A 142643-nucleotide genomic window follows, 5' to 3' on the forward strand; every position below is an offset into this window, starting at 1 on the left:
AATATGGATAAATATAAATGTCTACATCTAGGAAAAAAGAATGTGGGCCATACTTACACAGTGAGGGATTTTATCCTGGGAAGCAGTGACTCTGAAAAAGATTTGGCTGATGTGATTGCAGAGCCATTGGCCACTATCTTTGAAAACTCGTGGCGATCAGGGGAGGTCCTGGATGATTGGAAAAAGGCTAATGTAGTGCCCATCTCTAAAAAAGGGAAGAAGGAGAATCTGGGGAACTACAGACCAGTCATCCTCACCTCAGTCCCTGGAAAAATCATGGAGCAGGTCCTCAAGAAATCCATTTTGAAGCACGTGGAGGAGAGGAAGGTGATCAGCAAGAGTCAACATGGATTCACCAAGGGCAAGTCATGCCTGACCAACCTGATTGCCTTCTATGATAAGATAACTGGCTCTGTGGATATGCGGAAAGTGGTGGATGTGTCACGGAGTCCCTGGGCAATGCGCTGGAACTGCTCCCCATGAAGCCAGGCAGGACTCTGGGGAAGTCTCCTTTCTGTGAGCAGCCTGTCTTCAGGACACACAGCTCACACAGCTTCCACCTTCCTGGGTCTGACCTCGGAGCATTCAGCCTCCTCTGCCCCTCCGTGCGCTTCCCCCAGCGAGTCCGCTCAGACGGGGTTCCTGGGGAAGCCAGAGGGTCCTGAACCCCAACTCCGCAGTCAGACGTGACTCTCAGCCAGCCAGTAAAACAGAAGGTTTATTAAATGACAGGAACATGGTCTAAAACAGAGCTTGTAGGTGCAGAGAACAGGACCCCTCAGCTGGGTCCATTTTGGGGGTCCGTAAGCCAGACAACCACGTCTGTCCTTCACTCCATGTCCCCAGCCAGCTCCAAACTGAAACTCCTCCCTCCAGCCCCTCCTCCTCTGGGCTTTGTCCCTTTCCCAGGCCAGGAGGTCACCTGATTCCTTTGTTCTCCAACCCTTCAGCTCTCATCTTGCAGGGGGAAAGGGCCCAGGCCATCAGTTGCCAGGAAACAGGGTGTCGGCCATCCTCTGTGTCCAGACTCCTGCACACACATGCCCTCTAGGGCTCTGCAGTGATTATACACCCTTACCCCACCACCTAGATACTTAAGAACTGCATAGGGGAAACTGAGGCACCCCCACAATATTCAGAGGAAACATTAAGAACAGTCCCACTTTGTCACAGGATGTAATTTACCTTGACTTTAGCAAAGCTTTTGATGCAGTCTCCCACAGTATTCTTGCCAGCAAGTTAAAAAAGTATGGATTGGATGAATGGACTATAAGGTGGATAGAAAGCTGGCTAGATTGTCGGGCTCAACAGGTAGTGATCAACAGCTCGATGTCTATTTGGCAGCCGGTATCAAGTGGAGTGCCCCAGGGGTTGGTCCTGGGGCCGGTTTTGTTCAACATAGATTCATAAATTCATAGATACTAAGGTCAGAAGGGACCATTATGATCATCTAGTCCGACCTCCTGTACAACGCAGGCCACAGAATCTCACCCACCCACTCCTATGAAAAACCTCTCACCTATGTCTAAGCTATTGAAGTCCTCAAATCGTGGTTTAAGGACTTCAAGGAGCAGAGAATCCTCCAGCAAGTGACCCGTGCCCGGTGCTACAGAGGAAGGTGAAAAACCTCCAGGGCCTCTTCCAGTCTGCTCTGGAGGAAAATTCCTTCCCGACCCCAAATATGGTGATTAGCTAAACCCTGAGCATATGGGCAAGATTCACCAGCAAGATACCCAGGAAAGAATTTTCTGTAGTAACTCAGTTCCCACCCCATCTAACATCCCATCACAGGCTATTAGGCCCATTTACCATGAATATTTAAAGATCAATTGATTACCAAAATCACGGTATAACATCTTCATGAATGATCTGGATGATGGGAATGATTGCACCCTCAGCAAGTTCATGGATGACACTAAACTGGGTGGAGAGGTAGATACGCTGGAGGGTAGGGATAGGGTCCAGAGGGACCTAGACAAATTGTAGGATTGAGCCAAAAGAAATCTGATGAGATTCAACAAGGACAAGTGCAGAGTCCTGCATTTAGGATGGAAGAATCCCATGCACCGCCACAGGCTGGGGACTAACTGGCTAAGCAGCAGTTCTGCAGAAAAAGACCTGGGGATTAGGATTACAGTGGACAAGAAGCTGGATATGAGTCAGCAGTGTGCCCTTGTTGCCAAGAAAGCTAATGGCATATTGGGCTGTATTAGTAGGAGTGTTGCCAGCAGATCGAGGGTCGTGATTATTCCCCTCTGTTCTGCACTGGTTAGGACACATTTGGAGTATTGCATCCCGTTTTGGGCCCCCTACTACAGAAAGGATGTGGACAAATTGGAGAGAGTCCAGTGGACAAACGGTCCAGGGACAAACAGTCCAGTGGAATGAGTGCTCAGTATAATGTACTGTGTTTGAAGTGAAGAAAAAAGTCAAATGAATGCAGACACTAGTACAGCTGTTTCTTGGCTCCCAGTATATCTTAATGATGCTTGCTCCATGTGTCATGATAAATCCATTCAGATGCCAAGGAACTGGCAAATTGCCCAACACTTTGAGAAATACACCTAGGTCACTGCTGAGTCAGAGCCAGAGGGAGCAACATTAGAGTGCATCTTTTAAAAAGCATGCTTTTGTCTTTTGCAGGAGAGTTTTGTGAGCCTAAAAGCCATCACTACAGAAGCACCCTGCTTTTTGAAAACAAGGTCACTGTCAGACCCTGAGAATCTCCAAGCATGTAAAAAACACTCATTACTTTAGCTTCACAACCCCCCTGTGAGGCTGTTGAGGGCCCTTATTCCCACTTTACAGATGGGGAAATGGAGCGGGAAAGAATCCATTGATTGTCCTTCATGTGGGAACAAATGATACAGCTAGATTCTCACTGGAACTTATAAAGGGAGACTATGCCAGGCTGGGGAAGACGCTTTAGGAAATCGAGGCTCAGGTGATCTTTAGTGGGATTCTGCCTGTTCCCAGAGAAGGGCAACAAAGGTGTGACAAGATTATGATTGTCAACAGATGGCTCAGGCAGTGGTGCTATAAGGAGGGCTTTGGGATGTATGGCTACTGGGAGGCATTCATGGACAGAGGACTATTCTCTCAGGATGGACTTCACCTGAGTAGGGAGGGAAATAGACTTCTAGGATGGAGGCTGGCACAACTGATTAAGAGAGCTTTAAACTAAGAATTTGGGAGAGATCATTGGGAGATGTTCAGGTAATCTCCACACCAGATTTTATCATTGAGAGGGAAGAAAACGAAGTAAGAAAGGATACAGCCGTGGGTAGGAGAATGGACATGAGGAGGAAGGGCAGTGTAGATACCAGTCTAGTAGGTGATACTGGCGGTAGAATGTCTGTGCCTAATCAGGTAAAGAATGTGAGTGAAGCCAAACAACAAAAATTAAGATGTTTGTACACCAATGCGAGGAGCTTAGGTAACAAAAGGGAGAAACTAGAGTTACTGGTACAGGAAGTGAAACCTGTAGGGATAACAGAAACATGGTGGAATAGTAGTCATGACTGGAGTACGGTTATTGAAGGGTAAGTGCTGTTTAGGAAAGACAGAAATAAAGGCAAAGGTGGTGGAGTAGCACTGTATATCAATGATGAGGCAGAATGTAAAGAAATAAGAATCATAGAATCATAAAATATGAGAGTTGAAAGGGACCTAAGGAGGTCATCTAGTCCAACCCCCTGCTCAAAGCAGGACCAATCCCCAAATAAATCATCCCAACCAGGGCTTTGTCAAGCCTGACCTTAAAAACTTCAAAGGAAGGAGATTCCACCACCTCCCTAGGTAACGCATTCCAGTGTTTCACCACCCTCCTAGTGAAAAAGTTTTTCCTAATATCCAACCTAAACCTCCCCCACTGCAACTTGAAACCATTGCTCCTCGTTCTGTCATCTGGTACCACTGAGAATAGTCTAGAGCCATCCTCTTTGGAACCCCCTTTCAGGTAGTTGAAAGCAGCTATCAAATCCCCCCTCTTTCTTCTCTTCTGCAGACTAAACAATCCCAGTTCCCTCAGCCTCTCCTCATAAGTCATGTGTTCCAGCCCCCTAATCATTTTTGTTGCCCTCTGCTGGACACTTTCCAATTTTTCCACATCCTTCTTGTAGTGTGGGGCCCAAAACTGGACACAGTACTCCAGATGAGGCCTCACCAATGTCGAATAAAGGGGAATGATCATGTCCCTTGACCTGCTAGCAATGCTCCTACTTATACAGCCCAAAATTCCGTTAGCCTTCTTGGCAACAAGGGCACACTGTTGACTCATATCCAGCTTCTCATCCACTGTAACCCATAGATCCTTTTCTGCAGAACTGCTGCCGAGCCATTTGGTCCCTAGTCTGTAGCGGTGCATGGGATTCTTCCATCCTAAGTGCAGAACTCTGCACTTATCCTTATTGAACCTCATCAGATTTCTTTTGGCCCAATCCTCCAATTTGTCTTGGGCCCTCTGTATCCTATCCCTACCCTCCAGCATATCTACCTCTCCTCCCAGTTTAGTGTCATCTGCAAACTTGCTGAGGGTGCAATCCACACCATCCTCCAGATCATTAATGAAGATATTGAACAAAACTGGCCCCAGGACCTACCCTTGGGGCACTCCGCTTAATACCGGCTGCCAACTAGACATGAAGCCATTGATCACTACCCATTGAGCCCGACAATCTAGCCAGTTTTTTATCCACCTTATAGTCCATTCATCCAGCCCATACTTCCTTAACTTGCTGACAAGAATACTGTGGGAGACCGTGTCAAAAGCTTTGCTAAAGTCAAGGGATAACACGTCCACTGCTTTCCCCTCATCCACAGAGCCAGTTATCTTGTCGTAGAAGGCAATTAGATTAGTCAGATATGACTAAAGAAGCGATGGAATGGATAAGACAGAGTCTGGGCAAAAGCCACATTGGGGAAGAAAGCTACTAGAGCCTCCCCTGGGATAGTGCAATGGATCGCCGGGATCCGATCTGGATATGGATAGAGACCTCTTTAATGTTTTTAATGAAGTAAATACTAATGGGAATTGTGTGATCATGGGAGACTTTAACTTGCCAGATACAGACTGGAGGACAAATGCTAGTAATAATAATCGCGTTCAGATTTTCCTCGATGCGATAGCTGATGGATTCCTTCACCAAGTAGTTGCTGAACCGAAAAGAGGGGATGCCATTTTAGATTTGGTTTTGGTGAGTAGTGAAGACCTCATAGAAGAAATGGTTGTAGGGGAGAACCTTGGTTCGAGCGATCATTTGCTAGGAGTTCAGATCTCACCTCAAAAGAGTGTTACATTTCCAGGCACTTCACAGCCCTGGCATTGTCCGAGGCTTCATACCCCAGTGCTGGAAGGCACCTACACTACATATCTTCGAGGCTTACTGAGCTGAGATCTAAGTGCACAGGACCATTGACCTAGCATCTAGTCATGACCTAAGCCCTTCAGTTACAGGAAGGAGGATGCTCAGGGTAAGTTTCCCAGACTGAGCTGATTACATTGCTGCTTAATGACAGGTTTCAGAGTAACAGCCGTGTTAGTCTGTATTCGCAAAAAGAAAAGGAGGACTTGTGGCACCTTAGAGACTAACCAATTTATTTGAGCATAAGCTTTCATGAGCGAGCTGTAGCTCACGAAAGCTTATGCTCAAATAAATTGGTTAATCTCTAAGGTGCCACAAGTACTCCTTTTCTTATTGCTGCTTAAGAAAACAAACCCAGAAGCAAAGAACAAATAAGGAACCTCCCTTGTAACAACATTCTACACCAACTCTCTCCAGCTCAGCCACTGAGGTTTGCTAAATATATTAACAATTTTCTGCTGGCTAGATAATAAATTATCATTAATTATTTGTCTTGCAGTAGCACGTAGGACCCCTAGTCATGCATCAGGACTCTCCTGTGCTAGGCGTTGGAAGACACACAACAAACAGATGTCATGTTTTATATTTGAAGTTCTCAAAGCACGTCACAAACATGTTAAAGATGGGGAAACTGAGGCACAGAGCAGGGAAATGACTCACCTAAGGTCACTGAAAGGGTCAGGCCACAGCTATGCTCCTGATTCTCTCCCCTTTATCCTATCCTCTGAGCCATACTATCTTATATTATTTTTAAATTTATCCTCCCCAAACAACAAATGGCTCCTTATTGGCTCAAAGGGTCTGCTTCAAACTACAGAATCTTTTAAATACCTTTTCCCCATAACCTCCCGCAGCAAAGGATACAAACTTGCCTGTAAAGGCAAGTCAAAGATGCCTAGAGGATGAAACAAGCCACACAAATCCACTAGCCTGCCAAAGAAAATATCTATTCCTGCTCATTTGCACATGTGCAAAACACACACAATCTCACCATGCCCTGAGCTCCCATGAAGCTGCCATTCTGCTTCCTGCTCAGGGGCTTGTGCACTGACGAGGCTTGTGAAGTTAGCGTATTTCAAAGTACCACCAGACTAGCTAGCCAGGGGCTCCCACCTGTCATGGGAGGTGGTTGCCTCCTTTTGGCATCAAATGCCTGTTTACATCCCATAAGAAGAGAGGGAAATAGGGATTTTGTGTTGGCTTCCCAGTGTCTGATTCACTGTGGGATGATACAGATGTGAAGCTCCTTGTAGAACAACTGCTCTTAACCCTCATCCACTGCCACTACTTCGGTGAATTACGATGTGTCACGAGGGTGCACTGGCGACCAAGGAAGTGATATCGTGGAGCTCCATTGCCATGGCTGGATATTTCTACTTTTTATTCCTTATGGAACAACTTTTCTGGACAAATGTAAAACCAGATGTACTTCTTTATCATGGTCTTGACTTAACACAGCTTGGAGAGCCATATCCCAGAATACTTTCCTTTTCCCAGTTCTAAGTCCTGGCTGACCAATGCAACCAGCCCTTGCTACATAACTAATCCTTAAACAACGGAGGCTGGACTGACTCCTTGATAAATTGCAATGAAGAACTGAAGCTGATTTTAGTACCCAGCTCTTACAGTGAGGGGTGCTTTAGGAACCTATCTTTGGGCATTTCTAACACACCTTCACCTCAGTGTCTGGGCACCCAGCAGAATAAACAATCAGTGTTTGCTGTCTGAAATGCACTATTCTCTTCATGACCTTTTTCACTGTGATAGGCAGCATTGTCTAGCACAGAGGTGGGCAAACTACGGCCCGCGGTACCTTCCTGCTTGGCCCCTGAGCTCCTGGCCCGGGAGGCTCGCCCCCGGCCCTCCCCTGCTGCTCCCCCTCCCCCGCAGCCTCTGCTCACTGTACTGCGGGTGGGTGGGGGTGCTGCGAGCTCCTGGGGCAGTGCAGCTGCGGAGCCCGGCCTGACCCGGTGCTCTGAGCTGCGCGCACGGCTGCCTGTCCTGGTGCAGCCATGCTGCCAGCCACCCGTGCTCCAGGCAGTGCGGTGAGGGGACAGGGAGCAGGGAGGGTTGGATGGGGGCAGGGGAGTTCGGGGTGGTGGTCAGGGGCCAGGGGTGTGGATAGGGGTTGGTGCGGCCAGAGGGCAGGGAACAGGGGGGTTGAATGGGCGCAGGGGTCCCAGGGGGGCAGTCAAGAAGGAGAGGAGGGTTTGGATGGGGCAGCGGGGGCAGTCAGGAGTGGGGGTTCAGGGGGCGGTCAGGGAGAAGAGGTGGTTGGATGGGGTAGGGGTCCTGGGGAGAGCAGTCAGGAATGAGAGGAGGGGTTGGATGGGGTGGTGGGGCGTCCGGGGGCAATCAGGGGACAGACAGCTGGGCAGGGAGAGGGGTGGATGGGGCATGGGTCCCGGGGCACCATCAGGGAACAGGGGGGTTGGATTGGGCAGGAGTCCCGGGGGGCCGCCAGGAGGCGAGAAGCAGGGAGGAGGTCAGATATGGGGCGTGGGGCACAGCCTTCCCTAACCGGCCCTCCATACAATTTTGGAAACCCGACGTGGCCCTCAGGTCCAAAGGTTTGCCTGCCGCTGATCTAGTGCAATGGGATAGGGCTCAGGTGACTGGGGTTCTAGCTTTAGCTCTGCTACTGAACTGCTCGGTGACCTTGGGCAAGTCACTTCTCTTGGTGCCTCTTCTCTCTCTGCCCCACCTTGTCTATTTCAGTCTCTTTGGGCCAGAGACTGCCTTTTTCATGCCTGTGTACAGTACTTAGCACAATGGGGCCCCTAATCTGATTTGGGGCCTCTGGGAACGCTACCATTGTGTAAATGGAAATGTGAACAAAAGTGATCTGGTAGGTTCTAAGCCCCCTGGGACAGGGACTGTCTCCTCAGGCCACTGCCACAGCCCTGACGGGTGGCTCTCACCAGCTGGCTTTTGGCTGGAGCAGCACAGGGACAGCACTTCACCCCATGGCAGGATCTGGCCCTCACTCCCTGCTTGTGCACTGGAATATCAGCATTAAACAGTGGTAAAGATAATTGGCATCAGAGCTGGGCTGAGGGACACCTGCTACATGCAACCTCCACATGGTGATTCAGGCTGCAGCAGTGTCAGGATACTGGGTAGCGTGGGTGAGGGTGTGGGGGGTGTTTGCGCTGGAGAAATACAGAGCCACCTAAGAGGCAAGGATAAGTCCTCTGGGCAGATGTCCATCAGTGCTAAATAATGAGGGGGGAAGAATCCAGGAAAGAATGGATGGGAGCAGAGCAGCATCTGTGTTTCCCCATCTGGTCCCAGCTGCTCCTCCCCAAGTGCTGCATTCATGTCAGTGGGCTGGAGGGTGGGGCTCCTCCCCCAGCCATCCCCACGCTGTCCCTCTGAAAGGTGCAGGTGGGGGACAACGGGACCCAGCATTTTCCCCAGGAATTGAAATGGGGGGTGGGGTGTTCGAATATACGCGGGTGTGTGTGTGTGTGTGTGTGTGTGAGGGCCAACGAGAGTTGAGACCGTGAGGGTGAAGGGGGGCTGAATGGCACTATAATAAAAGCTGAAAAATGTTTCAAGACTATTTTATTAGATGTAGCTCATGTTTTAAAATCATCACAGAAATTAAAGTTGGCTACTCAAGCCTACTATGAAGCACGACATCTACATCCTTCTTGGTTTCTTCTTGTAATTTTGCACAACTCTTTGGTGTCTTCTTGTGTGTCCGGTACTTCCAGTCCTTCATGATATGCTCGTATTCAGGCAAAAGGTGACTTCTTACAGAATACAAAATTCTATTCAATGAGGAAAAACAATGATCACCTGTAGCTGTTGTGACTGGGAGTAGCAAGAGATGAATTCCTGCTTCTTTCATCCGAGGAAACAGAGCACAAAGATTGGGTCGAACCACTCGTGACGATAAAGAAGAAGTTGAAGTTACATTTTCATTTGTTTGTCCTATGATTTTCTACTCTGTGTTCAAAATTCTCTACTCTGGCCTGAGCACATGGCAGCCCCATTGCTGGTAGGCCTCACTCCACTCAGCTGTCGGTGTTTTATCAGACAGGGATCTGTAAAAGCTACATAGAGGTTGAGTAGAATCCAGAAATCGTTGTTGTAGATGTATAAGAATCAAGTCTGTGTACTTTTTCAGCTGGCTAACAAACACTTCTTGTCCTCTTCACTTAAGAAATCAATATAAGGACCTTCATTAGTCAACTTCTGGACTGAAGTCTTTGTTCCTTCCAGTCCATTTTCAATGGATCTCTCTCTGATTGATGCAAGAGTAGCTTCTATTGCTGGACAAAGATCTACTACTGTTGTAGCAGATGCCTGGATGGCATTGTTTAGTGACTCCAGTGGTTTCAACAGAAGACTCACAAGAGAGATAATGGTGATAGTCTTCTCTGAACTTAGGAGCAAAAGTAGTCCACCAGCCTCACTACTTAGATCTGTCCCATCTCGGTAGATACTTTCCAAAGACGGTAATAACAGTTGCAGTAATTTTAAGATAACAGCCAAGGATAGCTCATGAGAAAGCCAGTGGGTTTTCCCAGGTTGGACTAATTTGAACTTCAGCCCCAGTGTATCTTCTATTTGTTTCCAGGCTGTTCAGTCCTTTTGGACTCTTGCTGAAAAAAAAAAAAGACTATAAAAAGCCATTAAATGTATGGCTTTTAATGTTTTTTGAAGAGTCTGCAGCTCATACTAGCATTAGCTGGAGTAGATGGCCTCTGCAGTGTGTATAGGAGAGATTAGGGTTACACTTTTCTCTGAGCAAAGCTTGTAGTCCACTATGTCTTCCAGAGAAGTTTGCAGCTCCATCAAATGCACAAGCAGCCATCTGTCTGGGGTTCAATTTACAAGCATTTAACTCTTCTAAGATGTCACAGATGCAGCTGATGTGTCTTCTCTTACCTGAACATCTAGAATGCATCTATTGGCCTACCATGGACAGCAAGATAGCAAACACACTGACTTAACACTTGATGCCTGTTTGCACTGGTGCTTCATCAGCCATGTGTGCGCATATTTTGAATATGATGAGAGAGTTCTTCACTTTTTAAACTGCTGAGTCTTTCACTGTTGCACCGCATGCGTCTAGACAATCAGCTGAGTTTTTTGCAGAAATATAGCAAGCATTTGCCAGTGTTGTTCAGAACCAGTGTTCAACTGCAAGATTGGTGGGGAGGGATAGCTCAGGGAACCCAGGGTTGTGAGTTCAATCCTTGAGGGGGCCATTTGGGATCTGGGGCAAAAATTGGGGAGTGGTCCTGCTTTGAGTAGGCGCTTGGACTAGATGACCTCCTGAGGTTCCTTCCAACCCTGATATTCTATGATTAACAAGTGACAATGCACTTAGAATTGGCCTCCAGTTTGCTGTGTGTGGTATCTCTTGCTTAAATAGAAAGTGTAATGCAACAGCCATATTGGGTCACATAAACAGAGTTATGTATCCAGCATTCTTAACAGCCTTATTAAGTACTTCTAAAATTGGCTTTGACAGTGACTGGCTTATAAGGAATTCTGCATGTCCATGCAGTCCAGAGGCGTGGCGTTTTGCAGCCTTTTCATGTAGGTTATCAGTATTGGCTTGGCTGATTGGTCTGGCAAACCCAGCTCCTCCACTTTTACCACACAAATCTATGATATGCCCACATTTTGAATACTGCGTGCGCCATGCAATTCTGGTCACCCCAACTCAAAAAAGATATACTGGAATTGGAAAAGGTACAGAGAAAGGCAACAAAAATGATGAGGGGTCTGGAACAGATTCCATAGGAGGAGAGATTAAGAGACTGGGACTTTTCAGCTTGGAAAAGAGATGACTAAGGGGGGCATATGATAGAGGCCTATAAAATCTTGACTGGTGTGGAGAAAATTAATAAGGAAGTGTTATTTATCCCTTCACTTAACACAAGAACCAGGCAGCAGGTTTAAAGCAAACAAAAGGGAGTCCTTTTTTACACAACGCACAGTCACCTGTGGAACTTTTTGCCAGGGATGTTGTGAAGGCCAAGACTATGACAGGGTTCAAAAAAGAACAAGACAAGTTCATGGAGGTTAGGTCCATCAATGGCTATTAGCTGGGATGGGCAGGGATGCAACACCATGCTCTGAGTGTCCCCAGCCTCTGGGACGACAGGGGATGGATCACTCAATGATTCCCTGTTCTATTTATTCCCTCTGAAGCACCTGGCATTAGCCACTGTCAGAAGACAGGATACTGGGCTGGATGGACCTTTGGTCTGACCCAATATGGCCATTCTTACATAAAAAATTAATTATAATAATAAAAAAGTTTAGTACAGAAACTCCCCAAGATATCAAGCATTCTTAAAACTACAATACTCACCTGGGGATGTGAGGAAACATTGACAGAGACAGGTACCCAGAAGTCACTTACTACAGGTCAGGCCTAACAAGGAAAATAACAGAACACTGGCCATCACGTACAGCCCCCAGCTAAAACCTCTCCAGCACATCATCAACAGTCTACAACCTATCCTGGAAAATGATCCCTCACTCTCACAGACCTTGGGAGACTGGCCAGTCCTCGCTTACAGACAGCCCCCCAACCTGAAGCAAATACTCACCAGGAACTGCACACCACACCACAGAAACACTAACCCAGGAACCTATCCTTGCAACAAAGCCTGTTGCCTACTCTGTCCCCATATCTACTCTAGTGACACCATCAGAGGATCCAACCACATGAGCCACACCATCAGGGACTCGTTCACCTGCACGTCTACTAATGTGATATATGCCATCATGTGCCAGCAATGCCCCTTGGCCACGAACATTGGCTAAACTGGACAGTCTCTACGTAAAAGAATAAATGGACACAAATCAGACATCAGGAATGGTAACATACAAAAGCCAGTCGGAGAACACTTCAGTCTCCCTGGACATTCTATAACAGATTTAAAAGTAGCCATACTTCAACAAAAAATCTTCAAAAACAGACTTCAAAGAGAAACTGCACAGCTACAATTCATTTGCAAATTTAACATCATTAATTTGGGCTTGAATAGGCTCACTGCAAAAGCAACTTTCCGTTTCTTGGTATTGACACCTCCCCATCAATTACTGGGAGTGGACCACATCCACCCTGATTGAATTGGCCCTGTCAACACTGGTTCTCCACTTGTCAGGTAACTCCCTTCTCTTCATGTGTCAGTATATTTATGCCTGCATCTGTAATTTTCACTGCATGCATCTGAAGAAGTTGGTTTTTTACTCACAAAAGCTTATGCCCAAATAAATCTGTTAGTCTTTAAGGTGCTACCAGACTCCTCATTGTTTCCCCAAGATAATGACCTCTCAAGATAGCGATGATGTGAGATAATGCCTTGGCAAATAATGCATTTTAAAAATCTTGGCCTGCTAGGAAATGAATATTTATGTCAGTTTCCTAGCCACAAATCTAGCATTCTGGAGTGAAGTCACTAAAACAGCTCTGGCCGCTGTTGTTCATTGTGCCGCCGTTCACTCCACCGCTCCGTCCCCAGTGGCCCTGCGCCGTCACCTTCTGCTGCCACCTGCCACTGTGACCTCTGCGAGTCGGTCTCTTGGGGTTCCACCCAGCTCTCAGCGATTTCAGCTCTCGGTGGGGGAACCTCGCTGCTAGGGCAGGCAGGGCCGTCACTTCCACAGAAACACTGTCCCCTACAGCCGGTCTGAGCACTTAGACCTGATTGTCAGCGAATTCAGCTCTAGTGGTCACTTAACCAACCAGAAGACTCTCTGTGGAGCCCAATCCAGGTCAGACAGTGCCTGTGACTCTTAGGCAGAGCCCACCCCACCAAGCAAAACACCTGTTCGCCCCCTGCCCCCTCACTAGGATCTGGCACCCAACCCTCCTGCTTAGCGAGTGCAGTTCAGGTGAGGGTGACCAGGGCTTACTCTGTAAGGAAAGAGGTGCCGGGGCTCAAGCAAATTTGTTACTTTCATAAGTGATGTGGCAAGCCCAGAGGTCCCCAGGCTCTGAACGGCCGAGCCTGGAGGTGCCAGGGCTGAGCCCTGGCAAGCCCTGGCACCAATTAAGCCCTGAGGGAGACCCCATCATTCAGGCAGGCTCAGCACAGGTCTGCTGCCCTCTACTCAGGCCATAAGGAGAACAACAGTTCATGACCCCCACATTCAAAGTGATTCCTAACCCAGCACCAGCCAAAATGGATCCCTTGGGCAGCAGGGCTCCGTCTGCTGGATACCTCGGCAGAGTAGGTGAGTCCATATCAATACAGTCTGGCCCTGAAGCCTTCCCCCCACCCCGGCTCATCAGCAGCTGTCAGGGAAGAGCTCCGTCAGACCTGGCTTACAAGTCATAATTGGAAATGATTAAGCAGGCCAATGTAGCCGAAACCAATGTGCGAATGTCACCAACAACAGCCGTGTGAAGAAACGGGTCTTTGTTCAGACTTTTCAACCCCATTCTGCTTGCTCAGGTACAAGGTTTGATCACAAGATGTGTATGCTTTTATAATGCTTCCATTTCAGTTCAAATTGCCTTTGGCAACGCTGCTACCTGGGCTGGGGCGTCGGGGAAATTCGGGGAGCGGCTGGGGAACCCCCCGCGGGACCTGTTGCCGGAACAGGGCAGAGTCAAGGGCCAGGTGCGGACGCCGCGTGTCCGCCCCGTGCAGCGCGCCCAGCCCGGCCCAGCAGGGGGCAGTCGCGTGCGCCGGTCCCTGGATGGGCCGGGCCGGGGGCGGAGCCGAGCCGGCGATTGTCTCCCGGGCTTTAAAGAGCCGCCGGGACGCCCCGCTCCAGCGCAGCTGGGCCGGTCGGGCGGGCGCTCCGGAGCGAGGCTGGAGGTTCTGCAGCGCCGCCGTGTGAACCCTGCAGGTAAGGCCCGGCCCGGGCTCCGGCTCCGGCCGCGGGGCTGGGCGGCGTCTGGGTCGCAGCCGAGCCCAGCCCCTGGGCTGTTCGCTCCGCGGGGCCCCCAGCGGAACTTCGACGGGACTTCTGCGGGGAGCGGACCCCGAGTTTGCCAGGGGATCGGCCCGTCGGGGGCTTGAATCTGGCCTCGGGCTTCTGTGCGCCCTTCCTCTCCCTCTGGGCTTTATCCCGCCTCGCCGGGACGGGGGCAGCGGAGGAGCCCCGGCAGCGCGGGGTCGGGGCTGCCCGGGGGAAGCCCGAGTCCGGGAGCGAGCAGTGGGGCCGCATCAGCCGGGCGTGGGGATCGCCCCTTCCCTCCCTCCTCTGGCGGCTGCCGTGCTGGGGAATCCCGCAACGAGGAGCGGGTTGCTACAGACCCGCTCTGGGGGCAGAGAGGCGCCGGAGGCTTGTGGCTGTGAGCGGTGCCAGGCTGCTCCCGGAAGCCCTCTCCCAGTGCTGCCCCTCGGGAGAGCTAGGGAGTTTGGTGGAAGTTTTCGTGGGCGATTCCCAGCCTGTGTGGACACAGCTTTGGTGCTGTCAGTCTCATCCCAGGGTGCTGGGCAGCCCCCCTTTGCGTGGAGGAAAGGTTGGCAGTGAAGTTGGGCTGTTGGCAGGGTGTGTGATTTGCAGTTAATTCTTCTCCCAGGGGAGGTTCTGGCTCAGAGTTGCTGGAATGTGTGTCAGATGGGTTCACATGCCAGCCAGTGGGTTTGCAAGGAGCCGGGTGGTCCTCAGGCTTGAAGTGGGCTCCCAGAAATGCCAGGCCTGTCATTAAATCATGACAAGATTTAAAAGTTGGCAAAATAGCCCCTGCAGAATTGGGGCAGATGCTGCAAGGAAACCACCCTTGGGGGAGTATGCCAGGATGCAGAAGGGAACGACCAAGGCTGGGGACTGGTGGTGCTTGCCAGTACTAAGGCACTGTGCCAGCCTCCCACCGGTAACTGGTGCCCCTTAGAGCTCTCTCTCTATCTAGGGTGGGAGGCAGGTTGGTGACCCAGTCCCCACAGAGACTGATGGGGGGGGGGGGTTGGCCCTGGGAGATGCAGGGACTGTTATTGTCAGATGCTGGCTAGAAAAGTTTCAGTCCAGCTGGAGGGCTGTGTGGATAAGGCCCAAGTAGGGGAGATCTCTGGGAACCCCACTATGGCCAGGTCTGTCAGGGCTCTGGGCACAGCAAAACATGGACTGGGGAAATGAGGCACTAAGGAGAGCAGGGGCACTTCCTGCCCATTGGTTAGTACTGCCCTTAGGATCCTGGGCTTTGCTCTTTGGGGCCAGGTTCCCATTTCAGGGTCTTGGCCCATGCGGCTCAGAGTGGTCCCAGGTCCAGCACCATGCAGTGTGGGGGAGCTGTGGGTGTATGGGGTGGGGGAATCTACGTCCTCCTAGGCAGCTGGGATGAGGTCACTTTGTGCGAGAGGTTCCCCTTCCTTGCTCTGCAGATGACTTGTAGGCAATTCCCCTATTGAGATTCCCAGCCAGAGCCCTCCCAGACAGTCATAGAATATCAGGGTTGGAAGAGACCTCAGGAGGTCATCTAGTCCAACCCCCTGCTCAAAGCAGGACCAATCCCCAATTTTTGCCCCAGATCCCAAATGGCTCCCTCAAGGATTGAACTCACAACCCTGGGTTTAGCAGGCCAATGCTCAAACCACTGAGCTATCCGTGATCGTAAGGCAGGCATGGGGCTCAGGATGCCAAGGGACTAACCCTCCCCTCCGAGCTAAAGCCTCCTGAATAATCCAGGGGTCTCCTACAACAGCCAGCCCTGCTCGCAGCAGATATAGCCGTAAACCAGCTCTCGCACTCCTACCACTCGTGGCTGGCTCTTACGGGCTGTCTTTTGGCAGGTTTCTGTGCTGGCTGGTCAGTACCATGAGCTGCATGTGTGATGGGGACACACGTTTGTCATGGGTCACATGGGTTTGAAAGCTCTTTAGAAAAGAGTGCAATTTTCTAAGGAACTCGTCAAGTGCATGCTGAGCTCTGGGAAATCTGACTGTCTCCCCCAAAGGGAGCTGTTGGCTCTGGGAAACCTGGCACTTCTTTGGGTGCCTAAACGGGAGCCTGAGCACTTTGAGGAAATCTGCTCCATGTGTGCTGGATTCTTACCTTGCTCACCCCAGTGCAACTCTGTGGCGTTATCCTTGATTCTCACCAGTGGCAGTGAGCTCAAAATCTGGCCCTTGAGACAAGGTTTGTTCCCTTGCATTACACGGGTTTCCCAGTTTCGTGGGCTACAGTGTGTTCTCGTACTGATTGTGTTGTGGTACTGTGGTAGGCCCTATATGAACATGTAGGAAGAGAAGGTTTAGCCTGCAGAAGAGAAGAATGAGGGGGGATTTGATAGCTGCTTTCAACTACCTGAAAGGGGGTTCCAAAGAGGATGGATCTAGACTGTTCTCAGTGGTGGCAGATGACAGAACAAGAAGCAATGGTCTCAAATTGCAGTGGGGGAGATTTAGGTTGGATATTAGGAAAAACTATTTCACTAGGATTGTGGTGAAGCACTGGAATGCGTTACCTAGGGAGGTGGTAGAATCTCCTTCCTTAGATGTTTTTAAGGCCCAGCTTGACAAAGCCCTGGCTGGGATGATTTAATTGGGGATGGGCCCTGCTTTGAGCAGGGGGTTGGACTAGCTGACCTCCTGAGGTCCCTTCCAACCCTGATATTCTGTGATAAGGTGCCTGCACTGAAGAACTTCCAGTACAAGTTGTTAATGTCAGCGGTGTCATTCCCTGCAGCCAACCAGGGAAGTGCAGGTCACCTCCCTTTCTGCACCCCTTTACCTGGAAAGGTGCTTGTGCTGTCAGGCTGTGGAGGTAGGAGGCCTGATTCTGATCTTGCCCTGCTGGGAGTCCATTGAGTTCAAGGGACTGACTTCTGACCAGCATTGCTCAGCAGAACAGCCCATCTCTAACTGTTCCCACCAGCCACCCAGCTTGCTGATCTTCGGAGGGCAGTGCACCATGCATCCTCTTTCACGTGTTTTCCTGGTGATGGCTGGGTTATATCATCTGGACTGGGGCTCTGTGTGTGTGTGTGTGGGCGGGAGGCACCTGGGGGGCCTCTCTGCACTGGCCTTTGTGGGCAGTTAATTTAACGTGAGGCTGCATTGAATCTGCATGAGGCACCAGACGCTGCCGGGACCTATGCATTTTAAAACATTCAATGAATGGAATCAAATTAAATTTTAAGAGCTGAGGTGGGAGGAGCTTGTTTCTAAAAATGACCTGACCCCAAAATTTGTTTCTGAAACTCTTCTCCTCAGCCATTCCAAGTGCAAGTTAAAGCCACCTGGAGACCAGGAGGCTGCAATGCCTCTCAGCACCGGGTCACACAGGCTGATCCCAAGTGGGTCCAGGGGATCTCTGCCCTGTTCTGCAGCTCTGTGCTCAGACTGTCTAGTGTGGGCTATAGCTGCTGCTGCAGGATCAGTCAGCAATAGCTTCTCCATTCCAGTGCTGGGTGGGTTCCAGTCTGCCCAGCTTTGCCAGGGCACCTCAGCCCCAACTGGCTCCCCCCACACCTCCCCAGCTCTGCCCATGCTCTTAGTTCCTGAGCTGCAGCCCTCCAGCTCCAGTCCTAACCTCCCATCTGCACCCCAGCTTTGCTGAATCACCTTAGTTACATGTGAGAACTCTCCAGGTGCGGTGGGCTTTTAGCATAATGGTAATTTCTCTTGGAAACCAGCCAGGAGGAGAAACCCTATATGCCATGTCTTCCTTGCTTCCTGGTGATAGAGCACCCATGGCTTGCCATTCAGGGGCTCCCAGACCATCTGGAGATGAGGGTTCTTCCAGGGTCCCTGAGCTGACAGCTGCCACATGAGCCATGGGACCTTATTAGCCAGGATGAGAAGGTGCTGGAGCAACATGCAGATCCCCACTGTGGGGTGGGGGTGCCCCTGTCTGGAGGGGTCTCATTCTGCTCCCTTCAGCCAGACTGGGCCTCATGTTTATCCATGGATGAGGATGATGCAAGGGTAGGGTTGCTGCACAAAACCCTCCCCCCACAAGTGATCCAGAGGGTACCCTGATCTGGAGGACACTGGGACTTCAAGAGGTGTTAGTTTGCCTCCCAAAATTCCCTGTGCAGCTGCCACTGGAAATGGAGGTATTCAGCTGATTCCTAAATTGCTGCACAGTGTTGCTGCATAGAACAGTTACCATGCTCTGGACCAGAGGTGGCTGTATGTCAGTGCTGGGCGAAGTGATCTACTTCGAGCCAACCATAGAGCTGTAACGTATCCTCCCTGTGGGAACCTCTGGGATGAAAAGCACTAGTACAAATGTGCAAAGAGAAGCAACAATCCAGCGGTCTCATTATGGAGGGAAGGAAATACAATTGTATCTCTTTACGAAGAGACTGGTTGGTTTGTTTCTGTCCTTCCTACATCCCCCATGAGGGCTGGAGCAGTTACTCTGAAACAATTCATACAGGATTATTGTAACAGCCGTGTTAGTCTGTATCCGCAAAAAGAAAAGGAGGACTTGTGGCACCTTAGAGACTAACTCATTTATTTGAGCACAAGCTTTCATGAGCTCACTGGATCCGATGAAGTGAGCTGTAGCCCACGAAAGCTTGTGCTCAAATAAATTGGCTAGTCTCTAAGGTGCCACAAGTCCTCCTTTTCTTTTTGCCTGTATAACTTAATGTTTCTCTAGCAATCAGCAAAAAGCAGAAACCCTGCTAGGAAGGTGCCAACTTCTTACTGCCCAGGGCATCCCCAAACACCACTGGCATGATGTGCTCATGCCTTTGGAACATGTCAGCTTCAGGAAGAGCTGTGTTAACAAGCACATGGTTAAAGAAACCAAGCAGTGTAGTTAGGATCCAGCTCTCTAAACCAGGAGGGTGCTTTGGATGCACACTGCTTTAAACTGAATGGCAAACACAGGATCTTTCAGGGCACTAAAGCCTGCATCATCGGAGTTGCTCAAAAGGAAATAAAAAGCATTCTCCTGCCAGACATGTTTCAGATTTCCTTGGAGCTGTGCTGCTGTAGTGTTTGTGGTGGAGATGCTCTCTCTCGCAGGAGAGAGCTTGCCTGTCTGCTGAACTCCTGCCTCTGCAAGAGGCAGCAGCTCTGCTGGCAGGAGACGCTTTCCTGCTGCAATAGTGCTGTCTACACTGGCAGCTAGATTCGTGTAACTTGTGTCGCCAAGGGGGGGGTGGATTACTCACATCCTGAATGTTGCACGTTATACCAAAGTACCCTGTAGAGTAGCCATGGTCTTAGTGAATCGGTCACTTAGCTGGCAGTCAGAGGGGCAGGGCACGGAAGCACTGCTCCTTGGGCTGAGCACTAGGAGCCTTTGGTTTGGTGCTGGCTCCACACTTCCAGGGTCTGCACCCCCAGTCTGTGAGGCAGGAGGGGAAGGGAGGAAAGCCGCCCTGCTGCTGAGGCAAGAACAGGACAGACTGCCCCTGAGTTTTGTGGGAAAAAATAAAATGTCTCATCGGATATTAGGAAAAACTTTCCCACTAGGAGGGTGGTGAAGCACTGGAATGTGTTACCTAGGGAGGTGGTGGAATCTCCTTCCTTAGAAGTTTTTAAGGTCAGGCTTGACAAAGCCCTGGCTGGGATGATTTAGCTGGGGCTTGGTCCTGCTTTGAGCAGGGGTGGGACTGGAACCTCCTGAGGTCCCTTCCAGCCCTGATAGCCTGACTGCCAAGCACTACCAGAGTCAGGTATGGAAACAGCATGTTAGTGCAGTGCTGTATGTTCCCGGGCATCTGCTCGGGGGTCTCCTTTAGTAGCTAGTGACATTATAGCAGGGACGTGGGCAGGAGGGCTCCTGGAGCAGTCTCTTGACTAGAACACTGCTCAAGCATTAGCAAACGCAGTGAGTGCAGTGCATGGTGCCCAAGCCCGCCAGCTGGGGTGGTTAGACACAAGGAGGAATGTTTCTGCAGTTGAGTGTTGCACTTGCTCTTGGGGGTGGGTGGGTGTGTTTTGTTTTGTTTTGTTTCCCTTCAGAACAGTGCTTAGGATCTGCATCCTCACTGCTCCCTGTGCTGGGGTACAGCCATGTTAGGCTGTAGCCACAAGAACAGGAGGACTTGTGGCACCTTAGAGACGAACCCATTTATTGGAGCATGAGCTTTTGTGAGCTACAGGCCACTTCATCGGAGGCACTGAGTGGAAAATACAATGGGGCGATTTTATATACACAGAACACGAATCAATGGGTGTTACCGTACACCCTGTAACGAGTGATCAGGTGAGGTGAGCATTACCAGTGAGGGGGGTGGGTGAGGGTGTGAGACCTTTCGTAGTGATGATCAAGGTGGGCCATTTCCAGCAGTTGACAAGAACGTCTGCGGAGCAGTGGGGGAGGGGGGAATAAACATGGGGAAATAGTTTTACTTTGTGTAATGACCCATCTACTCCCCGTCTCTATTCAAGCCAAAGTTAACTGTAGCTCATGAAAGCTTATGCTCAAATAAATTTTAGTCTCTAAGCTGCTGCAAGTCCTCCTGTTCTTTGTGCTGGGGTAGTCACTCTGGGGCAAGTCCAGGGATGCATATTGGTGTCCGTTCAGCTCCTAGGGATGCCCACATTTCCTAGGGTCTCTAATCACCACTGCCTGGGCTGTGTGTGCTCAGGGGAGGGAGCATTTGGCCTCCACTGTTAATCCACTTCTCCCTGCCTGCCCCCGGTGCTGACCCCAGCCAGGAGCGACTGAGCAGCACGGACTAGGGTACTTCTTGCTCTAGAGAGGCAGCAGCTGTGGAGATGGCTCAGTGGAGCATACTTGCTGGGTGACTGGACAAAATGGGTCTGTGGGGGAGAATGGGCTGAGGGAGGGTTTTGCAGGTGAATCTGCAGCGATGCACCCTGTGATTGCTAAAGCAACAGGAAACCCTTCAGCATTAGCAAGCAGCCTCTGGGGCAATCTCTGCCAAGTTGTTGCGCTGACCCAGTGTAATGGTAGGAAATGCTGGAACTCCCCCAAACCCTGGCCTCTGAGCAGGGCCCGGCCCAGCTTGGCTGTGTGTTCCTCTGAATAGGGAAGGATGAACTGGCATGACACTTGGCTGCAATGGCTTCCTGCCTGTGAAGGGGTGGGGTTTGCCTGCATGCTGAGTTGACCCAAGCACATGGGGGTTTTCTCAGTAACTCTTCCTGAGCTTTGGGGACAGTGACTGGGGTGAGGGTGATGGAACAGGAGTCGAGGACCATTGTCATGGCAGAGGGAGGAGCGGAGCTGAATTGCAGAGCAGCCCTGCTGAGAGACACTTGGGTGGTATTTGAGACTGCTCTGCCCCAGTGCCCTGCAGTCCTGCACATATCACCAGTGATATGTGCATGTCCATATCCATACAGCCTGCACAGAGCTGGCTCGGCTAGCCCAGTGCCTTCTGTATCACAACTCTTCCATGTTTCCATCCCCCTCTGGCACAGGGTAAGAGCAGAGGCAGGGCATAAATTGCCCTGGAAGGGAGGGGACAGAGTGGAAGTTGTGGATGGGGCTGGGGTTGGCCAAAGAAGCACTTCCCCATAGTGCTTTGCAAGCCTAAAGGCCACTGCAACAAGAGTACAAGTTTCCATGGCCTGCGTCAGGAGCCACCACAGCCCCCAAATAGGGGAAAGACAAATTGCCCTGTACCTGGGCCTGTGCAGGGCTCTATGCCCCAACACAGGAGGAATCCCCCTGCCTAAGCACATGTCATGGGGAGGGCAGGGGATGTTTGCATGAGAGTTGCGTTACTCAGACCCATTGCCATTACTGTGATCCCTTTGTAAGTCGTGCAATGGCCCGAGATGCAGAGGCAAATCGGTGGTAAGAGCGCTGGTCCAATCTGCACTAGTGCTTGCAGCTGTGGGAGGATTTTGGAGAATCCTGCCTGTGGGCAAAGGCCTGGAGATTGGAGAGAAGAGTCTCCATGGCCTAACCCTTCACTTGGCATGTGCTGAGACTGCTGCCAAAGCAGCCTGGGATTTGTGAGGGTTTCCTCTTTGAAGGAAATTAACCTCTACAAGTGAAGGCTGGTGGTAGAATGTGACCACATAATAAAAGTGCATCAGGCAACTGCTGGCTGCCTGGTGAAGGCAGTAACGCTGTGTGGGCACAGGCTGCAGAAGACCATTACCCTACAGTCACCTGTAAAGGCAGAAGACTGACTGGCCGTTGCACTCCACTCTTTCACTTCTGATTGATACAGTAATACCAGACACTGCAGAACAGGGAAGGATTGGAGAGAAAATGTGTTTGGCTCTTTGTTTAAAGTAGTCTACATAAAGTCTTGCATTCTTTCCATGCAGTTAGTGTCCTCTGTGGGGCTTCGTCTAAGCAAAGTTTGTGTGATGTTGGCATGGGAAAAGTGGTACAGCAGAGCCACACCAGAATCCTGCAGCTTTGCGTTTAGACAATGACTAACTGCAAGGGAAAGGGTGAAAATGACTACAAAAATCACCCCCCCCCCCCATGAGTCCTATGGATACAAAATCTGTTTGTGGACCAGGCCTTGATTGGGCGGGATTTCACACTGCAGCAGGGGAGAGAATTCTGTGCTTAAAATGGGAAGGTGGGATTGGGAACCACAAACACTGACAGGTCCTGGGGCAGCAGTATTTCCCAAGCATTTAAAGATTGCAGGTCCCCTCATCTGCCCCCCAAATGAGATTTTCTGTTTTTTGGGGGGGGAGGGAGGAGTCTTTTTATTGAGCTTCTGGTTTGTGAGCCGTTAGACATGTTTTCAAGCTTTCCTTGGCCACCACAAACTAGGAACGTTAGAAAGCTGAGATTCTCACATCTGCTGCTTGGTGGCCTGTGGGTAAGGCTCCTAATGCCAACAGTCAGGGGTTCCCAGGTGATTGAACACAAGAAGGTGGAAGGGGCAATTATAAGACCTTTTAATTTTGGATGAAATTCTCTGGCCTGTGTCCTGTAGGTCAGACTAGATGGGTAGGGCAGCACATGCTTTAAAGCAAAACTGGATTTAATCCACGGTCCCAGGTATGCAAGCAAGCGTGGGTTCAAAGAATATGCCTGAGGCTTTTGTGTATGGCTGGTAAGGGGGTCTGGGCAAAAACGCACCCAAATGATGGGTAGACCTACAAAGTGGACATAACCATAATGGGACCATTATGAATCTGTCTACCTTATGAGCTAGGGGTGGGGTTCATTCCCCTGCCCCCCCTTCCTGCTCCTGTACACACTTGCGCTAACTCTCCTCAAGCTAGTGTGACAGTAAATAGCAGCGGAGCTGCAGTCGCATGCATGGGGTTGTACTCGCCATGGCTAACCCCTGCATTTGCTGCCACTACCCATGCGACTGCAGCTGCCTTGCTAGTCCTACTCCTGCTGACATGAGTGTAGCGCAATCCTGAGAATCACATCCTCCGCTCTTAGGGCACATGTAGCCTGTGGCTCCAGGAGTTGGAAACTTAAGAAAAACACCCCAAATTGCAGGAGTTGGCAACAAGCAAACACCTGGAAGCTACTTTTGGTTTTAAGATAGCACAAGCAACTTGAAATCTGGCTTTATCTCTGCTCACAGAGCCCTGGGGCCACTTCTTCAGAAGAGTTCAGCACCCAACATGCAGAGCCTTCTTGCAGACCTGGCCCCAGAGTCATGCTGGGGGCTGAATGCTTGAACATAGGGCCCCAAGTTCCTTTGACAGCTTGGTTCCTGCTGCATTGACTCTGTCAACATTGGCCATTGTCTTGCTGGTTAAAAACAATTGCAACTGATCTGGGTGAGATTCTCTGGCAGGAGATCAGATTAGATGACTGCAGCTGGCCTTGAATCCAGCTGCTTGAAGCATATGGGGGAAGGGTTGAGTTTTGGGGGCATGGGCTCCTGGGGGCAGGGATTGTATGGGCCTGTAGACTCCCTCTGCCCTTTCCAGCTTCTTCCAACAAGTCTCCTCTTCCCATCTGCCTTGCAGGTGGTGACAGAGTATTGGAACAACACACTGAGGGGGTGACACTCACTCAGCGCATATCCTCACAATCCAATCTGAGCTTAAGCCTTAATTACCCTCTTTGCCAACAGTCTTCCTCACCCTAACCCCATCCCCTCCAGAATGCCTGAGGAAGGTGCTGAGCTCTGTGCAACAGCTGATCTTTGTCTGAGGGAGGATCTAGGGAAATATGTGTGGCCAGCTGTGAGGGCCCAGGATGTGAAGGATTGCCCCAAACAGGTCCATGTTTTGAGGTACGCTTTCCATGTACAGCTACATAAAAAAGATCTCACTGTTTTCTCACAATGAGAAGGATCCAACAGGACTCCTGCTGTAGGGGAAACACTCCCATGAAGAATATTTGATTCCCAGGCTCACTTGATGCTAGCAGGGACGTTTGGAGTGTAGGAGTGTAGCACAGAGACAATTCTGAGGTGGCAGAGGATAGCTTAGGCAGAGCTGAAAAGGAAGCTATTATCTAATTAGCAGTTTCAATGGAAGTGTATGTGCTCTCATCAGTGTGTCATGCATTAGACTTCCTCTGAGCTGACCCAAGGATTCCTTTTCCCCTCTTATGTAAGAAAGGGAACATTTGCATATAACCTCACTTCAAGTTCATTAGAAGACACTTATCTTCCTGGCCTGGCTCTCTGAGCAAACCCATCTTTTTGCATATCAGTTGTTCACTTCCCTTCCTCAGGAAGTTGGCTGGGCTGTTTGCATGTTTCCTTGAGGCCACATTAACATACAGGAATTAAATTCATAACCACATACATGGATCAAATATCATAACCTTCAGACTATCACCAGCATGTCTAAAGATGACCTAGTGATGGTGCCCTTTATTAAGGGGGAAACTCCCAGTTTACAAGTGTGCAAAAAACAAACTTGTGCACTTAATTTTATAAATCTATAAAAATATCCTAGCCTTTGCTCTCCTGTATACCCCTCCTGCTTTTCCCTTCTCCTGAAGGCTGTGGATAAAGATCTGGAGTGTACCAAGGTGGACCAGGTTACTGCAGTGAGTTGCTGAGCTTGGAGCTCTTTCTCCCAGGATCCACAGAAGTACTCCTGGGGGCAGTCTGGCCCCCCAAAATTTTAAAATTGGGCAATTTTATTTGTCAAAATAACACTACATAATCAGGACCATTTCAATTTTGATTTATTTCAAAATACCTGTAAGCAAGTATGTCTGTCACAATTCAGACCAACACAAATTCCCCAACGAGTAGAGTTAAAGAGCCCCCTGTGACAACCCAGTTCCTCTTTCTGTCCCTTCCCCTCCCCAGAGCCCAGGTGGGAGACCAGACACCCACAACCTCCCACCCCTTCCCCAGAGCCCACTTGGAGTTCTCAGATTGTATTGCGGTCCTTGACCCCTGTCACGCTCTCCAGGGACACAGCACCTCACTACCACTTGCCCTGAGTGTGAAGAAGCCTTAGGGTCCCCTGACTCCCCCAGCAACAGGCAACACATGCACCCCCCTCGAGGCCTACACCGGCCCTGCTGCTGTCTCCCTGCAGTTTAGAGGATAGGCATGCTCTAACCCTCGAGCCCTCCTAGCAGCCCCTGTTCTACTGGACACTCGCAGTATTCAGAGCCATTGGTTCCAAAGAAACTGCACACCCAGCTGAGCTGTTCCACCTCAGATCACCACTCTGCATTACATGCAACACTGTGAAGGTCACAGACCTTGAAGCAGGGCCCAGGAGTACCCAGACAGCACGTGGCCCACAGCCACCACCCAGCAGGTCCCTTGAAGGACTAGTGCGCAAAGAGCTCCACCCACAAAGCTTCTGTTTGGGGGAGACATCCAGCCCCACCGATCGGCTGGGAAGCTCCACTTAAGCCAGAAAGAGGCACAGGAAGTTGTCAAAGTGGGAATCTGTGGCTGGCTGCTAGTATGGATCCTGTCTGATTCCTGAACACTGCCTGTTCCTGTCACCCTTATCCCAGACCCCCATCTGTTCCGAGATCCTGCTTTCCTGCCTCACTCAGGTGTCTGCTCCTACATCCCACCCCGATGCTGACTCCAGCTTTCATCTTAGGGTTGGCTCCTGACTGTTGCCAGCTCTGGTTCCAGGCGCCTGACTCTAACCATTAGGCATGACTGCCCATGCCCTACAAGCACTGAGATGTTGCTTTATAGAGAAAGCAAGTACAAGTTTATTTTAACAATGACTCAAGTGATAGCAAGTAGAAGTATTGAAAACGAGTAGTCCCAGGTAAAATCATAACATGCATTCTAGAGCCCTGACTTAATTAACAAGATACTTTCATGTCTAATAAAGTATTGCTCACTAGCACTTTGCAGCCAGGCTGGCTGTGACCTCTCTTTGAAAAGGCACAACATGCTGTCCACTTGTCTCCTCAGTCAAGGATCTGGGCTTGTCTCCTGGTACCCCAAGATGTATTCGAACAGTTCTTTGTCCTTAATCATCAGCAGGACATCGGCTGAGAAATCAATGAGAGGAAAGCCACAGGAAGAAACAAATCTAAGATTGATGATTGTATCTGGCTCAGTCTGTAAACAGCCCTACAGAGAGGCGGACAATACACAAATGACCAGACAGGGAGAGAAGTGTTGGTTGCCACCTGTCCAAGGTCTGTCACCTGACCTGATACGTCTGTATCTGTACTGAAAATTCTGTTCTGAAGGATTTGGGATTGAGAACTCCTTAAATATGATCTGTACCTACATTTTGCAACAGTCTACTTGCTCTGGATAGAGACCTCACATGTTGCCTTTGGTGAACTAATTTGTATATATCTGATCCAGGGATCCCTGTAAACCCCTAGGCACCCTTTGCACCCTCTGCCAGTTGGCACCAACAAGCTCCTGGGCCACAGACCCATGTGCCTGTCCTTTTGCCCACCCACACGAGACCTCCATTCATCAACAGCTATTTTTCCATGGTGCTCCAAGACCTGGTTGGTCACCATGGAAGGTTCACCAAGATTAATGTGGGGTGTTCTGGCCAGGTCCATGGGGCTACAATCTTTTGAAACTTATGTCTGGGCTTTGTGTGTGGTGTGTTTTTGCTAATGGAAAAATGGAACGCTTTCTTGCAGGACCGCTATGAACATAACAGCTTTACTGGGTCAGAGCAATGGTCCGTCTAGCCCAACATCCGGTCGCCTGACAATGGCCAATGCCAGGTGCTTCAGAGGGAATGAACAGAACAGGGCAGCTTCAAGTGATCAGTCCCCTGTTGTCTAGTTCCAGCTTCTGGCAAACAGAAGCGAGGGACACCCAAACATGGGGTTACAACCAGTATTCCCTCTCATTTTCCCCACCCATGTGCAGAATGAATTTTGTTATGTGCACCAATATGGATTATCACCTTCATATTAGTGCACATAACAAAATTCATGTGGTGGGGGTGAGGCCAGAGCTGAGGGGTTCAGTGTGGAAGGAGGCTCAGGGCTGGGGCAAAGGGGTGCAGTGCAGGGGTGTGAGGGCTCCAGCTAGGGGTGCAGGCTCTGGGGTGAGGCCAGGGATGAGGGTCTCAGAGCTGGGGCAGAGGGTTGTGGTGCTGGGGTGTGGGCTTGGGTGGGGCTGGGGATAAGGGGTTTGGGGTGCCTGAGGGTGCTCAGGGGCCACAGCAGGGAGAGAGGACTCCCTGTAGCTCTCTCCCCCCACAGCAGCAGGACCTGGGCTGCGGGGTGGGGAGATGGCTCTCCCTGCCATAGCGGGGTTGGGGCTGCAGGATAGGTGCCCCTCCCCTGGCCATGGCAGGTCTCCGGGCAGGCTCTTTGAGTGTCTGTGCAGCGCTAACTAGGCTGCTGCGTGGCCATGCAGCTCACAGGGAATTTAAGTTGCATCCCTGACCATCTTGGCTAATAGCTATTGATGGACCTGTCCTCCATGAACTTACCTTATTCCTGTTTGACCCCAGGTATACTTTTGGCCATCACAACATCCCACGGCAACAAGTTCCACAGGTTGACTGTGTGTTCCTTTTGTTTGTTTCAGATCTGCTGCTGATTAATTTCATTGGGGTACCCCTGGTTCTTGTGTTACGGGAAGGAGTAAATAACATTCTCCACACCAGTCAAGACTTCATAGTCTATCATATCCCTACTGTCTCTCTTCCAAGCTGAACACGGTCTTTTTATTCTCTCCCCATATGTTCCATGCCCCTAATTTTTGTTGTCCCTTTCTATAACTTTTCTAGTTCTAATATCTTTTTGAGATGGGGCAAGCAAATCTGCATGCAGTAGTCAAGGTGTGGGAGTCCCATGGGTTTAAATAGTGGCATTGTGATATTTTCTGTCTTATCTATCACTTTCCTAATAGTTCCCAACATTGTTTGCTTTTTTGACTGCCGCTGCACATTGAGCAGATGTGTTCTGAGAACTTGGAGTCATTGTGGATCTTTAAGTGGTGTCAAAGTTTGACTCAGACTCACAATTTATCAGACCACTCTGTTTTATTAGCAAAGCTGCTCTGCTAATACATTTAGAAGTGAGCCCCCCGAGTGGGGCTTGTGTCTTTTAATTTATACAGTTTTGGAGAACAAGTTACAGACAAAAGAAGAAAAAGATTTTAGTCGCCACCCTTTGAGATCCCTGAGACCAGTCACGTATCTTCAATTATCCGCCACCCTTAACAATCTCCTTTAACAGCTTCCAGTTAACTTAACTAATTGCCCTTCACACCTTCCATTCTGATGCCTGCTTCTTAGATGTGCTGGCTCTATCTTAATTGCTTCTCCATTCAAAAGCTAACTGTCCCTACGTGTGCTCCCTCAGATACTTTGTAACATGTTCTGGCATGCCCTGTCATATACAATGTATCCAGCATGCCCCCTTATACAACGTTATACTTCCACAATCCCCCCCTTTTGGTCAAGGCTACACCCATGACCATTGGCTTACTGGATTCCATACATCAGTCGTTCTTTTTCATTACTTTCACTGGTGACATTTAACAACATTAGATTAGCACTCTGGTTAGGGGTAACCTGATGGATGATGTGTCTTGTGCAGTTTTGGATACAACAAGAAATCAATTGAAAACACACCAAGATTATTAGAATTCCAAATAGGATAGTCAGGATTCCTTGAAACAACTAGGTTCCCAGACTAGAGAAATTGAATAAGTTACTCATCCATTTCCACAAGGAACTTGGTTCTTCGTGGGGAAGGTATGCAATTTGCTCCAGATGGCTAGCACGATTTATTACCTCATTAGTATTATCAGGTATGTATTCACAGCATTCTGTTCCAATTAGAACACAGGTCCCTCCTTTGGCTGCCAGTATATCTAATGCCTGACGGTTTTGGAGGGCCACTTGTTGGACCGCTCCTGCTTCTTTGGCTAGAGCTTTTAAGCTCTCTCCTGTTTCATTGGCCATGATCTCAACCACCGCTTGTAACCTTAAAAGCCTTTTTGCATGGTGGATTTACCCCCCCCCCCCACTGGGACTAAAGAAATGCCAACAGCTTCTTCCCAAGTTAGGGGGCTTATGTTATCCACATACCATTTAGCATCTGGCAAGTCCCTCCTTTTTCGCCTGAAATTACGGAGGCAATTTCGTGGGAGGGATTGAAGCACCTGGAATTGTGGAAAAGCTGAGCAGGATAACAGATACCTGACCAATTTGCTGGTAAAACAGTGTAAGCATTTTCCCCACAAACCCAATGATGTCCCATTAAAGCTGGGAAGGGTTGACTGCAACCCTTTGACATGTAAGAATTTACAAAGGAGAAATAGTATCCCCCAAAGGGCACAGGATGATTTTCACTGGGAGAAGAGGTAGCATTCACATGACATTTGTAGATGGTGCTGTTTTTCTCAGGGAGGCTGTAGGGGGAGCAAGAGATTGAATCTTTGGTTTGGTCCCAGGTTGAGAGGAAGTTTCTTTCTATACCCGGTTCGCCATTCTCCAACCTTGTTTGAATAGTCCCATACACCACAGGACACGATGTATTGGAGACAGCGGCTCCTCCCTAGATTCAGCCCTGTCCCATTACACGCCCAGCACCAGTGGCCCTTTCCTTTCACCACACTTATAAGTTTAGGAACATATGTTTTTCCCAGCCCCCAAGTGTCATTTTTCCTTCCATGTCCTTTCAAGTGGATAGGGTTCTCCAGCAAGCTCTGAGGAATTCAAAAGGATTGCCATGGTAGGGATACTAGCTTGTGAGTGAGCTGGGATGTGGCTGCAGACCCAGCAATTAGCCCAGATCCTGAATATTTCTATCTGCACCTGTTGTTGGATGAAAGAATTGTCACGGTCACTCTGGATTCCCCAGACCCTCAGGACACAGGAGCTGAGGATTAAGCTTCTCAAAGGACACAAGTTGGAAGCAGGACCCTTTCTGGTTCCGACAACCCCTTTCGAGGGAACCGCAAAAATCACGGTTTTACGTCCACCAGGCAGCAGGTGCTAGGCTCACTGCTGCTTCTTGTTTGTGGGGTCCTGCTGCCTGCTTACCCTCTGCTTCTGGCAACCCTTACGAGAGCGCAGATTGTAAGGTATTGCAGGCTGTTCCTCTTTGTCTTCTGGGGTTGAAGCTGGTTCTGTGTGGTCTTGCAGAGGTGCTTGGTCCCCGTGAGGTGGCGCTGGCTTACACTGTGAGGCGTGGCTCCATGCAGCGATGCCGGATAATTTCACTGCTGTCTGGGTGGTGAGCAGTACCTGGTACGGACCCTTCCACCGGGGTTCCAAGGCGGGCTTCCGAAGGGGGTGCCGCAGGCAGACCCACTCACCAGGCTCAGGGGTGTGACAGGCAGCAGAGGTGGGTTCCCTCGGCCAAGCTGCTCGCACCTGCCAATGGAAGGAGCTCACAGCTTGCATTAACCCTTTGCAGTACTGGAGGAGCATGCTGTGAGTTAGGTTTAGGGCTGGGGTAATAGTAGCCATTGTTCGCATTGGGCGTCCCATGATGATTTCAAATGGACTCAGTTTGTGTCTCTGGGATGGGGATGACCGAATTTCCATAAGGGCCAGTGGTAAAGCAGCTGGCCAGTTTAACCCCGTGGAACTACAGATTTTTGCCGGCTTATTTTTAAGCACACCATTTCGCCTTTCCACTGCCCCTGCACTCTGTGGATGGTAAGGGCAGTGCAACAGGGGGGTGACATGTAATACCTGGTTTAGATGTTGAACAATTTTTCCAGTAGAATGTGTTCCCCAGTCACTAGACAAAGTGGCAGGAATTCCCTTGGTAGGGATAATGTGGTTTAACAGACATTTTGCAACGGACAATGAATCAGCTTTGCGACAGGGAAAGGCTTCAATCCAATCTGAAAACAGACATATTATAACTAAAATGAATTCATATTTCTGACACTTTGGCATTTGTACAAAATCAAGTTGCCAGTGTAGCAAAGGTGCTTGAGGCAAACCCCAGAACCCTTGTTACTTTTACAGATTTGCCGACATTGTGGCTTTGACAAGTAACACAAGCGGCACAGTGGCAGGTTGCAAAGGAGCTGAAATGGGGAGCCCACCACCCCGCCTTTCTCATAGCAGAGACCATCCCCTCCTTGCCGACATGCAAAACACCATGTAGCAGGGCAGCTAGAGACAGGTAGAGTGAGAGGGGGGCTACAAAGGTACCAGTGGGTGATCGCCAAAGGGAATCAGAATGCAAAGAGCAACCCAAAGCACTCCAGGAGCCTTTCTCTGTTTCTGGGGCAGAATCCTGGAGCTGAGTGAGATGAGACAGGGATGGTGGCGTTAGAAACAGAGAGGACCAAGAAACGCTTCTGGTGAAGGTTTTATAGTGGCGGCATGTTTTGCAGCAGCATCAGCAAGTGCATTACCTTTTGCCACCTCGGTGTCTGCCACTGAGTGGCCAGTACACTTAACAATTGCCAAGGCAGACGGTAGTAAAACTGCATACAGGAGGGCGGCAATGTAGGGGCCATTCTTGATAGTGGTACCAGTAGAGGTAAGAACCTCAAGCCTGCCAGAGGTGCCAAAGTCATGCACAACCCCAAAGGCATACCGAGAATCAGTAAAAATAGTGGCAGAGAGCCCCTCGGCTAGAAAGCCGGCACGGGTTAGAGCAATCAGTTCAGCCACCTGGGCAGAGGTCACAGAGGGTAAAGGCGCAGCTTCTATGGTCTCAGAGAGAGAGACCACAGCATACCCTGCAAGAAGGTGGCCTTGGTCATTTCTATAACAGGACCCATCAGTGAATAATACCAGATCAGAGTTAGAGAGAGGTACATCTGAAAGGTCGGGGCACAGGACAGTGATAGCGGAGACAGTTGCAAGGCAGTCGTGGGGTTCACCATCACTAGGAAAAGGAAGGAGGGTAGCAGGGTTTAACCAGGAGCAGCGCTTAATAGTGATATGTGAGGCTGAAAGCAGCAGAAGTTCATACCTAGTGAGGAGAGGTGAGCAGTGTTGCGTTGCAGAAGGAGAGTTTCCACAGAATAGGGAACCGTGAGAGGAGAGCAGAGGACCAGGGACTCAGACATCTCAACCAGGCACGCTGCAGCAGCTTCAGCACGTAGGCAAGGGGGTAAACCCTGGGCTACAGGGTCCAAGGTTGCAGAAAAATAAGCCACCGGGCGATTTCTGTCACTGTGCTCCTGAGTAAGAACCCCGAGGGCACAAGCAGATTGTTCGTGACAGAAAAGGGTAAAAGGCTTGTCATAGTTAGGTAACCCTAAGGCAGGGGCAGAGGCTAAATTCTGCTTAAGGGAGATGAAAGCAGCATTTGCTTCAAGTGGCCATGACATGGGGTTAGGTACAGAGGATCGAGTGAGTTCTTGGAGTGGTTTAGCCAGAGAAGCATATTGGGGAATCCATTGCCTACAGAACCCTGTCATGCCTAAGAATTTTCTGACCTGGCGTGGAGAGCAAGGCTGGGGAAAGCTAAGGATGGCTTGTACCCAGGCTGGAGAGAGTGTACAGGAGCCCTGGGAGAGAAGGAAGCCTAGGTATGTGACAGAGGTTTGGCAGAGCCGCAATTTTGTGCAAGAAGCCTTATGACCCTTGTTCGCTAAAGCTGTGAGAAGTGTTAGTGAATCAGTTTCTGAGGCAGACAGAGGGGGGAACACAGGAGTAAGTTGTCCACATAGTGGATCAGTGTGGATCCTGATGGGAAAACCAGATCAGCGAGATCCCTGGCTAGGGCTTGAGAAAAATAGGATGGACTCTCTGTATACCCCTGGGGAAGGGTAGTCCATGTATATTGCTGACCCTTGTAGGAGAAGGCAAAGAGATACTGGGATTCAGAGTGAACTGGGACAGAGAAGAAAGCAGAGCACAAATCTACAACAGTAAAGTGGGTTGTATTTGGAGGAATAGACGCTAGTATTGTAGTAGGGTTAGGAACCACTGGAAAAGAAGGTATGACAATACAGTTAATAGCTCAAAGGTCTTGAACAAATCGCCACAATTTGCCATCAGCCTTTTGAACTGGGAGGATAGGGGTGTTACAGGGGCTGGAACAAGGGACAATAATTCCTTGTTCTTTTAATGCAGATATAACTGGAGCAATCCCAGCCTCTGCCTTAGGATTCAAAGGATACTGAGACAGGCGAGGCAGAGGTTTGGAATTGTCTACAGTAATCCAAACTGGGTCAGTATTTAATCGGCCCACTTCAGATGGGTGAGATGGCCATAGGGAGGAAGGAACCTGAGAGATTAGGTGCTTTAGGGACGGAGTTAACGGACAGCAAGGGACCGGAGTGGAGAGGGAAGTTTCAGACAGCAGGGAGGCTACAGAATCACATAAGGAAGACTGAGGGATTTGCAGATAGACACCATCTGGGGAGCAGTAAATAGAGCAGCCAAGTTTGCATAGCAAGTCCCATCCCAGAAGGTTTGCAGGGGTGGAATCAGAGGAGGAATGCATGCTCCTCAGAGAGGGGACCGACCTGAACAAAGGTTTTGAGGGGGAAAAGAGGTAGGGATCCCTGTAATGCCAACAGCAGACACAGATTTTCCAGATCAGGGAACTTCAGGCAAGTCAGTGGTGCGGATTGTAGAAAGAGAAGCTCCAGTATCAAGAAGGAAAGGGAGAGAGAGATCATTTACAGTCAGGACACATTCTCCAGTAGGGGACAGAGGTAATAAGGGAGCTAAAACTTTGTGAGGTTCCCCAGCATCCCATCATTGTTGGGGTGAAAAATAGGGTTGGGGATCAGCTGGAGGAACCAGCGAGGTGTTCACTTGATTTCCCATACAATTATTAGGTTGTCTTGGACACTTTTTTTTCCAGTGTCCAGGCTGTTTACAGTAGTTACAAACCCCAGTTAATCCAGCCCCACGCCCCCTTCCGCAACCCCGTCCCTGTCCCCGGTGTGGTCTGCTTAGTCCTGAATAATGCTGTATCTGCAGAGCCATTAACTTTTGGGAGGACTGTTCCTCCTTTCCTTTTAAAGTGCGGTGGCAATGCTCTGCTACTGCCAGCAATTTGTCCATGGTTTCAGTCTCCCATCCCACACTTATTCGTTTTAACATGCTGCCTGTGCAAGGGAGAAGACCATCAACAAATGCATGTGCCAAGGCCCCCTGCCCATTTACATCGGGCTCCTGTATTCCTGAATGTTGTAGGAAAATATCAGTTAGCCGGGACCTATAGTCGCTTGGGCTTTCTCCTTGCCCTTGCTTACAGCAATGTATTGCTGTCCAGTTTGTTTTAGGAGACCACACTTAGGGAATGGCTTGATGCAGGCGCTTCCAAAGAGCCATACTCCAGTCTCTGTATGCCGAATCTGGGCCAGTACTTTTTATGGTTGAGTGGCGTGCCTCAGCTGGCCAGTCTGCGGCAGCCAACCATTTTTCATAATAACTGGCAGGAGCTAACAATTTACACAGTTGGAGAAGATCTGTCTCAGAGGATTCATAGGTTTCACAGATTAACAGAAACTCCTCAGCAAATTTGACAGTTTTCCTGTGGTTTGGGAAAACTTTTAACTATAGATAAGGTCCATACAAGTCCAGGGCTTATAATCCCATATGGACTCACTTTCTCCCATCTTAAGGACTCGTAAGGGTGCCACAACAGTTTGATCAGAGTCTCTCATTAACCTCCCATCAGGTTCTCTTTTCCAAGAAGAGATGTCAAGAGAATCTTTGCAGTCTGCTTTGGATTTCTTCATAATATTTTGCAGAGCTGCAAGGCCAATGAGGGTATCTTCTTCACTTTCATTATCTGTAGTCACTGAAGATTTTTCCTTTTTGGATTTCTTATTTGCGCAGGAGTATGGTGGAGGTCGGGTTTGATCCGGATCATTGCACAGGACTGCGCAAAGGGGAGCGGTTGGACTAGGGGTGGGAGAGACTGCATCCAATTGAACTGTTAGTTTTTTGATAGAATTTTTAAGAGAGGTGAGTTTTGACTCAGTCCATCTACAATTTGCCTCTTCCCACCACTACATGAAGCAGTCTACTTCTCCTCTCTCCAATTTGGTTTTTGGGAGGACGAGTTTGCTTTTTAAAGCATCCACTCGATCCTTGTCCCAAGAACCTAACGGTGGCCACTGTAATTTGGGGTTCTCTAGAGCTAATTTGGACCATTTTTTCAAGAAACCTACAAGAGTCTGGACCCCTCTTAAAATACATAAAATAAGCTGGAGTTCCCTTAGGGAACTGTTCTACCTTAGACTTCTGATTACCCATCCAGGAGGACTTCACACAGCACTCACACAAGAAGGAAATTCAGGCTCAGCAGAGCGGTACCTGGTGCAACACACAGAAAGGAGCCCACAAGCTACTGCCTCAACTGCCCTTGCTTTCACACCAGGGGTTATACCCAAGGTGTGGTGCGGCTGCAGCTGTGCAGATTCCACTTATTCAGACCGTGTGGACAGGGACCCCTTGGTCAGCCAGTCTCCAGGCAGAGATGGCTCCCAGATTCACACACACACCACAGGGAAGACGGATAGACACAAAGACAAGACAGTCCTCAAACTGGTTAAAGCACAAAAATAATAATTACCTGAGATGTCTGATTCCAGAAGCTGGATCCAAAGACCCCTACCCGAACAGAGTGGGAACCAACAAGTTCAATGGCCTAGACTGCACTGCTGCTGTGTACCTTTCTGTCTTGTGGAGGATCGCTTGGACTAAGCGTCCAGGCGCCGGTTGCCACGATCATCCTGCAAGGCAGTCAGGGATCACACAGCCTCAGTGAAGCCGCTTGCCATCTCGGTGGAACCTCCAAATTGTCAAAGTTTGACTCAGACTCACAATTTATCAGACCACTCTGTTTTATTAGCAAAGCTGCTCTGCTAATACATTTAGAAGTGGGCCCCCCAAGTGGGGCTTGTGTCTCTTAATTTATACAGCTTGCTGGAGAACAAGTTACAGACAAAAGAAGAAAGACTTTAGTCACCACCCTTCAAGATCCCTGAGACCAGTCACGTATCTTCAATTACCTGCCACCCTTAACAATCTCCTTTTAACAGCTTCCAGTTAACTTAACTAATTGCCCTTCACACCTTTCATTCTGATGCCTGCTTCTTAGACATGCTGGCTCTATCTTAATTGCTTCTCCATTCAAAAGCTAACTGTCCCTACGTGTGCTCCCTCAGATACTTTGTAACATGTTCTGGCATGCCCTGTCATATACAATGTATCCAGCATGTCCCCTTACACAACATTATACAATGTTATACTTCTACAGTGGTAAAAGCTAGCTTAGACCCTGTGATGTGGTATGTATGGTAGGGATTGTTTTTCCAATATGCATTACTCTGCAGTAAGGGGCTGTAACTGCCTGCCCTGAAACTCTAGGTGCCTTCCATGCTCTTTCTGTGGCTCACACCTCTGACACCAACAGTCCACATACAACCATGCAAGTCCCACCCTGCTTCCGCCAGCCTTTGTTACATTTTTGCTGAGTGACCCCAAATTCCCCCAAAACCATCTGTCTTGTGACCATCTTCTGAGGTTCCCAGAATTGTGAGTTACTGTTACCCTTCTCACTGTCTGCCAGTGAGAGCTTTGCTAATGGGGAGTTGCTGTACAGCTTCCCAGGCATGCTAGCTTGTTTGTCTGGCCAGCGAACTCTGCAGTTCTCTGCTAGTCCACACCTTGCCTTGGAGGTAACAAACCATGACCTGAGCTCCCCAGATAAGTGTCCTTGCAGCATCCACTCCCACAAGTCATTAAGTTTACTGTACCTTTAAAGAGACAGGAATACCAGCTTGTTAATGTAACTGGGGTTTGAAATAAGAGTGTTTGTCAATCTCAGCACTGAACTGGCATATAATTAAATTTAAAACAAGTTTATGAAACAGTCATAGATGTGTGTGATGCCAAAGATAAGGAGCCAAGATAAAAAGGGTTAAACAAGCAAAAGTGAAAATAAATTTCAGCAAGTTACAATCTTTGCCTAAGCAGGATTCTCACCTGTATTGAAGGATCCCTTTGCCTCAGATGTACAGAAGCTCTGGCCTCTTGTATCTGCCCAGTAACACAGACCAAAAATGGCTTTCTGTTTCTGCTTAGTTTCCGAAAGGTCATTGACCTTCTTTCAAGAGGCAGGAAGGTTTCTGGCTGTTCTTCCCTTCCTGTTGACTTCCCATCCCTCTGCTGATTCATATCTAAATTAGACTTCCATTGTTTGATGGTCACACCTTGTTTAATTTCATTGGAGACCAGTAGATAACTGAGGGAACCAGTTTCTCCCTGTGTTTGGTCACAGATTGTAAAGCATGATATTGGTGAGTGTCTGTCTGTAATTCCTCATAGTGTTAATACAGATATTTCACAATGATTGTAATCCCCAGTATCTCACAGGCTGTCCTAAAAGACCTTACTTGGCACACGTCAATAATTCAGTAATATTGGATTGAAGCAACAGATTTTATTGCTTAATGTTTGAGGTTCAGAGCCATTGTCCTTGTAGCCCAATAAACAGTTGCAGTGTATTCTCCAGTAAAGTTCCTTTCCCCTTCTGGGGAGAGGACATGGCCTGGTGAAGACTTCATGCAGGCTCCTTCCCATCTGGTGGTGGTTGAGTTACTATCTTCTCCCCTTGCTAGCTTGATGACTGTTTACCTGTTATGTAAATTCACCTTCATTGCCACTGCCTGGTGACCTAGGTGGTCAGACAAGCAAATACACATTCCTTTGTCTAAGGCAGACTGGGCTTAGGCATTGCTTGTCAACACACAACTACTGAAATTATGTTCTTAAAATGTATTACCCTTTGTACGTGCCCCATACATACATCATGCAATGATTATTGGGGGGCCATCGTGTTACCAGTTGGTGTATGAAATCTTACACAACACCTTTTTGATACAGATTCTGATACCAGTGTGTGAGGTTTAGTGAGCACATCAGGACTGCCGAGCTGCTGACACAGATTAATAGTGTTTGATATTAGGGTCTTGGAGCTTTTATCAAAATTATTTGCACTACTGGATGGGCAATGCAATTAAACCATAAACTGACAAAGGCTTGCAAACTGTTAACCTCAATACCACAAAATAAAAGACTGCAAACTTTGGAACGGTGAAAGAAGATAGAATGCCTGCCTAAGCCCTGGTCTACACTAGGACTTTAGGTCGAATTTAGCAGCGTTAAATCGATGTAAACCTGCACCCGTCCACACAATGAAGCCCTTTATTTCGACTTAAAGGGCTCTTAAAATCGATTTCCTTACTCCACCCCTGACAAGTGGATTAGCGCTTAAATCGACGTTGCCGGCTCGAATTTGGGGTACTGTGGACACAATTTGATGGTATTGGCCTCCGGTAGCTATCCCAGAGTGCTCCATTGTGACCGCTCTGGACAGCACTCTCAACTCAGCTGCACTGGCCAGGTAGACAGGAAAAGAACCGCGAACTTTTGAATCTCATTTCCTGTTTGGCCAGCGTGGCAAGCTGCAGGTGACCATGCAGAGCTCATCAGCACAGGTGACCATGATGGAGTCCCAGAATCGCAAAAGAGCTCCAGCATGGACCGAACGGGAGGTACAGGATCTGATCGCTGTTTGGGGAGAGGAATCTGTGCTCTCAGAACTCCGTTCCAGTTTTCGAAATGCCAAAACCTTTGTGAAAATCTCCCAGGGCATGAAGGACAGAGGCCATAACAGGGACCCGAAGCAGTGCCGCGTGAAACTGAAGGAGCTGAGGCAAGCCTACCAGAAAACCAGAGAGGCGAACAGCCACTCTGGGTCAGAGCCCCAAACATGCCCCCAAACCCAAACCCACCCAAGGCTGCCTCCTGGACCCAGCAGGTGGAGAAGGGACCTCTGGTGAGTGTACCTTTTTAAAATACTATACATGGTTTAAAAGCAAGCATGTGAAAGGATTACTTTGCCCTGGCATTTGCGGTTCTCCTAGATGTACTCCCAAAGCCTTTGCAAAAGGATTCTGGGGAGGGCATTTCAACATCCCCAACAGTTATTTTCTGGTCTGGGAATAAAGTCCCTTCCTGCAGCTTTTGAAACAGACCAGAGTTCCTGAAGATGTGAGCATCATGCACCTTTCCCGGCCATCCCACGTTGATGTTGGTGAAACGTCCCTTGTGATCCACCAGAGCTTGCAGCACTATCAGAAAGTACCCCTTGCGGTTTATGTACTCGGCGGCTTGGTGCTCCGGTGCCAAGATAGGGATATGGGTTCCGTCTATGGCCCCACCACAGTTAGGGAATCCCATTGCAGCAAAGCCATCCACTATGACCTGCACATTTCCCAGGGTCACTACCCTTGATATCAGCAGATCTTTGATTGCGTGGGCTACTTGCATCACAGCAGCCCCCACAGTAGATTTGCCCACTCCAAATTGATTCCCAACTGACCGGTAGCTGTCTGGCGTTGCAAGCTTCCACAGGGCTATCGCCACTCGCTTCTCAACTGTGAGGGCTGCTCTCATCTTGGTATTCATGCGCCTCAGGGCAGGGGAAAGCAAGTCAAAGTTCCATGAAAGTGCCCTTACGCATGCGAAAGTTTCGCAGCCACTGGGAATCGTCCCAGACCCGCAACACTATGCGGTCCCACCAGTCTGTGCTTGTTTCCCGAGCCCAGAATTGGCGTTCCACAGCATGAACCTGCCCCATTAGCACCATGATGCATGCATTGGCAGGGCTCATGCTTTCAGAGAAATCTGTGTCCATGTCCTGATCACTCACGTGACCGCGCTGACGTCGCCTCCTCGCCCGGTATCGCGTTGCCATGTTCTGGTGCTGCATATACTGCTGGATAATGCGTGTGGTGGTTAATGTGCTCCTAATTGCCAAAGTGAGCTGAGCGGCCTCCATGCTTGCCTTGGTATGGCGTCCGCACAGAAAAAAGGCGCGGAACGATTGTCTGCCGTTGCTCTGACAGAGGGAGGGGCGACTGAGGACACAGCTTACAGGGTTGGCTTCAGGGAGCTAAAATCAACAAAGGGGTGTCTTTACGTCAAGGAGTATTTCAGGCAGGACTTCACGGAGGGTTCCAATAAGAAATGGTGCACCTAAGTTATCGTTCTTATTGGAACAAGAAGGTTAGCCTGGCCTCTGATTGATACATGGCTAGATTTACCTCGCTGCACCTTCTCTGTGAGTGACTACAGTGTGACCTAGAGGAATGAGTCCCCTAGACAGGGGAGGAGGCAAATGAGTACAAAACAAATCTGGTCTATTTCTTGTTTTGACCCACTCCATCTATCTTTTACATCTTTGGCTGGCAGCAGACAGTGCAGAAGGACTGCATGCCATCCACATCTCATGGCTGCTCGGCAGAAGATGGTACAGTACGACTGCTAGCAGTCCATATCGCCTGCCCGCTCACCATAAGACGGTTCAATAGGACTGACTGCAGGACTAAAGAGAATGACCTGGTCAAGTCACTCCAAATTTAGTCCCTGCGCCCATGTCTGCCCAGGTGCTCCCAGCCGACGTGGCCAGGAGCACCTCGCACACGACGAGGACGACTACCAGTCGTATTGCACCGTCTGCTGCCAGAAGGCAATGGGTTGCTGCTACTATGCAGCAAAGCCGTACCACGTCTGCCAGCACCCAGGAGACATAGGGTGACGGTTACCTGAGCGGGCTCCATGCTTGCCGTGGTATGGCGTCTGCATAGGTAACTCAGGAAAAAAGGCGCGAAACGATTGTCTGCCCTTGCTTTCACGGAGGGAGGGAGGGAACGGGGGCCTGACGATATGTACCCAGAACCACCCGCGACAATGTTTTAGCCCCATCAGGCATTGGGATCTCAACCCAGAATTCCAATGGGCAGCAGAGACTGCGGGAACTGTGGGATAGCTACCCACAGTGCAACGCTCCGGAAGTCGACGCTTGCCTCGGTACTGTGGAAGCGCTCCGCCGAGTTAATGCACTTAATGCACTTAGAGCATTTTCTGTGGGGACACACACACTCTAATATATAAAACCGATTTCTAAAAAAACCGACTTCTATAAATTTGACCTTATTCTGTAGTGTAGACATACCCTAAAAGTGCTGTGTGGCACAAATGGGCTCTCTGGTTGTAAGTGTCTGTAGGTGCAGGAGTTTAGCCTGTTTTGTCCTTCCCTTTCAGTATAGAATGAGGAGGAAAGAAGCCTTCAGTTGGGTGCAAGCTGGGGTCCTGGTATCTGCTATTTTCCCTGCCCTGTAGCGTAGAGGGGGGAGGGAAGTGCCTGGGGCTAGAATCTGGAAAGAGTAAAGCTGGTCCCAGTACACAGTGTTGTCTATGAGCTTCAGGACATGGCTGGGACGTGGTGGTGTAAGGAACACTGCACACAACTGGTTTAGCTACATGCCACAGTGAAAAGCAAGCTGCATCCACACTGCGGTGTCAGGGAAAGTCTCCAGCATGGCCCCGCTGCCGGCAACTTTCCCCGCTGCCGGAGTTCTTCCCTGCTTCAGAGAGAGGCTCCGGCACCAGGCTGCTAAACTGGGTCACCAGAAAAAAAGTTTGAAAACCACTGCTCTATAACAGCCCATAATATATCTGAACTTGTCAGATGCTCCCGGAGTCATCTTTTTGGAAGACTAAACATGCCCAGTTTTGTTTAAGCTTTTCTAACTTTGGCTCTTCTGTGGGCTCTCGCCAGTTTGCCCACAACTTTCCTAGAGTTCGGTGCCCAGAACTGGACACAATATTCAGCTGAGGCCTCACTAGTGCTGTGTAGAGCAGGACAGTGACCTCTCAGGTCTTCCATATGACACTCCTGTCAACACCCCTCCCACAATGAGATTTTTCACAACTGCGCACATTGTTGGCTCATTCAGTTTGTGATTCCCCAGGTCCTTTTCAGCAGTACCACCACCTAGCCAGGTATCCTCTATTCTATAGGTGTGCATTTGATATTTTCCTTCCTGTAGACAAAACCTTAGTTAAAGGGTCCAATTTTCTTGGATATATATGAAGCCTGAGTTTACTGCTTCATAAAGCACCTGGGTGACTGCAAGCATGGTGCACATATGAGGAGCATCATGTCCTGTTCCCTTGTCTGATGAGCAGCCACTTAGCCAACACTTCTGCTGGACTTCAGGGCAATAGGATTTCCCCAGCCCAACTTACATACCCAGTGCACTTGTCTAGAGCTGGGGTGTGGGGGAAGCAATTCTCTGTCAGCCTGGAAGAGGATTGCAGCTGATATGCCATGGCATTGTCTCCCATCGCACACCTTGCATCAGCAGGGGTAGTCCCTGGCCGTGTCTAGACTTCAGTCCTTGGCTGCCTGCACAGCAGAGCAAGGGCCCGTGCCTGCTCTCCAGGAGTGAACTGTGGGCATTGGACACAGCGTCTCTTGGGGCACCAGCTTTGAGTGCGACTATCTCAGGGAAGGCGAACGGGTCAGATGGGCCATGGTAATAGAGAGGTTCTGCCATCAGCAGGTTTGCTGCTGAAAGGGAAGCACTGGGGCCGCTGGCTCTGAGTTGTATCCCTGCGAGTTAGTGAGGGGTTGTCCATAAATTACATAGCATATTGTTGGGTGACTTCTCTCTCCCCCCCCCGACCATATACCCCTTGAAACACACAAAATTAAGGACCCCCTATGCCCTTTATGTGCTATGTAATTGATGAACAGCCCCTGGTCCACTGCTGGTTCCTTGGCTGATCTTGCTGCAGTCAGAACCATCGTGTTGCATTTGAATGAGCAAGTCACCAAGTTGTGAAAATTCTGGAAAAACAGGAGTTTGGCTCTAGCCAATCATCTAACCAGAGGCAGGACCCAAAGGTAGTGCTGGGAGGCAGGGTGTCAGGAAGAGGATGGGGTATAGCTGAGTAAAGGAAAATGCAGGTTAAAATACTTCCCAAAATCCAGGGCCTAGTATGATAAATCCCGAGGCTTTGGGCAGTCCTGTGTGCTCCATGGAAACCTAGGGCTCAGTATGATAGCTAACACCTAGCGTATGTAAAGCTCTTCACTCGGATTTCAGTGCACCTGTCAAAGGACGTCAGTATCCTAGAATATCAGGGTTGGAGGGGACCTCAGGAGGTCCTCTAGTCCAACCCCCTGCTCAAAGCAGGACCAATCCCCAACTAAATCATCCCAGCCAGGGCTTTGTCAAGCCTGACCTTAAAGACCTCTAAGGAAGGAGATTCCACCACCTCCCTAAGTAACGCATTCCAGTGTTTCACCACCCTCCTAGTGAAATTTTTTTTCCTAATATCCAATCTAAACCTCCCCCACTGCAACTTGAGAGCATTGCTCCTTGTTCTGTCATCTGCAGAACAGTCTAGAATCCCCCTCATTCTTCTCTTCTGCAGACTAAACAATCCCTGTTCCCTCAGCCTCGCCTCATAAGTGATGTGCTCCAGCCCCCAAATCACTTTTCCAATTTTTCCACATCCTTCTTGTAGTGTGGACACAGTACTCCAGATGAGGCCTCACCAATGCAGAATAGATGGGAATGATCACGTCCCTCGATCTGCTGGCAATGCTCCTACTTATACAGCCCAAAATGCCATTGGCCTTCTTGGCAACAAGGGCACACTGACTCATATCCAGCTTCTCGTCCACTGTAACCCCTAGGTCCTTTTCTGCAGAACTGCTGCCGAGCCATTCGGTCCTTAATCTGTAGCAGTACATGGAATTCTTCCATCCTAAGTACAGGACTCTGCACTTGTCCTTGTTGAACCTCATCAGATTTCTTTTGGCCCAATCCTCCAATTTGTCTAGGGCCCTCTGTATCCTATCCCTACCTCCAGCATACCTCCCAGTTTAGTGTCATCTGCAAACTTGCTGAGGATGCGATCCATGCCATACTCCAGATCTCTAATGAGGATATTAGACACAACTGGGCCCAGGACCGACCCTTGGGGCACTCTGCTTGATACCAGCTGCCACCTAGACATGGAGGCATTGATCGCTAGATGTTGACCCCTATGATCTAGCCAGCTCTCTATCCACCTTGTAGCCCATACTTCTTTAACTTGCTGGCAAGAATACTGTAGGAGACCGTGTCAAAAGCTTTGCTAAAGTCAAGGAATAACCACTTTCCCCTCATCCACAGAGCCAGTTATCTCGTCATAGAAGGCAATCAGGTGGTCAGGCATGACTTGCCCTTGGTGAATCCATGCTGACTGTTCCTGATCACTTTCGTCTCCTCTAAGTGCATCAAAATGGATTTCTTGAGGACCTGCTCCGTGACTTTTCCAGGGACTGAGGTGAGGCTGACTGGCCTGTAGTTCCCCCAGATTCTTCTTCTCTTTTTTTAAAGATGGGCACTACATTAGCCTTTTTCCAGTCATCCGGGACCTTGCCAGGAGTTTTCAAAGATAATGGCCAATGGCTCTGCAATCACATCTGCCAACTCCTTTAGCACTCTGGGATGCAGTGCATCCGGCCCCATGGACTTGTGCTCGTCCAGCTTTTCTAAATAGTCCAGAACCACTTCTTTCGCCACAGAAGGCTCGTCCCCTCCTCCCCATGCTGTCCTGCCCAGTGCAGTAGTCTGGGAGCTGACCTTGTTCATGAAGACAGAGGCAAAAAAAAGCATTGAGTACATTAGCTTTTTCCACATCCTCTGTCACTAGGTTGCCTCCCTCATTTAGTAAGAACTTCCCCTGACTTTCTTCTTGTTGTTAATGTACCTGAAGAAACCCTTCTTGTTACTCTTAACATCTCTTGCTAGCTGCAACTCCAGGTGTGATTTGGCCTTCCTGATTACACTCCTGCATCCCCGAACAATATTTTTATACTCCTCCCTGGTTATTTGTCCAATCTTCCACTTCTTGTAAGCTTTTTTTTGTGTGTGTTTAAGATCAGCAAGGATTTTACTGTTAAGCCAAGCTCGTCGCCTGCCATACTTACTATTCTTTCTACACATTGGGATGGTTTGATCCTGCAATCTCAATAAGGCTTCTTTAAAATACAGCCAGCTCTCCTGGACTCCTTTTTCCCCCTCAGATTAGCCACCCAGCGGATCCTGCCCATCAGTTCCCTGAGGGAGTCAGTCTCCTTTTCTGAAGTCCAGGGTCCATATTCTGCTGCTCTCCTTTCTTCCTTGTGTCAGGATCCTGAACTCGACCAACTCATGGTCACTGCCTCCCAGGTTCCCATCCACTTTTACTTCCCCTACTAATTCTTCCCAGTTTGTGAGCAGCAGGTCAAGAAGAGCTCTGCCCCTAGTTGGCTCCTCCAGCACTTGCACCAGAAAATTGTCCCCTACGCTTTCCAAAAACTTCCTGGATTGTCTGTGCACCGCTGTATTGCTCGCCCAGCAGATATCAGGGTGATTGAAGTCTCCCATGAGAACCAGGGCCTGCGATCTAATAACTTCCATGAAGTGACCTTAAACTTTCTCTGCAATAAGCTAAATTGTGTGTGTCCTTTTTGACATGGGGACACCAGAACTGGACCAGTCCCCAGTGATGGGATCTCTAATGCTATACACAGAGGTAATATCACCTTACTCCTGCTTGTTGTTCCCATCCCTCCACCTACTAAAGTACACTTCCAGAGCTGTGAATGCGGGTGTGTTTCTGGGTTTGAGCTACATTGACACAGCTGGTTCAGGAGGCTACAGGACTGGAGTAGCAGGGGATGCTGCAGGTAAATAATGCCACACATCCGCAGAGCTGAGGTGAGTGAAGTTTGCGGAGCACCTCCCCGTGTTGCACCTGGCTCTGCTTGGGAGGGCAAGAGAATTTTATTGCTTATCTGAATATTACAATTCCAAATGCAGTTCAGAGATGCATGGGCTGGATTCACACTGGGTTGGAGAGTTGTCTCAGCCAAGCTCCCCAGATCGCACATGCTGGATACTGAAAGCCTGCAAAGGAGCTTGACCCAGCACCAGACTCATGCCTAGAGCCACCTGACTGCTGAAAAAGTGGCCATATCTTTATAAGACCTCAGCTTCCCCAGTGAGCAATGGCCCCCACAGTCCCTCCACCTCCTTCTCCAATGGAGAAATCCTACCTTGCCCCTCTACTGACAGCAATGGAGAGCTCTGCTTCCCTCCCCCACTGAGTGGGAGGGATAGCTCAGTGGTTTGAGCATTGGCCTGCTAAACCCTGTGAGTTCAATCCTTGAGGGGGCCATTTAGGGATCTGGGGCAAAAATTGGGGATTGGTCCTTCTTTGAGCAGGGGGTTGGACTAGATGACCTCCTGAGGTCACTTCCAACCCAGATATTCTGTGATTCTGAGAGCAGTGGGGAATTCCCTCCCCAGGCTGTTCTCAGTGGGAGCTCTTGGGTGTTGAGCTTGCTTGTAAACGTGGCCTCCAGCCTCTGCCCCTGGGTACCCATGCTGCCCTGGGGCAGCCACGAGGCCTCTTCAGCAGGACCACTGCTGCCAGCATGCAACTCAGCATTGCCGAGTGCAATGTAGCTGTCGTTTGCAGAGATCAGTGGCCGTTTCTCTTCGGATTCCTGCTCCTCTGGACCATGGGGTCCTGTCAGAACTTGGTACTGAGCAAACCTCCATTTCCCCCATCTGTGAATTAGGGCTAAGGCCCACCTCACAGGTGCTGAAGAAAAGTTAATACCTCTCCAAACAGCAGGCAGGCCCTCAGCTGGAAAGCACAATAACCTTCCTCCATGCTATATAACGGGCTCCAGCTGCTTGTGATTTGCCAGACCAGCTAGTTCTCTCTGCCAGCTGGCACGGCTTGCTCAGCGGGTTGTGCTGGGGATGCTGGTTAGTTCTCCCCCTCCACCCCCCACTGCCAGCTGGAGTTTCTGGAGGAGGCCTGGTTGTGCAAGGCAACTGCTGTCCCCTGCCAAAATCTCTGTGCTACCCAGGGAGCAGTTACTGAGCTCCAAAGGCACCTCTGTTTCTGGCACCCAGCAGGCTAATCTGAGGGAACTGACTATTGCCATTCTCCTGGCCTGTCTTGGATCTTCTCCCTCCCCAGAGGAGACTGAGCCCCATAACTTGACAATGTGAAGGGAGTGGGGGGGATCCCCCTCCCTCCCTCCCTGCCCCGTGGTGGTGCTGCTGCTCAGGAGGTGAGGATAGTTTTTCATTCTGCTCTGTCCTGACTCTCCATCCCAGGAGATGCTGGTTTGCCAGTCACCTCGTGCAGCTGGTCAGGTGAGAGCTGGGGTGTTTGCACTGCAATTCAACTCTTTCTGTGTTGTAATTTCCACAGTATTGGAGCAAAGATCCATTCTTATGTAGTGACTTGAACCATGGGTCGTCTGTGAGGACTGAGCCTGTGACCCACGCACAAGCCTTAGGAAGGAGGGCCGTGTTTGGGCGGAGGAGTGATGGTGCTGGGCACTGAGAGACAGTGCAGTTCAGTGCATAGGCATCTGGACAGAGTCAGATTTTGGTCTATCTCCAGATGACTTTGGGCAAATCACTTCAACCTCTCTGCCTTGGTTTTTCCTCTCCCACTCTGTGTGATCCATTTAGGTGCAGGCTCCTTGGGGCAGGGGCTCTCTCACTAGGGCTCCTTGCCTTCACTAGGAAAAAGGTGGAAAGCCATGTGGTAAAACCCCCGTGCAGACAAGGCAGTTGCAGTTTCAACACATGTTAGCAGGACGAGGTGACCCCCAAGGCCCCCCTTAGTGTTTACCTCAACCTGCTACCACATGGGAAAACTAAACTGCCATGTCCTTACTAGGATTTTACTATGTTAGGTGTGGTCTTACCATGTGTTAGCTTTCTTCCTACATGTGGATGCATCCCCAGTGTCTGTCCAGCACCTTGCACCACAGGGCTGTGATTCCCTCCTGGTGCTACCAGGCCCCACTGTAATACAAACAGGAAGCCCAGTCAGAGGTGGTGCAGTGTCTAAAGGTGGGTGCCCTCGCTGCACTGAGAGGGAATTTAAGAGATGTTGCCGGACAGTAGGAGCTATATATTGTTTGAGAAGTGCCAGCATGTCTTAATTGATCTCAGCCCCCTCCCCTGGAGGAAAGACTGTCCTGAGCTGAGTTGGTTGGACAGCAGAACAGTTCAGCCCTTCCAGCCTACCTGGGACAATCCAGGCCTCCTAGGATTTTACCTAGGCTACAGCCAAGTCTGTCCTCTCCTGAAAGCTGTTCTGCATGGGGGAAGCAGGGGGGGACAAGGAGATGGGCTGAGGTAGATGTCCTTTCTCGCTAGCGCAGCAGTGCGAGTGGTCTCTGTCTTCCATTCCCCAGAGTCTGCTACGCAAGAACAGATCCTCTGCTGAGCACGCAGGTCCCTGGTGTCGTCCTGAGTGATTGCCAGCAGCATTATGAAGGCTCTTCTCCTTGTCCTGCTGGCTGAAGTCTGTCTCGCCTCCCTTGTCCCAGGTATGTGGATCCCTAGGTTACTCATGCCCAGGCCATTCCTGGGGGGTGCGGGGCCTGGGACAAATCAGCCCGCACCAGCTTGGGGGCCTTGCTCTGCATCTGTGGCCGGGAGCCTAGGGGTCTCGCAGCATCCCCCAAATCCCTAGTTCCCATGCCTGTCTTCCAGGACTGACCGTGCCAGCCAATTGCACTGGCCCGGGGGGCCCCACCAAAGCGCAGGGCCCAGAGTGGTTTCCCCAATTTGCCCTACCCAAGGGATGGCTCTGCTTGCACCCATGGGCATACCAGCTTTGTGGCATGTGGTTCGAAGAGTGTGTGCGTCAAAGGATGTAGGAGTTCTGATCCTCTCTGCGAACATGCTCCACCCATTCCTGAGGGCTGCAGCTTATGGCGTGACATCTGGGGCTTGTACACTGCCATGCAGAGAACCTATCAGCTGCAGGTCTGCAGAGCTCTTTACCGGGGTCCTTCAGCAGGCAGACAGAACTCAGGAAGGCTGGTGCCAGCCCATACTCCTCAAGGTGGACGGTTCAGCTCCTGCAGTATCCGTCACCCCTCTGTGCCCCCTTAGCCGAAGGTGCAGCCTTGCAGGCTGCAGGGGAGACCAGTTGGGAGGGCTGGTCTTGGCATAGTCCACCAGTCAGATGGGCCAGGCTCTGATTCATAAGGCAGTTTGTGCGGTGCCCCGCGCAGCCTGCCCATACGAGGGTGAAAGATGTCGTCGTCATTGTAACGTGTTAGCTAACCCTGGGGTTGAGAGGGCAATCTGTATTTTAATTTCTGTTAGCTGGTCAAGAAACTCTGACCTCCCCTCTTAAAACATGTCAGTTAGCACCCCTTACGCTGCCAGCCCCACCCGTGTCTACCTAAAGCCCGTCATAGAATCCTCGAAGATCAGGGTTGAAAGAGACCTCAGGAGATCCTCTCATCTAACCCCCTGCTCAAAGCAGGACCAATTCCCAACTAAATCATCCCAGCCAGGGCTTTGTCAAGCTGGGCCTTAAAAACCTCTAAGGATGGAGATTCCACCGCCTCCCCAGGTAACTCATTCCAGTGCTTCACCACCCTCCTGGTGAAATAGTGTTTCCTAATATCCAACCTAGACCTGCCCCACTGCAACTTGAAACCATTGCTCCTTGTTCTGTCGTCTGCCACCACTGAGAGCAGCCTAGCTCCATCCTCTTTGGACCCCCCTTCAGGTAGTTGAAGGCTGCTATCAAATCCCCCCTCACTCTTCTCTTCTGCCGACTAAATAAACCCAGTTCCCTCAGCCTCTTCTCATAAGTCATATGCTTCTCTCCCCCAGTCATTGTCATTACCCTCCGCTGGACTCTCTCTCCAATTTGTCCACATCCCTTCTGTAGTTGGGGTCCAAAACTGGACACAATACTGCAGATGTGATCTCACCAGAGGGGAATAATCACTTCCCTCAACCTGCTGGCAATGCTCCTTCTAATGCAGCCCAATATGCTGTTAGCTTTCTTGGCAATAAGGGCACACTGACTCATCCAGCTTCTCATCCACTGTAATCCCCAGATCCTTTTCTGCAGAACGGCTGCTTAGCTAGTCGGTCCCGAGCCTGTAACCGTGCATGGGATTCTTCCATCATACATGCAGGACTCTGCACTTGTCCTTTTTGAACCTCATCAGATTTCTTTTGGCTCAATCCAACAATTTGTCTAGGTCACTCTGGACCCTATTCCTACCCTCCAGCATATCTACCTCTTCCCCCCCCCCCCCCGTTTAGTGTTTTCCACGAACTTGCTGAGGATGCAATCCATCCCATCATCCAGATCATTAATGAAGATGTTGAAAAAACCGATCCCTGGAGCACTCCGCTTGATACCGGCTGCCAACTAGACATTGAGCCATTGATCACTACCCGTTGAGCTCAACAATCTAGCCAGCTTTCCATCCACCTTACAGTCCATTCATCCTATCCATACTTCTTGAACTTGCTGGCAAGAATACTGTGGGAGACTGTATCAAAAGTTTTGCTAAAGTCAAGGTTTATCATGTCCACCACTTTCCCCATATCCACAGAGCCAGTTATCTCCTCATAGAAGGCATGACTTGCCCTTGGTGAATCCATGTTGACTGTTCCTGAGCACCTTCCTCTCCACCAAGTGCTTCAAAATGGATTCCTTGAGGACCTGCTCCATGATTTTTATAGGGACTGAGGTGAGGCTGACCAGTCTGTAGTTCTTTAAAGATGGGCACTATATTTTCCTTTCTCCAATACTCCGGGACCTCCCCTGATTGCCATGAGTTTTCAAAGATAATGGCCAAGGGCTCTGCAATCACATCAGCCCATTCCCTGAGCACCCTTGGATACATTAGATCCAGCCTATGGACTTGTGTATGTCCAGCTTTTCTAAATAGTCCTTAACCTGTTCTTTCACCACTGAGGGCTGCTCACCATCTCCCGATACTGTGCTGTCCACTGCAGCAGTCTGGGGTGAAGACCGGGAGGGGGAAATCATTAAGTACTTCAACTTTTTCCACATCATCTGTCGCTAGGTTGCATCCCCCATTAAGTGTCCCACACTTTCCCTGACCACCACCTTGTTGCGAACGTACCTGTAGAAACCCTTCTCGTTTCCCTTCACATCCCTGGCTAGCTGCAACTCCAATTGTGCTTTGGCCTTCCTGATTACATCCCTGCATGCTCGAGCAATATTCTCATACTCCTCCCTAGTCATCTGTCCAAGTTTCCACTTCTTGTAAGCTTCCTTTTCGAGGGAGTCAGTCTGCTTTTCTGAAGTCCAGGTTCCATATTTTGCTGCTCTCCTTTCTCTCCTTTTGTCAGGATCCTGAATTTGACCATCTCATGATCACTGCTGCCCAGATTGCCACCCACTTCTATTTCCCATACGAATTCTTCCCTGCTTGCGAGCAGCAGGTCAAGAGGAGCACGGTTCCTCCAGCACTTGCACCAGAAAGTTGTCCTCAACCCTCTCCAAAAACTTCCTGGATTGTCTGTGCACTGCTCTATTGCTCTCCAATCACCCTGACATTGGCTGGAAGTTTCCCCCACCATGAGAACCAGGGCCTGTGATCTGGAAACGTCTGTTAATTGTCTGAAGAAAGCCTCATCTACCTCATCCTCCTGGTCTGGTGGTCTATACCTTACCTCTGTAATGGAGACTCCCAGGGGGCAGGGCAGGGCCATCACCCCTTGGACAGAAAGGTAACTAAGGCACATTGAGGCTAAGGGGTTTGTCTACACTTTGGGGGGTGGGGGGCAGACCTGCAGCAGGAAGACTCTGAGCCCAGGTATATAGCCCCCAGCCCATGCGACATGTAGCAATACAGACATTCCCAAATGGGCTGAGACCCACTCCATTCTCAGCGTTTCAGAGCCCAAGTAGGAATGTCCACCAGAGCCAGTGCTAGCCCACTGGGGGCCTTAAGCAGGAATATTTTACCCTCCCACCCCAATATTAAAGCAGGCAAATTCTTATAAGTGAATAGGGGCCCCCTTGAGCTGCTCAGGGCTCTAAGCAGTTGCTTAGTCTGCTTCTCTGATGTCCACACTGGTTTTAGCGCCCTTGCACAGGGGCTGGCTTGCAGACTCTGGCTCTGAGACTTGCAGCCCCATCTCTGTCTTGCAGCATAGATACACCCTAAGCAGCTTGCACAGGAAGTCTGTGAAAGAGAAGGGAATGGAAATAGGTTTTCTGGAGCCCAGTGGTACACCCTAACCACTGGGACATTGTTCCTTGCGGGGGGCATCTTCACCATGCTCCTCGAGGGCGCCGCTAAGCGTGAAGGGTGTAAAAGGCTGAGCAGCACATAAAGAAGAGACCCAGAAAAGGGTAAAACCAGCAAAGGAATAAACCCCCTTTGCCCGCCAGGAAGAGAGGGCCCTGAAGAATACAGGGAGACCACCTGGATAATGATATTCAGAAAGGACTCTTCTGTAATTGCATCTGAATTCACATCCCAGGGTATTTTTGTCTGATGCTGAGTCGGGGCAGAGGGTCACAGTCCTGGCTCAGCAGAGCCGCTGCCAGCAGCATATGTGAGAATTCAGGCCCCAGTGCTTCGGGGTTCAGGGCCATTTCATGGCTCTGGGATTGGATCCTGGCCTGGGAGAGGCCGGCATAAATCAATGGCAGCGACTAATTGGAAAGTGCTGCCTGCAAGAGCAGCTCTACTGGATCGGGGCTTGTAAAAGGAGAATGCAGGCTAGAGAAGTGGGGAAGAGTCCTCGCTGTTCCTGGGCGAGAGTGCAGGAACAATTTTTATAGTGGAAGCCATTGAACAAAACTGTAAAGCATTTGGTTGCCATTGTTCCTTCAATCTGGGAGGGCTGCCGCAACCCCAGCAGCACCCCTAGCATGGGGTGGAGCCCAACATGAGGAGTGGGGGTGGTATTGCCTGCCCTGTGTGCTAAGGGGTCGCACTACAAAGGGTGCTGCCCTCTGATCCGCAAGGGGCCCACATCAGTGAATTAAAAGCAGAGGCAACCCCATGTCAGCAAAGAGCTCTACTGTTAGCTAGGGATACCAACAAAGAAACCAGATCCAAACACTCCATGATCTTTGGCGTGTGGGAGATCTGGATTGAAATCCTGTGGGTTGAGCTCCTCTCTGGCCGGGAGCTGATGGTCCAAGCCAGCTAGGGCTGTCCACTCACCCACATTGGGAGGGTGACCAGGCCTGCTGACAGCAGTTCCAGGCCCCAGGGCAGAATAGTCAATGAGGCCCCGCACAAGCTTCGCCCGTGGCCCACTTGACTTTTGGATGGTGCTGCGCCCGCACTGGCTGGTGCCCAGAGAGCTGCCATCTGTGCTCCTGGACGCACTCTTCCAGCACGCCCAGGGCTTTCACACGCTCACCCAGTAGGGTTGCCAGTGGTCTAATCGCGCAAACCCAAAGGGGGGTGCGGGCTGTGGGGGGGAGTTGGGGTGCAGGAGGGGGTGAGGGGTGCAGGCTCTGGGAAAGGGTGTGGGCTCTAGACTGGGGCAGGGGGTTGGGGTGCAGGAGAGGGCCAGGGGGTCAGTGCTTACCTCAGGTGGTTCCCGAAAGCGACCAGAACACCCCTCTGGCAGCAGCGGCTCCTAGGTTGGGGGCGCAGGAGGTGTCCGCACGCCACTGCCTACAGGCACAGCTCCCATTGGCTGCAGTTCCTGGCCAATGAGAGCTGCGGAGTTGGCACTTGGGGCGGGAGCAGTGTGCAGATACCTCAACCTGTGGCCCATGGACTATGTCTAAGGGGTCCACGAAAGACTTAAATCGAAAACTAACTGAACAGAAATCAGCTATAGTTACAGATAATCCATTTCCAAAGAGGTCCTCTCCTCAATTCAAAATTTTTTAGGGGTCTGCAAATGAAAAAAGGTTGAGAACCACTGTGTTAAATAATTGGTGAGCCTTCTAATGGTCCCACTGAACTTGTGTTTTCTGGCAGCTTTGAAAGCCCTTGGCTTTATCTACCCTTTTGAATTCAGGATTGAACAGGGATTTCTAGCCCCAGCCAGAAAAATTGGAAGCAATTCATACCCCACACTCCAGTTTTGAGCTAGGAACTGCACAGACAGATCCATTTTGGATCCTCCTTCATTTTGTTTGTGACAAGTTGACAGATGCTCAGTGCGCCCAAAAGCGATGAGGTTTATAGAGTGGTAATTCCCAGAGTTTGTCAGGTGACTGGCCACACCAAAGCAGCCCTGGCCTCCCTGGCTCTGCCAGCCAAGTCTTTGCCCTATAGCCCGGCTTGTACTTCTTGATTTATATTTTTCTTTTGTGGTGAAACATACAGAGCCGGCGGCATTAACTCCTTCCAGACTTGACGTAGAGAACAATGGGCAGGCGAAGGGACCAGGTCGGAGGAGGCTGGGAAACCACTGCTGGGCTGTGTAGCACCAACCAGCTCTTCTTGCTGGACTCCTCCCTTGCCACCTAAGTGTTGGAGTCGTGTGGTCCCCACTTCACCCAGGGATTCTCTGTATTGTGGCTGCCTTCCAGCCCCCACCATGGTGATCTTTCTGGCCCAGGTGCGAATGAATCTGTAGTGCCTAGGAATAAGATTGTAGCCCTTTTAAATAGTTTGCTAGCCCTCTTGTGGTGCCCGCTGTGTTTGTGTTTTAGGAGCTGCCAGAAACCAGCCAGAGCGGCTGGATGTGTGTAGCTAGGCGAGTTGTACTACTGATGCCAAACATTCAAAAGCTTGAGTCTGGCCCTGTGAAAATCATAGGATTGGCTTAAAGCTTACGAGATTTAAAAAATATTGGAGGGGAGGGGGGTCCTACTTTGCTTCCCCCCTCTCCCTCCCGCCCTGCTTTCAGGTCACATTTGCTTCATGTTCAGACTTTTCCATGCAACTAGGAGGGCTAGAAATTTGCTTTTAAAAAAAAAAAAAACAACCAAAAGCCAAGATTCTCTTGCAGTACCAGGATTCCAGCAGCTGGGGCTTTAAGAAAACACCTGCAACCCAGAACTGGCAATAATGAATTAACGAATACCGTTATTTGGGACCCCGTAGTGCTGGATGCTTCCTTCATAGTGCTGTGGAAAGAGCAAATGCTCCTGCAGACCCTCCCTTAGGGTCTCTGTCTCTGTTCTTCGGTCAGAGATCAAAGAGCAATCCATCCTTGGGACACAGTCCCCAGGACTGAGTCAGCTCAGGCACAAGAAGCTGGGACTTGATCCAAGATTCCTCTTCTGAGCTTCATTCCACAGGCTAGAAACCTCTCCTAGTCCCATGCACAATGCCACAAAACCCTGGAAAATGGCCACTCCCCGGGTGACCTCCCTGAAGGGTGGCTGATTTCATAAGTTAGTATGGCAAGGAGAAGACTGTGCAGGCAGATGCTGCTGGCTTCCTTAAAGACATGCAGAGAGTGCTCGTTTCTTCTCATGTCTAGATCCAGGCCTGTGGAGGCAGGCTCTTGTTGCTGCTTTTTGGGGCTTGGTTCCTTCTGCTAAAGGATGGAGCACTGTGGTGACAGCTGGGGACTGGCAGTCAGGACCTCTAGGTTCTTCTTTGAATGATTGCTCGTGTCGATTCCAATTAGATGTGTGCGAGCCGTGTGCACAGTCATTAGAAAGGTGTTTGTTTTTTCTTTTCCCCCCTAGTCGCACCAGTCGGGTCGGCTGTGGAGCCTCCTGGTGTGGCACCTTCATGGCGCTCAATATGACTCTGCCTACACAGTGCCACCTCAGTTCCTTCTTATTGAGCAGGGGGTTGGACTAGATGACCTCCTGAGGTCCCTTCCAACCCTGATATTCTATGATATGATTCTACCACCTGTGACAGTTGTTGGAACTGTGGCTTCTTGCTCAGCAAGTTCTCCACGTTTCCCTAGCTCTTGTTTTTCTTGTATCTTTTATTTAGCTTATTGTAGTAGCAGTTGGGATGGGAGGTTTACCCTCCATCCTGATTGGTTTCTCTTGGGAGAGCTTTCATCCCAAGTCCCAGGGGTTCAAGTCCTGCTCCAAGCCCATGTCAACGGGCAACCCTCACAACACTTGTCTCAAGTGCCTGGGGGAGGCTCACCAAGCCAATAGGTATGGGATTCGCAAGGGTTTTGCCCTAGAACCAAAGAGGAGCAAGACTTTCACCTTAAGCAGCTCCTTATGGTGAAGACCTACTTAGACCTTAACTTCCTTCCGTGTGGCAGGATCTGGCAGAGAGTTCTTCGGTGTGTAGCGCCGTGGTGGAAGTGGCACAGTGGACGGACTCTGGCAGAGACCTGCAGCACCGCTGCTCCCTGGTGCTGAAACCGGCAGGATCAACCCGGCACCGCTCCCACTCCCTGGCGCAGAAGCAGCACCCAAAGCAAAGAAAGAGCAGCTCTCCGTCCCACAGACCCACCCCTCTGGAGCTAGCCAATGGGGCACGTCCTCGAGAGGAGCACCCAGCGCCAAAGCCTGCAGAGACGGTACCATTGACTTTGGCCCTGCAAGGGGGATTGTCGAGTCTGGTGCTGTTGGACTCCCCAGCCCTCATCATTGAGGAGGTACAGCTACCATCCACTCGGGACACCTTTCTGGCCACAAGGGGCCTCATCACCATGACAGCGCCAAGGTTGCCTAGGATTCACATCAAGCCTCTGGTACCACGGCACCATCTCAAGGCAAAGAAGCAATGAACAGTGGTGCCGACAGCCAGGTCAAACTCACGGCGCCACTCCAGGTCATGCCAGCGCTCTCAATGCTGATCCTTTGCGGAGCAGGTCCTGGACACGGCACCAATCCGGCGCCGCTCGATGACCCTGTGTAGCTCCAGGTCACGCACTGCTCCCCAGCCTCGCAGCACCGGTTGCCAGCTCAGCTCCGCTCAGCACCACCCTGGCCCTCGTGATCCTGGTCCTCAAACTTGGAGGCAGGGTCTAGGTACTCGGAGCAGGACCGGCACTGGTCAGGCTATGGACGCTCTGAGGTGGGGCCAGGGCCATGGCCTGCACAGTGGCAGGGACCAGCGCAGTGGCCGTTCTGGACCCCATGGGCATATCACCAGCCCAGGGCACCCAGTCTAAAGGCTCCCAATCGGCCACCTCTGAACCGAGGGGGCCGTAGGCCTCAGCCAGTCAGCCCACCCCTAGGGGTGCTGGGGAGACACAGTGCCCCCACCTCCTCTCAGAATCAGCTCCAACTCCGGTTCCTGAGCCGGGGGTGACCAGCAAAGCAGATAGTCAGGCTCCTGATGAGCAGGAAGGATGAGAGGGCCTGGTTTCCCCCAATGGCCTCTTTGTCCTCCTCGGACAAAGCCATTGCAGGCACTTCTGTCTCTGGACTGCCTCCTCTAGATAGCCGTGCCCACCAGGACCTCCTGCGTAGAGCAGCGTGCAACATGGGTCTGCACACCGAGGAGGTGGTGGAGTTAGAGGACCCTGTGGTTGACATTCTGGCCCCAGAAGGTCCTTTGAGGGTGGCTCTGCCCCTCATCAAGACCATACAGACCAATTCCAAGACTGTCAGCCTCCATCCCTCCCATAGCCAAGGGTGCTGAGAGGAAGTACTTCGTGCCCTCAAAGGGGTACGAATATCTCTTTTGCGCACCCACAGCCCAGTTCATTGGTGGCTGCGACTGTAAATGAGAGAGAGGCAGGGGCAGCAGGTGCCGGAGGCCAAGCGCCTAGACTCGTTTGGCCGTAAAGTGTACTCCATGGGGGGATGTCCGCTCAGGATTGCCAGCCAGCTCGCAATTCTGAGCTGCTGTAACTTCAACTCCTGGAACTTGATGCTCAAGGAGCTTGTGCCATCTGAGTCCAGGGAGGAGTTTGGGGGTATAGTAGAGGAAGGCAGGGTGGTGGCACAGGCCTCTTTACAGGCCTCACTGGACACTGCAGACTCAGCAGTGCACACCTTGTCCTCGGGTATTGCCATGAGGTGCACCTCTTGGTTGCAAGCCTCGGGCCTTCCACCGAGGGGCAGGCCTGTTCGCGTAGCAGACTGCCTCTCGGCTGCACAGCCTAAAGGACTCAAGGGTGACTATGAAATCCTTGGGTATGCACACCCCAGCAACCCAACAGAAACCCTTCCAGGCCCAGCCCCAGCAGCAGCAGCCCTCCTACCCTCCTCAGCTGAGGGAGGGCTTCTACAGACTGAGGGGCAGGAACAGCAGAAGGAAGCCTTCCAATCCCCCTTCCAAACAAGGCCAGGACCCAACCAAACCATCATCGGGTTCCAAGCAGGCCTGTTGAAGAGACGCCCGAGGACAACGCACCAGACTCCTCCCTGGATCCTTCCCCGCCCTTTTTGAATAGTTTGTCCTACCTCTACCATGCCTGGTCCCAAATAACCTCAGACTGCTGGGTACGTAAAGGTGCGCCTTGCTGTTATCTCGGCCTTCCACCTGAGTGTGTCGGATCACTCCGTCTTTGCCAACCCTATGGTTGGTTGCTTCCTCAAAGATTTGCACCGCCTGCATGCTCAGATTCGGCAGCCTGTCCCTGCGTGGACCTTAACCTGGTCCTTTCATGGCTCATGTGGGGGGCCCATTCGAACCATTGGTGACTTGCTCCCTCCTGTATCTGTCTTGGAAGGCAGCTTTCCTGGTGGCCATTACATCTGTGAGAGGGTGTCTGAGCTAAAGGCCCTCACCTCAGAACTGCCTTACACAGCTTTCCACAAGGCTAAGGTGCAACTCAGGCTACACCCGGCCTTTCTCCCCAACGTGATGTCTCACTTCCACACCAGCCAGGACATTTTCCTTTTACCCTTATGCCAGTACCCAACAGCAATGGCTACGCTCCCTTGATGTTCAGTGAGCACTAGCTTTCTACATTAAGCGCACTAAGACCTTCAGAAAATCGACCCAGCTATTCATGGCGGACCAGATGAAAGGCTTCCCGGTCTAATCTCAAAGAATATCCTCCTGGATCATGTCCTGCATCCGCATGTGCTAAGAACTGGCCAAAGTGCCAACCCCAGCTCTCATGGCACACTCCACTAGGGCCCAGGCCTCATCGGCCGTGTTCCTGGCCCAGGTTCCAATCCAAGAAATCCGCAGGGCAGCAACTTGGTCCTCGGTACATACCTTCACCTCTCGCTAGGCCATCACTCAGCTCACCAGGGACGACGCGGCTTTTGCCGCAATCAGCGTTTCCTTAACACCTGGGTGAGGCTTGGGAATCAATACGAGCAATCATTCAAAGAAAAAACGGTTACTTGCCTCTCCTAACGATTGTTCTTCGAGATGCGTTGCTCACATCCACTGCTCATCCCCGCCCATCTTCCCCTCTGTCGGAGCAGCCGGCAAGGAGGGACTGAGGAGGCGCGGGGTTGGCAGGGTCACATATTGAGTGCCTTGAAGGCACCACGCCAGGGGGCTCCACAGCTGACCCGACAGGTGCTGCCAGGGGACAAACTTTCCGACGTGTGTGCGCCCCGCATGCACAGTCCTAATTGGAATGGATGTGAGCAACACCTCTCCAGGAACAACAGTTACAAGAAACAAGTAACTCTGTGTGTGTGTGTGTTTTTGTTTCTGGCTCTGCCTGATTTGCTGTGTGACTATGGGGCAAATTACTTTGGTCAAACTTTCAAAAGTGCCCACTAATTTGGGGCACATGAGGATATGTGGTTGTGTGTGGTGTGTTTAAATCCCAGAGGTTCTGAGTGTCATGGCTCAGGGCTATCGCCCATGTAGTCCCCCCTCTAGAATCCCAGCCAAGCGGTCCACCCTCTTTCTCCCCTGGCTGTCACCTCTGGGGCGGAGGGGCTCTCCCATTGCTGTAGTTAGTGCATCTCTCCAATGGAAGGCTTCTGTGTCCAGCTGTGTGCACTGGGAGTTAGGTCTGCTCTGAGGGGTGGATTTTTCACACCTGGAGCGATGTTTGAGTTGACCTAACTCTGCAGTGTAGACCTGGCCCTTCTCTCTGGCTGCTGTGCTCTCACCCTGCCGTGGCTCTGCTTTCAGAGAAGGAGAAGAATCCACAGTACTGGAGGAATCAGGCTCAGCAGACACTGAAAATTGCCCTGAAGCTGCAGCAGCTCAACACCAATGTGGCCAAGAACATCATCTTATTTCTTGGAGATGGTGAGTGCTTTCATCCGCTGCCTAAGCAGCGCACATGGGGCGGGAGTGGCCTGTGTCAACCCTAGTGTCTCAGGAAGAGGGGTTGGGTCAGTTCTGGAAATTGTGGGTGGGTGGGGAGTGTGTGTGTGGGGGGGGGGGGCAGGCAGTGATCTTGCCATCAAACTTTCTTGGAATTTCCTGTAATTCCCCTGGTTGGTGATTCATAAATCTCAGTGGATTCTGCCAGAGTCCTCCACTTGGGAACTCCACTGGTTGGGACTGCGCTGGCCCACAATGGGAGTTAAACACCTCGGAGGGTTTGGGCCTCTCTCCCCAACATTACCCACTGTGGCTAACTCTGGCTCCCTAGTGGTAACCGTGTCGGTGGCATGGAGGAGGAGCAGTAGTGTGTCCTCTACCGGGCTGGAGTAAGGAGGCTGGAGATGGCAGCTCCCCCTCCTGCCTCACCTGGCCTAGGGAAGGACCACTGAGCTGTGTGTCATAGACCCTAGACGCGCACCGTGTGGCTCAGTCGCAGGGGCCTGTGCTTGCAGCCCAGCTGTGAGTGGCTGTGGAGTGCGGCACAGCGATAACTGTGCTGATGTTGCACTTGCTGTGACATCACACGATCAAATATTCGCCGCCAGTGGGAGGCATTATGTCATCAGAGTAAGCTCCCATTGGCTGACCTGACCCCCTTCCTGCCAGCTTTAGAGAGCTGCGTTTCCCAAATATCCCCTTTCCCAGGCATCACATGGACGCTTTTCCCTGCCCCTCCCCGCTGGAGTTCAGTGACCCAGGCTGTGTCCGAGTTGGTCCTGCTTTGAGCAGGGGGTTGGACTAGATGACCTCCTGAGGTCTCTTCCAACCCTGATCTATGATTCTATGAGTCACGATGCAGGCTGAAGGTGGAGAGGAGAGGTTGATCCCAGAGATGCTGGGAACCACTAGGTCCACCAACAGCAGGGCTGGGATGCCAAGTTTATCTAACCTTTCAAGTAGCTGCTGTGTGGTTAGACAGCCCGGGAAAGCCTGGTTCAGAAGGACCCAGTGCCAGCATGCCATGTCCCAGGGACAGCTGATTCCATTTAGACCCATGCTTGGGACATTCTTCTGGGGTCTTGGTGTAAAACATATGGGGTTGTTGGTAATCCTGGGCTGTGCTCTGATTCCTGGGACTCTTGGGATTAGGTCTCTCTCACTCCTCACCCCCACGCGCCCCTCCCCACTGTGAGCTGCAGACATCTGTTCCGAGAGGCTCTAGTTATCAAGCAGCAATTTTTCACCACTTCACCCAACCTCAAACAAGAGGATAAGCAAACGAAGCAAAGACCCTTGGAGCAGGGGCAGATGCTCAACAAAGCCAGCTTCTGAAAGCCAGGAATGCTTTGCAGGCTGGCGTTGGGGGTAGAGGGAGAGAACAGAAGGAGTGAAAGCAACACAGGGGGATGATTCTCTGAATAAACCCTTTGAAGGTTCACCGGTCGCTCTTGCTGATCTTGCACCATGAGTAGCATCTGGTCACATATCCATCCTGAGCACCTCTCAGAACATGTGCTCTGGAGCCTGACTCCTGGGGTAGGACTTCTAAAACATGGGCCGTTTGTGCTGTGTGCACAAGTGCTATTGGTCCGGCACACACCTGGTCAAGTGCCCCTCGGCACATCTGTCCTGATGAGCCGGTTTTTAAAGCTCTCCGGGTTCTCTGCCCTCATCCCCTAGGTTGGGTATGTTGCTTGTCTGAGCTTTTTGACTGGCTTAAGTTGGTGCGAGGGATCATTGAACTTCAAGACTGTGTCCTAGCCTTTCACAAACATTGCACGCACACCAGTAATTGCCGTGCAAATGGTTGTGTGGTTGGAAACTGGTAACGTGTATTCTGCCAGAAATGAAGCAAAATAATATACTTTTTAATGGAAAACCTGACTTTTCTGTTTTGAGAAAAAATGTAGAGAGAGAAACAAAGTGGTTATTTGAAAAATTTTTTTTTTAAAAGGCCATTTTTAATCTCTGACATTTTGACAATTTAATGCCCCTACTCAGCATAAATAGCCTTTTTCTAATAAACAAAACAAGAAAGAAAAATCAAAATGTCACGTCTGTTCCATAATTGCACAGTCAAGGGGAAAATTTTCAAAAGCACCTAAGTCCCATTTTCAGAAGTGATCTTGGGCTCTTAGAAATGTGGACTATTGACTTTGTGAGACTTAGCCTTCCATGTTAAGTAGACGCTTTTGAAAATGTTACCATAAGTCACTATAGTGTGCTAGGTCCCAGGCCTTCACTGGCTCCATCTCTGAGCATCATGGAAGTTAGTGGGCATCCGTGGTGCAACTTGCAGATTCAGAGCTTATAGTTATTAAAGAAATACCAGGTATAAAAATGTCCCTGAGCTACCAAAAGAATGAAGGTGAATGCAGGAACAGAGTGTATATTACAAGAGCACCCATTGCAGATAATAGATGGGGAGGGCAAACAGACACAAAAGGGTCTGTCTACACAGCCTGCCCCTGAGCCTGGGTCAACAGGCTTGTGCTTGTGCTACTGGATTAGAAATAGCTGTGTAGACATTGTGGCTTGGGTGGAGCTCATGCTCTGACGTCGAAGGAGGGGGTAGATCTACACAGCTATTTTTATCGCCATAGCACAAGCCCTAGTCTGTGGTGTGGTCTTGGAGGCTCTCTACTCCGCAGTGCCAAGGTTCCAGAACAGGTCAACAGCAGAGCCAGGAATAGAATCCCGTGTGCCTGATTCCTAATCCAGTGCCTTGTCCCCTAGACCAGGAATAGGGCCCCTTGCCTACCAGAACAGTTAGATGAGAGCAGCTCCCTTGCTCTCCTTAGTCCTATCTGACTGGTTCTCTGAGAAGATCTCCCAATGTGGAGATTTCCAGGGACTGCTTTAAGCTGAGATGGCCACTGGAGAAAACTGGTGCCCATCTTCTGTGCTTCCTCACATTGAGGGAAGGGCCTTATGTCAATTTTTGTCTGAACCCACTCAGAAAGAGAGGAAGCACCTAATTCCCCAAAGTCTTTGATGAACTGGAATCCTATATTGGCAAGGGTGAAGTGGTTTGCATAGACTGCTTTTACTGTGTATAACAGCCGTGGTTTGGGACGATGGTCCTTAGCCCTGGACTTCTCTTAGGGGAATAGAAATGGGATGCAGAGCAAAATAAACAATGTGCAATGTTCTATTTTAATTCAGCAGTTAAAGGGTTAATTGTGTCATGAGCATGGTTTAATTATACTGTCACCTCATGTTTTCCTCTTGGGGCCAGGGGAGCCAAGCTCAGACAAAAAAGAGGAATAATTGTTGCAACTAATGTTTTAGTCTGTACCTGATCTGGAGACAGCTGTGTGGAGAAGCCTCTGGTGAGTGGGTTGGACCGGCTTTTCTGATCCCCCTGCAATGCCTTGCAATAGCTTTTAAGGAAGTCAGAGTCAGTGCTTTGTGATTCTTCAGCATTGGACACAGGTCACTGCTCCATGTGATTCATTCTTGCTTTGTCCAACTGTCTGCTGCAGGCATGGGAGTCTCCACCGTCACAGCAGCTCGTATCCTCAAGGGGCAGCTGCAGAACATGAAGGGGGAAGACTCGCTGCTGGAAATGGATAAATTTCCTTATGTGGCTTTGTCCAAGGTGAGCCCAGTTACTTTTGCCTGCCTGGCTATTCCTGGGGCATGGTTTGGGGTGGGAGCAGGAGCTACAAAGTGGCGGGGGTGAGGCAAAGCCTGTGGCTGAGAATCTACAGGAATCTGTCCTGCTCTGGATTTCATGGCTGGGGCATTTAGACATGTCTGTGTTGGGGGCACTGTGAAGCTGCTCAGCTTGTGGGGGAAGGGTAGAGAAAAAACTGGATCACAGTCATTCAAAGGACTGTACCTCTTCTGTGCTCAGTCTTGCAACGTCCAAGTCGGTTAGGCCTGGCAATGCCGAGTGCAACAATGCCTGAAGGCCTTTAAAAAGCTGGCCTGTGCCCAAGGAGGTACAATCCCAGCTCCACTACTGCAGGGGGGAGGGGCAGCAAGGATTGTGTTTTGTCCCTGTCTCTTGCACCTTCAACTTGTTGTTGTGTTTCTTCTGGGGTATGGGGGAAGGTTTTCCTCCAGCACCTGCTCCCCACCCCTCTCCTCTCACCCCACACCTTGCCTAGTATCGGAGCCCCATCTTCTCTGGGCTTCAGCTGCATTTCCCTGGTTGCTCAGTGAAAGCAGCTCAGTTTGTTTCAGCCTGGTTGCAGAAATAGGTGACTGTGGATAAAGCATCTGCCACAGCCATGGAACTGTCACTTTTCTCCAGGGAGCTGGTTGCTTTGGGTCACCTGCAGGGCATTCGCCACCAGTCCTTCCCTCCCACTCAAAATTACTTCTCTTAGGGGCTAGGGACCCCTCTGTCCTTGGCTTTTGCCAACTTCCCCATGGGAGGAGAAGCTGGGAGACTAACATATCTTTGTGGGCCTGTTGACGAGACTGCCCCTTTGTTGACACCCCAGGCAGAATCAATTTCAGTGACCTCAGTGCCACCTCTCCAGCAGGTATTGACAAGTGCTGTAAATCAAACCAGCAGCAAATAAGCCACTGGCAAAGGCAAAGATTTGTGCCAGCTGACTGACACATACACGCCCAGGGCAGCTCCTCTCGGCCAGGAAGGTGTCTCTTTAAGAAATTCAGTTTCCATTTGTTTGGGTTAATTCAAGTGATTGCAATGGCATAGGGATTAATGCCAGAATATATACAGGTGTCTTGGCCTCTCAGAGACCAGGAAAAGATTTATGGCAGAGAATACAGAGGTGCTGGGCCAACTTTGATGCCTTTTGGAAGTTTGACATTTGAAAGGGCTCTGGGTCAAGGCCAATTTTTAAAGGTTAGACTGTGGGAAAGCAGACTCCTGAAAAACCCTCTGCATTTTCACTCTGGTCACAAGATAGACTTCTAAAACTGATCCTGAGGCTGCCAGGTGTGTGCATATGCGTATGAATGTATAGTGGGGTCAGCATAGCTAGGGTTGCATTCAGATTTGCACATACCCACATATCTCTGATTTAAAATAACTGAGAATTTTAAAGCTGCCTCCAGGATTGGGGTGTTCAGTTTGCATTAATTATGTCATGGATGGGACCTCGAGCATCCAAATCCCTTAGGCTGATTTGAAAATCAGTCTGAATACAAAGAGTTTATTTCCCTGATTCCTTATAATTGAACTGCTCTCCACCAAGCAAAGCCAAGAGAGCTGCTCAACCCATTGCCTGCTTCCATTCTCTGAGCTGATGGAGCAGGGGGCTGGGGTGGTCAGTGGTCGCACAGAGCTTACAGAGTTTACAAGAGATCTGCTTTATTCTAAGTTTGGTTCCAACCATCTGTGCATAACATGAACTTCATGGCACTCCACCCAGGCTGTCTGGGAAGCTCAGCCCTTGAAGGCACAGTCCCTAATATCACAGGGACCAGTGTCTCTTTTGCAGAGTGGCAGCTCTTAGGGTAAAACACTGCATAGATGAGCTGCTCTTAAAAACAAACTTAAAAATGCCATTTCATTTCTCCCAAACTGCTTTTCCCTGGACATGGGTCCCTGGCATTTGGGTTGGAAAAAGGATCTTGGCACCAGCATTTGCAGGGCTGTGCTCTTCACCCAGCCCATCTGCTGGCATGCAGCTGGCCATGGGTGGATGGTCTGGCACTGAGACACCTGCTGTTGCCTCCCTGCTCTGAACTGAATCCCTGATTCAATCCATGTTTGTGTCAATAATGCATCTCACCGCAGTGGAGTGCAGGGTGAGGCTAGCCAGCTACTTGCCACAAGGCGGGGGGGGGGGGGGTGAGGGATGCCCCACTTTGGAGGAAAAACTTTATTTTTTGCAAGGTGTGGGGATTTTTATTTATTTTTTTTTTTATTGAATAGGATCAAATATGTGTTGCCTAGTGTCCCTGTCTGGTGCCAGGTTAAAAATGTTCTGGACTGAGTTAAAATATGCATGGAGCTGAAAGGCAGGGATTGTGGGCAGCTGGGTGATGGCACGAGGTATAGGGGTCCTGCTCTGCCAGCTCCCTTTTCTGCTGTGGGAGTCGAGCCTGAAGGCACAGGCACACCCCTTGAGGCAATCTCTCCCTTGCTACTCACCGTTGGGCCCTTCCTGGTGAGGGGGAAGGCTGTCAGTGGGTGGAAGGCAAGGGGGTCATATCAGTGCTAGTAGGTGAAAGGGTTGAGAACATGGGCATCTCCCAAAGTTGCCCTGGTGCTGCAGAGGTTGGCAGTTGGAGCGATTTCCTGGCATCACTGGTGGGCCCCATCCCACCAAGGGCAATGGGAGTCTTGGTGCCAACTTGGTAGGGTTGGCTGGGGCCCACAGGGAGGCTGGGGTGCCTGGCTAGTCAGGGTTTGTCTGAAGTAACAGTTAAATGCCCCGAAGTTGGCTGTGGGTGAGGGTGGGGAGTGAGAACTGGGGGACAATCACAAGGCAGAGAGCAGGAGAGCTGCCCGGCCTTGTTGGGAATGGGAGCATCTCTCTGGAATGGGAGGTTCAGGGCAGTCTCCTTGCAACCCTTGAGTTGCCATGGGGCAGAATCCAGACCTGGCATGAGTGGCAGCATCTCTGGGCCCAGGCCAGCTGTGTGGCCTGTAATTGTGCAAGTTATATACACGGTGCATGGAGCAAAGTGGTGAATCTTGCACCAATTTGTTCACAAAACCAGTGTAATTTACATGCTGAGAGGACGGATGGGAGGGCATCCAAGAAATGCAGCACCCAGGAGAATGCTAGACAGAGCAACCCACTCCTTTCCTTATCTCAGCCCCTCCTCTTGTTAGCAGTATCCACGCCAAGGCACAGGAGAGATTCCACTCCTTTTTCACACCCACTGAATGCCGGCTGCATGGAGTGTCTCTTTCCCACACCCGTCCCGAGTGCCTTACCTCACAGAGACCTCACTGTGGAATCTGGGCTTGAAGCCTGCCCTGAAGGCAGCTAGTGTTGTGATCTGTTCTTTGCCTGGAGACTGGAATCCAGCTCCTAGCATAGAACACACCAGCCTCCCCAAGCCTGTATGTGTTCATTGCCTTTCTCCTAACTCACCCCAGCTCCTTTCCCCATAGGCCATCAGCAGACCAGTCCCTGGTACGTACAGTTGGGAGGCTTGGGGCTCTGTTTCCTCCATGCCTGTTCTGGGGAGGAAAGGCAAGTGGCCAAAGCCTTGTGACGGGGGCTGCTGACGCTGGTCTTGCTCATTCAACCCTGCCGTTCATCCTTGCAGACCTACAACACCAACGCCCAGGTGCCAGACAGTGCAGGCACAGCTACTGCTTATCTCTGTGGGGTGAAGGCCAACGAGGGGACGGTGGGCGTGAGCGCAGCCGTGACCCGCGCTCAGTGCAATACCACAGCGGGCAACGAGGTCACATCGGTTCTCAAGTGGGCGAAGGGAGCAGGTGAGCAAGTGGGCAGGCTGTAAGATGTCATGTGTGATACAGACCAGCTCTCTGGGCCCAGTGGCCAGAGGGGAGGGTGGGCAGGACGGGGGCATGGCCAGGTCAAGTTTATTCATTTCATCGATTTCTTTGTTTCTGGCATTCCTGTCCCTTAGAGCAGGACTTCCCAGATGTGCCCCTCTTCCAAAGAAGGGTTGGGGGGAAAAACATCCCTGACCGCAGAAACTGCCATGCCAAGGACGCCTGAACCAAAGCAATGTGAAGTTTCATCCTAAACTAATGGCCAATGCCCCCTTCCATGTATCCGTTGAAAAGAAATACCTGGGACATTCCCCAGTGAGATCCCCCATCTCCTGTCTGTTCTGGACATATCCTACAGTGCCCCCTCTAGGGCTGTGGCTAGAAAACATGTCCCTCCAACGTGAGGTGAGCCAGGGGAAAACGATTGGCAGAGGGTGAACTGCATGATAGCATCCCAGAATGCTTTGTGCGGTGGTCTCTCCTTTGCAGGTGTCAATAGAGCACGAACAACCGGGAGTCCGGTGGCACCTTAAAGACTAACAGATTTAATTTGGGCATAAGCTTTCGTGGGTAAATGCAGCATGGTTACACTCCGAGATGGGGATCAGGCCCTTTATATCTCTAACCATCAAACCGCATGTCATGCTCCCCACTCACTTATCCCACTGTTAACCCCTTTTCTCCTGCTGCAGGCAAGTCTGTGGGCATCGTCACCACCACACGGGTAAACCACGCCACTCCCAGTGCTGCCTATGCCCACTCTGCTAACAGGGACTGGTATTCGGATAACGAGATGCCCCCGGAGGCCATCCAGCAGGGTTGCAAAGATATCGCCCAGCAGCTCTTTGACAACATCCCAGACATCGAGGTATAGTGTGGAGAAAAGCAGAGCCGGAGGATGAATAGTAGTATATTCCTGGGGTTGGGGAGGAATGACTTGGGGGGCTGGGTATAATATGGTGAGGGCTGGTATCAGTGGGAGCTGGCATTGATTAGATCATGAAATTGTAACACACGTAAAATGTGTTCTGCAACCCTAGTTGGTGGCTGGGCCCCATGGAAGGAAAGAACCTGCTGCTGCTTCCAGTTAATGGAGTTTCTCCTTTAGCACAAGAGGTAGAAGTATGTTCTGAAGGGCTGGAGGTTGTGGGTTCATACCCAGGGGGGCTGTTTCAAAACTCAATTATTGGGGGATGGATTAGGAAGGGTTGGATGGTCAGTTGGGATCAACACCCAGAAATGTGGATACTTCTGCTAGGCTTGAGATGGCCTAGGAACAGTGTTTGTCATGAAAGACAGCATGGTGAAGTATGGAGGGTGCCATCCTGGCAGGTAGCAAACTTTGGCTCTGCTCCCTGCTCTGCCATTGCCTTGCTGAACTGGGTCGAGGGCTATCCATGAGGGTGATGCAGGGTATAGCCCTTTATAGTGATGGAAAAGGACTGTTGCTGTTCTGTACCTGGACTTTTCCCAGCTGGATTTGTAGATTACTGTTGTCCGTAGGTAGGTAAACTATTGCAACTGAAAAACATTCCTCTGTATACGTACAGCGCGGCTTGCGTTTATTTTGGACCTTGGAGAGTTCACTTCAATCTTGTTGTCACTCAAGTCGTGTCAGCATTGTGTGCTTTGGAGCTGTGCAATGTCAGAGCAAATCCGTGGTGGGGGGAACCAATCGGTTGTCCGTTCTAGAAGTAGGAGTTCTGGAACTTCCCTGACCCTTCGCAAAACAAATGTTTTGCTTTCTGCCCATGATTCCTGGGGAAGAGCAGAGCCTATGAAAACATGGGATAAATGTGTAGCCCGGTCAGATTGGTGGGAAGAAAAGATGGTGGTACGCTAAGCTCTGCCCATGTGAATCTTCCAAATGAGACACTGCTTGCAGTAGATTGTGCACATGTCTGTTTGCCAATATATGGGAATGGGTGACAGGGGATGGATCACTTGATTCCCTTTTCTGTTCATTCCCTCTGGGGCGTCTGGCATTGGCCACTGTCAGACAGGATACTGGGCTAGATGGACCTTTGGTCTGACCAAGTATGGCCATTCTTATGTTAAGTTCTTATGCTGGATGACCTTGAGGAAGACCATTCCGCTTTCTGTGCCTCAGTTTCCCCACCTTTAAAACGAGGATAATGGCCATTTCCTACTGTGGCAAAACACTTTGAGATCTCTGCATGGAAAGCGCTGTATGTGACTGGGCTACAATGCATTGATAGCTCTTGCCCCAGGTCAGCCCCTTCAGTCCCAACTCCACCTGCGAAGGAGAGGCTCTGCAAAAATAATAAGAAACACTGAAATTATTTGCAGTTCCTTGATCCTCCATGGCTGGATTTGGACGAAGGTTTAGGCTGTCTTTTACCTTCTCCAAACAAGCATTCCTGGCCCTAATGGCGTCTAAGGGCTGATCTACACTGCAGCACAGTGCAGAATATGGGAGATTGGGGGGGGGAGAATTGTAGAGCAGACTAAAGTGTCGTGCTTTTAACTGGCCCATGTAGACCCTGCTGGTGTGAACTGAAAGGTACCTAATGTGTGTTTGATGTAGTCCCGTGTCAAACAGCTGCCAGATAGACTAGCCATAAGAGACCAGGCAGATTTCAGTGGCTTTCATAAAGCAGGCTGAAGAAGACCCTGACTGCAAAGGGATGTATTCCAATCTGGGCAGAACTCCCTTGCCACATTACCTTCCTCTGAGGGTGATTAGTTATTTGTATTGTGGTAGCACCTAGACGCAGGATTCCAGTGCAACAGAATATAAACTGGTCCCTGACAATCCAAGTTAATATCTACATCTTGCTCTGTCTTTGGTGTCCTCCCTGTGGGGGTTGTTTGGAGTGGGGGGGCAGGGCTGGGGTGAGGAAATTAGGTGGTACTTTTCCCATGTTGCTCCCAAGCTGCCTCAAAACGCTGTGAGCTGTACACTTATTAGCCAAATGAGCTTGTATCTCACCCTTGGCCGCACTGCAGTGTGCCATGATGGCTTAGGAAACAGGAGGGGAGCAAAGGGAAGCCTGACTAGGCCCCGCACAGTGATCCAAGGAACACTGACAATTAAAGGCTTTCAGATTAATAACCCGGGATCAACTGGCTTATCTGGGCTCTGAGAAAACTGCCCGCTTTGCGGACACTGCTCTGCATCCTGGCGGAGCTCACCCATCAGAGTTCTCCTGTCCCACCCTAAGCTGTGTGCTGGCTCTGCTCCACCCAACGTGCCTTCCTCTGGCAGCAATATTGCTAGCCAGGTGGCATCCGGTGGGGCTGACTCTTGGCCCGGGGTGCCAGGCAGTTAGTGTGGCAAAAGGGGGGATCCAGCAGCCACCTAGCCGAGGCAAATATTGAAAGCTGGGCTCAATCAGGCACTGTGGCAAGTGAAAGGAGTTGGCTGAGAGCTCAGCTCGACATGGTGCTGGGCAGCCTCCATCCCCAATGAGCTTGGAGTGTCAGGATCAGGCCCTAGTGAAGTAGTCCTGGAGCATCAGCAGAACAAGGACGTCCTTCCCAGAGCTTCCAGCTTTGCTTCCGTGGGGATAAATAGCTGGTGCCTGCTGCTTCCCAGTAAGCATTTGGGATCCACCAGCTTGTCCTGAGCTAATGGCTCCTTCCCTGATGGCAAAGGCGTGAAGTGATTGTGTGAGGCTTTGGCAATGAAAATGGCAGGGACTGAGTGGGAAGAAAGGGAATGTTCTTGGGGATCTGCCAGCAGTTGGCTGGCCTGGACAGCCACCTTTGTGACTCTTAATAAAGCAAATGTTAATGCTTGTGCCTGGAGAGCTGGTGTGGGCTAGCTGGGTCCCCTCCTGAAAGCCTAAGAGGGGGTGGTGGGCTATTCAGGGGGCTGCAAGGCCACCTTTGCATTCCCCCCCCCCCCGCCCCAAAGGAACATTGGAACCTAGGCCTGTGGGAGTATCCCACATGAGAAGGGCTGTTTCTTGGCAGGGTTCATAATTTGGATGTGTCCAGAGATATGGGCCTAAATCTCTGTGAGCTTGAGTGCTGGTGTAGGGTATTTCAAAATAAAGGGTGTCTGGGCCAGGGGTCTGTAACCATAAGGGCCATCAAAGCAACTTAGAAACTTCATTACAACCTCTGATCTTGGGCATTCTCATCTGTGAGGATCACAAAGGCACTGGCTTTTCAGCAAGATGGCCACCTCTGCCACTGGGCTCAGCAAAATGGCTGCCTTTTTGTTTCAACTCTGATGTGGTAGGGGAACAAGGAGGAAACCACAGCCTCCAGCTGGTGCCAATGTAGGGGCCTACGTGACACTTATGCCTTTTGGAGGATTCACTCTCTCAGTCCCATTGCTTGAACATCTCAGTGAGGAGACTGGCTGGCTGGATTTGGCTGCTCTGAGGCTTCTGGGGACATTTGCTGGTGCTTCCAAATCAAGGCTTTGTGTCTCAGGTTCTGAGCACTGACAGTCCCCTTTGTTGCTCTTGGGTACAGGGAGATGAGAAGATCTGGGCCTTTCCATAGTGATCTAGGCCTCTGTCATCTCCAGACTGGATTATTATGTACTAGGAACTCTCTCTCTCTTCACATTGGTCTGACAAAGCCGTGGTCTGTTGACCTTCAGGGGTCATGGGATCCATCTGTTCCCTCAAGCACTTTCACTGGGACCAGAATTTGGCCCTAAATGCAAAGACCTGTTCATGCAGAAGTAGGAGTGTCAATGACAGCCTCTTCTGACAGTGGTGTGCTTCTCCTGCAGTAGAAATAGTCCCCCAGCGCATATGAGGTGTAAAGGTATGCATCAGGACTGCTTATTGAGGAGCACCTGTCTGTAGGAAATTACAGAACAGGTTTTTGACAGAGTAGACAGGCTTTGACAGAAGTTACAGTGGAACTAGATGACCTTCAAATCCAGCTAATCATTCATCTGCATTCCAGGTTCAAGGCGGGAGAAACCACAATAAATATTGTGGAAAGCTGCTGTCAGCGTGCTCTTGTTTACAAACCCGCCTCTCACTATGGCACTGGTCCAGAGCAAAGAGCGGCCCCTGCTCAATCACTTTCACCACTTCTACAGTGCCTGGGCCTTTGTGGGAAGTGTCCCATCCTAACAGTGGCCTGGCTGACTGAGCAAGGGAGACCTGAGTTACTGTGGCACGTTTGAATAAAGCAGGGCCCATCTTTCTGTTCTGTTGTGTACAGCACCTAGCAAGTGGGGTCCTGCTCCATGGCTGGGCTATTACACAAATAATTACTAATGGGCATGTCTAGGTACTGCAGGAGCGTGGCTCAGAGTCCCTTTTCCAGGTGCCATGGGAAGCTTAGCTGTGTCTGTTGGAGACTCTTCATGTGAGCAGAGCTTTGAGAACCACCTTGTGCCATGAGAACTGCTCAGATACACTCCTGGTATCCAGCATGCTCCTCTACTATGGGCAGTGGGTGGTCCTCAGTGCTGGCTGCTCTGGATGTTTCTCTGAATCCTTTTGGTTGCTTTTCTGAGTCTGCTGCTTCCAGAGATCTGAACACTTAAGGGAAAAAACCATTTACCAAACTGTGGGGTGTGGTGTGTTTTTTTTTTTTTTTTTTTTTGAACCCAAAGCCTGTCTTCTACTTTGGGTTTACCTGTGTTACTCCAGATATTTTCATCCAGGTTAACCTTTATTGTAGATGAAGAGAGCAATAAAAATCGGGAACATGCCACAATAAAGTCTCCATGAGGAAACGCAGGGCCAATCTCGGCTGGGCCAGCCTGCACTGAATGAGACCTACATGGCCAGATTCTCCATTGCTCTCAGTAAAGAAGGGAGTTCTCTGTGGTTTTCATTGGGAGCAGAGTAACTTTGAAAATCTGGCACTTCATTTAGGTACCTAAATGGGAACTGGGCTCTTCTGCAAATCTGGCCCAAAGTGGCTGCCAGGCTTTTCAGGCAGCAGAGGCCTCAGACGTAATAGTTACGTAGCTAAATCCATCTGTGGTGGAGATTTGATTTCAGGCCAGAGGTTCAGGCTGGATTTAATTTTATCCCGAATGGTGGCCTCATTGTTACTAGGCATAAGAACTCTGCTCCACAGAGGAAAAACACATGTTAGAAGCAGAAAACGAGCCCCCTGGAATGTGTAGTCTGATTTCCAGTAACATATGGACCCTGTGGATTTTGTTTTGTGCTCCCATTGGCATTAGAGTGGAATGAAAACCTTGGCAGTTTGATCTGTCCCAGATTTTGTGGTCTGGGATTGAATGAATTCGCTTTCTTCTTTGGAAGAAACCACTTTACTGACCGCTTGTGAAAGGCTATAATTCTCGGCCGTGAGAAGGCGGAAAGAAATGTGAGTAATAAGCTGTCTCCCAGGGTGACTTTCAGATCGCAGTTGGCACTAGAAGTAAAGGGCCATGCTCTGGTGCCCACTGATTTCCTGATGCCACAGAAATCTCTCTGCCACCACAGGGGTCTAGCCCACAGATGGGGCCACTCAATATGCTTTTTGCCAACGAGGCCACGAAGTCATGAAGTGTCTTGCGGCCATGGAAAGAAAGGACATGAAAATTACAAGGGAAGCAACAAGTCGGCTGGGTGGAGCAGGTACCTGCCATGGAGGTAGTCTCGTTAATGTAGCCCTCGCAGAAAATAAAATGAAAATCAGTCATAGAATCGTAGAATACAAGGGTTGGAAGGGACCTCAGGAGGTCATCTAGACCAACCCCCTGCTCAAAGCAGGACCAAGCCCCATTTTTTGCCCCAGATCCCTAAATGGCCTCCTCAAGGATTGAACTTGCAACCCTGGGTTTAGCAGGCCAATGCTCAAACCACTGAGGGATCCCTCCCCCCTTTTAGTGTCTACGCCCTGCCAGCACCAGGCTGGGGAATCCCGCAGAAATGTTCTCTGGTGCCTCTCCTGTAAATGAATATCCCTCTTTGTGTCAAAATAACCACAAAGCAAACGGCCAAGCCTGTTAGTGGTTTAACGGGCACGTGGTTTGTTGCTTTAAGTCGGCCCTGGGTGGGAAACATGACGGTGGGAGGGCGGGTGGCTGGTGGCAGGCGGGCAGCAAGCTTGTTTCCCTTAATGCTTTTGTTTTGGCAGCTTCACAGGGTCACCTCCTGAGAAGGGAAATCTGTGCCTCCGCTAAAAATAAGAAAGCAAAAAAAAATATTTCAAAGCAAATGCCTAGAGACGGCTCGGGGCAATGCGGGACTCAGGGTCTGAGGCACCAGCCAGGCTCGCTCAGACCTAGGGCTCTGCTCTGGGCCCATAGGATCATGGAATCTCGGGGTTGGAAGGGACCTCAGGAGGTTCTAGTCCAACCCCCTGCTCAAAGCAGGACCAATACCCAACTAAATCATCCCAGCCAGGGCTTTGTCAAGCCTGACCTTGAAAACCTCTAAGGAAGGAGATTCCACCACCTCCCTAGGTAACCCATTCCAGTGTTTCACCACTCTCCTGGTGAAAAAGTTTTTCCTAATATCCAACCTAAACCTCCCCCACTGCAACTTGAGACTATTACTCCTTGTTCTGTCATCTGCTACCACTGAGAACAGTCTAGGTCCATCCTCTTTGGAACCCCCTTTCAGGTAGTTGAAAGCAGCTATCAAATCCCCCCCTTATTCTTCTCTTCCGCAGACTAAACAATCCCAGGTCCCTCAGCCTCTCCTCATATGTCATGTGTTCCAGCCCCCTGATCATTTCCGTTGCCCAAAACTGGACACAATACTCCAGATGAGGCCTCACCAGTGCCAAATAGAGGGGAATAATTTCCTCGATCTGCCAGCAATGCTTCTACTAATGCAGCCCAATATGCCATTAGCCTTCTTGGCAACAAGGGCACACTGCTGGCTCATATCCAGCTTCTCGTCCACTGTAACCCCTAGGTCCTTTTCTGCAGACCTGCCAATTAGCCGCTCAGTCCCAAGTCTATGGCAGTGCATGGGATTTTTTCCATCCTAAGGGCAGGACTCTGCACTTGTCTTTGTTGAACCTCATCAGATTTTTTTTGGCCCAATCCTGCAATTTGTCTAGGTCACTCTGGACACTATCCCTACCTTCAGTTTAGTGTCATCTGCAAACTTGTTGAGAGTGCAGTCCATCCCTCATCCAGATCATTAATGAAGATGTTGAACAAAACTGGTCCTACGACCAACCTCTGGGGCACTCCGCTTGATACTGGCTGCCAACTATACAGTGAGCCCTTGATCACTACCTGTTGAGCCCAACAATCTAGCCAGCTTTCTATCCACCTTATTTATTCATCCAATCCATACTTCTTGAACTTGCTGGCAAGAATACTGTGGGAGACCATATCAAAAGTTTTGCTAAAGGTATATCACATCCACCACTTTCCCCATATCCACAAAGCCAGCTATCTCATCATAGAAGGCATGGTCAGGCATGCCCTTGGTGAATCCATGTTGACTGTTCCTGATCACCTTCCTCTCCTCCAAGTGCCTCAAAATGGATTCCTTGAGGCTCCATGATTTTTATTCCAAGGACTGAAGTGAGGCTGACTGATTTTATAGTTCCTCAGATTCTCTTTCTTCCCTTTTTTAGAGATGGGCACTATATTTGCCTTTTTCCAATTGTCTGGCACCTCCCCCGATTGCCATGAGTTTTCAAAGATAATGGCCAAGGGCTCTGCAATCGCATCAACCAACTCCCTCAGCACCCTTGGATGCATCTGATCTGGACCCCTGGACTTGTGCATGTCCAGCTTTTCTAAATAGTCCTTAACCTGTTTTCACCACTGAGGGCTGCTAATCTCCTTCCCATGCTGTTGCCCAGTGCAGCAGTCTGGGAGCTGACCTTGACTGTGAAGACCAAGGCAAAAAAAGCATTGAGTACTTCAGCTTTTTCCACATCATCTGTCACTAGGTTGCCTCCCCCATCGACGAAGGGTCCCACACTTTCCCTGACCACTTTCTTGTTGCTAACATACCTGTAGAAGCCCTTCTTGTTACCCTTCACATCCCTGGAAGGGTTGGCCCCATCTCCAACATCAACACAAGGGGCTGATTCTGCTCTCACACCAGTGTGAATCCATTGATTTAATGGAAACATGCCTGATACTCACCAGGAGTGAGGGGAGACTCGGGCCCTTTGTCTCTGTGTAGATGCTGTTGGCATCTGTTGAGTGCAGGGGGAGGACACCATGCTGTGAGTCTGTCTGCGCTGCATGTGGGAGGGGTGACTGCAGCGTGTGTGGACGCGCAGGCTAGGTCGGGTAACAGCAGTAGAACTCCAGAGTACAAGTGGGAGCCGTTTGAGATGTACCAAGTCACCCCATGCTGCCCTCTGGGCTCTTGCGACTTCACTGGTATCGTTACTTGAGCTGGCATTGATCTAGCTGGTACCACCCAGCCAGTGCAGTGGGGCTGGCTCCTGCAGCAGGGCTCCCTGCAGGGGTCCTGCCTGGCTGTACCCCACTTCCAGAGACTTATGTCCTTTCTGCTCTGCTTGCAGGACTTGCTCAGCGCCAGCTACGGTTGCCAACTGTCTAATACAAACCAAAACACCCTTGCCCTACCCCTTCTCCAAGGCCTAGCCCCGCTCACTCCATCCCCTCTCCCTCACCCTCACTTACTGTCACCAGTGCAGGAGGGGGTGTGGGCTCTAGCCTAGGGGGTGGGGCCAAGGGGTTTGAAGTGTGGGAGGAGGCTCCAGGCTGAGCCTGGGCACAGAGGTCCAGGAGGGGGGATTGGGGTGCTACTCTGGGAGGGAGTTTTGGGTGCTGGAGGGGGCTCGGAGCTGGCGCAGGGGGTTGGGGTGCAGGCTCCAGCCAGGAGGTGCTTACTACAAGTGGCTCCCGGTCGGCAGCATAGTGGGGCTAAGGCAGGCTCCCTGCCTGCCCTGGCCTCGCGTCGCTCCCGGAAGAGGCTGGCATGTCCCTGTGGTGCCTGGGAGGGTGGTGGGGCAGGAGGCTCGGCATACGACCTGCACCTGCAAGTGCTGCCCCTGCAGCTCCTATTGGCTGTAGTTCCCAGCCAATGGGAGCTGCAGAGGCAGTGCGCAGAGCTTGTTGCTCCCTCCCCCAGGGGACTGGATGACCACCTGAGGTCCCTTCTAAACCTGATATTCTATGATTGACTCCCACCCCCCATTCCCAGAACCAGGAGGCAATTCACAGTTCAGTCTCTGGGTCTCACACTCAATTCAGAACCAAATCCAGCCTGTCTCCTCCGCACAGTGAAGGGCCACGAGCCAGGGCTGGGGTTTGGCCTCTGATTCAGAGGTACCCTTGTTTGCTTTACAAATCTGGCCCTTAAAGACTTGCCCAAGGCCCCCAGTCTGGCAGCAGGCCTGCGGCAGACTGAGGGTGGAACCCAGCTGAGCTGGCCCAGGGCTCTGCTCTCACCCAGTGTCTTTAACAGACTCCACTCAGTTTTGCTTTCAGCTGCATCTGTGCATCCTGGGTAGGGCACTTCTTCCCCCCCGGACCGGGTGCTACAGAATGTCTCCCCCTTGTCAGGAGGACACCAGGATCTGTGTCCAAGCCAGTGAATTATTTTCCCACCCCCTCCTTGGCTGTTACTCTCTCATTTCATCTCTCTCTCACCGGGGACGTGATGCCCTCCCCTCCCTTGGGACCCGTGGGACGGGGATGTGAACGGGCGACTGTAATGGCAGGCAGCACATGCTGTTCCCGGCCCTGGCTGGTAGAGGCAGCAATGGGGCTTTGCAGCCGGCGTTTGCTCGGGCCAGCGGCGCTCTCTGTGCGGCCACCAAGGAGTTTTTGCATGGAGTCCAGGAATAATTTCTAATAAAGCCCAAGCCTTGCAGCGAGCCATGTCCCCCTTCCAGGTCACAGCTGGCTGGCACCTTGCAACAAGCATCTGCTGTGGTCACTGTAAGTGACCTGGGTGTCTTGTGAGCAACAGCCAGAGGTCGTGGTAAGCTGGGTGCTCTGGGCCAGGCTACTGGGTTCGTTAGCTAGTGCTGGTCTCTCCGCATTCATGTCAGGAACCCATTGAGTACAAGGGCCATTCAGACCAGTCAGTCCAAATATTTAAATATTCAGAAGGCTAAAGTCTAGGCTTGTGATTCAGCCTTCCCCACCAGTCAGGAAAATCCCGGGTCCTGCTTTCCTGTGGCAGATCTAGGACAGACAGGTTCGCTGATGATCCATTCCTCTAATGATGATTTTTGCAAGAATGGGGGAGAAAGAGACTAGGTGCCGTCACACCTTTGCCAGCTAATCTGCAGACAGTGGTTTGGTGCATTTTCCTGTTCTGCCCGCCTGTGCCCACTGGACAAGCTGCTGGTGTCCGTTCTTAGTTCAACAATTGCATCTAGGAGTGTTAAGTCCCAAGGGCTGTAAAATTCACATGACAGCGGATGGCATTTTAGCAGCCGTCTTAATCCTGGTGACCCTGTGAGTAGGGCTCTGAGGTGCTCTGATTAATGTATGACAGATAGGGGGGCAGATTCTCAGCTGCTGTAAATTGATCGCGGTGCTACACTGAGGTCTAGCCCAGTAACTGATTAAACCTTACCCCCTCCATCCAGGGAAGTAGGCCAGTATCATCCGCTCCATTTTATAGATTATGACCGGGGGGGGAACTGATGCACAGGGAGTTGAAGTGACTTGCTCCAGGTCACAGAGCTGGAATCCCAAGAGTTCTTGGCCTCCTGATCCCTCCACTAAACTATGCTGCATCCCGGTGAGACTGCAAGCATGTCTCTGTCCATATACTGACAGAGAGCAGAACCCTGAGACAGGAACAGAGAGGGAACTGAAAACCGGTGTCCGGTTAACCAAAGGGTTAACATGCTTGATCGCTGAAATACTCTGGTGTGGCTGAATGGAAACTGGGTTCTTTTTTTGTGCCCTGCCCTAGGTGATCATGGGAGGTGGCCGGAAATACATGTTCCCAAAGAACACCAGTGATGTGGAATACCGGGATGACAAGTACAGGGGCACTCGTCTGGATGGCAAAAACCTCATTGATGTCTGGAGAGATAAGAAACCTAAAGACAAGGTAAAGGGGAGGGAGGGAGATGTCTGGGGAGAGGATCAAGGCCAGAGGGGCTGCAGTTTTAAAGATTCTTTACTCGGGGATCTCTGGTTCAAGCTCATGTCCAAAGATAGGGAAATAATCCTGCTGATGTAGCACTTCCTTTGTTCAAAACCCTCAGTCAGTAACTAACCTCCACAGTCCCTGCCAGGAATGGGGAGTGTTTACAGTTCTGTCTGGCACCTTCCATCCAAATGAGGAGCTGTGTCCTACAGATATCAACTGGGAGGCAGATGGGGAAACCGAGGCAGACAGGCGCTGAGTCTCACCCAGGATCATACAGTGAGTCAGCAGTGCAGCCAGGATTACAGCTTGGGAGCGCCTGGCCCACCGTTGAGGGTCCTTCAGGATGAAAGGTGCTCTAAGAAACTGCTATCTGGACACCCAGGGCACGAACGAAAGAAAGGAACGTTCCTGAGTTTCAGCATAAAAGTACTTCTCTTTAGAGTTCGCAGTGTTGCTGTGGTGGTGTCCGTCCCAGAATATTAGAGAGGCCAGGTGGGTGAGGGGAGATCTTCTATTGGACAACTTCTGTTTTATTGTTTTGTTCTGGTTTGTTGGGCCAATAAAAATTATTACCTCACCCACCTGGTATCTCTTTAGAGTAACACAGATGAGCCCAGCTGCCTTTGACCTTTCTTGGCCAGAGACTTTGTCCCATCGGCACTTTGCTGTCTCTCTAGAGATCTGTGTGGCTGTCAGAACCATAGTATCTTTGCTGCTGGAATATCGATGCGGGGCTGTTGATTACAAAGAGGGCTGTTGCCAGCTTCCACCCAGTTTTTCCAGTCACCCCTCTTACCCAGGCTTGGAGCTAATCTTTGCAGAAGACCCTAGATGCCTGTATGGTTTTATTTATATTCCTGAAGTCAAGACCCCACTGAACAAACACACAGGAAGAGCTTGCAGACTAAATAGCTAAGACAAATAAAGGGTGGGAGGGGGTGAAGCCACTTGCTAAGCTCACTCAGTAGAGGTTGGTATAGAACCCAGGCCTCTGAAGCCAGTGTCCTAGCCACTGGACCAACCTGCCTCTCTTTGTATGCTCCACTGCCTAACTAGATAGTATCCCCAGTGCTGAAAGACGACTTTGTCCTAATACAGCCTCCCAAGCAGATGTCGTGGCAAACCCAGTTCTGAACTGTTGTCTGGAATTTCCTGCACGTGCTGTACTGGGATTGAGAGCTCTGTCTCAAAATCTATCACTTCTCTGTGTGCAGCTTGTCTACACCTTAAACACTATAGCGGCACAGACCCTCTATGCTGACAGGAGGGGTTCTCCCGTCAGTGCAGGTAATCCACCTCCCCAAGAGGCAGTAGCTAGGTCAACATTCGTCCACTGACTTAGCACTGTCCACACAGGGACTTGGGTCAGCTTAACTGCATTGCTTAGGGGTGTGGATTTTTCACACTCTGTGCAATGTAGTTAAGAGGACTTAATTTTCTAGTGTAGACCAGGCCTGCTTAGATGGGGATGCTGGGGGATGAGGGAGAGAGACTGGAAATTATGGTGGATGAATGCCTGAAGACAGCAGTGAGCCCTGGTGGTCTGAACAGCTTTGATGTTGATGGAATTTAGATTTCTAACTGGCTTCAGTTTTAAGTGCCCACATTGCATCCACTGAGAGTGAAAACAGGAGTCGGCAGAGGACAAATGGGGCTGGTTATTCCAGTCTAAGGGATGATAATTGTGTGCAGGAAAACTCTCTGAAAATCCCCAGACCCTCTGGAGGGACCTTTTGAAATTAGCCCTGCAGCAGCCTTAGGGAGCTCTGCAAACACACCAGCTCACTCCCTGATCCAAGCCTGAGCCCTGAACTCCTCAGAGGAAGGAACAAAGGAAAATTCTTTATCCAATGGAAACTGCTTTTCTCTTCCATTGATTATGATTTAGCTGGGATATAAACCACTGGGAACATTTGAGTTTTACTAAGACCAGCTGGTGTATCCTGGCCTCCCTCAGACTCAAAGGGAGTCTGTTTCTTCTGCTGCTTGTGCCCCAAAGGGGAGGTTCCATGTTAGTGGCACTGGTGCTGCCTGGCTATTTAGGAGCAGGCAGTCACTCTTCTGGGGTATCTTGGCTAGCAGAGGGCATCTGGGTGAGGAAGGGGGCTAGCAGTCCGGCTGCAATGGCTAGAGCTAGGAGAGCAGGATTGGCCCCAGGCATGTTTAAAATCCCTCTGTGAAGTCAAGCGGAAGGAACTTTCTCTTCCCTCGGCGTGGTGGGAGCAGCCATAAAGCATGCTGTGTCTGGAGAAGGTTGAGCTGGCCTGAATCTTGGCATGACCCAAACTGGAGCCTTGCCTGATGGTCAAAGTTTGGGTGACATTTGTCTCCTTTTCCCCCATGCTGCTCAGTACTGGCTTTGGCCAGGACCAGCCCTGAAACCTGCCTTATGTAAGAGGCTTAGCTCAGGGTATTTCTGGCTCAGCCCAAACCAGGATATCTCATGGCAAAGCCTCCCTAGGCCAAGGCACACAGGAGAAGCATCTAAACTGAATGGAACCTTGTCAAAACTGAATCCCCATTCTGGCACTTCGAGTGCAGAAGGTGGGGGCCTGCAAGGAGTCTAAAAATTAATACTGTCTGCTCCAGGCTTGTATTAAACTCCCAAGGTTACAGCTTTTCTCTGACTTTGGCTTGGTTATCACTGCCACCACCCAAATGCAAAAAAAACCCCAAACCTTTGGACCCAGGAAGGAACACTTGGGAATTCCTCCCTGTGGGGTACCCTTGAGCCCTTTCACCCCTTCCCCCCTGGGGAAGAGTTGAGAAAGAGAAAAAGGAAATTAGCTGTTGCTACCAGCTAATCAAACAACATGCACAAACCTCTTAGGACACCAAAAATCCAATCCTGCTCTTAAAGGTAATTTTTTTTAAAAAACAAAAAGGAAAAAAATACACCTGGAACCCAAACTAGCTTTCTTGGGGGTTCAGCTTAAAACTTGCAAGCAAACAAAAGCATCAGGGGTTTGCACAGAGGAGATCCACAAGCCAAAATAAGAAAGAAACCTGATTGTGTCTGTCTAAATATTTCCTATCCAAATCATTTCTTCTTTTTCATATCTGGTTCAAACCTTACACAGCATTGCTGGTCCATGTCCCTCCAGCCCAGAGAACAACAAAGGGAAAGTTTTTTCTTTCCCAATTCTAAAAGTTCTAGCCTTCCCATTGGCTCTTTTGGTCAGGTGCCCACTCATTTCATGTTACCTGTGGGCTTGTTAACCCTGTACAGGTAAAGCAAGCAGAGAACAGACATCAAGAGGGATTTTACAACTAACTGGCTGGCTGGGTGTTCATAAAAGGGAGCTCTCCTCCTCTCTCTCCCCCCCCCCCCCCGCCAACGCACTTCATTTTATCACAAACCTTCAGACCTTTGAGGGTCTCCCCATCATTTAGTGTCTGAGGCTGAGATGTGGGTGGAAGGGAAGGAGACACATGGGTTTGTTTGCTCATGGCAGCTCCTATAAGCAACATGATGGTCAGCACAGGTACTGGGGGCCACCCACCTGGATCTGGTTTCAGGATCTGGACCAGAAGTCCCTCTCTCTACAGCACTGGCAAATCTATGGGCATTGTTGCTATCAACCCTCATTAGCCTTTGCTCCAACCCCCTGGTTCCAGGGCAGAACCAAACTCAAGAGGGCCCAGTTTTCTAGTTCTGAGGAGACTACAGCCTCATGCTCTTCAACTGCTGGGAATCTTGTTACATTTATTTTTCTGCTGCTTTGGGCCAAAACCTTGTGAGAATGGCTAGTGGGATTTTAGTGCTGTAGGATCCAAACCTGAATCCCAATCTTGTGCGTTGAACCCAAAGCCTCTGTGTGTTCTGAGCCTTGTACTAGGGCTGCCAAACTTTGCTCTGAGCTTAAACTTTATGGGTGGGATGTTCAAAAAGTGCTCCACTTTGGCCAACCTCTTATTCAGCGGCGCTGAGGGGAGTTCTGTCACTCGGAGCAGAGTTGGGCCAACGCTGAGTGCTCCTGAGGCGCCTGCGCTGGGTGCTTTATTTGTTTTATTTTCCACAGGAGTCCTCTGAATAGGTCCAGTCAATTTTCTGGAGAAACTAAAGATCCGATTTCACTTCTTGATCAAAAAATCCCCCATGCCACTGTTCTGTTTGACTGTTGCCCTCCACCCCAGAGGTGGCTGCATTTCTATGCCGCTTTTAGCTGTGTGTCTATTAAGTAACATTTATACTGCAGTAGCACCAAGAGGCCAACCAGGTCAAGACCCCATTGTGCTGGGCACCATACAAATGAATAGAAAATGATTAGTCCAACCTTAAAGAGCTTACAATATCTGTAGTTTGTGACATGCTTTGGGATCCAAGTTGCTAAATGAATTTAAGATCCTCATTATGATGAACATTCATTGCACAATAAAATACATTTACTAAGATACAAGATAAATGTGTTAAAGAGGGCAAAGTTGTCTGATTTTCATGCCTGTGAAGTTGTCTGGGCAGTTATTGATGCATATATATGGCAGATGTTCTCTGTGAGTGCAATACATATGGCAAATACCATATCTGGGAAATACCTATGGCTTCTAGATTCAAAAGGCAGAAGTAGCCACCGTGATCATCTAGTCTGACTGCCTGCATAGCAAAGGCCAGAAAAATTCTCCACAATAATTCCTGTTTTGAATTAGAACAGATCTTGTAGAACATCCAGTCTTGATTTTAAAATTGCCAGTGTTGGAGAAACCACCACAAACCTTGGGAAATTGTTTCTAGTGGTTAATTCCCCTCCCTGATAAATGTATTTCTTATTTCTAATCCCCCTCTATAAAGAAGTGTACAAAACAGCTGCTGTTCCATTGCTCTCCCTTAGAATGCCCAGTACGTCTGGAATCGCAGTGACCTGTTGTCTCTTAACCTGATGGAGGTGGACTTCCTCTTAGGTGAGTATCTAAGGCAAAGGTCAGAGGCGAGGGAGCTAAGTGAAAATTGGTGAGTTGTGGGACAGATTTACGAGGGTGTTCAGGCACCTGGAGATGCAGATGGGTGCCGAGTGGGATTTGTGAATGCTCCTCAGCAAGTTAAGTACCTGGTTGCCAGTGAATGTCCATGGGAGTTAGGCACCTAGCTCCCTTAGGCACTTTGTAAATCTCTGGTTGGGTGGCAAGGGGCAAGGCCACCCTGCCCCTCCCTTGTTGCTAAAAGGGAGGTATGGTCAGATGTCGGCTGTGTGTGTGTGCTCAGCTCTGCATGCAGGGTGGGCTCCAGGCCCCAGCGTTCCAAGCAGGTCCTTGGGGTGGCAGTTCGAAAGGGGCGGCAGCTCTTCCAGCCACGGTGGCCGATCGGCAGCAGCTTCTTCCCTTTTGCCATCCACGGAGGCAGGGTTTTTTTGTTTTTTTTCACTGCTTAAGGCGGCAAAAACTGTAGAGCCAGCCCTGTCCGCGGAGATAGCAGACCGATTGAGCTACCCACTAAATCCGGACACCGTTTTCAGCAAAGGAACTTGGTCAGGTTTATTGCCGACGAAGGACAGTGCTAATGCCCCAGCTCAATGATACACTAACACCATGTAGGCTCGTGACAATGGACTGGGTCGGTGAATGGCGGGACTTTCCATTCTCCCGTCGTCCAGACCCCAACACCGCCTCAGCGATACCTCTTTATACCCCAGTACAAACAAGTTACGTATTGCCCCTCTGACGTAGCTATGTGCCAGCTCCGACGTATCTGGGTGCCACCCTCTGATGTCCACCCATTGCCTTGTACTTGTTGGTTCGATCAAAACGTCTCTCTCCATCATGGTGTTATCATGACCTTATCTTTAGGATGGGTCAGTGTGTTCCTGTTATCTTTTGGGGAATGTGTCTGGTATTGAGGTGTTCTAGTACCTTTCTGGAATGCTTGTGTATATATTCTTAAGAATGTGTGTTTCTGCAATATCAGCCCTGTTCTTGCCAAATTCTGTGAGCAGGGCCTCTTGAGTGTGCCTCTTGCTCACAACTTAACTTTAGCTCAGGCCTGAGACCTCGTACCAAGCCTCTGACACAAGGCCTCAAGTCTCAGGCCCTCTTTCTACTATAGGGTACATGGGAGAAGGGAGGTGAGTTCATTAGGGGAAAGGCAGAGAGCCACAACGAGAGGGAAGTATCCTGTGTTGCCAGGGACTGATGGACTGTAACTCATTAGGGTTTCTCTGCTTCTATTCTCTATGGTCCTTGCCTGGCGCAGGGAACTAGAACGAAGGATTCCCTCAGCATTGGAAAAGACTGAAAACACCTGACCAGAAAGACTAAGTGTGCACTGAAGAATCTTCTTACCTAATACCCACAAACCTAGCTGTTCCCAAGTGCTGAGCCAACCCCTGAGGCAGGGAAAAGGGCATTTAGTGCCAGCCCTGGGTGGGTGGCTGGAGTCTGCCTGTCTTCTAGCCTGCTGTTTCAACAGCATACTTCTAGATGCAGCGGGGAGAGATCACATCTCCTTCACTGCTGCTCCCCGTTCCAGGCTCTGCACAGTGACAGAAAGCAGCAGCATGGTTAGGAGGTGCTAATGTCCTATTAGCAGCCAAGTCACCTCTGCAGTGCCAGTATTCTATGTGGAGTGGCATGCTGTGTTATGCCTTGTGACCCAGGCAACATCAAACCAGTTGTCACACCCCAGAAGCGTGGGAAAGCAGAGCTTAGAGACCTTGCATTATGCATTGCAGCTACAGAGCTGCTGGCTAGCTGAGGAGCTGGCCCACAACTGCTCCTTGGGTGGAGGGAGAGGAACAGAGCAGAACCACACAGCAATTGGGGGCTGGAGGGAAGATATCTTTTGCAGGCAGGAGGGACTTTTTGATTTTTATAAAATGCAGGGAGCTGAAAAAGCTGAGTATTTGTACAGGACCTTTCCCACTGTGTGTGTATAGCTGCTGTTTGTACATCCAGTCATGCGTATTGAGGGCAATATGTACCCGCAAGTCTGCAAAGGATGCCTGTGGCTTGAAAGGAAGTAGGCTCCTTCTGTATGGCCATGGCACTCCACCTCTTCCAGCCTGTGACCATGTTCCATCAGAACATGGGGTTTGTGAGGGACCCATTCCCATCTAGCTAAAGGGAGGGGGCTTCTGACTCCCTGAAATTTGGTGGAGGAGAACCTATGGACCTGGCCCACTTCCCATCTGAATTTGGGATGTGTTCTCCTTGTTATGGGCTCCTGTTATCCAAGAGAAGCACAGTGGGAAAGTGGCAGGAAGGGGGATGGCCACTAGCTCTTGCCGAGTCAAACAACCCCTTTGGGCCTCTTGGTTATGCTACAGCTCACAGCTGGGTCGGAAACACTTTTCAAATGCAGCTGCAGCCTCACAAGCATCTGTGTCTGATGTGGTTACGCAGTGTGCTCAAAAACCAACCCATGGAGTGCCTGGGCATGATGATCTGGCCCAGCGAGCACGGCTGCAAGAGTCCTTGTCCCTTCTTTCAGAGAACATTGCTACCAAAGTGCTAGCAACCATGGCTTTGGAAACTAGTGGCTGGGGCTGCAGATTTGCCACAGCATTTGTTATCAAGAATCGCAGGGGAGTGCCGGTAACTTCAGTCAAAGTGCTGTGTTACTGAATTTACCACAACTGTTCTGATTTTTGCTAACAAATGCCCTCTCCTCACCCCGCTGAGGGGGGCAATGATGATCCACAGCCGCACCCTCCACGCCCGGCACCCCCAGGTAAGAGGGGAGGCCAGGGATGGAGAAGGACTGGAGAGTGAGCCCTCCCACACTTGCCCCACAGCAGTGACTCCTGGGTTCTGCGGGGCTGAGCCCAGCGCTGTGCTCTGGGCATTGCAACCTGGCACGCAGGGCTGCTCTGTTTGGCTTGCCTGACTGGCACTGCCTTCCCGTCACAATGGAGGCTGAGGTGCTCCACGTCGCAGTACCAGGGACAGGGCGCTGGGCCTAGCCCCATGGGACACAGGAGCTGCCACTGTGGGGTGAGCCTTGAACAGAGGAAAAGTCAGACAAACGGGACAGTCACTGTCTGGGAGTTTTTTCACTCTGACAAACCTGCAGCCCTGCCAATGTCCAGTCCAGTGCTAGGCTGGCCCCTGTCGTGGAGTGGAGAGAGCCTTCCAGGGAAAGGCTGCAGTTCTCCACCCCATGAAGTCGGCTGTGAGCGTCAACGACGCATCAGCTGTTCTATATGGGCCTGAACCGCAGTCCCCCACATCCCCACAGGTTCCAATTCCCACAGCTCCTCGCTCTGCCTGTGCAGTGGTCCACATGGCAGCCCTCGTGGGTTCAGGGGCTCCTAGAACTGGCATTTGGAGCCATAGCTCAGGCTGCTTTTTAAAATGGAGGTCCCTGCGCAGCCATGACTCGACAGATTCTGGTGTAGCAGGTTTCTTCAGATGTTCACTGTGCCGTGCGTGTTCATGTACATACAGGGCCAGGTGTGTGCACGGGTACACGTGGAGGATGTGTTCACATGTACCTGCTTCATGCCTCTGCCAACTTCCGGATAGATTGTCTTAGTACTTACCCCAGGAGTCAGTGATGACTGGCCCATTTTTATGAGCATAAGAAAACCAATCCAGGAACCTGTTTCTCCAGGCGGCTCCGTTTGCTTTCTGAGTCTGGTTCCAAATGCTTGGGCCCCTCAGGAGATGCAGACACAGGGAGATCTCACCTTGGCGTCTCCCTACATCAGCTCCAGAGCCGGATGGCACATGTGCAAAGCATCTGGCTGTATAGGCCCCTCTCTCTCCGGAGCTGCTGAAGCCTTTGATATCTGCAGGGTGTTTGCTGCAGTCTCTGGCCACTTCCATCCTCCTGAGCTGCATCTGAGGAACCAAACAGGTCGGCGTGAACAAACTCTTACATACAGTGTTTGGGCACGCATTTCCTGCTGGCTCCCTGGTTACTGAGACAAGGCATGCGGCCATCTCGTTAACCCATTTTTGGCTAGAAGGCAGGATTCCCTAGAGGCCACACGGTGGAGCAAAGAGCCAGCATTAGCAGGGAGCAATAGGGAGGAATCCTGACACAGAGCGAAGCTGCCCCCGGGCTCCATTATCACCAGGAGCAGATTGGAGTCCGCTGGAGTATGGCAGGAGGGTAACCAGAGCAACAGATTGCAGTAAGAAAGTAAGAAGGTGTCTGATTGTCAGATACACTCCTCAGGAGAGTCACTGCCCCTGTCCCTGAGGATCTGAGTGTGATGTGGGCCTCCAACAATTGCTCCACCCCAGCAACACGTGTCCTACCTCCTCTGCTTGTCAGATCCATATGGATCTGCTGGGCTCTCTTTCAGCAGTTATGTCTCATGGAGCCAAGCGACACCAATTACTGCATGTAGCAGGGACTTGGTACATCTGAGCCAGTTGCTAGGATTGGGGGCAAAGAGGCAGCTGGAAGTAGCTGCAGCAGTGAATGAGCAGGCAGTGTGAGCATGGAGGATGAGTGCACAGTGGGAGCACAAGTCCGGAGTCCCAGGGAAAATGTGCACCTGTAAAATACTGCAGAGACTCAGCAGAAATGTGGATGTGTGTCTCTGATCTGTACCAGGCCCCATTGGCCTCCAAGCACAGTTCTGGGCCCATCTGTGATGTGCTGCTGTTGAAGCAGGGTATGGTCACACACACACAATTACATCCATAAAACGTGTTGAAGCAATTTCCCAAAGGAAGCACTTGCACACTGGATCCCGTGCTGGATTTCACTGTCTATTTTTGTGTTTTTGAGAAGGTTAGCTACCGAGGTAGCAAAAGTGCTCAACTGTCTCCAAAGTCTGACTCTCGATGGTGATTTGCGGTGGGTCGTGTGCAAGGCCTTGAAGCAGGCTGATAGAGCACTTTAATCTTCTCAGTATTAAGTGAGAGCCCTAGGCTTCAGTAAACTTATGCAAGAAAATCCAGTGTGGACTGAAGGTCATTCTCAGTGTGTGCGAAGATGGCAGTCATCTGCATACTGAAGATCAGTAATGGACGCCCTGAAGACTTTAGACTTTGAGCGGAGACGTCAAAGATTAAAGAGCCACCCATCCATTTTGTATTGAATGTCAGCTGACCAAAATGACTGCTAAATAGATGGAGAACAGGGTTGGGGCAATAACACGTCCTTGCTTAACCCTGATTTTGATGACGAAAGATTCCATCTCAAGGCCATTACAGAGAACCATGGCAGTCATCTGATCTTAAGAAATTTTGGAGCGCAGCCAAATTTGGTCAGCACTTTCCACAGGGCATCACAGTTGACAGAGACAGACTGTGACCTATGGCAGGACGCCAAGATCCAGGTCTATAAGACAATTGTTGTTCCTACACTCCTTTATGGGGGTAAAACCCGGGTGATCGATTGACAGCACCTCAAGATTCTGGAGGGGTACCACCAACAATGCTTCTGGAAAACACTTTGGCTTCAGTGAGGATGCTGGCATTAGTGCAGCAATCTTGCCACTTGATGCAATGTCACTAGCATTGAAGCAATGATCCTCATGCACCAACTTCGCTGGGCTGGACATTGTGTGCAGATGCCAGACTCTCACCTCCCAAAAAAAAGTCCTCTACTCTCAGCTCACCAATAGTCAGAGTTCCCATGGTAGTTGGAGGAAATGCTACAGCAGTTCTCAAACTGTGGGTCAGGATAGGGGGGAGGGATAGCTCAGTGGTTTGAGCATTGGCCTGCTAAACCCAGGGTTGTGAGTTCAGTCCTTGAGGGGGCCATTTACGGATCGGGGCAAAAATTGGGGATTGGTCCTGCTTTGAGCAGGGGGTTGGACTAGATGACCTCCTAAAGTCCCTTCCAACCCTGATATTCTGTGACCCCAAAGTGGGTCCCGACCCCTTTTTAATGGGGTTACCAGGGCTGGTTTGCTGGGGCCCAGGGCCCAAGCCCTAGGGCTTCAGCCCTGGGTGACAGGACTCAGATTACAGGTCCCCTGCCTGGGGAGGTGGGGCTTTGGCTTTGCGCACGTCTCCCACACTCCCGGGCTTCTGGGGTCCTGTAGTAATTTTTGTTGTCAAAAGGGGATTGCGGTGCAATGATTGAGAACTTCTGTGCTACGCTTTCAGTGTCTTTGTATCTTAAGAAAACTGATGTAGGCATCGCAAGCTGGGAGGAGCAAGCCACCAACTGACCCCACTGGCACCATATCTTCCATTAGGCAGTGGCCCACTTCGAGGAGAGGCGCCTAGCCCTTGAAGCTGAAAAGAGAGAACTTTTTCTCCCAGCAGGCTGCTGGCCTGCCATGAAATGTCTGTACCTACTGCAGGCAGACTTGAAGTTTCAGGAGTCCAATTCTGGGTCATCTCAGGGCCCATAGTAAATCCGTGGTAGAGAACATCCTTGAATTGAGGGATTGCCAATCAATCCTTATGTCCATAGTAGGCTGCTGACCCATTCAGAGGAAAATCTAATCTGAACCCTGCACCCGCTTCTCAGTTACATGCCCCGTCACACCACACAGCCCACATCCCAATGCATACTGCACTTAGGATGGAAGAATCCAATGCACCGCTACAGACTAGGGACCGAATGGCTAGGCAGCAGTTCTGCGGAAAAGGACCTAGGGGTGACAGTGGACGAGAAGCTGGATCTGAGTCAGCAGTGTGCCCTTGTTGCCAAGAAGGCCAATGGCATTTTGGGATGTATAAGTAGGGGCATAGCAAGCAGATCGAGGGACGTGATCGTTCCCCTCTATTCGACATTGGTGAGGCCTCATCTGGAGTACTGTGTCCAGTTTTGGGCCCCACACTACAAGAAGGATGTGGATAAATTGGAGAGTCCAGCGAAGGGCAACAAAAATGATTAGGGGTCTAGAACACATGACTTATGAGGAGAGGCTGAGGGAGCTGGGATTGTTTAGCCTGCAGAAGAGAAGAATGAGGGGGGATTTGATAGCTGCTTTCAACTACCTGAAAGGGGGTTCCAAAGAGGATGGCTCTAGACTGTTCTCAATGGTAGCAGATGACAGAACGAGGAGTAATGGTCTCAAATTGCAGTGGGGGAGGTTTAGATTGGATATTAGGAAAAACTTTTTCACTAAGAGGGTGGTGAAACACTGGAATGCGTTACCTAGGGAGGTGGTAGAATCTCCTTCCTTAGAGGTTTTTAAGGTCAGGCTTGACAAAGCCCTGGCTGGGATGATTTAACTGGGAATTGGTCCTGCTTTGAGCAGGGGGTTGGACTAGATGAACTTCTGGGGTCCCTTCCAACCCTGATATTCTATGATTCATACTGTGGTATACATACGTTATCTCATACCTCCAGGGTGGTGCTGCCTAGTGAGCAGAGCAATGGACTGGGGGTCAAAACGCCTGGCTACTCTGCCAGAATGTGTCCAGCTCCTGGTGGCAGAGAGAGGTGGGAGGGTAGCAGAGCCCATGAGGGATCATTATTCTGTGAAAAACTTTGGAGATCATGTTGGTACAGCCTTGCTTCCTCAATCGGAATTGGTAGCACATGGATCTGGGGCCTCATGAAGATCAAAACATGGTGCATAGCTGACATGTCCTCTCCCTTTTGCAGGCCTCTTCGAGCCAATGGATATGATGTATGAGCTAGACAGGAATGTCCAGACAGACCCTTCCCTGACGGAGATGGTGCAGGTGGCCATCAAAATCCTCCAGAGAAACCCCCGAGGATTCTTCCTGCTGGTAGAAGGTGAGAGCCAGTGTCTCCAGACTACCAGTGCCCCATGAGGCTGAGCTTCCCATCCTGTGCTGAGGACACGGGCCTGTTACTGGAGGGCTGCTATTGTCTTCTGACCTGAAGGTGCCTCTCTGAGAGGGTGATGAAACAGTTTTGGAGTCGAGTGACAGTGGGCAAAACCCACCCCTGTTGCACCCACCATTGCTTCACGAGTCAGGAAAGGAGCTGAGCAAGTTCCCCAGCCATTTGCCCTACAAGGGAACAGATGGAAATTGCTTTGTGGGGAGAGCCTAGTATGTAGGCAATGGGTCCCAGAGCCCACGGCTCCCGAGGGAGACCCTGGACATGGGTAAATACCAGCACTGGTCTGATACTGGCCTACAAACTCCTAGCTTAACTGCATTAGCCTCCCTTTCTAGCATCTGAAGTGCAGGTAATGCTGGTCCCTGATTACACCTTTCAGTCAAGAGAAGTTGGTTTCCTTTACTGGCCTGGAAGGGGGAGGAATGGAGGGCTCATGGTAAGGAATATTCACCACATCAGAACCAAGACTGTAGCCTAGCAACTCCCATCCTGAGGGCTCTAGGAGGTAGTACCTATCCCTGCTGTGTGGGTGTCCCTTCTAATAGCGAGTCTGCTGCGTGCCGTGGTATCTCAGTCAGCACGTCCCTTGGGAAGCAGCCGGAGACGACTCAGTTGTGGATGTGATCCTCGAAGTGGCTTGATAGAAATGATGATGTATTTCCCGTGCTCTCTCCCTGTCAGCTCCTTCCATCTGTTCTCCAGATAACAGCTCAGACCTATTGTGCTGCACTGTAAAGTGCGGTAAACGTGGTTTGCACCTTCCAGTGCAGCACCCGCCACAGGCCGGTGTTGGGACAGGAGAGTGGATTGGTACTGGCCTGGTGCAGCGAAGAGGAAGGATATTGGACTCCATAGACCATTGGCCTGGCCCGAGATAGCAGGAAGCAAGAGCACAGCCAGGTGTGATCTGTTATTGGTGATTCTCAGGTTTCTAGTCCAACCAGTTCCCTTCTTGCTTTTCCCTTTCCAGGAGGTAGGATCGATCACGGTCACCATGAGGGGAAAGCCAAGCACGCGCTGTATGAGACCGTGGAGATGGACAGAGCCATAGGCCAGGCTGGTGGCATGACGTCCCTGGAGGACACGCTGACCGTAGTCACTGCTGACCACTCCCATGTCTTCACCTTTGGTGGATACACACCCCGCGGCAATCCCATTTTCGGTAAGGGTTTAACCCATTGGTTCCCCCCACAAGCCGAAGACCTGCCAGCCTCCAAATGGTGGCACCTGGACCGTTACTGCTGGAGAACTGTTTGGCATCTCTGCCTTGCAGGATTGACAAAGCCTTGGCTGGGATGATTACCTGGGGTTGGACTGAATGACCTCTTGAGGTCCCTTCCAACACTGATCTATGATTCTGTGATGTCCCTTGAAACAGCAGTGATTGAAATGTGTCCAGTGTCAGAACCAGGGCAAAACCTCTGGCAGCTTTCCTAGACTGTAAGGTCATTACAATCCTCTAGTCTGACTCCCATGTAACTCAAGCCTGAGAACTCCCCCAGAGAGTCCTGCATTGCACCTGAGCCCATGGCTTGTGGCTGACCTGGAGTGCATCTGTTTAGAAAGACCTCCAATCTTGATATAAAGACCCCAAGTGAAGGGAAATTTTACCACCCCCTAGTTATTGGGGGATGGATTTCTAATCACATCATAAGATCCAGCTCCTGGATCCCTGAGCCCGTGGACTAGAACCAAACCCCAGTTCTGAACACCCTGAAACTCTCTGGGTTTGAGGCCTGGATTTCAGATATACTGGAGCTCCTCTCTACTGCAGCCCAGACTCGCACCACCCACCCTGGGTCAAAACACAGCAGCTGTTTAGCTAGCCCAGCAAAATGCCGTATTTCTCCTTTCTGATGGAGTGGGCTTGGGGGAGTAATCACTTTTCTGATTAAAACCACTAATTCAATTTGTCAGCAAATGAGATGCCCAGTCTGGGCCTGCCAGCACAGCTGTGGGTAGGAGCCTTGCAACAGTCGGGATGAACTGGAGCAAGAGGTTTTCAGAGGGGCAGAGTAGAAAAACGAGGCTTCTTTTGTTAAGAAAATAGAATCCTAGAATATCAGGGTTAGAAAGGACCTCAGGAGGTCATCTAGTCCAACCCCCTGCTCAAAGCAGGACCAATCCCCAATTTTTGCCCCAGATCCCTAAATGGCCCCCTCAAGGATTGAACTCACCACCCTAGGTTTGGCAGGCCAATGCTCAAACCACTGAGCTATCCCTCCCCTTGCTGTAAGGGTTCCAGTTGCACATGAAATGAGTTCACGCTCCAACTCTTGCCAAAGGTTCCATGCAGTCGATGACCGAGCGGCTCAGTATCTTGGCTCCCCGTCTCCAGAAGGCAAGACCTCCAGCAGCATAGCACCATGCTGCATCACCGGTACTGCTTGCTGCAACACCTCGGGGTTGTCTGGTTGGGTCTCCCATCCAAATGCTGGCCAGCACTGACCCTGCTTAGCCAAGGAGAGCCGATGAGCTTCCAGTGGGGTGGAATGGCTGCATGGGCTATGAGCAGGCGGGACTATAAAAACATCAAACCTTTGACCGCCTCCTGAGTTATTCACCCCTGAAAACTGGCTGTAGTGACTATTTCTTGTGCCACACTTCCCCTCTCCCTGTTCTCACTTGGGAACCAGAGCTTGGTCTCTTTGATGGGCATGTGATCAGCCCCAGGGTAGCAGAAACAGCACTGGCTGACACTCCAGTCAGTGTCCTTGGCTAAAGAGAGGATTGGAGTGAGGCGCTGGAGCAGATAAACTAGGGAATCCTGGAGATATGCCTCCCCAGCAGAAATACTCTCTGGAAAGGGCAGGATTGGAGTCAAGCATGACCTCTTCTGTAGAGGAGCGATGGTCACCATCCCTCATGCTAACCATTGCTCCTCCCCGTGCAGGTCTAGCACCGATGCACAGCGATGTGGATAAAATGCCCTTCACCTCCATCCTGTACGGAAATGGCCCCGGGTACAAAATTGTAGCCGGAGAGAGGGAGAATGTGTCCACTGTGGATTATGGTGAGTTTGGGGGGCTGGCAAGATGGGGATGGGTGGGAGGCATGTGTCAGGGACCAGCTAATGCCACTGGGTTCATGTAAAATGCATGCTTGTCCCAATCTAATTCCCAGTGAGACGGAGTCCACGTTCCAAACCCACTGCCACTAACAGGGGCTCCACATTGGGGCACTCAGCAGAGAGGCCATGGTCTGAGTGGGCCATGGAGACTGAACTCCCTCCCCTCTCAAAGGTGGCCTGTCATGTCAGGATGGAAGCTGGGGAGGCCCCTTCCTCAGTGGATAGTGGGTGCCAATCTCCAGCCTGGTGGTCTGACTCCCCAGTCTCTTACAGCTGTTTGTTCGTTCTTTGCAGCTCATGCCAACTACCAGGCCCAGTCGGCTGTGCCCCTGCGCCAGGAGACCCATGGGGGTGAGGACGTAGCGATCTTTGCCAAGGGCCCCATGGCCCACCTCCTGCATGGAGTACACGAACAGAACTACATCCCACACGTCATGGCCTATGCCGCCTGCATTGGCCAGAACACAGACCACTGCCGTTCTGGGGCCCACCACAGCATAGTGGGGCCTCTGCCCTTCCTCTCTACCCTTGCCTCAGTCATCCTCCTCAAATTCTTGTTTTAAGGTCTCGCCCTGAATCAGCTCACTTCCTTCAGTCACAGACCAGGGGTCCCCAGCTGTCTCAAATAGAGATCTTGACCCCATTCAAAGACAGATCTTGGAACCTGTCTTGCCATATGATACTGGGTCTTCAGGTTTTAACCACATTGGACATAATACCAAAGCTTCCTATGTCTCTTGCCTCTGGACCCACCTTGCCCCCGAACCAGGGCAGCTGGCCTGCGGCCATGAACCACTGTTCAAGATCATTGGCGTGGGGAACGGAGTGAGCAGCTCAGTTGCTGTTGACACTGCTGGACATCCCTTGTGTGGATGCCTGGACTCCAAGTTGGCTTCAAGAGCTGGAAGTGTTGGGCTGTTTCTATAGCAATAGCCTGGACTGGTTCTGTGAACCTAAAGGCAGAGACACACTGGTTCAGGCTGGGGCAGACTCTCTTGGGTCCAGATGTTTCATATCTAATGTTTTCGTTTGTGTTAAGCGCCCCTAACCCAACTCAAGCAGCTTTTTAAAAAAAATCAGAAGAACAAAACTCACATACAGGGAAATGTTCTGTTCTCCTCCCACGGCTGCTGATTATGTAAATAGAGGCTTCCTCCCCAGGAACCAAAACCTGGATTTAAAATTTTGAGAGAAGTGGCTTTTGGAATCTGAATTTTGGCTCCTTCGTTCATCTCTGGTTGATGTTTTCAGAGGACCTTTGGGGAATTAGTCACTTAAGTCAGCAGGAATGGGCCACCTAGAGCCAGATCCATAAAGGTATTTAGGCTCCCAAGTCCCTCCAGTTTCAATGGAAGTTAGAAGCTTAAATACCTTCAGTGGGGCCAAAGGAATCACTCATATCCATAGAATCGTAAGACTGGAAGGGACATTGAGAGGTCATCTAGTCCAGTCCCCTGCACTCATGGGAGGACTAAGTATTCTCAATGGTGTTTTATGTTTGAAGCCAGGGTGATACGATATATGGAGCCCTCTTTGATTCCTCCCTTTAGCCCCCTTGGGGCCAGGCACATTAGGCACTCCCAGCCGACGCTGCGGTTGCCACGTCTGTCCCAGACCTTGTGCCACAATTCCGATTTGTCTAGGCTCTGCTTTGTCCTTCACGTCTGGCTTATAGGACACTAAAGGTCTCTGGAGACCATGCTTGTTGGTCACTTCTTGGTGATGCTGTGATGTGAAGATGTGGGGCAAAATGGCAGGTCAGGGTAGAAACCCAGGTTGTCAGATCCTGGGTCAGCCAACCCCTCAAGTCTCCCAAGCTGGACTGGGAAGGTCCAAGTAAAGGCATTCCTGTGAGACTTTCTACAGCCGGTTAGGCCATGGACAATACCCCCACGATCAGCCTTTGCCACCATATTGCAGTCCTGGCCTGAGCTCAGTAGTGGGGAGCAGCTGGAGAATAATGTTGGTCAAACTTTTCTTGACCATATTAAAAGGTTGTTTGCGGTGCTGTGGCCATGTCGGTCCCAGGATGTTAGAGCGACAAGCTATCTTTTATTGGCCAGACTTCTGTTGGTGAAAGACACACACTTTCGAGCTGCACAGAGCTCTTTGTCCTGGCTGGGCTCCCTCACCCTCACCTTGTCTCCTATATAAAAAATGTCCATTTGAGTTTCAGGCTGGGTCGTATTTGAACCAAACTGGTTTCCCTGTCTCTCATTGCATCACAATGTGATGATGCAACAGCCTTAGGAGCCAGAACCCTATTACAAGTAAATGGGACTTAGTTTTTCTAGATATTAGGAGACCAGAGTGGCCAAGGCCCCTGCTGACAGACAGAAAGAAGCAGGGTGTGTGTGTGTGCGGGGGTAACATTATCAAAAGCACTTACATGCCTTGAGAGACTATCATTTCTCCTGACAAGTTGATGCAGCAGGTGGAGGGGAATTATTTGCCATGACATGTGGGGATTAGTTTCTGAGGATGCTCATCAGCATGCCCTTAGGAGACCTGAGCTCTTTAACTTATCAACGTTTCATTCAGCTGTTCAATTTGTCAGTAGGGTGTTGATTTTTTTTAAAAGGCTTTATTAAAAAAAAACCAAAAACCTATTTCAGGCCATAGCGGATTGTTTGAAGAAACTTGAATTCTTGGGGTCAATGAGGCACTGGAAGACAGCCTCTTTGGGCTTCATTCATAAGAAAACCACTGGCCTGAACACAGCCAGATGGAAGGAACAGTCAATCCAATTCATAACCTGTGACTCAAGACCCCTCTCTCTATTTCCATAGAAGTCATCCATGGTGAAAGCAAATCAGCTGTCAGTGATAAATAAATACAAATCTGGGAGTGCATCTGGATTGGATTTGCATTGAGGCCTCTTGTTTCAGTGTTTAGTTGGGGATCTTGTTAAAGCTGCTTATGGTTTTTCCATAAATGTGCATCGGCTTCTCAGCATAAAACTCTGTGGGCTGTAGCAAAAGCTGGCTGCAGAACCGTAACGGTGGGGGCCGGGCACTGCAGTACAGCTGCTGAGCGTTCAGCTCTGGTTGCTCACACATGCTGCTCCCTACGGGCTTCTAGAGTAACTTGAACAGCTGAGTGCACTACACCTCAGTGGCTTCCTGAGATTATTGCTCTCCTCCTGCTGGCTTTCATTTATGACTCTTGGAATGGGGGTGAAGCTGTTTAGAGCCTGGAGGGCGGGAAAAAGACCTGGTTCATTAGGCTATCAGTCACCCAGAGAGAGGGGGCAAGACTTCTCCTCCCACAAAGGGTCCTGGGAAGCCCTCTACAAAACTCCCTGGCTTGGCGTTGAGAGTCAGCGTTGCAGGAAGGAGGTCCCCTGGAGGAACATGGGCCTGTCGGAGGCCTGTTGTGGCAGGTATTCCTGCTTGGGTTTTTATTTGTATTATTATTTATTCTTTTTTAAACCCCTCGAAACTGGGTCTTGATGTTAAATTAGACACTCTTGCTACTGCCCTGTGCCACAACCCTCTTTTTATTTATTTGTGCTGAAGTGGTGACTAAGAGACCCCGTCATGGACACCATTGTGCTAGGTGCTGTACAAATACAGAGCAAAATGATGGTCCCTGTCCCAAGGACCTTCTCGTCCTAGACACTCTTCTCCCCCCCCCCCCCATGTGCCTTCTTTGTTTTTCCTGCCCACGTTTAGGGTTGCATTTTGATACATAGAAGCCTTTGTTTGCTGCCATAGTTAAAGGAGGTTTTATTAATTGTCACTGAGATGTTTTTTTTGGGTGAGGAAGATGGACCTTGAGCCAAGAGCCCTGGATTTGGATCCCAGCTCACCACTTGAATATCTCACAGACCTTGGGAGACAGGCCAGTCTTTGCTTATAGACAGTCCCCCAACCTGCACATCTACCAATGTGATATATGCCATCATGTGCCAGCAATGCCCCTATACCATGTACATTGGTCATACTGGACAGTCTGTACGTAAAAGAATAAATGGACACAAATCAGACATCAAGAATTATAACTTTCAAAAACCAGTTGGAGAACACTTCAATCTCTCTGGTCACTCGATTTACAGACCTAAAAGTTGCAATACTTCAACAAAAAAACTTCAAAAACAGACTCCAACGAGAGACTGCTGAATTGGAATTAATTTGTAAACTGGATACAATTAACTTAGGCTTGAATAGAGACTGGGAGTGGATGGGTCATTACACAAAGTAAAACTATTTCCCCATGTTTATTCCCCCCTTCCACCCCCTACTGTTCCTCAGATGTTCTTGTCAACTGCTGGAAATGGCCCACCTCGATTATCACTACAAAAGGTTTTTCCCTCCTGCTCTCCTGCTGGTGGTAACTCACCGTAAGTGATCACTCTCCAGTGTGTATGGTAACACCCATTGTTTCATGTTCTCTGTGTATTTAAAATTGTCCTACTGTATTTTCCACTGAATGCATCCGATGAAGTGAGCTGTAGCTCATGAAAGCTTATGCTCAAATAAATTTGTTAGTCTCTAAGGTGCCTCAAGTCCTCCTGGTTTTTTTTTGTGAATACAGACTAACACGGCTGCTACTCTGACACTTGAATATCTGTTTCTCTAATGGGCTAAATTGTAAATGTTCACAGTAGAACAGTCCAAACTGTGAACATTTACAATTTGGCCCACTACAGAGTTTGGATTCAGGGTTTTTGCTAGGCTCCTTGTGTATCCCGACAGTTCAGACCTGGAATCCTGGCATATTTGAGTTGGGTGGCTTCAAAAATACATTCCAAGGGAAGAGCAACTTTTGAAAATGGGCAGAAGGAGGGAACAGGTGTGGGTGGTTGATTAAGTAGGGTGGCCTGGCAGCAAACTTGCTGCCTCTCGGTTGAAGCACTACTAAGCTCTGACCATGTGCGGGCAGAGTCTGTGGGTGGCTCATACCTCTGGGGGTCTTGATCAAAACTCATCCTTCAGGGGCAAGCAGTTTGGGAGTTTTCTTTCTGTAATCAGGAGGAGATGGGAGGAGTTTGGTGATTGCCGAAGTGGATCGGAATGTCCTAGTCTATTGCTTGCAGATATTTATATGTCTTTGTTTGTGTCTAATAATCTCCTAATCAGTCAATAAAATCAAACCAGCCCATCTGCACACAGCACGCAAGGAATGGGTGGAAAAAAACCGACCAGCTGCTTGCTAATCACTGCTGCTCGGAAGTAGCTGCTGGTGTGGGACTGGCTGGCTAGGCAGATGGCTTTTGGAGTGGCTACAGTTGTGTGTGTGCGAGAGAGAGAGAGAAGGCCCTGGATCTCTGCTTTGACTGGTTGGTAGGTGCAGGATGCCTGGCGCAGATCCCTGACCACCTCTCTGCCTGGCAACAAGTGTTGGTCCAGCTCCTGTTATAGTCCCAAGACGAGATGGGGCAGGTTACAAAACCTGGACTGGATATGGGGTTGGAATGGATTGGATGCAGGAGAGTAGAGACCCCCCCACCCCTGTTTAGGTATCCTACTTTCACCTCTTCTTTCCATTGACAGCAGTGCCTGCTAGTGTCATGGAAACCCCCACCCCCTCACTCTTTATTTTGGGGGCTGCCATGTCCACCCTTTGGGCCTGATCCTTCTTCTCTTTTACACCATTGGACTCTATGGCCTTGAGGGGAGTTACTGCTGATCTGCACTGGTGTAAGTAGAAGAGAATCGGGCCCGGAGTCTCCAAGATTGCAACACCACACCCAGGTGCTCCCTGCTCCCCCTCAAAGGGTCTGTGAAGCACTTGCTCCAGAGCTGCACCCATGTGGGTGCTGGGGTCGCCCAGCCAGAGGCCCTGGTACTAGTGTCCACGCTCATACTTGCATCCCATGGAGACCAGCTTTCCAGGGAAGAAGACACCCTAGGCTGCTCTCTTCCCTCACTCCCGTCCTGGGGTTTGCTGGCAGTCTGCCCTACTTGGTCCCAAGGCTCGGGCTTGTTTTATCACTCTGTGACACAGGGCTGTGTTCTCTCTGAGCTGGCCTTTGCAAGCTAGGCCAATGCCCCTCAAACCTCTGCCTGATCGCAGAGGCTGATCCACTCGGCCCTTGCATGTCATCGTCCTTACAGATTTACAGCCAGGAGGCCCCGTGTAAAGGGAAGGAGCTGGGTGCTTGGTGCTGTGCCCTGCTGCTGCTGCCTCTTGGGCTGGACAGGACTTTCTGGAGCCCGCTCATGGGCTGCCCCTTAGAATCCTAGGTACGCCAAGGGGACTGCTTGGGCCCTGGCTGCCACAGCGATGCCTGAGCTCCGCTTCTGGGGCAGACTGGACGTTCTTAGCTGTGACTGCACCCTAGCCCTGCTTGCCTGGCCTGTGAGCAGTGTGTGGCCCCGAGGGTTTGCTTGGGGGGAGGCAGTTGATCACACATCTGCCCAGTGATGAGCTGCCAAAATCTTAACAACCGGTTCCCTATAAAAAGTTCTGATGTAAGGGCTGTGCCCCAGTATGTATTTTTTGTACCAACAGGGTTACCATACGTCCGTAATTTAAAAATTCCTCCCAGATGGCGATTTAAGAACCAAAAAGCCTGACATGTCGGGGAAAATACAGGTGTGTGTTAACACTGCCTAAAGCTCTTCTTCAAAAAGATGGGCCTGACCTAGAAATGAGCTCCGTTTCACAGGTGTGAGACCCCACCACGCTCTGGGGGTGTGCTAGGGTGACCAGATGTCCCGATTTTATAGGGACAGTCCCGGTTTTGGGGTCTTTTTTTTTTATATAGGCTACTGTTACCCCCCACCTCCTGTCCTGATTTTTCACACTTGCTGTCTGGTCACCCTAGGGTGTGCTCATTTGTGGGTCCCAGCTGCTCCCTGCCCCCCTCATTGAAGCAGGTGTGGGAACTGCAGGGCACCACTGGACATGGGGCCAGTAGCAGACAGGGGTGTGGGGCAGGGCTAGCTGGAGGCAGGGGGTGTGGAGCTGGCTGGAGACAGGGCAGGGGCTGATGGAGGTAGGGGCTGGCTGGAGGCAGGGAGTGCAGGGGCTGGCTGCGGGAACGGGGTGCAGGGGGTTGCTGGAGGCAGTGGCTGGCTGCGGGCAGGGGGTGCAGGGGTGTCACGGAGTCCCTGGGCGATGCTCTGGAACTGCTCCCCATGAAGCCAGTCAGGACTCTGGGGAAGTCTCCTTTCTGTGAGCAGCCTGTCTTCAGGACCCACAGCTCACGCGGCTTCCACCTTCCTGGGTCTGACCTCGGAGCATTCAGCCTCCTCTGCCCCTCCCTGCTCTTCCCCCAGTGAGTCCGCCGAGGCGGGGTCCTGGGGAAGCCAGAGGGTCCTGCCCCCCAACTCCGCAGTCAGACGGGACTCTCAGCCAGCCAGTAAAACAGAAGGTTTATTAGATGACAGGAACATGGTCTAACACAGAGCTTGTAGGTGCAGAGAACGGGACCCCTCAGCTGGGTCCATTCTGGGGGGCAGTGAGCCAGACACCCCCGTCTGCCCTTCACTCCATGTCCCAGCCAGCCCCAAACTGAAACTCCCTCCAGCCCCTCCTCCTCTGGGCTTTGTCCCTTTCCCCGGCCAGGAGGTCACCGGATTCCTTTGTTCTCCAACCCTTTAGATCTCAACTTGCAGGGGGGAAGGGCCCAGGCCATCAGTGGCCAGGAAACAGGGTGTCGGCCCTTCTCTGTGTCCAGACCCCTGCACAGACCTGCCCTCTAGGGCTCTCAATGATCATACACACTTATCCCACCCCCTAGATACTTAAGAACTGCATAGGGGAAACTGAGGCATCCCCACACTATTCAGAGGAAACATTAGGGACACTTCGTCACAAGGGGGTGGCTGGAGGCAGGGCAGGGGCTGGCTGCAGGCAGGGGGTGGCTGGAGACAGGGGCTGGCTGCGAGTAGGGGGTGCGAGGGTGGCTGGAGGCAGGGGGTGCAGGGGTGGCTGGAGGCAGGGCAGGGGGTGCGGCAAGGGCTGGATGGAGGCAGGGCAGGGGAGTGGCTGGAGGCAGGGGCTGGCTGCAGGCAGGGGGTGCAGGGGTGGCTGGAGGCAGGGGCTGGCTTGAGGCAGGGCATGGGTGGCTGGAGGCAGGGGGTGTGGCAGGGGCTGGCTGCGGGCAGGGGGTGCGGCAGGGGCTGGAGACGGGCTGGCTGCGGGCAGGGGGTGCAGGGGGTGGCTGGAGACAGGGGCTAGCTGGAGGCAGGGGCTGGCTGCGGGCAGGGGGTGCGAGGGTGGCTGGAGGCAGGGGGTGGCTGCAGGCAGGGGGTGCAGGGGTGGCTGGAGGCAGGGGGTGCGGGGGTGGCTAGAGGCAGGGCAGGGGGTGCGGCAAGGGCTGGATGGAGGCAGGGCAGGGGGCTGGCTGCAGGCAGGGGGTGCGGGGGTGGCTGGAGGCAGGGGGTGTGGCAGGGGCTGGCTGCGGGCAGGGGGTGCGGGGGTGGCTGGAGGCAGGGGCTGGCTGCAGGCAGGGGGTGCAGGGGGTGCGACAGGGGCTGGCTGCAGGCAGGGGGTGCAGGGGTGGCTGGAGGCAGGGGGTGCAGGGGTGGCTAGAGGCAGGACAGGGGCTGGCTGCGGGCAGGGGGTTCGGGGGTGGCTGCGGGCAAGGCAGCGGGTGCAGCAGGGGCTGGCTGCGGGCAGGGTTGGGGGCGCTCACGGGGAGAGCAGCAGGATGCAGCCCCGGCCCAGCAGAGCAGCCGGGGACCCACCCAGCAGCAGCGGGAGCCCCAGGGCAGGGGTCGGGGGAGCAGCAGCACCAGGGCTCGTGCCCAGGGCCGGGGGGCAGCCCACGTGGCTCCCGCAGCGCAGTGCCCCTGGTGGCCGGAGGAGGAATTACATCACTTCCCGGCCGGAGCCCCCTGCAGGGAAGCGGGTTAACAACCTTTTCTAAAACTGCTTCAAAATTTAACAACCGGTTCACGCGAACCGACTCCAGCTCCCCACTGCACGTGCCCTGGGATGGGGCCGTCACTCCAGGTTAAGCCTCTTGTTTGCTTTTGTCCACAAGGTAAATTTTGCATAAGCTGCAGAACAAGGCAGTTGGGGAGAAGCTGGGGCCCACCTTGGACAGATTGCACAGGAACTGGTGGGGGCAACAGTGGGGTCTCCTCTCCTTGCTAACAGCGGGTTCCAACCTCTCCTCCCTTGCCATGGGGTGCTGCCCCGTCCTCCTAACTTTGTGGGGGAGGGATAGCTCAGTGGTTTGAGCATTGGCCTGCTAAACCCAGGGTTGTGAGTTCAATCCTTGAGGGGGCCATTTAGGGATCTGGAGCAAAAATTGGGGATTGGTCCTGCTTCAAGTAGGGGGTTGGACTAGATGACCTCCTGAGGTCCCTTCCAACCATAACCTTCTATGAATCTAGGGCTTCACCCAACTTCATTATTGCTGGGAAATAGCCAGATTGGTCAGCACCAAGCAGCAGGCAGGCAGGGTTCTTTACACCCTGCATTACACCTCTTAGTCCCCGGTCAGTGGCCTTTTCCCTCGGGGCTCTGGCTGAGACACACTCTCCACCTACGCCTTGGGCCTGTGCCCCAAGCCTGAGCTCAGACCATTGACCTGCTGTGTCCCTGCAGCAGCAGCAGCAACTGCTGCCTGTCACATAGAATCATAGAATATCAGGGCTGGAAGGGACCTCAGGAGGTCATCTAGTCCAACCCCCTGCTCAAAGCAGGACCAATCCCCAATTAAATCATCCCAGCCAGGGCTTTGTCAAGCCTGACCTTAAAAACTTCTAAGGAAGGAGATTCTACCACCTCCCTAGGTAACACATTCCAGTGTTTCACCACCCTCCTAGTGAAAAAGTTTTTCCTAATATCCAACCTAAACCTCCCCCTCTGCAACTTGAGACCATTGCTCCTCGTTCTGTCATCTGCTACCACTGAGAACAGTCTAGATACATCCTCTTGGGAACCCCCTTTCAGGTAGTTGAAAGCAGCTATCAAATCCCCCCTCATTCTTCTCTTCCGTAGACTAAACAATCCCAGTTCCCTCAGCCTCTCCTCATAAGTCATGTGTTCCAGTCCCCTAATCATTTTTGTTGCCCTTCGCTGGACTCTCTCCAATTTTTCCACATCCTTCTTGTAGTGTGGGGCCCAAAACTGGACACACTACTCCAGATGAGGCCTTACCAATGTCAAATAGAGGGGAACGATCACGTCCCTCGATCTGCTGGCTATGCCCCTACTTATACATAGGTATACATCTTTGACTCTTCCCAGGAGAGCTGCAACAGGAGCTCTGGGCAGGATTTCCTGCGTCTCTACCCAACCAGCAAGCTCATTGCCCTGCCAGTCCAGGGCCAGGCCAGCATTTACAGCTTGGCAGCTGATCTGTAGAGTGATCATAGAATCACAGATTATCAGGGTTGGAAGGGACCTCAGGAGGTCATCTAGTCCAACCCCCTGCTCAAAGCAGGACCAATCCCCAACTAAATCATCCCAGTCAGGGCTTTGTCAAGCCTGACCTTAAAAATATCTAAGGAAGTAGATTCCACCACCTCCCTCGGTAATGCATTTCAGTGTTTCATCACCCTCTTAGTGAAAAAGTTTTCCTAACATCCAACCTAAACCTCCCCCACTGCAACTTGAGACCATTACTCCTTGTCCTGTCCTCTTCTACCACTGAGAACAGTCTGGATCCATCTTCTTTGGAACCCCCTTTCAGGTAGTTGAAAGCAGCTATCAAATCCCCCCTTCTTCTCTTCCTCAGACTAAACAATCCCAGTTCCCTCAGCCCCTCCTCATAAGCCATGAGCCCTATGGGAATAATGAGAAAAGGAGGAGCTCGCTGGGAACCACCTTAGTAGCCTTCCCATTCCAAGGTACCAGAGTAACTATTACACAGGTACTAGACCCAGAGTTGAGCATTTTGTAACCCCATATGCACCTCCCTATCCCAAGTTAACCTTCTGAAGCCATCCTCCACCCATGTCACCAGGTTTCCTGTCCCTGAGTTAGCTGTAGGTTCCCTTTGGCTGCTCTTTTCTATCCTATTGTGATTGCAGGCAGCTTTTGTGCCAGTAGCTCATTGATTTGCTGCTGCAATTTTACATTCTGGCTTATCAGTTATAGTTACCCAACAGTCCCCCAGATTTCATACACCCAGCCCTGTGTTTCCTGCTGCCCACAAATCCCTTTTCCAGCAATGATTCCATGGATGTCCCCTCACCCACCAATTAAATTGTCGCTTCAACCCTTCTATGTATGTGCTGCAGTTGAGGTGTACCCGGTCCACCCACCATTCTCTGGGGCATACCACCCATGTTATGGACTGGAAAGACTCACTGAAAAGCGCTGGTTGCACCCGCACCCACAGTGGCTCCCACACATTCGCCCATCAAGAAGTATTTCTGGCTTCAGGCTGCGGCCAGCTTAGATCAGGATTCTTCCAGCTTGGCATCCATATTACCTGTAGGGTTACATTCTGCAAAGCAGTTAAATTGTCATACCCAGCATACCAGGGGAGAGTATATGCTCCGTGTGATGTGTACATAACAACTGCACATCCAGGGATTTTCCTCGGTGGAGGTACCATTATGATTACACATGGTAACATCACACCCTAACTGGGGAACCCCATTACCCAAACACCCCAGGAGACCAGAGGGTTATATGTTTTTTGGGCCCTCTGTGACAAACCATATGTCCAGATGACTTTGTTTCCCACTGTCATTGATCATGACGTATTGTCAAAGCTGATTCCCCCCACTCTGGCACTTCGATCGGAGAAGGTGGGGGCCCGCAAGGATTCTAAAAATTAATACTGGCCACTGCAGGCTTGTATTAAACTCCCAAGGTCATAGTTCTCGTTGACCTTGGATGGGTAGATGCTGCCACCACCCAAGTGCAAAAAACCCCTTTGGACCCAGGAAGGCGCACTGGGGAATTCCTCCCTGAGGGGTACCCTCAATCCCTTTCACCCTGCCTCCGGGAAGAGCTTAGAAAGAAAACAAAGGAAATCAGCTGTTGCCACCAGCTAATTAAACAACATGTGCACAAACCTCTTAGGACACAAAAAAAACCCCAATCCTGGCCTTAAAAAAGGTAAATTTTATTAAAAACAAAAAGAATTACATCTGGAACTTAGGCTATTGCTAGACTTAAAAAGAGCAAAGAGAATAATTAAGCATCAAGAATAGTTTTCTTGAGGTCCAGTTTAAAGCAAAACAAAAGCACCTAGGGTTAGAAGAAAGGAGTCCACAAGCCATAAAGAAATAAAAGAGAGAAACCTAATCGAGTCTTCCTAGACATTTTCCGATCTACTTACATATCTGGGAGTTTCAAATAAGTAGTTTCTAGGTATGATCTGATGGTTTTTCATACGTGACTTAAAGCTTCTTACAGCATAGTTCAGCCCTGCGCCTGCTCTGCGTCTCCTCTCTCCAGAGAACAATAGACAGACAGACAAAGGGAAAGTTTTTTCCCCAATTTTTAAAAAGTTCTAGCCCTCCCATTGGCTCTTTTGGTCAGGTGTCCACTCCCTTCCTTTTACCTGTGTGCTTTTTTAACCCTTTACAGGTAAAGCAAGTAGAGAACAGCTACTAACAGGGATTTTACAGCTAACTGGCTTGGTGTTCACAAAAGGGAACTAACCCCCACTTCATTTATCACACATATCCTAAAGAACACCATGCAATATTTCCTGATAAATTTGTCTCCACCCGGTTAGGACTCGACCCCTTCCAATCCATACACCACATACCAACACTGCCAAATTCCCATGGGGGGAATCAGCAGTACAATTTTCTATGGGTAGATCCTTAAGGTCCTTATCTGCCTTATTACCACAACTTGGGGGTGTCACAGTCCACGTGTTCCCTCCTTTTGCCACTTCACATCACGGGATCTGGGCAAGGTTTACAATAGTGACAACTGTGATTAGCAACAACGATTGTTCCATTCCAGGCCAGGGAATCCTTGATTTCTCCTCTGTAGGGCCGCCTGTAATATGCATGTAATAGTTTATACGTCCTCCTTCTTAGCTCCCATTTTGTGCCTTTTTATTTGTGCTTGATTTCCCAGCTTGGGTAGACCATGCTTCCCAGGCAGGTCATACCATGCATTGACCTTTGCTTTTATATATGTTAATTCTCCTTGTACCATTTCCACCAAAATAATGGTAATAACAAGACAAACAACACAACCACACAACACAATCTTTGTCGCGTCAGTAGACTCATGGTGCTCTGGGTTATTTTTCCGCCGGCAGCAGCTTGCTTGTAGAGTGTCTGAAAAACAAAAGAAACATTTCACAGTCCCCTGGATGGGGACAGATTATTGCCTAGAAATACCCCTTTCTTTTACAAATTTTGCTGACTGCAGAGAAAACAGAAGAATTGCCTCCATATTTTCCTTGTTTTGTTCTATAGGCAGGCTAGTGAATTATCCCACTGTTCATTCATGAAATTCATCAGGTGGTGTACCTCAGTTTCCTCTCTTATTTTCAGGCTTGACTTGTTTTCCCACCTCCCTTTTCTGGAGGCCCATAATCTGAGTCTTCTTGCTTACAAGTAGCTTGTTTGCTGACTAGGTATATTTATTATTTGCTGCTCCTTTGTGCTGCCATTTATGGGCAGTTGTCTCCTTCCCCTATCAGCTAGGTAATTTGCATCCACACAGAGGCTTTCTGGCTTGCTTTTGGATCCAAAGCTACTAGCAGCTCAGAGACTCTGTCTTAAAAAGGACACAATTAACTTCCACCAGAGTTATTACTTTTCACTTCTGCTTCTAAAACACACAGCCACGTGAGAAAGAAAACACAACCAAGTGTGGCTCCTTTTGGAGCCCTGATAGAATTTTAATTAAGTAGCATGTTTTGTTTGCATTTCTTTTACCCCTTCTACAAAATATACTGCACATGTTCTGGGAAAATGCATACCCCGTTCACAGTTCAACTCTACAACATTCTATTAGCCACATCAACTTTCTCACGAGGCGTAACTGCCTCCCCCCGCACCCAGAGTTCTCCTGCACCCCCACCAAAGTGACAGTCCGATCCCCCAGAGCCACCCCAAGGCTTCCCTTCTCTTTTTTCCTGTGCACACACAAAAAAAGACCCACAATGTCTCCCCCATCCCCCGGCCCTGACCACCTCCCACCACAGCCACGACTTTGGTCTTTACTTAAAAACATATTAAGCTTTATAAATCATTGAGGTACCTTAAGGGTAAATGCTAAATACCAAAGCCAAACAACACTATTTACCTGTGTCTAGCAAAAAGTGTCTGTCAGTTTTGCAACTTTGAATGAAAGATTCAAATGGATTTTTAGTGGTATTATTTAAAAACAAAAACAAATCAATTCATCTTAAACCTATGTAAGCAGAGTCAGGATGAGCTCCACCCTTACATCTGGTGGTGAGGTGTGGCAAGTGGTGGAAAAAAACTTCAGGGGCTGATCTCATTTGCATAGACACACCCACCCCACCTAGAATGAGGCCATAGCTGCCCAAATGGTGACTTTGGCTGCTGTGGGATCCCCAGTGTCTCTGTTATTGGGGCAGGAAGAATAAATTGTTATTACCCTGATTATGGGAATCAAGGACAGTGGAACTGTACTTGGCCTTTTGTTATGATGGAGGGACTCGCCATCAACTAAGTAGCACTCGCTAGGCAAGGGACATGGGTTCCAAAACTCTGTGAATTGAGAGAGGCTGGGAACAAGTATTAATATTTGGTGGTATGGGCTCCTGGGTGAGGGCCTTGCATGCTAATTCCACTTCCTCCTCTCTCCACTGTGGAATATCAGAGCTAATGTTGACTCCATTAGGAGTCTAGTTACAGGCTGCTGAGCTGATTTCACTTGGGGCTAATGGTGCACCAGCACTGAGGCTCCCCTGCTACAAGCTGAAATCACAAAAGAGCTAAAAACTGACTAAGAGCTGAAATCAGTGAGTGTTGTGTTAAGTAGTGGGGGAGCCTGAAGCTATATGGTAGAGCTGTTTGCAGCATGGTGAGTGGAGTGGCTGGTAGAGCAGTTCGGCTGGTGGAGTGGAGCCCTGTGGAGAGGTGGGGCCACCAGTGTTGGACCACCTAAGGTACCCCTTAACACCCCCCCACAATCTCCACCCAAGCTCTGCAGATAAACTTTTGAACTCTGGGGCTGCCCTGACTAAGGACAGAGACTTTTGGGTCATTGGACTTTTGGGACTTTGGGTGATTTTGGGTTGCTGGACTCAAGAACCAAAGGGAAAGGACACGCCCCAATTTGCTTGGCGTGGGTTTTGCTCCTGGGTTGTGTTATGAATCCTGTTGGTGGTGTTTCCCCAACATAATGCCGCATTGTTTCTCTCTGTTATTAAAAGGCTTTTTGCTACATTCAGACTATGTGCTTGGGAGAGGGGAAGTATTGCCTCTTGGAGGCGCCCGGCAGGGGTGGTATATATTTGTCCCAGGTCACTGGGTGGGGGCTCGAGCCGGTTTTGCATTGTGTTATTGGAATGGATCCCCTAGATATTGAACCCGGCCCTTGTTGCTGCCAACTCTGACGGGCAGAAGGGTTACACCTACAAACATGATTTTACAAACCATGAGTGTTGGTTTAGGTCCTTAAAACCTCACATGATTACACAAAAAGATTCACACACAAAAATTCTCTTTTGCCTAACATCCCTTGCACTGCTTTTATGAATTTTTACACAACTGTACCCAGATTATATTCCCATTTTGTACAATCGGAGACAGTCAAGTTAAGCTCCAATAGAAACCCCTTACCTTCCTTTAGTGATTTTGATTAAGTCGTCCAATAGTCAAATAATATAGGTCAGAGTATCCGGCTGGCTGCTGCCTGCAGCAGAGCCCTTTACAGACCATTTCTGTGGAGAAAGGGCCTGTTTCCCCTCGGAATAGCTGTAAAGGCTCCTGTGGACAGAAACATAGAAGGTGGTGGCCACCTGATCCTCTGGTATAATTTGTTTGACTACCAGGGTCCCCCCAGTGTAACGGTACCGAGTTGCACAAATAATTTCATTTACATGATGGGGTTTTATCATCAAACCCAAAACTTCCTTCTTATAACACCACAACTATTCCTCTTTAACACTTACACAACTCCCAACCAAATTAAGCAAACTGAGGAGGAGGAGAAGAAAAAGAGGAAGAAAAGAGTGGGGGTTGTTAGCCACTTGTGCAAACCCTGCTGTTTTTCACTTTGAAACTTTTTTTTCTCCACCCCCCCAGGACCAAGTCCCAGCTCCTGTCTCCTAAGGTGGTCTGTTAACTCTGCTTCTGACTCCAAACCCTGTTGTGCCAAACCATCTTTAACTACCCCTAACTTTAATTTACAATCCTCCAGTAGCCTTCGCTAGAGTAGCGCCAAACTTGAAAGATTCCTGGCAGCTTCCCATAATGCTGCCTTTACTTCAAACCTCTTACCAGCAGAGTGAAGTGCCTCCTTTCCCTGGAAGGCATCCTGTCCCCATGGGCACGGACCTCCTTCCGCTACCCCTTTACCAAGGAGGGTGGGCTCCTCAGCCAGCCCCCATCCCTCTGGGTCCCCTAACACTGCTCCCATTTCCTTCCTGGAGGGGGCACCTGGTAAGAGTTTTGTCTGCATGAAATGCCGTCTGATAGAGCTGATGGAGGAAAAGATCAGAGGTTTGGAGATGCAGGTGGAAAGTCTGGTAGAGTTTAGGAAGGGGTTTGAGCAGATTATGGAGCAAAGACATGAGGTATCTGAAGGGAAAAGCTCAGACTTGCAGATGGAAGCAGGACTAGGGAATTCTGAGGGGAGACTGGGTGAGGAAAGTGGTCAGTGGAAGCATGTGACTAAAAGAACTAGGCAGAGGAAAAGACGGGCTAGTGAAGGAGAAATAGAGCTTCAGAATAGGTTTGCAGAGTTGGAAAATGAAGAAGGGGCTCAGCAGGTAGTCACTGAAGGTGACAGGGCAAGGAAGAAGAGAAGAGCGGTTAGTCCTATAGGAAAAGGGGAAGAGTTAATGGAGATTACACCAAATATGAGCCCCAGGAGGATACAGGATGGGTTAAAAAGGATTACAAGGGAGAATGGGAATGGAAAAAACTTGCAGCCAGAGGGAACAGGGGATAGACTGGAGAATAGCACCGTCACTAGGAAAAGGCAGGTCTATGTGATTGGGGACTCTTTATTGAGAAGAATAGATAGGCCTGTAACCAGAGCTGATCCAGAAAATAGGAGGGTGTGCTGTCTTCCAGGTGCTAAGATACGGGATGTAGACCTGAGGTTAAAAAGGAATATCCAAGAATATTAAAAGAATTGGCACAAGAAATTGCAAGCCCATTAGCAAGAATTTTTAATGAATCTGTAAACTCAGGGGTTGTACCGTATGATTGGAGAATTGCTAACATAGTTCCTATTTTTAAGAAAGGGAAAAAAAGTGATCCAAGTAATTATAGGCCTGTTAGTTTGACATCTGTAGTATGCAAGGTCTTGGAAAAAATTTTGAAGGAGAAGGTAGTTAAGGACATTGAAGTCAATGGTAAATGGGACAAAATACAACATGGTTTTACAAAAGGTAGATCGTGCCAAACCAACCTGATTTCCTTCTTTGAGAGAGTAACAGATTTTTTAGATAAAGGAAACGCAGTGGATCTAATTTATTTAGATTTTAGTAAGGCGTTTGATACTGTGCCACATGGGGAATTATTAGTTAAATTGGATAAGATGGGCATCAATAGGAAAATTGAAAGGTGGATAGGGAATTGGTTAAAGGGGAGACTACAACGGGTCCTACTGAAAGGTGAACTGTCAAGTTGGAGGGAGGTTACCAGTGGAGTTCCTCAAGGATCAGTTTTGGGACCAATCTTATTTAATCTTTTTATTACTGACCTGGGCACAAAAAGTGGGAGTGTGCTAATAAAGTTTGCAGATGATACAAAGCTGGGAGGTATTGCTAATTTAGAGAAGGACAGGGATACCCTACAGGAGGATCTGGATGACCTTGTAAACTGGAGTAATAGGAATAGGATGAAATTTAATAGTGAGAAGTGTAAGGTCATGCATTTAGGGATTAATAACAAGAATTTTAGTTATAAGCTAGGGACGCATCAACTAGAAGTAACGGAGGAGGAAAAGGACCTTGGAGTATTGGTTGATCATAGGTTGACTATGAGCTGCCAATGTGATATGGCTGTGAAAAAAGCTAATGTCGTCTTGGGATGCATCAGGAGAGGTATTTCCAGTAGGGATAAGGAGGTTTTAGTACCGTTATATAAGGCACTGGTGAGACCTCACCTGGAATACTGTGTGCAGTTCTGGTCTCCCATGTTTAAGAAGGATGAATTCAAACTGGAACAGGTACAGAGAAGGGCTACTAGGATGATCCGAGGAATGGAAAACTTGTCTTATGAAAGGAGACTCAGGGAGCTTGGCTTGTTTAGCCTAACTAAAAGAAGGTTGAGGGGAGATATGATTGCTCTATATAAATATATCAGAGGGATAAATACCAGAGAGGGAGAGGAATTATTTAAACTCAGTACCAATGTGGACACAAGAACAAATGGATATAAACTGGCCACTAGGAAATTTAGATTAGAAATTAGACGAAGGTTTCTAACCATCAGAGGAGTGAAGTTTTGGAATAGCCTTCCGAGGGAAGTAGTGGGGGCAAAAGATCTATCTTGCTTTAAGATTAAACTCGATAAGTTTATGGAGGAGATGGTATGATGGGATAACATGGTTTTGGTAATTAAATATTCATGGTAAATAGGCCCAATGGCCTGTGATGGGTTTTTAGATGGGGTAAGATCCAAGTTACCCGGGAAAGAATTTTCTGTAGTATCTGGCTGATGAATCTTGCCCATATGCTCAGGGTTTAGCTGATCGCCATATTTGGGGTCGGGAAGGAATTTTCCTCCAGGGCAGATTGGAAGGCCCTGGAGGTTTTTCGCCTTCCTCTGTAGCATGGGGCACGGGTCACTTGCTGGAGGATTCTCTGCTCCTTGAGGTCTTCAAACTACAATTTGAGGACTTCAATAGCACAGATATAGGTGTGAGGTCTTTTTTAGGAGTGGTGGGTGAAATTCTGTGGCCTGCATTGTGCAGGAGGTCAGACTAGATGATCATAATGGTCCCTTCTGACCTAAATATCTATGAATCTATGAATCTATGAATCTTAATCTCATCCCAGGTTGACCCCTGCACCTGGAATGGGCCCAGATTCTTCCTAATCCACTTATCCAAAAAGACCATTACAAGGTCTTGCAAGGACCCACAACTACCATTATGAGAGCCCACCTATGCCCCATCCAAGCAGCTGGGTGGACAGTTGGGGAAGGGAACGTACGTGCCTGCTACTCACCTGTCCAACATGAGGTATCTGAGTCACGGCACCAAGATGTTAGAGGGCTTTCCCTCCACCCTCCCACTTCCCTGGTTCTTGTCATGCAGACAGCAAGCGGCAAAAGACCAGCAGCAGTCCGAAGCGCAGACAATGCAATGTTTGTTGGGGTTAGTTTCCATGCAAGCATATTCTGAAGCCCTTCACACCAGTCGGGCTTATCTCTATATGCACGATAGAGTCTGTCCCGCAGTGTTCCCTTCCCAGCTCTGATGCCACAGAGCCTTGCCTGTGTCCCTGTTCCCTATTCCTGTTCCCCCCCCTTAGCAAACATAATTCCAATTTCCCTTCCCCCCCCTTCCTGTTTGACCCCAGTATATATAGTAATATTCTCAGCTATACCTTAACCAATCATTTTATTGAAATTTAATTAACCAATCCTAACATATTGTAACATAATTCTCTAACCAATTATATCCCACTTCCCTAAGTTAACTTACTCCTAGCAAAATAAATTATACAGCAGACAGAAATAATTAGAGAGCCAGACAGATTAACAATAGAAAAGTGGGGGCCATAAAGATAAAACACTGCAGAAATGAGGGTTTCACAACCACAACCGTAAGTGATTTCTTGCCAGACAGGATGCTATCAAACTAAGTTTTCTTTAACCATCTTTATCTGGTGGGGATAGGCACTTATCAGGACAGGATTGTATTCCTGTACAAGCCCAATATCAACTTATTTCAATGCGACTGGTTTGGGGTGTGAGGATGTGACTGTTCGCTTCCCAGCTTATGGCTGCCCCTGCTGCTTAGCCAAAGGCCTTAGCCTAAGAACAAGGCCTCAGACTATCCTAGTGAGAGAAAGCCCATTCACAGGCAGACTTGTGATTTTGATTCTTTGTTTTTATACCTCTGTAACTAGCTAAGTGATAAAAATAGACTTAAGTTCTTAAAGTATAGGCCTTTACAGGCAGGCCTGAATATCTATATTCTAACACTGACACTGAAAGAGTCTGTCAAGACAGTTTGGGTCCAAGGCTTGGGGTAAACTGCAGCAACTTTCACGCACATTGGTGAACTTCACTGGCATCCAGTGAACCCAGTTTAAACAAGACTCCAAAATGTTCATACAGCACATTGTAAGCATCCAGTCAGTGATATAGAGAAGCTGTAAACTGGTCAATTATGACGAAAATGTTTCAATGCAAAATTGATTCAAGTATTTGCTCTAGTTCTTAAGATTCAACCTGAAACCATTTTCTGAGGATGACACAACTTGTGTTATCGTAGTGAGAAGTAGTCCTGCATTTTTTCTTTGCATTGAATTCAGAATCCACAGATATTTATTGCAACGTTGCATGAACAGTTTCCAGGGAGCTCAGTACTTCAGATCTCTGTCCATTTGCTGCAGCGGTACGCTGGTTGGTGAGAATCTTTAAAGCACGATGATCCCAAAGTGTGCCATAAAAGCTGTCTTCACTTGTTCCATTTTCTTCAGAAAAGTTGCATTTAAATGAGTGGCAGGAATCTGATTTGTATCTTTGGCAAACTCCACCAAGGCTCAACAAATCCTGCTCTAGCTTTGATGCAATGCTTTGGAAGAATTGGCAGGACTACACCATCGTGTGTATGGCAGACTGTTGAGAGCCAACAATCTCTGGCCAGTGACAGTATTTACATTATCGAAAATACTTTTCCACTGATCTGTCAGTACAGAACAAAAAGAGCATCATGACTACATAACACCCACCCCATGATTATATCTGAGCAACTGTGAACATCAGACCTTCAACTAAATGTAAGGAGTGTGCAGTGCAGGGAACATACTGTATTAATGTTTTTTTCTGTGTGATAGATGGGCCTGCAGATCACTTTAACAAGCCAGGCACATTACTTAGCATTATCAAATGCCTGTTTGTGGCAGTGTGACACAACCAAACCAACATCTGTGTAGGCTAGGGTTACACCTGTCTGGTTCTATAGTGGCTGCAACCCAATGATCACTCAATTATTTGCCCCTCTGAATTGAGAGATCAGAAGATGAATCCAACCTGGTCTACATGCATGACATCAGGCACTGAATCAACAATGACAGAGAAATATTTGGCTTGCTGTAATTCTCGTGCTACAGTATTTTTAATGTTCTTTCCCATCAATTTAATTAATTTCTCACTGTAGCAGATCGAACACTCGCTGCCTCGGCACCGCTTGCTGGTCGTTCTGGGAATTAGGTCTTTCCAGCCTCAGAGCACCTCCTGCTGGCCGGTGACTCACCGGCCGCAGGCCCTGTGTCCCTCCCAGACCCCAGTACCCCTTACCTTGGGGTGCTGCCCCACCGCAGTCCCCACACTCTGGGTCTGCCCTTCCAGAGGAACCCCCTCCCCCTATGCCCACTTTGCCTCAGTGGCTACTGCCAATCATCATCTAGCCCCCTCTCACTGGGGCAAACTGCAGTCTGTAATGGCCACTCATCACTAGCAAGGGGCTTGGCCCAGCTACCTTTCCCTGCAGCCCCAGTACCTCACTAGGCCTTTACTAAGGCCTCAGCCTGGGGAGTTGCCAGGCTGGAGCTCCCCAGCTCCTCTCGCCCTTCCCCAGCACTGTTTTGCTTCTGGTGCCCTGTGCTGCCAGGCAGCTAAGTCCTTCCCATTCCAGGGCTGGAGTGAGCCTCTGACCCAGCTCCTGCCTTATCCCTTCTTGTCAGGGCCTGCTATGGCCTGATTAGGTGTGGACCCAGCTGTGGCCGCTTCCACAATCAGCCTACCTTTTTTCCACTGGGTACTGCCCCACTGCACTCACATATAGCTTACTGTTCCCATGCTGTCTAAATTTAGCCAGGTGGGAAGTCAGAAATGGATCAAACTGTGGTTTAGCTTCAAAATCCCCCAATAATTTCCATTGCTGTCAGATCCTAATACTTCATCCTGGCCATGGAAGCCAAGCCCATGAGCACTTGAAAACATTATAACTGCCACCACATGCTGAAGAATCTCTCTCAAGTACCGCCGTTCTGAATTAAATTGGCATGCACATCAGAGTCAACTCCACAGATGATGATTTCACAAGTGTTATCGAGCCAACATGCCATTTCAGTGCTCTGTATTCCTCGTGCTCAGAGAACCAATTGGGATTTTTCCAACTGCTAAATCCTTCTGTAAAAGCATGCGATCCACTGGAAAAAGCTTACATGGAACGCAGTAAACATTTCCAGTAGATGGAGAGTAAATAAATTAATTTCACACAACAACTTCACCATTGTGCAGATGAAATTTAAAAAAGTTCTTCAGAAAACATTTGTCGCTTCCCTGCAATTACCCAGGCAGAATTCAGGAAGTGTTCTACAGCCACATTTCAACACACAGCCAAACCTGCAGTAACCCCAAACTGTGACTGCTATTTTCATCATATTTTCTCCACAGAGCAGCATCTGAAGGAACTTGGTTAGTGGTAGAGCTCTTGCGTTATCTTTAGCTTTTTTCTTCTTGCCCAGCTTTGAGTGTAGTCATACTCTGATCTCTTTCTACGGCCTTTCCTTCTGCTTGCAAATTTTCAGTGTTACCTGCTCCAGGCGGGCTGCATTGCTCCCTGTCATTTTCTTTTCAAACACCAGAATTCTCTTGTAGGGGCTTCTCTGGGTTGACAACAAAGACACTCCTGTTGACTTAATTAATCCACCCCAACGAACAGTGGTAGGACTGCACACACCAGCGCTTAGGCGGTTCACACCCCACAGAGCCTAAACATGTCTGAAAACTTTTACCAGGCTAGAGTGTTTCAAACGGTTCAGTGTAAAGCTGCTGTGACGCAGCAGGGAGGGGGAGTGTTGACCTGGGAATGTGGCGGGGGAGTTTCAATGGGAGACCTGAGAGCCTGTCACCTGAGCCAGGAGGGGGAGGGGGAGGTGACACCTCTGCCCGGGAATGTGAACAGAGGCTGCAGGAGGGAGCCTGCTGGGGGGGTTTAGTTTCAGTTTGGGGCTGGGGGGTGGAACGCAGGGAACCCCAGGGCTGGGGTCTAAGCTCCCTGCCCCCCAGAAGGACTTGACTGAGGGGTCCTGGTTGTACCCACAAGCTCTGGTTTGGACTGTGTTCCTGTTGTCCAATAAACCTTCCATTTTACTGGCTGGCTGAGAGTCTCAGTGAATCCCAGGAAGAGGGGTGCAGGGCCTGGACTCCCCCACACTCCGTGACAACTGGTGGCAGCGGTGGGATGTACTGCACCCCGTGAACGGCGCTTCCTGCAGTAAGTGACTGGGGAACAGTAAAACAAAGGGGGAGTGACAGGGACCAGGCATGCTGAAGATTCAGAGAGAGACGGTTTCAGGGGGTGATTAACCCCTGGGAGTGTGTAACCAGAGAGAAGGACTTTTGCAGTAACAGGGTCCCCCGGGGGATCGCAGCGAGCGGTCCCAGGGGCGGAGGAGTCTGCAGCTCGACCCTGGCAAAGAGGTGGTGACCTCAAGAAGGACTGGCACCCTAGGGGTTTTTCCTGGAAACTGTAGAAAGCTGCCTGGCCTGCGAGTAGCCAGGAGGGAGATGTACGATAAACGCCTTAAGAGCGACCTGGTGGAGCTGTGCAGGCAGAGGGGGCTGCGCATTGGGAAGTCCACCAAGGAACAGCTGATTGCCCAGTTGGAGGAGAGGGATCGCTTGGATGACCCGATCCCTGTCCCTGAGGGAAGCCGCCCGGGGGATGCAGCGTGGGCCTTGGGGCCTGACCAGGCTGGGAGGGGTCAGACTGCTGCCCAGGACATCCCGAGACCCTTCCTACCTATGCCTGGGGGAGGGGTTGGGGGAAGCCCAGTGAATATCGAGGGCACCCTGACCCTGGCAGCCAGCAGGGGATCCTCCCGGCAGAGCTCCCCATCCCTGGAACGGATGCGGCTGGAATGGGAGAGGGAGATGAAAATGAGGGAGCTGGAGGATCATGAAAAACAATGTAAGCATGAGCAGGAGGAGAAGGAGGGGGAGCGTCAGGAGAAGGAGAAGGAACGTCAGGAGAAGGAGAAACAAAGACAGCATGAACTGGAGCTGGCCAGGCTGAGGAGCAGTGGGGCCCCGGCTGCGGCTGCGGTGAGTGCGGGGGGACCCAAGACTGCAAGGAGCTTTGATAAGTGCTTCCTGGCCCAGCGTAAGGAGGGGGAGGACATAGATAGCTTCCTGACGGCCTTTGAGAATGCCTGTGAGCTGCACAGGGTTGACCCTGCCGACAGGCTCCAGTTTCTCACCCCCTTACTGGACCCCAAAGCCGTGGAGGTGTACAGCCGGATGACAGGGGCGGAGGCAGGGGACTACGAACTGTTCAAACAGGCCCTGCTCCGTGAGTTTGGGCTGACCCCCGAGATGTACCGGAGAAGGTTCCGGAGTCAGCGTAAAACGCCTGAGGTCACCTACCTACAACTGGTCAACCGGATGCAGGGGTATGCCCGCAAGTGGACAGCTGGGGCCCGAGCTAAAGAGGACCTGCTTGACCTAATTGTACTGGAGCAGCTGTATGATCAGTGCCCGTCCGACCTGAGGCTGTGGCTGGTGGACAAAAAGCTCGAGAACCCCCAGCACGCAGGGCAGCTGGCCGACGAGTTTGTGAACAGTCGGTCAGAGGGTAGCCGGGAGGAGTCCCAAAAGAACAGGCCCCCCCCGAGTCACCAGGGGGCCTCCCAGCGGGGAAATAGGGAGAACCCCCTCCAAAGGGGAACGCCTGGCGTCGGGCCCCTCCGACCCGCTGGAGGGGACCAACGTGACCTGAGCTGCTATCACTGTGGCCAGAGAGGCCACGTGCGGTCCCAGTGCCCCGGGCTCAGGGACAGACTGAGCAGACCCAACCTACCCAGGGTTAACTGGGTAGGGACTCAGCTGGACGAGGGGCAGACGACCCAGGCAAGGGGGGGCTGCCAGTTTACCACCTGCTCAGGAGGGAAGAGTACCCCAGCCAGCTCCGCCAGAGGGCTGGAGGCTCTGGACTTAGGGTGCTCGGTTTACAGGGTGGGCGCGGGGCTGTCCCTCTGGAGAGAGTGCCTTGTTCCCCTGGAGGTGGATGGGAGGAAGGTCAATGGACACTGGGATACGGGCGCAGAGGTGATGCTGGTCCGGCCCGAGGTGGTGGCCCCAGATCGGGTGGTGCCCAACACCTATCTGACCCTGACAGGGGTGGGCGGGACCCCATTTAAGGTGCCCGTGGCAAGGGTACACCTGAAATGGGGGGCCAAGGAGGGCCCCAAGGACGTGGGGGTACACCACCATTTGCCCACTGAAGTTTTGATGGGGGGAGACCTAGAGGACTGGCCAAGCAAGCCCCAGACCGCCCTGGTTGTGACCCGTAGCCAGAGCCGGTGAGGGGCACTGCACCCTGACCTTGGGGTGGGTACCACACCAGAGGCGCAGGACCCTACCCTGGTGGGGAGGGAGCGCCGAGGGGCACGGCTCAGAGAGGCTGTGGCCTCAGACCTGGCCACTGATGGGGAACCGGGCCCCATCCCTTCCCCAGCCGCTGAGTTCCAGGCCGAGTTGAGGAAAGATACCTCCTTGCGGAAGCTCAGGGACCTGGCCGACCTCAGTGTGGTACGGACTATGAGGAGAGGCTGCCAGGAGAGGTTCCTGTGGGAGAAGGGGTTCCTGTACCGAGAATGGGCTCCCCCAGGGGAAGTGGAGTCCTGTGGGATCAGGAGGCAGCTGGTGGTCCCCCAGAAATATCGCCGCAAGCTCCTGTACCTGGCCCATGACATCCCCCTCTCAGGGCACCAGGGAATCCGGCGCACCCGGCAGAGGTTGCTACAGAACTTTTACTGGCCCGGGGTCTTTACCACGGTCCGGCAGTATTGCCGATCCTGTGACCCCTGTCAGAGGGTGGGGAAGGCCCGGGACAAGGGGAAAGCGGCTTTGAGACCTTTGCCCATCATAGAGGAGCCTTTCCAGAAGGTGGCCATGGACATCGTGGGGCCTCTCAGCAGGACGACCCGGTCGGGGAAGAAATACATTCTGGTGGTGGTAGATTTCGCCACCCGCTACCCCGAGGCAGTGCCCTTAGCTTCCATTGAAGCAGACACCGTGGCCGATGCACTCCTGACCATTTTCAGCCGAGTGGGGTTCCCCAAGGAAGTCTTGACAGACCACGGGTCTAACTTCATGTCGGCCCTGCTCCGGTGCTTATGGGAGAAATGTGGGGTCCGGCACGACTGGGCCTCAGCTTATCACCCCCAGTCCAATGGGCTGGTGGAGAAGTTCAATGGGACGCTAAAGATGATGCTGAAAATCTTTATGAACCAGCACCCACAGGATTGGGACAAGTACTTACCGCACCTGCTGTTCGCGTACAGGGAGGTGCCTCAGGAGTCTACCGGATTTTCGCCTTTCGAACTGTTATATGGAAGGAGGGTAAGGGGCCCCCTGAACCTGATGAGAGATGAATGGGAGGGGAAGGCCACCCCCAATGGAGAGTCAGTGGTGGAGTATGTCCTGATCTTCCGAGAGAGACTTGCTGAGCTCATGGGCCTGGCCAGGGAGAATCTGGCCAGAGCCCAGAGGAAGCAGAAGGTCTGGTATGACCGCATGGGGCGGGCCCACACCTACGCCACTGGGGATCAGGTGATGGTTCTCATCCCCATGAGAAAGAACAAACTACAGGCCACCTGGGAGGACCCTTTCAAGGTTGTCAAGCAGCTCAGTGAGGTAAACTATGTGGTGGAGCTGCCGAACCGGGTGCACCTCCGCCGGGTGTACCATGTGAATATGATGAAGCCATATTATGCCAGGGGGAATGTGGTGTTGGCCGTGTGTGGACACTGGGAGGAGCAGGGAAATGACCCTTTAGTAGATCTATTCCCTGGGACCAGAGCTGGTTCCCCCCTGGAAACAATTCCCCTCTCGGATCAGCTAACCCCTGCCCGGCAAGCTGAGGTCAGGGGGTTGCTGCATCCGTACCGACAGCTGTTTTCCAACCAGCCTGGACGCACTAATCTGACTGTCCACCAGGTGCAAACAGGGTCGATGAAGTCCTAGATGAGGCCTGATGAGCTCCTAGACAAATTGGGAGGAGCTCGATACCTTACCACCATGGACCTTACAAAGGGCTACTGGCAAGTGCCGCTGGATGCAGATGCCCAGCTGAAATCAGTCTTTATCACCCCTCTGGGGCTCTATGAGTTCCTGACCCTGCCTTTCGGCCTCAAGGGAGTGCCGGCCACCTTCCAGCGCCTGGTGGATCAGCTACTGAGGGGGGTAGAGAGTTTTGCCGTGGCGTATATTGATGACATTGATGTCTTTAGCCAGACCTGGGAGGACCATGTGTCCCAGGTTAGACAAATGCTGGACCGACTTCAGGGGACTGGGCTGACTTTAAAAGCAGAGAAGTGCAACGTGGGGATGGCTGAAGTATCTTACCTGGGCCATCGGGTGGGGAGCGGCCGCCTAAAGCTGGAACCAGCTAAGGTGGTAAGGTGGAGGTGATCAGAGACTGGCCTGCTCCACACACCAAAAAGCAGGTCCAAGCCTTTATTGGGTTGGCAGGATACTACCGAAGATTTGTGCCCCACTTTAGTGCCATAGCCACCCCCATCACTGAGCTATGCAAGAAGGGAAAGCCAGACAAGGTGGTCTGGACCGAGCAGCGCCAGGAGGCTTTCCGGGCACTGAAGGAGGCTCTGGTCTGTGGCCCAGTTCTGGCAAACCCAGACTTTGACAAGCCCTTTGTGGTGTTCACCGATGCCTCAGACACGGGAGTGGGGGCAGTGTTAATGCAGGAGGATGAAAAGGGGGAGAGACACCCCATCGTCTACTTGGGCAGCATCATCTTGTTGCTGCTTTGTCAAAGACAGCAACGCACTTGGGCTAAAGGTATGATGGGATAACATGATTTTGGCAATTAATTTATATTTAAATATTCATGGTAAATAGGCCCAATGGCCTGTGATGGGATGTTAGATGGGGTGGGATCTGAGTTACTACAGAGAATTCTTTCCTAGGTATCTGGCTGGTGAATCTTGCCCATATGCTCAGGGTTCAGCTGATCGCCATATTTGGGGTCGGGAAGGAATTTTCCTCCAGGGCAGACTGGAAGAGGCCCTGGGGGTTTCTCGCCTTCCTCTGCAGTGTGGGGCACGGGTCACTTGCTGGAGGATTCTCTGCTCCTTGAAGTCTTTAAACCATGATTTGAGGACTTCAATAGCTCAGACATAGGTGAGAGGTTTATCGCAGGAGTGGGTGGGTGAGATTCTGTAGCCTGCGTTGTGCAGGAGGTCGGATTAGATGATCATGATGGTCCCTTCTGACCTTAATATCTATAAAGGTACCATCAGGACACAATGTGTTGCCAGCTAAGCAAATGTAACTGCCACATTTTCACAATTTGAGTAAATGTGCAAGCAGCAAAAAGAATGGGAAAGTCTTCTGTCTTTACCCATTCTAGGCACATGGCCAAAAAGTAATAAAAGCAGGTTTGTTTTTAAACATGTTACAAACGCATAACATCAGCAGCATGGGATTTGTTTTAGCCATAAAGTGAGTTCTTAGTTTTAACATCTTTATTTAACTGCAATTTTTGTAATATTCAATTGTATCAAACTTCTAAATCCCAATTTTGGGATAAGAAACCTACAAACCTTAAAATATAATCAAGTACCTTCCCTCTTCTCTGTTTTTGTTTGTAATTGTGATTTTTATGAACCAGTGGCTGATCCTACATGGAATAGGTCCATAAGAAAGGATTATGTTGCAATAATTGGGCCTGCACAATTTGAGTACATTTGAGTTCAGCTGTAAAAAGTGAACGAAAGTTAATAAAAAAAAGTTAATAAAATGTCACACTAACCTTATAACATTGCAGATGACACTAGACTGGGAGGAGAGGTAGATATGCTGGAGGGTAGGGATAGGACACAGAGGGACCTAAACAAATTAGAGGATTGGGCCAAAAGAAATCTGATGAGGTTCAACAAGGACAAGTGCAGAGTCCTGCACTTAGGAGAGAAGAATCCCATGCATCGCTACAGACTAGGGACCGAATGGCTCGGCAGCAGTTCTGCAGAAAAGGTCCGAATGGTTACAGTGGACGAGAAGCTGGATATGAGTCAGCAGTGTGCCCTTGTTGCCAAGAAGGCTAACATCATATTGGGCTACATTAGTAGGAGCACTGCCAGCAGATCGAGGGAAGTGATCTATCGTGATCCAGCTTCTCGTCCACTGTAATCCCCAAATCCTTTTCTGTAGAACTGTCGTTTAGCCAGTCGGTCCCCAGCCTGTAGCCATGCATGGGATTCTTCTGTCCTAAGTGCAGGACTCTGCACTTGTCCTTGTTGAACCTCATCAGATTTCTTTTGGCCCAATCCTCCAATTTGTCTAGGTCCCTCTGGACCCTATCCCTACCCCTACCCTCCAGCATATCCACCTCTCCCCGCATCTTAGCGTCATCTGCAAACTTGCTGAGGGTGCAATCTAGCCCACCCTCCAGATCATTAATGAAGATATTGAACAAAACCAGCCCCAGGACCGACCGCTTGAGCACTCCTCTTGATACCAGCAGCCAACTAGACATTGAGCCATTGATCACTACCCACTGAGCCCGATGATCTAGCCAGCTTTCTATCCACCTTCTAGTCCATTCATCCAATCCATACTTCTTTAACTTTGCTGGCAAGAATACCGTGGGAGACCTTATCAAAAGCTTTGCTAAAGTCAAGGTATATCACATCCACCACTTTCCCCATATCCAGGGAGCCAGTTATCTCATCATAGAAGGCAATCAGGTTGGTCAGGCATGACTTTCCCTTGGTGAATCCATGTTGACTGTTCCTGATCACCTTCCTCTCCTCCAAGTGCTTCAAAATGGATTCCTTGAGGACCTGCTCCATGATTTTTCCAGGGACTGAGGTGAGGCTGACTGGCCTGTAGTTCCCCCAGATTCTCCTTCTTCCCTTTTTTAAGATGGGCACTACATTAGCCTTTTTCCAGTCATCCAGGTCCTCCCTGTATCACCACAAGTTTTCAAAGATAATGGCCAGTGGCTGTGCAACCACATCAGCCAACTCCCTCAGCACCCTCAGATGCAGTGCATCTGGCCTCATGCATGTCCAACTTTTCTAAATAGTCCTTAACTTGTTCTTTCACCCCTGAAGGCTGCTCGCCTCCTCCCCATAGTGTGCTGCTCAGTACAGCAGTCTGGGAGCTGACCTTGTCTGTAAAGACCGAGGCAAAGAAAGCATTGAGTACTTCAGCTTTTTCCACATCATCTGTCAGCCATACCCTGGGTGCAGGTGCTCCCAGCACGGCTTCATCCCTTGGGCGCCAGCAATTTCATCTCACGGTCATGCTCCAGCTCCCCTCCACAACCTCAGCCAAGGAGCCGAGCCCCCAGGGAGTGGCACAGCACAGCTAATGTTCCCATGATCTTTTGAAGTGCGGGAGCGGGAGGATGTTAGGCCGGGAAACCATGGACCTTTAGCATGCACCATCCTCTGTCTGACTCATCTGGTTTCTATAGGCCCCTAACCACTGTAGGAGGCAGGCAACAAGAGAGCACTGACCATTGTCTTGGAAAGTTTAATTGGATGAGGGCCAAATTCTCTGCTGACAGCATCCCTGCAGGACTGCACCAGGTCTGTCCTCCAGCAAAGCGTGACAGGCCCAGGGGCTGTGAGTCTGTTAGAGCCATAAACTAGACAGGCTTGGTCCTTACCTCGAGCTGAAGCAACCAATGCTTTTAGCTCTGGCGGTTCCCTGTTTTAATCGCTGGAGTATCAGCCAAGATGGCGACATCACATGAATGTCAGTGGTGAGAAGTGCGTTCAGTCCTCCTGAGCCCTGAGGGACAGGAGTTCCGCTCCTTTATCCCATCTCCAGTCCAGGGCCAGCGGCTCACCCACATCACCGGGGGTGCCCACTAGGAGGTGGAATTAGAGCCGTGGCCAGCAGAGAAACTCCTAAGCAGCAGCCCCAGCCCTGCTCCTCTCCCAACAGCCTCTGGAAATGCGATTGCCACTTGCTTGAGTTTGTCCGAAGGAATTAGTACACACGGCACGACACCGTGGCGTTTTCATGGCACTGGTGTTGTGGCACATCGTGAGGCCATGTAGTTACCTGCTCTCAAAACGTTGCAGTGGGCATCTTTAAATACCTGCCATTGACAGCCACTGCAGCTGGCGTTACTGTGGCATTGGCAGGGTTGCCTGTTATAAATTCATGAAATACCAGGGGGTAGTTTTAATTCTGCCTCTGTTCTCCCTGCTATAAACCACGGGCAGCTCCATCTTAGGGCAAGACAAATGCTGCGGGTGTCGGGGTGATGGCTGTGTGTAGTAACGTGCCATGATACCATTATGCCACGACTTGCCATGCTGCACTGCAATGCAGTGAAGTTCTGCAGACCCCAGGAGTTATTTCAGGCCCATTTGCATCTCATGTGTTATGTGAGCTGGCCCAGTAACCATGTGAGCAACAGGAAGCAGGCCGGGCAGCAAGCCCATCAACAGAATGGAAACGGCTCTAAGCTAGCTGCATCCTGGGAAGGCCAGAGTCTCACCGACTCCCTTGCAGTGTGAGGTCGCTGTAGTGTGTAGGAGCAGGCTCACAGCCTAGTGTGGAACACAGTGGGATGCTACCCTATTTTTCTACACTACAGACATAGTGCTGGACAGGGAGTCCACAAACAGCCACTGGGCCTTCCAGCCAAACATGTAGTCACTGGAGACCCTTCATGCCAAAGCACAGGCCTCGCTTGGCTGAAGCCCCATTAGCTGTTGGAGCTTCAGGTTATAGTCTCAAGAGGCCGCCAGCCTCGGGGCTGGGACAGCCGCCCGCACTGCTCAGGGCTGGCTCTGGCCACAGAGGACAGCACTGGCCCACAGCGCCTGGCCGCCGGCGGGGGACCACTCAGCCGGACTCCAGCGGATGGAAGGATCCAGCCACTTCCCTGAGCTCCATGCAGCAGCTAAGTCCAAAGTTTCCGGAAGGTACCTGCCTGTAGGGAGCCAGGGCGGCTTCCCTCCGAACCGGAGGGTACAGAGCCACCCCCTCAGCCTGAGGGGGGGGGGCCAGGCCAAGCTTACACCGATCCCCGGGAGGGGCGGGGGGGACAGGAAGGACAAAGGGCGGGGTCCTGGGCCCAGCGCGGGCAGCACCAGGGAGGGAGACAGACCCAGGCTGCTGGCGGCTCCCTCGCGATCCTGCTGCCGACCCCGGGGAGGCCCTGGGCCAGGAGGAACCAGACCGGGAGGAAGGCCCGTGGCGACCAGGACTGCCAGCCGCCGAGTACCCAGAGGACCCGGAGGGGCCCGGCTGTAGCCCGGCCAGCGTGAGCCCGAGACAGACAGGGAGCTGGAGCTGCCAGCAGCTGGATACGCGGACGAGCCGGAGGGACCAGAGAGGCCCGCTTGAGAGACCGGGGAGGAAGTAGCCTGGGGCAGAACTGCACCGTGGGGTGGGTGTGTTTGGTCAGCAAGCGCGGACGGCCCCCCCCGCTGACCGAGCTGCGGGACCTTCGGCTCCCGCCACTGCCAGGGCCCTGGGCTGGAATGCAGTGGAGTTGGGTGGGCCGGCGTTCCCCTACCCAGGGCCAGCCCGCCTCGGGTAGCAAAACTGTGCACTACCAACCCATGCCGGCGCTCCCCGGTCTGAGGGGCGCCCTGCAGACTCGTACCGGTCCCCGGTCTGAGGGGCGCCCTGCAGACTCGTACCGGTCCCCGGTCTGAGGGGCGCCCTGCAGACTCGTGCCGGTCCCCGGTCTGAGGGGCGCCCTGCAGACTCGTACCGGTCCCCGGTCTGAGGGGCGCCCTGCAGACTCGTACCGGTCCCCGGTCTGAGGGGCGCCCTGCAGACTCGTACCGGTCCCCGGTCTGAGGGGCGCCCTGCAGACTCGTGCCGGTCCCCGGTCTGAGGGGCGCCCTGCAGACTCGTGCCGGTCCCCGGTCTGAGGGGCGCCCTGCAGACTCGTACCGGTCCCCGGTCTGAGCGGCGCCCTGCAGACTCGTGCCGGTCCCCGGTCTGAGGGGCGCCCTACAGACTCGTGCCGGTTCCCGGTCTGAGGGGCACCCTGCAGACTCGTGCCAGTCCCCGGTCTGAGGGGCACCCTGCAGACTCGTGCCGGTCCCCGGTCTGAGGGGCACCCTGCAGACTCGTACCGGTCCCCGGTCTGAGGGGCGCCCTGCAGACTCGTGCCGGTCCCCGGTCTGAGGGGCGCCCTGCAGACTCGTACCGGTCCCCGGTCTGAGGGGCGCCCTGCAGACTCGTGCCGGTCCCCGGTCTGAGGGGCACCCTGCAGACTCGTACCGGTCCCCGGTCTGAGGGGCGCCCTGCAGACTCGTACCGGTCCCCGGTCTGAGGGGCGCCCTGCAGACTCGTGCCGGTCCCCGGTCTGAGGGGCGCCCTGCAGACTCGTACCGGTCCCCGGTCTGAGCGGCGCCCTGCAGACTCGTGCCGGTCCCCGGTCTGAGGGGCGCCCTGCAGACTCGTACCGGTCCCCGGTCTGAGCGGCGCCCTGCAGACTCGTGCCGGTCCCCGGTCTGAGGGGCGCCCTGCAGACTCGTACCGGTCCCCGGTCTGAGGGGCACCCTGCAGACTCGTACCGGTCCCCGGTCTGAGGGGCGCCCTGCAGACTCGTACCGGTCCCCGGTCTGAGGGGCACCCTGCAGACTCGTACCGGTCCCCGGTCTGAGGGGCGCCCTGCAGACTCGTACCGGTCCCCGGTCTGAGCGGCGCCCTGCAGACTCGTGCCGGTCCCCGGTCTGAGGGGCGCCCTGCAGACTCGTACCGGTCCCCGGTCTGAGGGGCACCCTGCAGACTCGTACCGGTCCCCGGTCTGAGGGGCGCCCTGCAGACTCGTACCGGTCCCCGGTCTGAGCGGCGCCCTGCAGACTCGTACCGGTCCCCGGTCTGAGCGGCACCCTGCAGACTCGTGCCGGTCCCCGGTCTGAGCGGCGCCCTGCAGACTCGTGCCGGTCCCCGGTCTGAGGGGCGCCCTGCAGACTCGTGCCGGTCCCCGGTCTGAGCGGCGCCCTGCAGACTCGTGCCGGTCCCCGGTCTGAGGGGCGCCCTGCAGACTCGTACCGGTCCCCGGTCTGAGGGGCGCCCTGCAGACTCGTGCCGGTCCCCGGTCTGAGGGGCGCCCTGCAGACTCGTGCCGGTCCCCGGTCTGAGGGGCGCCCTGCAGACTCGTGCCGGTCCCCGGTCTGAGGGGCGCCCTGCAGACTCGTACCGGCGCTCCCCGGTCTGAGGGGCGCCCTGCAGACTCGTGCCGGTCCCCTGTCTGAGGGGTGCGCCGCAGACTCTGGCCAGCACACCTTTCCCGCTAATTCCCCAGTGCCCGAAAGGTGTGATGAAGGCCCGCCAGTGGGACCATAGCTCTCCATCGCCCTCAGGGGCTTGGAGGACAGATTGAAACCTGTCACAGTGCCATAATCGGGGTAGGGTGCCATCCCCATCCCATTAGGCTCCCTGTGTTATTGACTCACCAGTCCCTTTACAGAGGCAAAATATCCCAACCAGTGGTTTGTCCTGAGATTTTATTGATGCAAATAATTCAGCTCAGGAAGTTTATCAGCCCTTTTCCTCCGATGCCGCCTTGGCTTCGGAAATCACTTCCCCAGCTGCGGCCAGCCAGCCCTTAGAGTCATGCAGCCAAGCATGGGGTCAAGGCTCTGACACGCTGCAACCACTGTGCTCATCAGGAGCACACATGCTGTACCACAGCCAGCCCTGGAGCCAGCCCTGTTTCCCCCAGCCATCAGGCCAGCCCCATGTTCAGCCTTCCCAGAGCCCTGGCCGTGATGTTTGGCCCCAGCATACCTTTGTGGGTTTATGGGGCTGGCTCCAGTCCAGAAGCACAAGCCGTGAAGTATGAACTGGCTTTCTGTCTTCACACAGGGCACCACGCTGGCATAGATAGAGAACAAACAGGGAAGCCGCAGAGCCTGGAGCCAAGGGCTTGCTCTGCTCAGGAGACGCCAGGAACCCCTGCCAGCATGTGGTTTCAGCTTCTTTATTTGCAGAGTCAGATTCAAATATACATCTACTGGAGTCCACAGACACAGAACATGCCCCAGCCAGGTTGTTAGGCTATCTTGAAAATACCCCTTTGGCAGGCACAGCGAGAGACAGCCCCTGCCCCTCGAGTTTGCAGCTTACAAATTGACAAGCCAGCCAAAGGCTGGGGGAGGGCAACAGGGACAGAACAGGGAATTCACTCAGCTAGGGCTGCCAACTTTCTATTCACAGAAAACCAAACATCCTTGCCCTGCCCCACCCCTCCCCCCAAACCCCTCCCCTGCCCATTCTCTGTGGCTCTGCCCCTTCTCACTCCATCACACACACACCCCCATCGCTCGCTCTCCCCACCCTCACTCACTCGCTCATTTTCACCAAGCTGGGGCAGGGAGTGGGATGTGGGAGTGGGTGAGGGCTCCGGCTGGGGGTGTGGCCTCCAGGTGGGACCAGAAATGAGGAGTTCAGAGTGCGGGAGGGGGCTCCAGGCTGGGGGTGGAGCCGAGGGGTTCGGTGTATGGGAGAGGGCTCCAGGCTGAGGCAGTGGGTTGGAGTATGGGAGGGGGTACACCTGCACCCCCAACCCAAAGCAATCAGTGCCCTTGGGTTGCCAGGAGGGTGGGTGCCAGATCCAGTGGCAGATGAAGCCCAACCGGGAAGTCAGCATGAAGGCAGGAAGCTGCAGAAGCAGAGGAAAGAACTGTGCAGTCCCTCTCCAGTGGCTGGAGCAGTGGTTCTCAATCAGGGGTACGTGTACCCCTGATGTATGCAGAGGTCTTCCAGGGGGCACATCAACTCATCTAGATATTTGCTTAGTTTTACAAGAAGCAACATAAAAAGCACTAGCGAAGTCAGTACACACTAAAATTTCATGCAGACAATGATTTGTTTATGCTGCTCTTTATACCATACACTGAAATGTAAGTAAGATATTAATATTCCAGTCGATTTATTTTATAATTACATGGTAAAAATGAGAAAGGAAGCCATTTGTCAGTAACAGTGTGTTGTTGCACTTGTATTGTTATGTCTGATTTTGTAAGCGAGTAATTTTTAAGTGAGGTGAAACTTGGGGTATGCAAGACATATCCACCTCCTGAATGGGGGACAGTCATCTGGAAAAGCTGAGAACCACTGGGCTTGAGCATGGAGGAAAGGCCATTTTTAAAAAAGAGAAGAAGGATTATCCTCGGAACTACAGGCCGGTCAGCCTCACCTCAGCCCCTAGAAGAATCATGGAGCAGGTCCTCAAGCAATCAATTCTGAAGCACTTAGAGGAGAGGAAAGTGATCAGGAACAGTCAGCATGGATTCACCAAGGGAAAGTCATGCCTGACTAATCTAATTGCCTTCTATGATGAGATAACTGGTTCTGTGGATGAAGGGAAAGCAGTGGACGTGTTATTCCTTGACTTTAGCAAAGCTTTTGACACGGTCTCCCACCGTATTCTTGTCAGCAAGTTAAAGAAGTATGGGCTGGATGGATGCACTACAAGGTGGGTAGAAAGTTGGCTAGATTGTCGGGCTCAACGGGTAGTGATCAATGGCTCCATGTCTAGTTGGCAGCCGGTGTCAAGTGGAGTGCCCCAAGGATTGGTCCTGGGGCCGGTTTTGTTCAATATCTTCATTAATGATCTGGAGGATAGTGTGGATTGCACCCTGTTAGGGGGCTTATTCCTTCACCCACTTACTTCCCTGGTCCTTCTCGCATGAACAGAGAGCAACAATACCCGAAGTCCAAAGGTGCAAACAATTCGATGTTTATTGGGGTGAACTTCCAGCAAGCATGATTCCAGTTTCCTTCCTTAGTATCCTCCTTCCCAGCTCTGACACCACAGAGCCTTACACCTGTGTCCCTGTTCCCATTCCTACCCTTAGCCAAACATGATTCCAACTTCCTTACTCCCATTCCCTGTTCCCATTTCCCCCTTTAGCAAAACATGATTCCAATTTTCTTATCCCCATTCCCTGTTCCCATCTCCCCCTTTAGCAAAACATGATTCCAATTTTCTTACCCCCATTCCCTGTTCCCATCTCACACACCCACATGCCCACCCCCACCCACACCCCCGTCACTTCCTCATTGACTACAGATTATATAGTAAAACTTGAGTTCTGCTTAGCTATACCTTAACCAATCATTTTCCTGAAATTTAACTAACCAATCCTAACATATTGTAACATGATTATGTACCCAATTATATCCCACCACCTCAATTAGTTTACACCCAGCAAAATTAATTATACAGCAGACAGGAACAATCACAGAACCAGACAGAGATTATACAGACAAACAACAGCAAAGTGGGAACTATAATGACAAAACAATACAGAAGTGAGGATTTCACATCCCAGCTATTGATAAGTGAGTTCTTGCCAGACAGGATGCTATCAAACTAAGTTTCCTTTTACATTTTCTAGGCACTTCCCTTTCTCTGGAGGTGATAGGAATACAATCCTGTCCTGATAGTGCCTAACAGCCCAATAGCACCTTATTTCAATGTGACTAGTTTGGAATGTGAGGATGTGACCGTTCGCTTCCCAGCTTATGGCTGCCTCTGCTGCTTAGCCAAAGGCCTGAGCCTAAGAACAGGGCCACAAACTGTCACAGTAAGAGAAGGCCCTTACACTGGCAGACAGTGGTTTTGATTCTTTCTTTTATACCTCTATCACTAGCCAAGTGATAAGAATACACCTAAATTCTTAGAGTACAGGCCTTTACAGACAGGCCTGAATATCTATATCCTAACACACCCTCAGCAAGTTTGTGGATGACACTAAACTGGGAGGAGTGGTAGATACGCTGGAGGGTAGGGCTAGGATGCAGAGGGACCTAGACAAATTGGAAGATTGGGCCAAAAGAAATCTGATGAGGTTCAACAAGGACAAGTGCAGAGTCCTGCACTTAGGACGGAAGAATCCAATGCACCGCTACAGACTAGGGACCGAATGGCTCGGCAGCAGTTCTGCAGAAAAGGACCTAGGGGTGACAGTGGACGAGAAGCTGGATATAAGTCAACAGTGTGCCCTTGTTGCCAAGAAGGCCAATGGCATTTTGGGATGTATAAGTAGGGGCATAACCAGCAGATCGAGGGACGTGATTGTCCCCCTCTATTTCGACATTGGTGAGGCCTCATCTGGAGTAGTGTGTCCAGTTTTGGGCCCCACACTACAAGAAGGATGTGGAAAAATTGGAGAGAGTCCAGCGAAGGGCAACAAAAATGATTAGGGGACTGGAACACATGAGTTATCAGGAGAGGCTGAGGGAACTGGGATTGTTTAGTCTACGGAAGAGAAGAATGAGCGGGAATTTGATAGCTGCTTTTAACTACCTGAAAGGCGGATCCAAAGAGGATGGATCTAGACTATTCTCAGTGATAGCAGATGACAGGACAAGGAGTAATGGTCTCAAGTTGCAGTGCGGGAGGTTTAGGTTGGATATTAGGAAAAACTCTTTCACTAGGAGGGTGGTGAAACACTGGAATGCGTTACCTAGGGAGGTGGTGGAATCCCCTTCCTTAGAAGTTTTTAAGGTCAGGCTTGACAAAGCCCTAGCTGGGATAATTTAGTTGGGATTGGTCCTGCTCTGGGCAGGGGGTTGGACTAGATGGCCTCCAGAGATCCCTTCCAACTCTGTTATTCTATGATTCTATGATTCTATGATAGAGTCAGCCCAGGGAGGGGCTGTGAGAAGGGGCCTGCAGGAAGGCCCAGCTAGCAAGAAGTTCAGGGAAGCAGCAAGGAGCTGGAGGGAGCAGAGCTAAGCTGCTCATAGAATCATAGAATATCAGGTTGGAAGGGACCTCAGGAGGTAATCTAGTCCCACCCCCTGCTCAAAGCAGGACCAAGCCCCACCTAAATCATCCCAGCCAGGGCTTTGTCAATCCAGGCCTTAAAAACCTCTAAAGGAAGGAGATTCCACCACCTCCCTATTTAACTCATTCCAGTGCTTCACCAGCCTCCTAGTGAAATAGTGTTTCCTAATATCCAATCTAGACCTCCCCCACTGCAACTTGAGATCATTGCTTTTGGTTCTGTCGTCTGCCACCACTGAGAACAGCCGAGCTCCATCCTCTTTGGACCCCCCTTTCAGGTAGTTGAAAGCAGCTATCAAATCCCCCCTCACTCGTCTCTTCTGCAGACTAAATAATCCCAGTTCCCTCAGCCTTTCCTCGTAACTCATGTGCCCCAGCCCCCTAATCATTTTCATTGCCCTCCGTGGGACTCTCTCCAATTTGTGCACATCCCTTCTGTAGTGGGGAGGACCAAAACTGGACGCAATACTCCAGGTGTGGCCTCACCAGTGCTGAATAGAGGGGAATAATCACTTCCCTCGATCTGCTGGCAATGCTCCTACTAATACAGCCCAATATGCCATTGGCCTTCTTGGCAACAAGGGCACAGTTCTGACTCATGTCCAGCTTCTCGTCCACTGTAATCCCCAGGTCCTTTTCTGCAGAATTGCTGCTTAGCCAGCCGGTCCCCAGCCTGTAGCGTTGCATGGAAATCTTCCTTCCTAAGTGCAGAACTCTACACTTCTCCTTGTTGAGCCTCATCTGATTTCTTTTGGCCCAGTCCTCCAATTTGGCTAGGTCACTCTGGACCCTATCCCTACCCTCCAGCATATCTACCTCTCCCCCGAGCTTAGTGTCATCTGCAAACTTGTTCAGGTTGCAATCCATCCCATCATCCAGATCACTGATAAAGATGTTGAACAAAACTAGCCCCAAGACCGACCCCTGGGGCAATCTGCTTGATATCTGCCAACTAGACAACGAGCCACTATCCGTTGAGCCTAACAATGTAGCCAGCTTTCTATCCATCTTATAGTCCATTCAACCAATTCATACTTTTTTAACTGGCAGGCAAGAATACTGTGGGAGACCTTATCAAAAACTTTGCTAAAGTCAAGATATATCGCATCCACCGCTTTCCCCATATCCAGGGAGCCAGTTATCTCATCATAGAAGGCAATCAGGTTGGTCAGGCATGACTTGCCCTTGGGGAATCCATGTTGACTGTTCCTGATCACTTTCCTCTCTTCCAAGTTTTTCAAAATGGATTCCTTGAGGACCTGCTTCATGATTTTTCTGGGGACAGAGGTGAGGCTGTAGTTTCCCAGGTTCTCTTTCTTCCCTTTCTTAAAGATGGGCACTACATTAGCCTTTTTCCTACTGTCCAGGACCTCCCCCGATCACCACGAGTTTTCAAAGATAATGGCCAATGGATCTGCAATCACATCAGCCAACTCCCTCAGCACCCTTGGATGCATTAGATCAGACCCATGGATTCGTACACATCCAGCTTTTCTAAATAGTCCCGAACCACTTCTTTCTCCACAGAGGGTTGGTCACCTCCTCCCCATGCTGTGCTGCCCTGTGCAGCAGTCTGGGAGCTGACCTTGTTCGTGAAGACCAAGGCAAAAAAAGTACGTCAGCTTTTTCCACATCCTCTGTCACTAGGTTGCCTCCCCCATTCAGTCAGGGGCCCACACGTTCCCTGACCTTCTTCTTGTTGCTAACATACCTGTAGAAACCCTTCTTGTTACCCTTCTCGTCCCTTGCTAGCTGCAACTCCAGTTGTGCCTTGGCCTTCCTGATTATACTCCTGCATACTCGAGCAATATCTTTATACTCCAGCGGAGAGCAACAAAAATGATTAGGGGACTGGAACACATGACTTATGAGGAGAGGCTGAGGGAACTGGGATTGTTTAGTCTGCGGAAGCGAAGAGTGAGGGGGGATTTGATAGCTGCTTTCAACTACCTGAAAGAGGGTTCCAGAGAGGATGGATCTAGACTATTCTCAGTGGTAGTGGATGACAGAACAAGGAGTAATGGTCTCAAGTTGCAGTGGGGGAGGTTTAGGTTGGATATTAGGGAAAAACTTTTTCACTAGGAAGGTGGTGAAGCACTGGAATGGGTTATCTAGAGAAGTGGTGGAATCTCCTTCCTTAGAGGTTTTTAAGGTCAGGCTTGACAAAGCCCTGGCTGGGATGATTTAGTTGGGGATTGGTCCTGCTTTGAGCAGGGGGTTGGACTAGATGACCTCCTGAGGTCCCTTCTAACCCTGATATTCTCTGATTCTATGTTAATATGATGAAGTCATATTATGAAAGGGGGAATGTGGTGTTAGCTGTGTGTGGACATTGGGAGAAGCAGGGAGATGACCCTTTAGTAGATCTATTCCCTGTGATACAGCCTGGCCAGAGGGCAGCAGGAGAGTGTTTTTTTATTTGTTTGTTTTTTGTTTTTTGAAGCAGAAAAGAATTTTATTTGTGTAACACTTACAAGAATCACCAAAAAGGATAAAGCAAAACTATGCAACAAAACAAAAGCAAACACAAGGTATAACACAGCAGCCTTCAGGAGGGAGAAGTGTTCAGGCTAGCCTGGGCCCAGAGCGGGGGGGCTTCCTTGACACTCGTGGTCTTCCACCCTCCTGAGTTACCTGGTGGCCTAGAGCGGGGGGGCTTCCTCGACACTCATGGTCTTCCACCCCCTCGAGTTACCTAGTGCCATGCCCAGTGTCACCAATTATCCCTCTCCTGAGAGTGCCTGACAAGATGGGCATGGCTGCGGGGTGACGGTTTAGGGGTGGGGGGGGACGTACACCCAAGTGTGATGGGACCCCTCCTAGGTGACAGTGATGATGGTATCCACAGCGGCAAACGGCTGGGGCTAGGGTCTCTCGCTCTTCCCCTCAATCAAAGAGTCAGACAGAGGGAACCGGATGGAGTCACCGAGCAGAGAACCTCGGACAGCGCCCACTGCTCCTCGAAGGCGTCAAGGGAGTCAGTGGACGCCGCCCAGAGGAACTCCGCCCGGATACGTGAATGTACTGAGGATCGGAAAATGGCCCTACAATCGCAGGACGCTTCATTAGCCAACCTCCCCTCTCTGGTTTTATAAATGGCTGTTTTAGTTAGGGCTAGGAGGAGGTTAACCAGGAGATCTCGCGATTTTGTAGGGGGCCATGGATGGGGAGTGTGTAGATAAAAAGGTGAGGGGAAAAGTGTAGCCAAAAGCATAATAAAATATTCGTGAGGAGCCGGAAAAGGGGCTCAGCCTGGCACACACTAAATATACGTGCGCCAGGGTTTCCCTCACGTTGCAAAAAGGGCAAGTATCTGGGATGGGGGTGAAACGCGTCAAAAACACGCCTGTGCTCACAGCTCAGTGAAGGAGCCGCCAACTGATGTCCCTGACGGGCCTCAGGACCAAGGTGGAATACAGGCTGGCCCACCGGGGTTGCTCACCCTCTAAAGGTGGCAGGAGGTCCCACCACTTTGTATCGGGACGGGATACCAGGGTGTGGGAGTGAAGGGTATGAAGCGTAAATGTGTATAGATATTTCCGTGGCGCAATTTGGAAGTTGACCGGCTGCAGTTCATGCAGCCGGCTCGCAGTGAAAGGGTGAGGGGTTTGTTGGGATCTACGGGGTAGGGGCCCAATTGAAAGATCCGGGGGGCCTGGGGTAGAGGGTGGGCGGGGTGCGCCCTCGCGCAGTGCTCAGTTGAGATAAGCCCGAGCAGTGGGCGTCAAGGTGGCCTTCACCTCCTGAAGTACGCGCCGGGGGGTATGAGGTCTGGAGAGCCCCATGCGCTAAGCAAGCATCAGGGGATCCAGCCAGTCTCCCCGGTCGTAGTCCAGGAGGTCTCCGACTCTTGTGACTTCCGCCAGGACCACACTCTGGCTCACCGAGCGGGACTCCGCCGCCTGCACAAGGAGCTGGGGGTTGTATAGCAGGGGCTCCGTGAGGAGATCTGCTCCCACGGCGGCCGCCACGGACCTGGTCATTGAAAACAGTTTCCAGGTCCGGAGGAGGTCCTGGTAGAAGACCGGCAGCCCGGAGAGGTCTCGCAGAAAACCTCTTGGACAAAGATAAAAGAACTGCCAGTCGTATTGGAGGCCTTGGAAACGGCGCAGGAAGGCGTGCGCCAGTATGCTCCACGCTGAACTACCTGCACTATAAAGGAGCCTCTGCAGGGTCTGGAGGTGGAAAACACAGACCTGAGTGTACAGACACTTCAGGCCCTGTCCTCCTTCCTTCAGGGGTAGATGAAGAACCCCAACAGGGGCCCAGTGCATTCCTGACCAAAAGAACTCTAGAATCGATGTCCGGAGATGGGTCAGGAAACTCGGGGCCGGGACCAGGGTGTTGAGCCGGTACCAGAGCATGGACAGGACTAGTTGGTAAAGCACCAGCGCTCTCCCTCGGAGGGAGAGACATCGGAGTAGCCTCCTCCATTTCCGGAGCCGCTCTATCACCCCGCCCTCTAAATTTTGCCACTTCTCCGGCGGAGAAGGGTGCGTGGCAGAAAGGTAAATGCCTAGGTAGAGCAGTGGGCCTGCACTCCACCGAATGGTCTGAAGCACGGGTGAGAGGGAGCTTACCTGCCGCCAGTCCCCCACCGCCAAGCCAGAGCTCTTGACGCAGTTGACTCAGGCGGAGGAGGCTGCCGAATAGATGGCCGGGCAAGCCTCCACTCGCGCCAAGTCGCCCTGGTCTTGGACCACGAGGAGCACGTCATAGGCGTATGCTGACAGGACCAGGCGCAGCTCCAGCTCCCGTAGCACCAACCCTGTCAACCTCCTGCAGAGGAGACAGAGGAAGGGCTCGATCGCCAGAGCGTACAGCTGGCCCGAGAGGGGGCACCCCTGCCGTACTCCTCGCCCTAAGCTGACCGGTTCGGTCAGGGTCCAGTTGAGCGTAACCAGACACTCCGCAGAAGCATACAGCAGCCGGAGAAAACTCACAAACTGAGGTCCAAATCCAAACGCCTGCAGAGTGCCCAGGAGGTACCCATGGTCCACTCTATCGAACGCCTTCTCCTGATCAAGAGACAGGAGGGTGAACGACAGACCGTCTCTACGCCCGAGTTCCAAAAGGTCTCCGACTAGAAATAGGTTGTCAAAAATGCTGCAGCCCGGGACAGTATAGGTCTGGTCTGGTGGATCACGTCCGCCATCACGGACCCTAGCGGCAGTGAGATTGCTTTCGTTACGAATTTGTAATCCATGCTAAGGAGCGAGACGGGACGCCAGTTTCATAAATCGCAGAGGTCCCCCTTCTTCGGCAACAAGGCGAGCACTGCTCGCCTGCACAAAAGAGGGAGGACCCCGCCCTGCAAAGACTTGGCCCAGACAGTGGCTAGGTCTGTGCCAAGGATGTCCCAGAACACATGGTAGAACTCCACGGTCAGCCCGTCCATGCCCGGAGATTTATTGGCGGGCACGGGACGGAGGGCTTCCGAGAACTCGGCCAATGTGAGAGGCAGCTCTAGTCGGTCTCAGTCACCCACGCTGACCACGAGGAGTTCCTCCCAGAGCACCCTGCAAGCGCCAGGATCGGTTGAATCCGGGGAGAAAAGGCTTGTGTAGAAGTCACGGGCCCTCCCACACATCTCCACTGGATCCCTGAGGGGGGTGCCGTCTTCTGTTAGAAGGCAGGTGACGTGTTTCTTGGCCCCCCTTGTTTTCTCCAGGGCGTAGAAGAAACGGGAGCCGTGGTCCATCTCCCGAAGGAGGCAGATGCAGGATCGAACAAAGGCACCTCGGGCCCGATGGTCCTCGAGGGCCCGGAGCTCCTCCCGCTTCTCCCGGCACGCTCCGCAGAGGAACGGGTCCTCGGGGCTGGCGGCCAGATGCCTCTCCATCTCCAAGACCTCCCGTTCCAACTGGTCTATCGCTGCATTTCTCCGTCGGCTGGTGCCCCGGGTGTAGTCACGGCAGAGGAGCTTGGCGCGCACCTTCCCTAGATCCCACATCGCCGCGCCAAGGGAAAGGCACGTCGCTGCTCTCGCCAGGCCAGCCACAACTCCCGGAAGGACGTCACGAAGCCCTCATCCTCCAACAGGCTGTTGTTAAAGTGCCAATAGGCCGGCCCTGGCCTCTCTGCACGGAGGGAGGCCGTTATGGTGGCTAGATGATGGTCGGAAAATGGGTCCGGCCGAATGTTGGAGGAGTGGGCCTGTGAAAGATGGAAACGGGATAAATAAATACGGTCCAACCGAGAGTGGTGTGACCAATGGGCCTCCACCCGGACAAAGGTGAATGTGGAAGTGTCATCTGGGTGATGGTCACGCCAGACGTCCACTAGGGAGTGATGTTCAACTATTTCTTGGAGAATGTTCGCAGCTGCCAGGCTCAGCTCGGCCCCTGAGCGGTCCTGTTCCTCGAGGGTGGTGTTAAAGTCCCCTCCCAGGACTAAGCACTCGTGAGAATCTAGGGTGCTGAGGAAGTCGGACACCCACTGATAGAATTGCGGCCGCTTTGGGCTCATTGTCGGGGCATAGATGTTAACGAGGTTGACCACGAGCCCCTCCATACAGACTCGGAGATGCAGCAGGTGGCCTGGCACGGCCTCAGTGACCCCTAGCACCTCAGGCCGTAGGTTGGGGGAGAACAGGGTCGCCACTCCAGCTTGTCGGATCGTGAAGTGGCTAAAGTAGACCCCGTCCCCCCACTCCAGCTGCCACCTGTCCTCGGCGGTCGGATCCGTATGGGTCTCCTGCAGGAAAACCACAGAGTACCCCCCTTCCCGAAGGTAAGAGAGCACCTGGGATCTGCGGTGAGCCATCCTACAGCCCCTGGTGTTCAAAGTTGCGATAATGAGGGGCGTCATGCAGAGGGCTGGGGGGTGGGGGTTCCTTGTTGGCGGGGGTGTTTGCAGCCCCCGGCGGGTCGCACAACAATCCGTGACCCATCCCGTAAGTGAGTAAATCGTCACGGAAGCTGCGGGCCCGCCCGTAGGCAGTGGCACTGTGCCTTCCTTTCCCTTTACCCTCCTTTATAAGGGCCCTTGTGGCCTGGAGGTTTTGATCAAAGTCCCCCCATAGCTGGAGAGCCAGCTGTACCCTGTTGCGGGAGCCACGGATGTCTTCTAAAAACTCTCGCAATGCTTTTCGCAACTCATGGGGGGGTGGGGTTACGATTTCCGGGGTGTTCCCTGGTGGGGCTCTTGGTGCAGCCTCGTGGTCCGCTGAGGCGGGCAGGCAGGGTGCAGACCACTGACGGGGCGTCTGACAGGCTAAAGTTATTAGGTCCATCTCAAGCCTTGGGGTAGAAGAGGATGGCGGAGGGAAAATTGCAGCTCCTAATGGGTCACGGCAGGAAAATGCAAAGGCTGCTCCTTGTGGGGGCTCCGCAAAAAACAGGAAAGAAATAACCCCAGGGGCGGCAATAGCATTGCAGGAGGAGGTGGATTGGCCAGGGACAGGGGTGGGGGTGGGGGCGGGGGCAGAGGCGAGGCTCTGGGCTTCGGGAGGCAAGCAGCTAAGAGGTGGCGCCTCCCGAACAGATTTGAGGGTTAAGGGGGTGGGGAGGGGGCTCCCAGTGATGCTAGGCGCAGGCTCTGTGGTGGATTTGGCAGCCATGGCCTCAGGTGGTGGACCACCTTCTGCAGGGTGCTCGCCCGGGAAGGCGGTTAGGGGGAGGGAGCATGGGGAAAGGGGGATTGGGGTAAAGTTGCCCAGGTCGAGGCCAGCCGGCAGTAGGTCATTCTCTCTCTGGGTGTCCGGGGTCAAACCTAGGGCCTCGATCTCCTCATACATGGAGGAGAGGTTGTCTTCTGCCATCCCGGGGGGCTCCCCTCTGGTGCCCGCTACGACGGTTGCTTCGGGGTTTGCGGGGGGCTCAGGTGATATTCGGGCAGAAGGGGCTTCCTCAGGGGTCTTGGAGGGGAGGGTCTTCCGTGGAGGGGAGATTCTACCTTCCAGTGCTATTTTGTCTTCCCCTCCCAACACCGGCGGATGGATCTCACTCGTGGGCATAGCAGAAGGCTCAGTGTCAGTGCCCCCCTTCCTGGTCTTCTGGGGGGCCTCCGCATCGGATGGGTGCAGCGGAGCTCGAGCCTTCCGCTTGCCTCGCTTTCCCTGGACTAGGGTCCAGCCCTCCATAGCATTGTCTGGGGGCTGGTTAGCAGGGGTCGTGTCGGGGGGCAGAGGCGATGTGGTTCAGGGGCTCGGGGGGGGGGTGGTAATGGTGAGGCAACATGAGGGGGGGCAGTTCTCCTTGGGGCGGGCCCTCTCCTATGCCCGGTAATATCTTTGCTGCACCCTCCTCCATAGGCTCTGCTGGATTGTTAACAGCAAGGGCGGGGCTCCCTCGCTCGTCTGGGCATTGTA

The 142643-nt window shown here is 51.1% G+C and overlaps 1 protein-coding gene across 2 annotated transcripts; it reads left to right on the forward strand.

Moving 5' to 3' along the window:
• The first annotated feature begins 14075 nt into the window (after positions 1 to 14075).
• On the forward strand, positions 14076 to 99866 carry ALPL (alkaline phosphatase, biomineralization associated). 2 transcript variants are annotated; one of them, XM_084651471.1, is made up of 12 exons: positions 14076 to 14195; positions 48615 to 48749; positions 60120 to 60239; positions 63746 to 63861; positions 67470 to 67644; positions 68358 to 68533; positions 79449 to 79589; positions 84461 to 84530; positions 92089 to 92223; positions 93266 to 93457; positions 95189 to 95308; positions 95660 to 99866. In XM_084651471.1, the coding sequence occupies exons 2-12, from the start codon at positions 48692 to 48694 to the stop codon at positions 95926 to 95928; spliced, it is 1572 nt and encodes a 523-aa protein (XP_084507597.1). In that variant the 5' UTR covers positions 14076 to 14195; positions 48615 to 48691; the 3' UTR covers positions 95929 to 99866. The 2 variants fall into 2 exon arrangements, with proteins under 2 accessions (XP_084507597.1, XP_084507598.1); XM_084651472.1 differs by lacking the exon at positions 60120 to 60239.
• Positions 99867 to 142643: the final 42777 nt, after the last annotated feature.

The sequence above is a fragment of the Lepidochelys olivacea genome (assembly GCF_965140295.1).
Source record: "Lepidochelys olivacea isolate rLepOli2 genome assembly, chromosome: 18".
Lineage (NCBI taxonomy): Eukaryota > Metazoa > Chordata > Testudines > Cheloniidae > Lepidochelys > Lepidochelys olivacea.

What these genes read in the sequence shown, in the direction of transcription:
- ALPL (XM_084651471.1), top strand. Translation starts at nt 48,692, where the DNA reads ATGAAGGCTCTTCTCCTTGTCCTGCTGGCTGAAGTCTGTCTCGCCTCC. An exon ending in CATCTTATTTCTTGGAGATG is followed by an intron (nt 60,240 to 63,745) that starts GTGAGTGCTTTC and finishes TGTCTGCTGCAG; the next exon opens with GCATGGGAGTCTCCACCGTC. An exon ending in ATTCTTCCTGCTGGTAGAAG is followed by an intron (nt 92,224 to 93,265) that starts GTGAGAGCCAGT and finishes TTCCCTTTCCAG; the next exon opens with GAGGTAGGATCGATCACGGT.